Source organism: Amblyomma americanum, chromosome 4 (genome assembly GCF_052857255.1).
Source record: "Amblyomma americanum isolate KBUSLIRL-KWMA chromosome 4, ASM5285725v1, whole genome shotgun sequence".
Lineage (NCBI taxonomy): Eukaryota > Metazoa > Arthropoda > Arachnida > Ixodida > Ixodidae > Amblyomma > Amblyomma americanum.
Window position 1 is genome coordinate 64,003,717 of NC_135500.1, and position 121,896 is coordinate 64,125,612.

The following is a 121,896-nucleotide window of genomic DNA, read 5'->3' on the forward strand; positions in this document are numbered from 1 at the left end:
GCGCCGGCAGACGCGGCGCAAGCTGTGCGCTGCGGCCCCTTCTGCGGCGTCTTGTCTGTACGGGTTGATTCTTTTTATTCAAACAGGGGTCATTGGTGCAGTACGGCACAAGATAGGCCCCGAGGTGTTTCGGAACGCTTGTAGTCGCTTGACCGTCCCCTCCGTGTGCGCGTCAGGCGAGTTGCAACTGCCGCGCACTCCACAAGTTCGCGTGTATGTCTGGCCTCGCAGCTTACACGGAATCTACCATAACTTTTGTTCTTCGAATACTGATGAAATATCCGTCGTCATGCAAAGGTAATAAAAAAAAGTCCTTAACCAGACGATGTGTATTAGGCAGTGGAATCGCGAAAGCATGCTGTCAGCGCGAGAACGAAATAGATTTACGCGGAATGCATGGACGCGCACAAAAATAAAGCGCAGCAATGCGTTTGGGCGCGATTCCAAATGAAAGTCTGGAATCGCAGAGTCGAGAAATGTTACAAAGTCGAAGCGCTCAAGGGCCCCCGCGTACGCAAATCACAACAGCTGAGTGCAAGACTGGGATTCGAACACCACTCAGCGCTCAGTTTACTTCTCTCTGAACCTTTTCGTTGTGAGCAGGCAGGCTATCACTGACCAAAGTTCTGTTGTACAAGCAAAATATTTTCTTGGTGTTGCACAAGGATGAATACATTTTTGGTTATGGCAATAAAAGGCCGTGAAACATGCCAATAATTGGACAGGAATGATGTATATTATAAACCACTGATGGCAAGTGCAACTCAAATGCAAAATACGTCAACATTTGTGTCGCGAAAGCAACCAGCAGTACTGCTTGTCAGTGTCACAGACACCTGCGCACTTTTAGGTGCTTCATCATTTGATTTGTTTAGGCCCTTAATCAGGAAGTGGAGCCGTGTTACAATATAAAACTTCACAACCTTGCACTTTACTTCGCCTTCATGGACTGTGCATCCAATTGTTTTTGTTCTGGTCCTGAGCAGTCACAGCACATCCAGAATGCTGTCAGCATGTAATTGATTCATGCTGAAGCAGCCCGTAAAGGCACTCTCTAAGTAGTTAATGAACTCAAAAAGCTCTTTAGATGGATACAGCAGTCCACCTGTGTCAGCGAAGCTGGTAAAACCAGAGTGCAGGTCTGACCTCCCCTCTGCATTGCTCACAAGCAAGACAGTGCGACATGCATCACATCCAGTTTTTTTCACAAATTTCCTGGCGACATATCCTGCCATGTGGTAGATAAGGCGCGAGTCACTTCTTTTTTGAACTAGACTTTTGTGCTCACTGGGAACACCGTTGCCTTTCTGGTTGGCAGCATCCTCTAGGGAATCAAGGTCCCCCCTTGAAATATAGCTGTCAATTGTGTCTTCCAAGGTTGTGGAATTTGACAGGTCTGTGTTTCCTGTGTCAAGTAGCGCTGTGAGGACTAGTGGCTCAACACTGGCACCATCAACAGGTCTGGCCAGGCTGTAAAAGCTGAGGCAGTTAACAGTTATCAAGAACTGCTCAGGTGTAGGATGGTCATTACACCCTGATGACTGCCATACAACCCCGAACAAGTTTTCAACTGGATCCTGGCTTAACTTGGCCGTCATTAAGTACTTAAATCCAACTTCTTTGGTTAAATACTCCAAAAGTCGCAACACTCCAGACAATGTCACTCTAAAGCCGACAGCCGTTGTCTTGCTGATGAAGCCAACCCCGTTGACGGTGCACTCCTCCCACTTAGTGATGTATTCCAGGAAAGCCGACAACGCAGCAGCACCTCTTGAGTTTGGCCAGAGAGCTTCAGACTTGTAGCGCGATGTCATTGTTTTGATCAGTTCGTTGATCATTCTGAAAAAAATAAAGATCTGCTGTCACTACAGGTTAGAGCAATACTATTTTCACAACTGAAGACAACTTTTTGTCGCACATGCTGCCTTATCACATGCACAGATTGAGAGTACAAAACACGTTACCTGAAGAATTTTTCCGTAGCATCTATGGCTCCTTTTCCATAACTTGATTCAAGTCTGTCCTTATAATGATGCAAGCCACGCAACACGCGGTCACCGAAGAGCTGGAACGCGAGGGTGACCCGCATTTTTTCAAAATTGTTTGGGTCCAGATGGCTTAAAGTCAGCCCTGGCATCGCCTTCAGCGTCACATTATCTTTGTCATAGTTGAACGCTTCTTTAACAAAATATGTTGAAACCTGCATCATAAAAAAGAAGCACATTGTTAGTCACTTTGCAGGATAACTATGCTGGAACACTCAAAACAGATAAAATCTTACTCGTCCGTCTGGTGTATTAAAGCCACCTTTCAGCAGTGAGTTTCGAAGGCATTTCAGTAGATGCGGGAAGTCTGAAAGAAATACAGGTTCCTTTTTGCGTCAACAGGATGTTTCACTCCGCACGTAATCTTGCTGGCAGATGCCTTAATGCCCATTAGTGTCCACATTTTCCGATTCCATGAGGCACCGTCACAGGTCACGAAATCTACAAAGAGTCCCGCTTGCTCAGCCAAAATCACGGCTTCAATAAGTATTTTGCATAGCAGGTTTCCCTTGACATTTCCATTCGCTGCAAATGTTCCTATTATCTGCGAAAACAGCCCAGTGAACGGGACAAACATGACAACCATTCCATGGTCGCATGGAAGCCCTGCATCTTCGGGAGGTGTGAATGGGCCGAGATCAACAAATCCACGCAACTTTGCACACTTTTCCATTGATAGGTGCTCTGACAACTTCATTTCATCAATCAGAAGGCCCCCATGACGACTGAAGCGGTCCATTTTGCTTGTTTTTTGTTTGAGGATTTCCATCACCTTCTTGTTGAATCCAAAGCCACTTTTGTATGCTGCAGTGTACTTCTTCAAAGTGGTGTTACTTGGAAGTACAAGAATGTTGTGCTTCCTGATGTGCCTATAGAGTTTCGGGCTCCTCATTTTCATTAAAATGCACTCAAGCACCCATTCTTTAGTAAAGTTCATGCCCCTTGTACTCTTTCTTTTGCAGGCATCAAAGCAGTGCCGCACGCTTTCCTGTTGTTTATTGGACAACATAGCAATGCTTTCCGCCAAAGTCTCTTCTTTTATTGCAGAATTTCGTGCCTTCATGCTCTCGATTTGTCCCTTCAGGCTTATTAGTCTCTTGGACAGGCGCCTGTGCTTCTGCAACATAGACCTGAGCTTTTGGCCCACTGTCGTGATTTGCTTGTGACGACGGTTTCTGAGCCGAGACATCCGTGTCAGCAGGGTCTTGCGCAGATAACGGCATGAAAGGCATGGGACTCCTGAAAAGAAATGAGGTATTTTGTTAAGCCCTCATGTCACACACCAGTTAGTCACAATTATGTAAGGGGAGCAATATTGTTTGAAATAAGAATGAATGTCAAAAGTAGTGAAGCTACTACCAAAGCTCATTGCAAAATACTTGAGAAATTTGTCATCACTTATCATTCTACTTATGCAAGTGCACTATAGCGTGAAAGGGCTTTATGAACAATAAAAGGTTTTGTTCGCATGCTTGAGCAAACACACCTGGGTAATTTGATATATTTTAGTAATATTAACAAAACTCCTATTCCAATTCTTATCACAGCACTTTTGCATTGCATATGCCTCGGTCAGCGATACAAAGCAACACAAATTGCAAAATACGCTTGTTGCTTAATTTCTGGACTGTTGCTACCAAATGTAGCGCACATCTTAATCATCGAGATTAGGCTTTTAACCTAATCTTGCCCTCAGTAGCACAGGGCGTGACCTTCACAGTTTACTGCACATGAAAAAAATGTACTACTCTGCATCTGTCACTTCGCTTCACAAATTTACCTTTGGTTGTTGTCATCCCTGTGCATGTCTTGCTGTGGAAGGCCCCATGAATGACTGTTGTTTTTTCCAGAAGTTTTGCAGTGAGATCTTTCTCTAAAATAGCAGAGGTAGAGTGCGCACCAGGACATGCAAGAAAAGCGGAGGCTTCAGAAATGACTCGCTCTGCTTCGAGCACAGTCTTCGCAGCACCTTCAGCAACGAGTTTTTGCTTGAGGAATGTTCTGTACGTAATCTCGGTCGCACTCAGGCTGAACAGAACAGCCCTTTCAGAGGTCACCGTGCCAGAACTTGCTTCCAAGCTTGACAGTGCATAAACAGTGCCTTCGTAGTCGGAAAAATTATGCACTGACCAGTACGCTGAAGGGGTCTTCAGGTCCCTGAGATTGTTTGAGTCAAGAGCTGGCCATTGCGTGCACTCCACTGCCGACTCGTCGTCGCAGTTTCCACTGTCGTGCACGGCCGTAGGTACACTCGTGCAGGCTTTCTTCCTTTTGCAGCCCGGGCTTTCGAGCACGGTAGACGTGCCACGCTTGCGTGGTGCACGTTTCGGGGGTGCCTTTGAGCTCAAATACTTCGGCGTATTGGGCAAAAGCGTGGGCACTGCTTCCGGTGTGAGCGCGGGCACTCCGCGCGCGATTCTCATTTCTTTGCCGGCCACTACGTGCACGTAGTCACGAAGTATGTACCGTTCTTCAAAGTGCAGCTCACAAACTGCGCAGTTCTCATCCAGAGGCTTGTCAGCGCGATGGAGGCTCCGCTCCCATGCTTTCCTTCGAACCGCATCTTTCGGGACGTTGAACGACGACAGCTTCTTCTCGGCTGGGACGCCCGCGTAGCCGGTGCGACATCCCGGTGCGTAGCAGTGACGATGCCTTCGATTAGGCATGCCACACACTTTGATGGTAACTGCAGGATTAAACAGTGATCACAAAAGAACGAGCTACAAAAAGAAAACCGCCGCCGCTAGCTGCTCGAGAACATTCCTGACGCTTCGTCTGCTCCTATTCAGGCACTATTCAGTTCGAATGACGAATTGAAGAATATTCTAATAGCCATTCAAAAGTTTGTAATAATTGCATACGCGATATTTTATATTTCTATGATGAATACATTGATAACAACAAAAACTCGAGCGATATTTGTTCTGCCCCCCCCCCCCCCCCCCCCCCGCCCCGTGCAGGTGCACCATAAAAACTCAATCGGTATTTTTATCTGCCTCCCCGTGCAGGTGCATCGTATACCTCGATGAGACTTGGGTCAATGCTGGCCACACCAGGCAACATGTGTGGAAGGACAGCACTGTCAAGTCATCGCAAGATGCCTTTCTTAGGGGCCTGACTACAGGTCTGCCAGCGCCATCGGGGAAAGGAGGCCGCCTGATCCTCGTTCATGCAGGCAGTAGCCTCACAGGCTTTGTGAGTGGTGCTGCCGACTTCTTCAGAGCCAAGAAGGGCGCTTCAGCTGATTACCACTCCGAGATGGACGGCAAGTACTTCGAGGAGTGGTTTTCAAGCAAACTGCTGCCAAACATTCCTAACAGCAGCATTATTGTTATGGATAATGCCCCTTACCATAGTGTTGCGCTCGAAAAGCCACCAACGACATCAACTCGGAAGATTGAAATCCAGGCATGGCTCACAAGGAAGGGTATATCCTGGTCAACAGACATGGTACGAGCTGAGTTGCTCGATTTGTGCAAAAGAACGATGAGCGGACACACTGTGTATGCGATCGACACACTTGCCGCAAAACATGGCCACGAAGTGTTGCGTCTGCCTCCGTACCATTGCGAGTTTAATCCGATTGAGCAGGTGTGGAGCATGGTGAAAGGATTCGTAGCAAAAAGAAACAAAGCTTTCACATTGGCTGAAGTTGAGGAGCTTCTGCCTCAGGCTTTGGCACATGTGTCAAAGGAAGACTGGCAAAATTTTTGTGCACATGCTGAGCGCATTGAGGATGAAGCCTGAAAAAGGGATATAATTTTCGATGATGAAGTTGACCCAGTAGTTTTCGCCATTGGCAGTTCAAGCAGCTCGTCTGAAGAGTCCAGCTCTGAATTGAGTGGCATTGAGGAGCTGGAATAATACTGTTTTCTTTGCAGAGTTTTTGCATTTAATGTTTGTTGGTTGGTTTATGGGGTTTAACGTCCCAAAGCGACTCAGGCTATGAGAAACGGCGTAGTGGAGGCCTCCGGAAATTTCGACCACCTGGGGTTCTTTAACGTGCACTGACATCGCACAGCACACGGGCGCCTTGCTTTTCGCCTCGATCAAAATGCGGCCGCTGCGGCCGGGATACGATCTCGCATCCTTGGGTACAGCAGTCGAGCGCCATAACCAGTGCGCCACTGCAGCGCGTTTTCCATTTAATGTGAACAACATTACTCGCCTCCTTTGAGGATTTCTCTATCCGGGTGTTGCTACGGCATCTAGATAATGCTTGGATGCTGGTCACACTGTCATCGAAAGTCATTGTGAAATAGTTTCTGCCCGAATTTTGAGGTGTCAGCTGAAACACGAAGACAGGTTTCCTTGTCGAAACGGCTCGGCTTGCGAACTGAGGCTGCCGCTCAACCTTTGTTCAGTGCCCTCTCATACTGTGCAGCCATCTTCTTCCTATCTTTCTACCATGCATGTGTTCAATGTCACTGCTTTGCATTAAGCAAAAGTGCCCGTGTCAAAGAACTACGGAAATATTTAACATCCAGATGACTGTTTGTCCTTTCTTCCTCTCTACTTTATGAGGTTCTCACTGTGCAACATTGCTTTGTTGGTCATTTTTTATATAATATTACTCATGTCTGGTGTGTTTTATGCCGTGTTATGCGTTGTTTTCATTTGGGTGTCTCCTCTACTGTGTGAATACCGGGACTAGGTTTTACTGCAATAGCACGGCTCCAGACGTATGAAACGTGAGCAAGAAAATTGCGTGCCAGTTATCATCGTGTTTGAAATTTTTCTTACTTGTTACTCACTTGTTCCTGCTTTATTGTGCTGCAGTTGCTTTTTATTTTATTTGTGACATTGTGATAGTTTGATCGTATTATTGAGTTCGAATGTCATAAAGCAACAGAGACTATGGAGACACTAGCACCGTAGCCGCTGAGCCACTTGTGATAGTAAGATGCCATATATGTTGTATGTAGCATCAGCAACTGCCATCGTTCCTAGTCATGTGTTCAAAGTCTTCATAATTATGATCATTTTCTGCCTTGTGCATATCGTGCCTTGTGCGTTGTTTCATTGCTGTCTCAACTCGCATTCTGATTTATCTATTATGTATAAATATTCCGAGGTTTTTAAGTGCCTTGTGGCCTCCTCTCTCTAAGACCACATGACCCATATGACTTCATTCTCTGGAACTGGCGTCACAGAAAATTCTTCACAAAAGATTTATTTAGTGCTGCCTGTATGATTAGCCTTATCATATTGTGTAGCTCACTATAATTTGTGCTCCTATATATGCTGTTTGTCCCAAGTTGTTGGCGACATTGCTCTGCTGGTCTTCGACTGTGTATGCCAAAGTTTGGCAGTTTTCATGCTTGTTCCCTGCTGAAGTTATATAGTATTTATCCCATGCTCCAGCTCTGAAATTTTGGCCTACTACAAAACTGCGAGAGCAAATGGCACACAAGATACTGAGAGGGTGCCGTTTAATAAAAAAATGAACAATTGGTATTTGTGGACTTGTGGCATTTGGGGACATATGCTTCAATGGTTCACCTGACATCTAGCCTTTTTTTTTGGGGGGGGGGGGGTTTAAAAATTGATTTCCTCAAGCATGTAAATGATCAAAAAAGTCTTGGACAAGAGAATTTTGGCGCACTGTTCTCTTTACAATACAGGCTGTACAAACATGGTCGGCCATTCACACGGCATGCACAGCAAATATCGACATATAACATTCTATAATCTGCAACACCAGTTTTCAAACCCTGGTATGTTTGGGCAGCAGTCAAAAAACTACAGTAACTCACGATCGAGCACAAACGGTTATCTCCAGTAACAAACATGATTTCTATCATTGCGGATATGTACAAATATTAAAAACATGCGAGGTGATGTTAATTATACCAGCCACCACGTTCATTCACTCTGTACTTACACATCCTTTGTGTAGAAACCCGAATTTTCGCCGTTGATATTGTTACCGCGAGAAGGCGGCGAGCTACCGTGGTTTGTGAGGAGGACGAACAGCGAGCTTTGGGACGTTGGACCCCATGAATTATAAATCCAAAACAACATCGCCAATCTATATCGCGTAGCCTCCAGACGACGCTGCCTCGAATAATTGAAGCCACACTGAATTCTATCACCCCACAATTAATGATTCATTGTGTGCAGCATGCGAAAAAATCCGTGAACACCGAAAAACAGCGCCTCTAAGCACGTCCGTTGCCAACTCTCACTTCACTTTCGTTTCCCTGCGGAAAAAGTTAACAGCACGCTTCTTATTAAAGAAGTCATTTCATTTTGATAACAAAAAAGGCCACTTATATATGGCTCGCATTTAGACTTTCTATCTAGAGATTCGCCGAAAAAACATAAAAAAAAGAGCAAACCTACGCTGAGGATCGAACCTGGGCCCCCTCACAAAATGAACAAACATGCCCGCGCTTCGTACCACTCAGCCACGACGCGAGGCGGAGTGACACATTTTGTTAATTTTTTTTTGACGGAATACTTCCGTACCTTTGGCTGTGTAGACAGCTATGTATGAAACGGAGTATAGGAGGTGAGGCGCTCCGCGTTGAAAATGCTGCGGTGGCGCTGCGGTCGAAGTGGATTGGGTTGCGCCGGAGCAGATGAAGCGTCAGGAATGTTCTCGAGCAGTTACCATCAAAGTGTGTGGCATGCCTAATCGAAGGCATCGTCACTGCTACGCACCGGGATGTCGCACCGGCTACGCGGGCGTCCCAGCCGAGAAGAAGCTGTCGTTGTTCAACGTCCCGAAAGATGCGGTTCGAAGGAAAGCGTGGGAGCGGAACCTCCATCGCGCTGACAAGCCTCTGGATGAGAACTGCGCAGTTTGTGAGCTGCACTTTGAAGAACGGTACATACTTCGTGACTACGTGCACGTAGTGGCCGGCAAAGAAGTGAGAATCGCGCGCAGAGTGCCCGCGGTCACACCGGAAGCAGTGCCCACGCTTTTGTCCAATACGCCGAAGTATTTGAGCTCAAAGGCACCCCCGAAACGTGCACCACGCAAGCGTGGCACGTCTACCGTGCTCGAAAGCCCGGGCTGCAAAAGGAAGAAAGCCTGCACGAGTGTACCTACGGCCGTGCACGACAGTGGAAACTGCGACGACGAGTCGGCAGTGGAGTGCACGCAATGGCCAGCTCTTGACTCAAACAATCTCAGGGACCTGAAGACCCCTTCAGCGTACTGGTCAGTGCATAATTTTTCCGACTACGAAGGCACCGTTTATGCACTGTCAAGCTTGGAAGCAAGTTCTGGCACGGTGACCTCTGAAAGGGCTGTTCTGTTCAGCCTGAGTGCGACCGAGATTACGTACAGAACATTCCTCAAGCGAAAACTCGTTGCTGAAGGTGCTGCGAAGACTGTGCTCGAAGCAGAGCGAGTCATTTCTGAAGCCTCCGCTTTTCTTGCATGTCCTGGTGCGCACTCTACCTCTGCTATTTTAGAGAAAGATCTCACTGCAAAACTTCTGGAAAAAACAACAGTCATTCATGGGGCCTTCCACAGCAAGACATGCACAGGGATGACAACAACCAAAGGTAAATTTGTGAAGCGAAGTGACAGATGCAGAGTAGTACATTTTTTTCATGTGCAGTAAACTGTGAAGGTCACGCCCTGTGCTACTGAGGGCAAGATTAGGTTAAAAGCCTAATCATGATGATTAAGATGTGCGCTACATTTGGTAGCAACAGTCCAGAAATTAAGCAACAAGCGTATTTTGCAATTTGTGTTGCTTTGTATCGCTGACCGAGGCATATGCAATGCAAAAGTGCTGTGATAAGAATTGGAATAGGAGTTTTGTTAATATTACTAAAATATATCAAATTACCCAGGTGTGTTTGCTCAAGCATGCGAACAAAACCTTTTATTGTTCATAAAGCCCTTTCACGCTATAGTGCACTTGCATAAGTAGAATGATAAGTGATGACAAATTTCTCAAGTATTTTGCAATGAGCTTTGGTAGTAGCTTCACTACTTTTGACATTCATTCTTATTTCAAACAATATTGCTCTCCTTACATAATTGTGACTAACTGGTGTGTGACATGAGGGCTTAACAAAATACCTCATTTCTTTTCAGGAGTCCCATGCCTTTCATGCCGTTATCTGCGCAAGACCCTGCTGACACGGATGTCTCGGCTCAGAAACCGTCGTCACAAGCAAATCACGACAGTGGGCCAAAAGCTCAGGTCTATGTTGCAGAAGCACAGGCGCCTGTCCAAGAGACTAATAAGCCTGAAGGGACAAATCGAGAGCATGAAGGCACGAAATTCTGCAATAAAAGAAGAGACTTTGGCGGAAAGCATTGCTATGTTGCCCAATAAACAACAGGAAAGCGTGCGGCACTGCTTTGATGCCTGCAAAAGAAAGAGTACAAGGGGCATGAACTTTACTAAAGAATGGGTGCTTGAGTGCATTTTAATGAAAATGAGGAGCCCGAAACTCTATAGGCACATCAGGAAGCACAACATTCTTGTACTTCCAAGTAACACCACTTTGAAGAAGTACACTGCAGCATACAAAAGTGGCTTTGGATTCAACAAGAAGGTGATGGAAATCCTCAAACAAAAAACAAGCAAAATGGACAGCTTCAGTCGTCATGGGGGCCTTCTGATTGATGAAATGAAGTTGTCAGAGCACCTATCAATGGAAAAGTGTGCAAAGTTGCGTGGATTTGTTGATCTCGGCCCATTCACACCTCCCGAAGATGCAGGGCTTCCATGCGACCATGGAATGGTTGTCATGTTTGTCCCGTTCACTGGGCGGTTTTCGCAGATAATAGGAACATTTGCAGCGAATGGAAATGCCAAGGGAAACCTGCTATGCAAAATACTTATTGAAGCCGTGATTTTGGCTGAACAAGCGGGACTCTTTGTAGATTTCGTGACCTGTGACGGTGCCTCATGGAATCGGAAAATGTGGACACTAATGGGCATTAAGGCATCTGCCAGCAAGATTACGTGCGGAGTGAAACATCCTGTTGACGCAAAAAGGAACCTGTATTTCCTTTCAGACTTCCCGCATCTACTGAAATGCCTTCGAAACTCACTGCTGAAAGGTGGCTTTAATACACCAGACGGACGAGTAAGATTTTATCTGTTTTGAGTGTTCCAGCATAGTTATCCTGCAAAGTGACTAACAATGTGCTTTTTTTTTATGATGCAGGTTTCAACATATTTTGTTAAAGAAGCGTTCACCTATGACAAAGATAATGTGACGCTGAAAAATTTGTACAGTCATGTTTTCTTCTTTTTCAGTTGTTCCTTGTATAAGTTTTCATGAAATACTTCTTATATGGGTACATGCCAACCTCTTTAACGTCAGTTCCAGTGGGCATTCAGAAAAGGAGATTGCACGACACAAAATTTAATGCAATAATTTTTAAAGCTGTATGTCTTCACGCTTCTACACAGTTGTGCTATTAACCCTGCTTTATTTCTGCAACACGTTGAGTGTATAATAAAAATAAAATGTGTAGACATATAACATTACCTTAACATGCTAGGTGATATGAGTTTAACAATGTGCGAGCGTTTTTCTTTTGCAGTGACATCGAAAGGCATTGAGTACATATGCACTGAAGCTGTTGCGTGGCCCAGTAGTGGGCATGCCGAGTAATTTTGTGATTAGCCTCATGTCTTGCTTTCCTTCTTATGCCTTGATGCATGGCGGAGAACAGGGCAACAGGGATTCTAAGGTGGGCTGCATTACTAAACAGTTTATCTTATGCAGGAACTTCCGACTTTGCCAACCGCCCCAGCCTCTGTTAGGACGCCACGAAGAAGGAGGCCAGCAATGGTAAATGGACCTGTCAAATGTGCCTATTTCTGAAGCAGAATTCAACACCATGAATGTCAAATGCTTGTGCATATGCCAAGAGCGTATTTGATAGCGTGAGTGGCCCATCCACAGCAGGCATTATTAGCATAATCTTTAACACAGCATGTGCAGGCACCCAGACTGTGTGAATGGACTTAGCTTGATTTCGCCGTGGCAATTTTTACTAATATCTACTAACTGATCTGCATGTTATATTGTATGCAATGATGAATCAATAAACCAATAAATTTTTAAGTGTGTGAGTGGCCTGCATATCAAGCTGAGGAGCACATTATGGAATCTTCTTCTTGGACACCTCTCCATCTACCAGAGGAGAATCGGTGAGTCACAGCTTCATTTATTGATCTATTCAAGTACCCTAAGGGTCCACTAGGGGCATTACATAGGGGGAGATGGGGGGGACTCAAAGCGGAACAAAATTGTTTCAAAAACAAAAAAAAGCAGCGTACGTACGGCACTCAGGTGCAAGTCGAGAAACATCATTGCCAAGTAAATATTGTCACCGGCGAAAATACAGAGAACAAAGCTGTTCACTCGGGCGAGGTGTGCCTACACCGCCGCGCTCGTTCTGGACAAAGAAGACGTTCGGCCACGCGCTCGGGAACACCGTTCGACCTCCGGGTGGCGCCGGCAGAATGTCAGCAGCGTGGCATTGCCCCTCCCATCTAATAGGCATCGACTCGATGCCGCACGCGAGGGGAAGAAAAAAAAATAAGGCGAAAAGTTAATGGCGGGGTTGGGTCCGGGGCTAACGGGAATAAAACGGCTTCATTCGCGCCACGTGGACGACCTCGGACGTCGGGTTTCGAGAGGACCGGACAGTTCCTTGAGGGAGCACCTCGTAGGTCACCGCGCTGAGGCGGCGTAACACCTGGTACGGACCAAAGTAATGGCGAAGAAGCTTCTCGGAGCGCCCTCGCAAACGGATTGGGCTCCACACCCAGACTTGGTCACCGGGTGTGTAAATCACCTCCCTGCGGCGGAGGTTGTAACGCTCGGCGTCGCGTTGTTGTTGGCACCGGATTCGCTGTCGAGCAACTTGGCGAGCAACTTCGGCGTCACGGACAAATTGGTCGGCATCCACGACAGAAGAGGGAGTAGGATCCGGAAGAAGCATGGCGTCCAGCATGGTCAAGGCTTCGCGACCGTGCACCAAATGGAAAGGAGTGAAGCGCGTCGTTTCGTGAAGCGCAGTGTTGTACGCGAACGTTATATAAGGAAGTATCCGGTCCCAGTTCGCGTGGTCATCGTCGACATACATAGAAAGCATATCGGCAATTGTCTTGTTAAGCCGCTCAGTCAGTCCGTTGGTTTGCGGATGGTAAGCGGTTGTCTTTCGATGACTGGTGCCACTGAGTCGAAGTACCTCGTTCGTAAGTGCCGACGTAAACGGCACAATGTTATGAATGAAAAAACTTGCGACTTCGGCGGCGGTACCACGGGGAAGAGCCTTGGTCTCACAGTAGCGGCTGAGATAGTCAGTGGCAACAGCAATGTACCGGTTACCCATGGAAGACGCCGGAAACGGACCGAGTAAGTCCATGCCGACCTGTTGAAATGGGAGGCGTGGGGGATCGATAGGCTGCAGGAGCCCGGCTGGTTTAGTCGGTGGCGTCTTCCGGCGCTGACATTCTCGGCAGGTTCGGACGTAACGGCGGACAACCGCAGCAAGCTTGGGCCAGTAGTACTTGGTGCGTATGCGCGCCAACGTGCGGGAAAACCCGAGATGGCCCGAAGAAAGGTCGTCGTGGCACGCGCGCAGAACTTCGTCACGAAGCGCAGCTGGCACTGCAGGCAGATAGACAGTGTCCGTTGGGCCGTAGTTCTTTTTGTAGAGTACCCCATCGCGCAAGCAAAACGATGACAGTCCGCGCTTGAAGAGCCGAGGTGGAGATGGGGCGATTCCTTCAAGGTATTCTATGAGGGGCAGCAGGTCAGAATCGGCCCTTTGTTGTTGGGCAAGGGTGGACGTGGTGAGAGCACCAAGAAAAGCGGAATCGTCGTCGGACTCGTCAGTGGGACACAGGATTGGGGCGCGGGATAGACAGTCAGCATCGCTGTGTTTCTGGCCAGACTTGTGCACGATGGTGACATCAAATTCTTGTAACCGAAGACTCCATCGAGCAAGCCGCCCCGAGGGATCCTTCAGGTTCGCCAACCAACAGAGTGAATGGTGGTCGCTCACGACCCGAAACGGGCGGCCATACAAGTACGGACGAAATTTCGTAACGGCCCACAGCACAGCTAGACATTCCTTTTCCGTTGTGGAATAATTGACTTCTGAACGGGACAAAGTGCGACTGGCGTAAGCAATCACGCGTTCTAGACCATCCTGCCGCTGAACAAGGACCGCGCCGAGGCCAACGTTACTAGCATCAGTGTGCAGTTCAGTGTCGGCCTCTTCGTCGAAGTGGCCAAGCACAGGCGTACACTGCAGACGGGACTTGAGTTCTGTGAAGGCGCTGTCCTGGTCTTGGCCCCAGATGAAGGGTTCAGAATCCTTCGTCAGGCGGGTCAAAGGCTCTGCTAGCCGGGAGAAATTGGGAACAAACCGGCGATAGTACGTGCAGAGGCCCAAGAAACGACGCAGGCTCCGTTTGTCTGTTGGCTTAGGGAAGGCAGCTACGGCGGCCGTCTTTTCGGGATCTGGACTAACACCTCGTGCGCTGGCAATGTGACCAAGAAACTTCAGCTCTTGAAATGCAAAGTGACATTTCTCTGGCTTGAGAGAGAGACCAGCGGAACGTATGGCCTCGAAAACAGCACGCAAGCGTTTCAGGTGCTCATCAAACGTGTCAGAGAAGATCACGACATCGTCAAGATATACGAGGCATGTCTGCCACTTCAGACCGGACAGCACGGTGTCCATCATTCGTTGGAACGTGGCAGGGGCCGAGCACAAGCCAAAAGGGAGTACCTTAAACTCGTATAAACCGTCAGGCGTAATAAAGGCGGTCTTCTCTCGGTCGCGTTCGTCGACCTCTATTTGCCAATACCCACTGCGGAGGTCAAGGGATGAAAAGAAGGTGGCATGGCGCAGGCGGTCTAGGGAATCATCAATGCGGGGCAGAGGGTACACATCTTTTTTCGTGACGGTATTCAGGCGCCTGTAATCGACGCAGAACCTGAGGGTGCCATCTTTCTTCGTGACGAGAACAACAGGCGATGCCCAGGGGCTCGTGGAAGGTTGGATGACGTCGTCCTGGAGCATCTGTGTAACTTGGCGGCGGATGGCATCGCGTTCTTTGGAAGACACGCGATAAGGGCGCTGGCAAATTGGTCTTTGGTCGTCAGCAACGACAATTCGATGCTTGGTAAGCGGCGTCTGTCGGACCTTGGAAGTTTCCGCAAAACAGTCGCGGAAGGAATAGATTAGGCTTCGCACGCAGTTTTTCTGACTGGCCGAGAGGTGCGGGTTCACGTCAGTCGGAATGACTGTAGCCGTCGCGTCGGCGAGGACTGACGTGGTGGATAAAGAGCACTGCCTCGTACACTCTCCAAGCTCGTCAAAATAAGCGACGACTTCTGACTTCGTCAAATGTTGCGGTTCACGAGTAAAGTTCGTGACTAAGATTTCGGTACGACCATTGGCAAGGTCTACTAGGCCTCGGGCGACACAAACTTGCCGAGCGAGTAGCAGGGACATGTTCGCTTCAGCAATGCCAAGAGCGCCGGTGCTGTCAGTACACTCGACTGTGACGAACTTGCTGGCTCGCGGAGGGATTGTTATGTGGTCGTCACATATGCGCAACATTACTTTACAGGGCTCGGTGGTTGTGTTAACGGCTCGCTGGGCGGAAAAAGATACCATGAGTTCCTGAAGGTTTATGATCGCACCATACTCGTGAAGGAAATCCATGCCCAGTATGAGGTCCTTTGAACAGTCAGCTAACACGGCAAAGGAGCCGGTGAAAGTAAGACCACGGATTTGGATGCGGCAAGTGCAGACGCCGATTGGTGTCACGACATGGCCACCGGCAGTGCGGATCACGGGTCCACACCAAGGCGTCAGAACCTTACGGAGTGTCATGGCTAGCTCCCTGCTCATCACAGAAAAATCAGCGCCGGTATCGACGAGTGCGGTCAGTTCATAACTGTCGACGGTTACTAAAATTTCAGCGGAAACTAATCGTTCGCAGCACGTCGGTGAGGTCGTCGGATCGGGTCGTTGACGCTCGGGCCGTCGCGTCCAATCGTCGGGTGGAGGCTGTTGACTTCGTGCAGCGGCGGCGGCCCTACCCCCGGAGGACGCCGTCTTCAGTTTTCCCGCCGAGGGGACGTGCCTCCGAACTGACCGGAGGTTGAGGGCCGACTGGGCGTAGCAAAGCGCCTCGGGGATGGCGATCGCGACTGTCGCCGCTGTGAGGTCGGGGGCGGCACTTGAGAGTTCAGGTACTCCTCTATGTCCCGCGGTCTTTCACCATAGCGCGGTCGAGGTGCGTCCGGTGGGAATCCTCTCAGACCCATCCGCCGGTACGGGCAATTCCGCAGAACATGGCCGGGCTCCCCGCAGTGGTAGCAGAGCGGACGATCGTTGGACGTTCGCCACACGTACGCTTTGCGGAATGGAGGGCACGGGTCCTGCTGCTGCTCGATGGGACGCACGTAACGATGGGGTGGTGGTTGTTCGGCAACGGGGCGAAACGCTTGCGGCGCCGAGGCAGGTCGGCGCAGGGCATCGCTGTAGGACATTACGTGCGGCTCCGAAAGGGGTGCTGGGGGTGGCTGCACCGCTCGCCGGATTTCGTCACGGAGAACATCGCCTGTCGAAGGTACGCTTTCTGACGGAGCACTCAAGTGGAGGTGTCGCAGTTCTTCGCGGTCAATGCTCCGCACAAGCGCTCGCAGCGCCTCATCCCCGGGGCCTGGCAAGGACGTGCAGTACCGAGCGGCCGCTACATTTGCCTGACGGCCGTATTGGGCACTCCGTTCCTGCAAGGAACGTTCTATGGTCGTCGCTTCCTTGGCAAAGGCGGCGACAGTTCTCGGAGGGTCGCGCATGAGGCCAGCGAACAGCTGCTCCTTTACCCCACGCATAAGGTGCCTCACCTTTGTAGCTTCGGGCATGGCTGGGTCGGCCCGATTGAAGAGGCGGGTCATGTCCTCAATAAACATGGCCACGCTCTCGTTGGACTGCTGTGACCTGGAGCGAAGGGCAAGTTCGGCATTCTCCTTTCGCTCGCTCGAACTGAACGTGGCGAGCACCTCGCGGCGAAAAGCTGCCCAGTTAGAGAAGGACGCCTCGTGGTTCTCGAACCACGTTTTCGCCGAGTCTTGCAGTGCGAAGTACACGTTCAGCAGCTTTCGCTCGTCGTCCCATTGGTTGAACGCGGCCACACTGTCAAAACCGGCCAACCAATCTTCTACATCCTCGAACCGGTCGCCGTGGAAGGATGGTGGCGACCGAGGTGCAAGAAAGACGAACGGCGGGGCACTGCCGAAGGACTGACCTGTCTGGCTGCCAGTGGCGGAAGTCATGGCCCGAGCAGGAATCGTGAGTGGCTCAAATTCGGGTTGCAGGCCTCGCAGGCGACGGCTCGCTTTGTGGACAGGTGTGGCGTCTGCTCGTCGGGGAGAAGCGTCAGGGCTATCGTCCCGGTCAGCGTACATGGGATGATACCCAGCACGGCTCCACCAAAAATGTCACCGGCGAAAATACAGAGAACAAAGCTGTTCACTCGGGCGAGGTGTGCCTACACCGCCGCGCTCGTTCTGGACAAAGAAGACGTTCGGCCACGCGCTCGGGAACACCGTTCGACCTCCAGAATGGCGCCGGCAGAATGTCAGCAGCGTGGCAATATTCTTACGAAAATTCACAAAGAAAAAAAAACAGCAGGTGCGAATTAGCCATCTGAGAAATCAAATTTTGTTACTGAAAGTGTGAGGAACCCATATAAGAAAGTGATCCTGACTGAAATAACAAACCGTTGTAGGCATTACCGGCTTGATGCGAGGTGAGGTGCTGGTAAAATATGTGACTGGGCAAATAATCTGTTGCTATGGTACGATGTGCGAGAAAAAAATGATCAAGTGAATTTTCTGTGCGTTGTGAGTGATGGCATGCTGAGCATTTCCATCAGAGGTGAAACACTTTGATATTAAAGTAGGACGAGAAGATTAACTGAGCTCCTTCATTCTTCTTTTAATGGAACATTCAGAGTGCTTTGTGTTTTATATGTGCACACTGTTGTAACTGTGGTATGCAAGGCTTGGGTGTGCATTGTTCTAATGATGCATTGCATTTTCTATCTCTCTTCATAGGAGGACACACCCGAAAAAGCTTACTTGAGAGCAAGGGCTGCATGGTTTTCTGCAATGCATGCTCAGTCAAGAAAAAGCATAAAAAGGCTGCAGCATACAAGGCGGAGACTGCAAAAGAAAAATGCGGAACTAAAATCTGTTCTGTCAGCTTTAACTACGGAGAATATCCTCCTGACAGAGCAAGTGTCTGTTTTAGATGGCCTGGGTAAAGTAAATAAGCACCTACTTGAAAGACAAGTCGGAAAGCATGGTGGAATTGGCACTCCAAAGCAGTACTCCCCTGAACTGAGAACTTTTGCCTTAACTTTAAATTTCTATTCCCCACGAGCCTATCAGTATGTCAGGAAAGTTTTTGACACGTGCCTCCCACATCCCAGAACTCTGCGAAAATGGTATGAGACTGTTGATGGCCAGGCAGGACTTTCAACAGAAGCTTTCAATGCATAAAAATGAAGTGTGCTGAAACAGCAAGCAAGGGGCAGCGAACAGTTTGCAGCCTCATGGTTGATGAAATGGCTATTCGGCAAAACATCCAGTGGAACAAACGCAACTTTGAAGGGTTTGTTGACTTTGGCAGTGGCATTGACAGCGACTCTTTGCCACAAGCAAAGGCTGCATTCGTTATAATGGCTGTGGCTATTAATGGGCGATGGAAGTTGCCCCTTGGGTACTTCCTAGTTGATGGCCTAATTGGAACACAGAGGGCTAACCTTGTCACCCAGTGCCTTCATAAGGCACATGATGCTGGAGCTATGGTTGCTTCACTCACTTGTGACGAGGCGCCCGCAAATCTGGCTATGTTGCAAGAGCTTGGGTGTGATTTCCAACATGTGGGAGACCTAAAACAACCTTTCGACACCCAGCTACCCAGGAACCAGTGGCAGCTTTTTTGGATCCCTGCCATATGCTAAAACTTGTGAGGAATGCACTGGCACACAAGAGGTACTTTATTGACCACCAAGGAAGGACAGTGTCATGGGAGCATATTGAGCGGCTGCATACTGTGCAGCAGACAGAAGGCCTACATTTGGCTAACAAGTTGCGCAGAGCTCGTATTGAGTGGCAGCGGCAGCCCATGAAAGTTAGACTTGCTGCCCAAGTAATGAGCACTTCTGTTGCGACAGCACTAGCCGAGTGCAGGGAACTTGACCTGGAAGGTTTTTCTGGCACACAGGCAACAGAGAATTTTTTGTTGAAAATTAATGAGACATTTGATGCCCTAAATTTTAGAAGCCCATATCAGAAAGGTTGGAAGAAACCTATAAATGAAAAGAACATCGAAGCTTTCGAAGGCATGTTCAAAACCACAACCCATTACCTCTCTTCCTTGAAGGAGTCTGCAAATGGAAGACGAATGATTGAAACAAACCGAAAGACAGGTTTCTTATGTTTTATCATCTGCATGCAAAGCTTGATTAGTCTTTTTCATTTTCTTGTCACTGAAAAACGAGTGCTGAAGTACATTCCGGCCCACAAAATTTGCCAGGACCATTTGGAACTGTTTTTTGGCCTGATTCGAGCACATGACGGGCATAATGACAACCCTACTACACAGCAGTTTCGTGCTGCCTTCAAAAAAGTGATTGTTCAAAGTGGACTGGCTGATGTATCAACAGGCAACTGTCTGAGCCTGGACAGCATCTCCATATTGTCATGCAGCAGTGCAACAGTTATTTCTTCTCAGGTCTTGAATATATCTGCACCAAGGAGACAACTTCTAGACAGTGATGCTTTTCAGCAGTCTCAGGTAACAGCTGCAGACCATGACTACATCATAGCTCCAGGCTACATCAGTGAATGTGGAGGCCAAATTGTGGCTTACATGACAGGTTATGTAGCTCATAAATTGGCTGCAAAGCTGACTTGTGAGCACTGCACAAGTGCACTACTCACAACAGAACGAGGAAACATTTACTCACTAATTAAGAGGAAAAGCAGAGGAGGGCTGAAATACCCATCAGAAAGTGTACTGAAGATCTGTCAAAAATCGGAGGCGGTGATCAGGACGGCAGTGCGCCTGAACAAATTGGCATCAAGAACACTACTCACTGATCTCCACGAGGTTCTTTACGCATTCCACGGTAGAGAGCTCTTCAATGAACTTCATGAGCACATGTTCGACAACTCTCCACTCGACAATCATTACATACACCTTGTCAGAAGTGTTGCAGAAAATTACATCAACATGCACTTGTTTCATGTTGGCAAGCAGGCAACCGAGAGCCTGCACACTGCTCAGGTCCGGCAGATGTTTAAAAAAATAACTCAATTCAAGGGGCAGTGACTGATGCGACAGTGAGAATTCAAAAATCAGACTTGGTTTTCGTCAGCACATGTCTTAATTTACCGTAGAGTATGAATGCAACCAGCCCATAGGGGTCCCATGCTTCATGTTGACACTGCAGCTTGCTGCCGCAATATGAGCTGAATAAGAATCTTACATGTAACAGACTTTCATGTCTGACTTTGTCAGAATAAAATTCTATTCAAACGGCCGCTCACAGTTTAGAGTACATTACAACCTGTCATACTGAGTATTGAAAAGAATAGCTTTTTAATGTGAATGTGTCATGTACACCACCGACTTAGGCTCATGCTTGATGGCAGTCACTGTCAGTTTTTTCAGGAGTAATCAGGGTTTTGATTTAGCTTGATTGCTACTGAATCAACCAGAAATTACCTGCTTCCTGAAATCAGATTTTCGTCTTTTGTCGTAAATGAACAATACGCACATTTTAAAAAAGAAGTCAGTTAAGTAAAATCAGTACATGTCCAGAGCACAAATGCTAGTTCTTGTTCATGAATCTATATGCTGTAGATTCACAGATGGACATGTACTATTGGTCACTGATGTTCAAGAATAGGGGCTGCAGTTAGCAGTCTCCCAGAGCTTTCTTTACAGCGTGCCTGCACTACTGTCCTTTAGGGTACAGGGTGACTGAAGTATCTCGTATTTTGTAAAAAATATGGAGTGCATGTTTTTCATACTATAGAAGCCAGAATAATCAAGAGAGTAATTAGTGTACCATACTTACAATTTTAGTTCTAGATATTCAACACAACTGAAGGTGATTTTGGCCTTTCAAAGTAATAGTGTCAAAAGGGGGTGATCATCCCACTGCACGCAGCAACAGAGTAAGCACTAGCATATAAGTTTTGCAACAAATTCATGTTCTTAAATGATGAAAACACTTTTCCACATGCACTTGGTACATTCATGCATACAGAGGACAACCTTATCATTCTATCAGCCGCAATTTGTACATTATATTAAACATTCTTTAGCTGTCATCATGCCTTAGTTGTGCACAGCTCAAATGCCCGACTTATGTGCAGACTATGTTGGTTGGCTCGTGGTTTTGACAAATATAAAACAGCATGTGCACACAAGTACCACATAGTACACAACAAACAGAACAGAAAATTGGACAGAAAACTATGCTATTTCTATACTGTTTCAGGCTAGGCAGATAAGAATCAAATACAACAATGCAACAATAGAAACAGTGCCAGCAGGGTGCTCTCTTTCTTTACATATATTACAGAAAGGAATACATGAAGCAGAAGGGAGGAAAATGATTCACTTTTCCACTAGCTGCCACAACTGTTACCAATTTTTCAAGTCACTTCCATGCAGTGCTCCAATTACTTTGCATTTGCATCGCTTAAATTTTATCAACTTTGTGATGCAGAAACAACTACCGAGAAATGAAAGCTTTCACACAATTTGGCACGATCGGTCCACAAATATTTTTCTGTCTCAAAGCCCCCATTTACTGCCTTCCTATATATGTTTTACTCTCTCTGTTCGAATGGTTCATGGTTGCAAAGTGATCTAATTCAGTTGTGCATTTCTTCTTCTGGTCTTTTTTGTTGAATCCTTTTTATGTGTGTTCTCCTTCCATGTGTTATCACTTTTGTTAAAAGATTTTGCTTGCTTCAGGTAGCAAGCTATGTTTTGTAGTAAGTGTTATGCTGTATCAAACCTTTTTAAAGCTCATATTTTGATTGTCCAATAAAATACAAATTTTCGACTTCGTTAATCCGTTTAATCAGCTGAATGCAAGAAAGTGCAACTCGGCGAGGTGGTCGCGAGGGTCGACTCGGCATCTCGGTAAACGGTAAGTTGCGAGGTACACTCAATCTTACAGAGGCATGGCCTTACACTTCACCACCCTTAAGCGCAAATGTTTTAAACCTAACACTGCGCCTCCTAAACCCGGCTATGTGTCCTTACGCTCGCACAACAGCACTCGATCAAGACAGCAGCGCGGGTCGGTCGATCCACTGGGTCCATATCGGAGAAAACTTGCACGCAGTTGACATATCGCTCGCACAGCGTACAGTAAACATATGGTACGCTTCAGACTGCTTCGCGTATCGCTTTGCTGACGGATACCATCGCATGCGGCGCGGCTTCCTTGGCACTGCACGCTTCGGTGAGCACACCGCGGCCCACGCATATCGGTCGCCACCAGTTGTGACCGTCATGCATAGGGGAATGTAGACGCAACGGGTATGCTTACAAGGACACGGTCTGGACGAGTTTGTATTTATTTGTGGATAAAACAGCGCGGGAAAAATACACATAAATGAAGGAACACGCAGAACACGTATTCACACACAAAACAAGCGCCGACTCGCACTTTTTCTTCCCGCGCTGCTGGAACCATAAACCAGCGTGTCACCGTCGTCTATCGCTTTATGAGCCGTCGGCACTGTCAATTTCTCCTTGGAACAAGGCTAGCAGCGTTGAGGGACGCAACCGCACAAAGCCGAAAGAGAATAGCGCCAAGCCAATCCTTTTCAGAGAAAGCTGTCGCGGGCTTCCAAAACAACCGCTTTCGTCAAGACGGCATCCTGAATGAACTAAGCGCACAGCAATGAAGACCAGCACCGACTACAGGCCTCTGGAACTTTGTGCCTCCCGCGGACCACAACGATTGAATAAAAATGCGAATTTCCAACTCTACTCGACCGGTCTGCCGACATGGGTGATGCGTGAAGCAGACGACGCCGCTGCGCCCAACGCTGCTATTGGCTGCGCCATCGGCCAACAAATCCCAGTAGGCCTTGCAAAACCACGTGACTTCCTGCACGTTTTTTGTCATGCGGCTTGGATAGCGAGGGCCTCTCCTATGGTTTCCTTCCTCCGTGGCTGGATGGATGATAGTGGCTTAGCCCTTTGTAACGGGCGGTGGCTTGCGGCCCCTAGCCTAGGATCCCCCCCCCTTTTTTTCCCCTTAATTTTGTTCGTATTGTGAACTGTAATTTGTCCCTCTTTTATAGACTCACTCGTCCCTAGCCCTTTTCCACCAATCTTCCAACCTACTCTTTGTCACCATTACCCTTCTCTCATCCACCCGTCCATCCTCCCCTGCAAATCCCAGGGCACCCTCTATATCTATCGCCGCGTCTTCGGCAATGTCCGGGCGAAGTGTTCTGCACCGCAAAACGATGTGCTCCGTGGTCTCCGCTTCCACATGGTCTTCTTCCAGTCCATACTGGCCTTCGGTGGTCAAAAGGATGGTGCAATATTAATATGCACTGCAACACAGTGCAGGAATATTCGCGTATTACCCGCACCCCCACTTTTTAAACACATTTTTTCAATTTTTGGTGCGGGTTATATGCGAGTAAATATGGTATTCCCTAAGGCAAGTCTTAGTTTCGAAATTAACAGTAACCAACATTAGAGTAGCCAAAATTACATGAGAAAAAAATGATAGAAAAGACAAAATTTCATGAATGTTGCTTTTCACTACAAAGTTAGAGGGTCATGAAAAGACCTGAATGAAAATTGAGAACACCACAATGAGCCATCAAGAGAAAAACTACAGCTATATTGTTAAGAGACTGGAGTTTGTAAGGAACAGAAGTTGATGATACCTTAGATAAAATAAAGAAACGAACATGGGCAAGATGAGCAATTCAAACGGAAGCTAAATAATGGTCCCTCACAGAAGCAAGGCGGATTCCAAAATATGGCAAACATGGCAAAGGACGGCAAATGGTCCGGTGGGCATATGAGATTGAAAATTTCCTGCGGCAATGTGGCTGGCACAGCATAGGAATTAAATGAGATATCATAGAGACCCATCAACAGTAGTGGATATCATCAAGCTGATGGCGATATGAAAAAATGCTGTGCAACATTCACCAATCAATACATGCGTATCTCCTTGAGGCGCTACATTCACATTTGTACATGCATACTAAATGCTGTCAAAATTCTGTATAAAACATGCATGCAATTGGCCGACGTCTTGCAAGTGCTGAAGTCTGCAAAATCCTTTACATAATTTCAAGTAAAGCATGCGAAACAATCACAATACATTGTTTTAAAGATAAATGCTTCTGTATTTTATGGCTGGTGTTGCACGCCTCTGGTCAATGCAACATTTGTTTCACTCATTTTGAACAATTAGTATTTTAAGTACTTCAAATGCACTGCTTTCTCTACATATTAGGCCATGACAGGACAGAACCAAAAGCAGCTTAACTGAGACTGTCAAATCAGTGTCGAGTCACAATGTGGAGATTTTAGGCACCGACAAGAACTGCATTATAAGCCAACAGGGACCCAATTTTTTTTTCTGGGTAATCCTGGCAAGCTTCAAAGTGAAACCTCAATGCTTCACCATTTTCATTCCTTGAGAAAATAATCTGCGCCTGAGGGGGACCAACATGTGTCACTTCAACGTCACTAGCAAGCTACTGAAAAAAACTTTTCGCACTACTTTTGCAAAGTACACTTTGTCACCTAGATCCATAAGGATACAAGGAGCAACATCTGGAGTAATTTCAACAAGTACTCTGTGAAGGTGAAGCTGTGCTTCTACAATGTGAGTGGTCATGAGCGCTGGCGAGGTAGAATACTTTTTGGCAACTGCAAAAACCCTCATCTTATTTGCGGTGTCTATAAAAGACACTATGTTCTCGATTTTGATGGCCGATCCTGTTGACGCCATCAGAGCTGTTGAGTCTGCTTCGTTTGGCCTGCAGTGCTGTTTACTATGAAATATATGGCCAGACACTAAAGTTCTGCAATGTTCTAAAATTGGCCCATTCACAATGCTGCCCATGTTAGATTTGACAAACGTCAGTACTGGTTCACATACTTCTCGTGGCTTACCCTGGAGCAGCACTGCATTCCTGCTAGACAACTTTGGAGCTTTTGACAAAAAGCTCAAAGTCTGAGCAGAGGCCAATGCCATCAGGCTTTTACTGTTGCTGATCATCAGTAAGCGTTCCACAATTTGCAGTGGAACACCTTTGGCTGATGTCACCAGCTCTTTTAAACGGCCCATGTTTGCCTCAAAAGCAAAGCAAGAATGCGCCCATAATGGCCCCTGAAGCATCGCACTCTTTGGCAAGTGCATAATCTGATGCACGTTAAATGTCATCTGTCTCTTGCTATAAAGAAACTGCGTGTCCACAACAAATTTCACAAGGCAATGAGTGCTCTCAGTCACATTTGGCACAGTCACTGTGTCTTTCAGCAAGAGATAGATGCCTTGAACAAGAAGAGCAAAATGCTTTAAGTACCGTGAGGGCAAAATGCCTTCAAGACATGGCAATGCGAAGTACAACAGCCATTGCTGCCACTCTGTGGCCTTCCAAAATTTTCTCACTGACAACGTACGCTGAACTCGTCTGATACACTGTGGTGGCTTCAGTATTAAGAGGTCGGCATCTAAAAGCTGAAAAATTTGGGGTTAACCAATATAGTATGGTTCATGCACCTCAGTTAGCCAGAGCTCAGTAAGCTGCCGTGTCACTCCAAGCAATACACAATGCATGTAATCTGGGGTAAGTCCCCAAATTACATCACAGTGCTTTAAGTTCATAAGGGGGGATGGCCCCTTCACTCCAGCAATGACTGTTTTCAGTGCTGCAGCATCAGCCATTTGCACTCTGGTCGCAGAGTCAGTCCTTTCTTGCACAGTGGTGCCAACCGGGTACTTTATGGTTCCTGTGCGTACAAGAAGTGAAAGGTAGAGAGAGGATGTAGTATACACACCCATACTGCGACAATCATTTAGCATAAAGCTATATTGAAATGGAGGAAATTTAGTTGTCACAATTGTCTATTCCAGCATTTGTAACTTTTTCAACATTAAACTTGTAATCCTTCCTTAAAGAATGACAAATATGCATTGAAACTGAAGACCATAAGCAATCAATGAAGTTCAAGGAATCAGATTATGACAGGTGTATAACTACAACTCACAATTTACACGCAAAACAACCATTCATATAGCACAAAAATGAAATAAACATCAACGCAGATACACGAACAATTTGCCTACCGTCAATAGTTTGTCCTGGGTGAAGGCACCAACCACAGCCGTAGCGGCCATTGAACTGAACCATGTTTTGCAAGAGTGCCCGTGCCGGAGAATCGGCGCAACAGCTGAGGCAGTAAACCTGCAGTAATAAAACGAAGAACTCGAATTAGAAAAGTAGCACTAAATCTTTTCTCCATATCGTTTGCATGCCTAATGCACTTGCAGGCAAAGAACAACAACAAAATGTTAAACATTAATCGTCTAATAAATTACCTTGGAGTGCATGGTTTGCAGCCCAGCTTTCCAGGCAATTCCAGTTTGCTCAAGCTGATGCATCTGCTTGACGAATGCTTGCATGAAGAGGGTCATATCCGCATGTGACTGGCCGTACCACAAAGCTGGTATGAGAATATTTCTGGAGCGCAGGTGTGCAGGTAGTTCATTAATCATGACTTGAATTGGCCATATTGAATATTTGGATGACTTGAACATCGGTGCACCATCCACGCTGAGCGTGAGAGTGAGATCGTGTTGAGAAAGATTGGTCCGAACTTCTTAATACAAGCAACCATCAGTAAGGTCGCTCATTCCTTCGCTTCTTCCTTCATCAATGTTTTCAAGCCGGCCTAGACGTGCGTTTGACACAGCTTGGTCAGCGAGTAATGAGTTTAACTGCAATTCAAGAGGCAGTGTTAAAAAGAAGTGACCATCTTGCAATATTTTTTTGCCACTGTAGGAATTACCACATACTGGACAGCATCCATTGACACCGTTCCTTTCATTTAGTTTTCCAGACGTTTCCTGTACAGTAGTCATGCAGTTTGCACAATAAAAATGAAAATGTGCAGCCTCAACACTTGCACCAACGTATTTCTTGAACAGGTACTTTGTTTTTGGCACATCCTGTCTGTCAAGGATGTGCGCTATGAGATTTTGGAGTGCCTCGACACCTTTCCAAGGTAGCCCAAACTCAATCGCAAAGTTCAGCGTCAGGGCCAGTAAATCGTGCGGCGAAAGAGCTTTTGTGCAAGTATCAGTTTCTTCATCGGGAGGTGCTTGTGAATTGTCACCAGGCTGAACAGACCCTGTTTCAGAAGTGCCACTGTGCACTGTTACAGAGCCTTGCGTAGCAGGAGACCCAAAGAGCGGGGCAGCGGCACCTGGTGACTCTTGAAGCCGGCTGTCGACTGGGCTTACTGCCGTTTCCGGTGCTTTGTCAGTGTTCGACGTACTACGTCGATGCACGGTGGTGCCTGGCGACTCTTGGCTGTCATAGTCGATCGGGTTTCCTGCTGTTTCCGGTGCTGCGTTGTTCGGCGCACCAATTACCCGAGGCACAGAAGCACCTGTTGCCTCTTGAAGCTGAATGTCTAACGGGCTCTCTGCTGTTTGTGATGCTATGTTAGTGTTCTGCGTATCTCCCACCTGAGGCATGGAGGCACCAGATGGTTCTTGAAATTCACTGTACACTTCGCATGTTGTTTGCAGTGCTGAGTCAGTGTTTGGTGCACCTGTAGGTTGAGGTCCACATGGTGAGTCAGTGTTCGGCGCACCTATAACTTTAGGTCCACATCGCGGACCATTCATCATTCAATGTTTAGTGGTCTTTGGAATGTCTTCTATGTCACCGCCGCATTCCAAGTAACGCTTCCGCCGCTTCATCGTTCTCACAATGAGCTGAGAGCGCGCTAACAAAAAATCGAAATCGACTTCAGCTTCGAACGCGCTAGTATGGTAAACTACAACTAGATAGTAGTAAGCCGCACTATAAATTGTGCAAACCAAACAGCAGAGTCGCCATGTTGTTTATCCTGCAAAAGATTGGATTGGTTTGGACTGGAGATTGGATAGCACACTGGGTATGTCCAAGTGTACTAAAGTTGATATTGAGCTTAATACTCGCATCAAAGAATAATATCCTTACAAAGATAAGTTTTATACTCAATCTAGTAGTACCCATGCAATGTCATTAATTTTACCTTCCTCCATTAGTTTAGGGATTTGTTCAGTGACCCTACGGATTTCGAAAGCGCAGCGCCATGAACATCACCAATGTGGGTTTTCTTTAGTTTGGTGTTGCTGTTCGCACGTGAATCAAAATTCCTCCCTGTGTAAGTGTTTTTTCACCTTTCCTTCAAGCAATCTGCAGTTTACGGCAGTTGGCATTCTTTCTTTTTTTTCTGCACCGCAAGTGACAAAGGACGAGACAAGTGCACGGACTCGGCGCTGACACAGTGCACAGCGCCGAGTCTGTGCACTTGTCTCGTCCTTTGTTCCTTACGCTGCTGAAAAACAATGTCACACCAACTTGCCCAAGCTTATACACTTTTTGTTTTTTGTTTTTGAAGTTCTAGATGGCGACTAAGAGCATGTTTGCACTCGTGCGCTTTGTGCACGAAGAGGATAACCGCTTGCACGTGGTGCCAGTTGAAGATATTGATGGATTCAACCCCCAAAGCACCACAGATTTCGACAACAGACTGTTGTATTAAGTGACGTGGCGGGACTCCGTCAATGAAGAGAACACGGGCACTTACAGTGCTCAAGTTCTTATGCTGGACTAAGTGCATTCTTTTTGACGTGCTCTGTGTGTGTACCATCGGGGACAAAATTTTACGAGACACCGGAGCGCCGTTCCGAAGCTGCCTCTGGGACACTAGACGGCGCGGTGCATGCGTCGAGGCTGCGCTGTGCCATGACTAGGCGCATGCGCGTCCTATATGCGTCCGCTTGCCTTCCTTGGCAATTCGTTTTGCATGTAGTGCTGCTTATTCCGCGCTTGGGTGCCGGTAGTCGCTTTTCACCATGCTTTCCACTGCTTGCGCTGCTCGAGCCATGCGGCTGTCGTGCTCCGCGCGCAGCCAGTCGACAGCGATAACAGAGCGCGTTGGCGGGGCCCATCGCATCCAAATCGCGTTTTTTAGAAAAACAAGTGGAGCACGGTCAGCTTTTTTTTTGGCTAATCATTTCTAATTTCTTGCATGCGAACGAGGCCGTGTTTCTGCAAACTGCCCGTTGCGATTTATACATCTCTCGACGAAGAAACTCGGCCCGTGTGCTTCAACTGCGAGCTTTAGCGTGCATCGCAACCCATTCATACTATCGTGCCGACAGATTCAAATCGAGAAAGAGAGAAAGAGTCCTTAAGCAACGCATTTCTTGTCACGAAATATGAAACTGAGAGCAAGAAACTACCACGATCCAGGCATCACTGGCAATGGACAATTCCAAGCTCTAGGAGAAATCGCCATTAGCAGCGATAACGCCTGCCAAACGACGTGATATCTATTCGTACAGACAACGGAGCACACCTATGTCGGCGCGAAGCCCTTTGATGGTTTCCCCCAGTGTGTTTGCCCTGGCGTTCCCGAAGTGGGAGCTCAATAGATTAGCTTTTATTAGGCCCCACACATTTTCAATGAGGTTCCTGTCGGCTCGCTTTGGAGGCCATGGAAGCTGCCACACCCCTGCGAGCATCGGAGAAGGCGCTCACTCTTCGAGATGTGAGTACGAGACTCCTATTGTGTTGAATCAAGTAGAATCCGTCCGGGAATGGTCCAATAAGTACGTATGACAAGAACACGTTCTCGATGATGCCGACGTAAAACTTCTCGACGAAAGGCCCGTGGATTCTCACCAGAGGCCCGGGCCTGTTCCTAGATATGGCGCCTCCCACAGTGACGAAACAGCAAGTGCCAGCTGTCGAACACGTTTTGCGCGTGGAAGCTCCTGGTCCCGCCACTGATTTCCGTCATTACTCAAGCACTTCTACAAAAACGAAACAGCTGAAATATTACGCTAGCAAGTAAGACAGTGCTCTTTACGCCTTCGATCCCCGACGTACTGACGCGCACGCGCCTAGCTTGATCACAGATAAAGGACATAGCGGGAGCACTGTTTCCGCAGAACGCCTCTATTTTCTGCTTAGTCGTCGATGTTACTCGGTTTATGAATGGCTAGTGGTATCGAGGAAACGCTATATATCTTCATCCCAAATTCTTCCTGGTGCAAAATACCTCCGAGGGTGCCGATCAACGACAGGAGACTAATTGCGCGCCTGTTCGTGGAAGGGGTTCCCCAGAGGGAAATAGCTCGTCAGACTGGCCATTCAATATAGGCTGTGGCCTGCACCATTCGCGTTTTCCGCAATGAAGACAGCATGGCTGATTCCAAGCGCTCAGGTCGACCAAGAGCCACACGTGAAGGTGATGACCTCCTTATCATAGCTGCATCGGTGGCCGACCCCTTCATGACTGCTCGACAAATCCGCAAGGAACTCACGCTAAAGATATCTACAAAGACTGTCAAGCGACGGCTGAAAGAAATTGGCCTCCGATCCTGCATGGCTGCACAGAAGCCCCACCTAACTGCCAAACAGCGCCAAGAACGGCTCGAGTTCGCCAACTCTCTGAAAGAGTGGCCTGTGGACAAGAGGTCCGAGGTTATATTCTCGGACGAGTCCACATTTTCTCCCTGCTGGGACGAGAAGTGCCGAGTTTGGAGACCAGTGAATTGCAGGTATGGATATCTTTTTTTGGGGGTGTATATGTAAATCCTTATCATTCTGTATGAAGAATACGAAGAAGGCTGGGTTTTGTGGGAACGGGCGACCTCCGTGGTCTCAAATGACAAATGCTGCAAAAGAAACTCATCATTCTGATAGAACCACCCCTCCCCAAAGGGCCCCATAACCTCATCCTTCATCGAGCCGAAGCCGCAAGTCCTTGAAGATTATTGCTCTTTAGAGACGACTGTTGTATCTTAGTGGCGCAATTAGTAATATTATGAAATATTTCACACATGCGACTAAACCTTGGTACACTGAAAGGATAGTTTTCATTCGCGCTACAGCTGATCCATAGACCCAAATTATGATCTCTTACCGATTTCCTCTTCTTATACATGTATATCCCATCATACGTGCAGAGCCCGTTCTCGAGCGGCCGCTGCTCCGTAGCTGTCTGGGGCGCCATGTCAAGGAATGGATTAGGTCCTTTGGTGAGAGTCGACGGATCGTTCACTTCGAACTCTTACGTCGACATCATCGAGAATGTCTTCCTTCCATACGTCCTTGACGGAACCTTCCCGGATGGATTCTACTTCTTTCAACAAGATAGGAGTCCTGTACACACATTGATGAGTGAGCGCTCTTCTAGACGCTCGTGTCGTGCGGCAGCTGCCATGGCCTCCAAAGGGAGATGACATGAACCCCATTGAAAATGTATGGGGCCTAATGAAAGTCAATTTAATGAGGTCTCACATTGGAAATGCCAACGCAGACACGATGTGGGAAGCCATAAAAGCAGAATGAGAAAGGCTCCGCGCCGACACAGACGTGATCCGTGCATTGTACGAATCCATGCCGCGCTGTTTCGCAAGCGTTATCGCTCCTGATGGCAGTTTCTCCAAGTACTGTTAATTGCACCTGTGACAGTGATGCCTGGATTGTTGTTGTTCTCAGTTTTGAGTTTAGTGACAATAAATATGTTGCCTAAGGATTATTTCCCTGTTTTTCGCTTTGAGCCGGTTGGCACGATAAATATAATAGAGTTGCGATGCACGCAGGCTCTCGAGGTGGTAGCATACGTGCCTTCGTCGAGAAGTTTTCATCGCAACGGGTAGTTTGGAGAAAAGGGCCTCGGTTGCATGCCAGAAGATAGATGAGATTAGCGAAAAGAAACTGTGCTCCACTTTTCTAAAAAATGCGTTATAAATACGGCTGCTTCGCTATCAATGCGTGCTGTTATCGCTGTCGACTGGCTGCGCGCGGAGCACGACAGCCGCATGGCTCGAGCAGCGCGAGCAGTGGAAAGCACGGTGAAAAGCGATACCGGCGCCCAAGCGCGGAATAAGCAGCGCTCCACGCAAAGCGAATTGCCAAGGAAGGCAAGCGGACGCATATAGGACGCGCATGCGCCTAGTCATAGCACAGCGCAGCCTCGACGCACGCACCGCGTGTCTAGTGTCCCAGAGGCAGCTTCGGAACGACGCTCCGGCGTCTCGCAAAATTTTGTCCCCGATGGTACATGAAATGAACGGTCAGAAAGAAAGTTTTTCACAGTTAAGCATCCTACCAGGATACCTAGATCCGCTAGGTCACGAAGAATCTCAAACCTCCAGGTGGTATCATAAGATCCAACTGGGTAGAGACATGTGACGGCACCGCCGGAAACCTGTCCAGGTACCGCGCATGGCAACTCCTATGACAGCTCATCGACCCCAAAAACACCTAATCATCAGCACAACACCACGTGACACGGCTTACGCACACCAACACGTTGAAAAAGCCAAGGCCCTCATAAACACACTTCAGAACATCTACACCTCTCCAGGTGCCTTCACACCTCTACCCCCCTATGCAGCACCAGCCAATCCCACACTCGACACAGACATCACGGAGACGAAGGCCAGAGCGGCCCTGCTGGCTCTCCGAACCAAATCTGCACCTGGTGCAGACCAAATCACAGCCTCCATGCTCCGTAATCTGGACGAGCAATCGATCACCCAAATTGCGCAATACTTCAACCAGTGCTGGAGGAAGGGTATCCTCCCGCAGTCCTGGCACCACGCGAAGGTAATATTCACAACCAAACCCAACAAACCACTTACATTCCAAAACATCCGCACGATTAAGCTAACTTCATGCCTCGGGAAGCTCTTCGAGCATGTTGTGTTAGCGAGACTCACAGCGCACATGGCAGACAACAATTAACCTATATACGCATAGCATGGTGGGATTCCGCCACCACCTATCCGCACAGGACGCCATGCTGCAACTCACACACGACATTTTCGGCCCGCTTCTACCTGGTCACACAAAGGCAGTCTTAGCTTTATATCTCTTTAAAGCCTTTCATCGCATTGAACATCAGGAGATCATGACTGCCCTATCTCCATTGAATGTGGGTGCGCGCACGTACAACTACATTCAAGCATTCCTCACTGACCGCACGGCTGAGATATATTTTGGCCCTCCTCTGTTTCTCCTCGTACACACTTCATAGTATCAGAACACCTCAAGGGTTTGTCTCTAACTCTTCCTGTTTAACATCACCATCATCCCCCTCGCCTGAAAATTGTCAACTATTCCCCATCTTAAGCACACTCTTTATGCCGACGACATCACACTGTGTACCACCCACGGCTGTGACGGCGACATAGAGAACACCTTACAGGAAGCAGACACCCTCACCCAAAATTATGTTCAGAACATCGGACTGTCTTGTTCCCCAGAGAAGTTTGAACTGCTCCTCATCCGGCATAAGAACCACCGCTCGCCCCGCTCCCCCATTGCCGTCGAACTGAATGGGGACCCGGTACCGGAGGTTGACACCCTACGCGTATTGGGCCTGCATATCCAGAACGATGGCAAAAACACCACCATCCTCAAGAAACTCATGCAGGTTGCAGGCGCGATATCGCATCTCGCCCGCAGAGTTTGGGCCCATCATAGAGGCATGAAGGCACGCGACCTCTGTCGCCTCATTCATGCCTTCGTCCTCAGCCGTGTGCTCTACACTACCCGATACCTAGAACAATCCAAACACGACATAAATGCTTTGGATGCCTTGAACTGCAAGAGATTCAAAGTCGCACTTCATCTTCCCCTCAACACCCCCACAGACAGATTACTAGGCCTGGGCCCCACAAACACGATCGGGGAACTCGTGGAGGCCCATCGACAGTCCCAATTCATAAGGCTTATACAAACCACCACAGGCCGGTATATCCTGGACTCCATCGGAATCAGAATACCGGCCAACGACCCAACCCTCCTCCCCATTCCTCGACCCCTTCACCGAGAGCTGGTCATCAAGCTACTGTCGAGAAATATGCACCCCTCCCACCATGAGCAGCGCCGCAGAGCCCGCGCGAAGGCATTCCACCGAGTGTACGGCTCCGAGCCGGACGCCGTATGGGTCGACGCTGCCTGCACAGGTGATAAAGCAACCGCAGCCGTGGTGAACTCTTCATCCGCTCTCCTCACACTATCTCTCCCCCAGACACCGCCCTAGAGGCTGCAGAGGAAGCCGCCATCGCAATTGCTATCACGCGCACCGAAGCCCGGTACATTTTAATGGACTCTAAAGCTGCAATTCCAAATTTTGCACGAGGCCGAGTCCACGTCCCTGCTTTTGGCATACTGGGCTCGCCCGATGCACCCCCACCCCGCCATGTTAAGCTTAGATTGGTGCCTGCGCACTCTCGGAATCCCGGAAACGAGGCCCTAACCTGTTAGCCCGAGGCTCAGGTGGCCTCGGATCGGGGATTCGCAAAGGAGCATATGCACTCGTTCAGCGGTCTGACGCAGGCCTACAGAGCCTCGCGCCAGCCCTCCTTAAATAACAAGCACGCAACACTCTGGCGCTAACTAGAGACACACACTCTCCTCTCACCCCTGACCCCTAACCCTAGCCAACTATCATCCCTCCTTCCCCACTCCTGGCAGCACCCTGTGCCCAGAACCCTTCACCTCTTCCCTCCACACCCTCCCCCTCTGACCGGCGGACTCTCCCCCCAGCGGCCTAGAGGGCCTCTAGACCTAGGAGGACTGGGAGACCCTGCTGCGCTCGGAAGACCCGGCCGTGCAGACCGTCGCCACCGGCCGGGCTGCCAGTGTTATGGACCTTAGGGACATAAACACCTGAGTGAAGTGGGGTCGTCCGGGGACCCAGAGGCGTGCCCCGAATTCCTCTCTCCACAAAAAAAGTTTTTTTCTCTCTCTCTGCAGCGCACCTGGTTGAGGGTATTTCTTAGAAGGACTTGGTTGTAAGCCAGTAGGTAGGACATCGTGAGGAGCAATACCGCAAAACAGGACGGGACTGAGGCAGGCGACAACACCGGGCCTGCCTCAGTACCGTCCTGTTTTGAGGTTCTGCTCCTCACGAGGGTATTTCTCCCTCTGTATCCTGCGCGTTCCTCGTAAAATGGCGTCGCGTTCATTGTGTTCATGGGCGTTGGCATTGACAACGTTGTAGACCCCGATGATTTTGAGGAAAGCCAGGGCGCATAACTGTCTCCCTGGGTCAGTGGACGCCTTAGTCGCGCTTTGAGGTACGTGGCGGTGGTGAGAGAGAGATGTGGGCTGCATGCATTAGCGCTGGCAACGTTGTGGCAGACACGCGGAACTGCAGCAATAGGCTGCAGCGTTCACTGGGTGACCAACCTCTCACGATCGCCCATTAATTTAACTGCTACCTGCCAGGATGGGCTCGCTGCCTATCCAGTGCGCGGAACACACTCAACGTTACAGACGCTATGCTGCGTCTACTTGCCCGCTATACCACACCTTTTGCTCTCTAACCAGGTACTGCAGCAGTTAAACCACAGCTAATTTTTGAAGCGAAAAGCTTCACTAGGCTAGCCAAGGCAGTCTTCGGGTAGGCTGCACAACAACCTTGAACGACCTTCGGCCCAACCAAGGATAGCCGTGTATGACCACATGTGGTACAGTTACGGTGTCGAACCCTTGACCCATGACCTTTACTTGACCTTTGACATTAGGTAACCTTTCTGTTGACCTTTTGACCTTAAGACCATCAGAAGGGGCGATGTGAAGCCATGTGATGACATCCGATGGGGGTATCGTAAGACCATGTGACACCACGTCATAGGCGCGTGGTCGTGTGGGTATATATAGACATCCCGCATGTTTGCAAACAAACTAGGTGGCGCTGCAGTCGCTAGCGGGCTCACGGTAGGCAAAAAGCCAGGGAGTGGCGTCGCGGAGAGGTGTTGAGCGCGGGTTTTCAAGGCTTGTAGGCGCGTTTTCAGTTTCTGCGAATCACAGCAGTGGTTGATGCTTCCAACTTAGTAATTTCTCGAAGTACACGAGCTCGCGTTGGCCACGTGTGGCGTATTCAGAGAAATAGTTCTCCACTGTGTATTGTATATATGGTTAATAGTAAACAGAAAACGTTTCTGCCGTTCATTTCTACGCTAGGCATTGAATAAAAAAGGAATTTTTTGACGCGCTGCTTTAGCCACAATGATTTTACTTCGGGACAGTAGTGAGAGGAAGTGCTGGCGTTGTTTCGGCGGAGCAGACGTGCGCTCACCGTCTGCTGACATACGTAGGTGTCGCGCTGTGCAAAAAGTGGGGAAAGCGTCGTGTCCCAGATCTCCAGTGTCTCGCTTAAGCGCTGTCTTTAGCCCCATGATCACACACCAGCCAGGACACTACCCCCCTTGTTAAACTGGCGATTTGATGAAAACTTTTAATGTCTGGAATTATTTTCTTTCCTATGCCTGTAGTCTTCTGGTTCATGACGAAAAATTACAACAAAATATTCAGTAGAAATTTATAAACACGCTTTTTAGATGTGTGGTCGTCGAAAATTGCGAGGTAATTTCTTTGAGTTCAGTGCCGCATTTCTTTGACCAAAGCGCAAGTGAAGAGGCCACAAACGAGGGAATAAAGGTTAAGGTTCGTTTTCTCACCTTTCACATTTTCTGCGATCGGCATCACTCACACCTTCGTAGTTTCATAACGCTTGAAAATAGAATGATTCTGTTTGTCGCAAACGATTCCCGAGACATTGAGGAGCGTAATAAATCTCTCGATTTTTTTTTCCTACACGTGCAGCACTGCTACTTATTTTTGTAAGAAACGTTCTCATGTAACTATGCATGCATAAGTACTGATCATCTAAAAAAGAACTAATCGCGTCATCATACAGAACAGGGCTTTGTGAACATGCTGGCATAAGGAAATGTGCGCACTTTTTAGTCAATTATTTAAGACCTTTGGGTGACTTGGCGACGCTGTGCTATCGTAGCAATTTCATATTTGCACCAAATTTAGTTACATATGGCATGCATAAATGACGAAAATACTCTTCATTGACGCGTCTCCTCTCAATCTCGCCACAGAGCCGCCGGGGTGGCTCAGTGGTTATGGCGCTCGGCTGCTGACACGAAAGACGCGGGTTCGATCCCAGCCGCGGCGGTCGAATTTCGATGGAGGCAAAATTCTAGAGGCCCGTGTACTGTGCGATGTCAGTGCACGTTAAAGAACCCCTGGTGGTCGAAATTTCCGGAGCCCTTTACTACGGCGTCTCTCATAGCCTGAGTCGCTTTGGGACATAAAACCCCCCCAAACCAAACCAAACTAATCTCGCCATGTGTCTGTTAGTAGCACGCCTGCGGCTGCTTCTTTCCAAACAAGCTTCGCGATCATGGACTACATCATGAAACATGACACATTCACAATGCAATGAAAAAGCATGTGGTTTTTAGCACACTTAAGATACGCTCTACTAAGCACGCCAATATGACCGCTCAAGAACTTGCCAGACTTGTTTCCACACGAATAAAATAATTACGCCGGTCATATTAAAAAAAGCTTTCAAGTAAATATTAAATTTAAAAAAACGCGCCATTGAAACATGCTGTGCTATTCACAAAAGAACGTATTCCTTAGGGGCGAGTGAACCTGCCGGCGCCCCGTGCACACCGGCTCAAAGTCATAAATACGTGTGCAGCTACATATGTGCTTTTTTCCTTGCGCAGTTACAAGCGCACTATGCTGATGTTCAGGTGAATGGGCGCAGTAACTTGCATACTTAATTATTAAGTACATTGAGTGGCAGTGCCGGTCGACTCCCAGACTTCGCGCTTTACTACCGCAGCCCATTCCCTGTTAGCCAGTTTCCTAATGCGTTATTTATCTGCGAGATACCTATCGAGGCCAATTTAAATTTAATTTTATGCTACTACGGTGGTCCAGCAGTGACGCAGGTGGTCAATACATGCTGCTTCTGCAGTGCGCAGGCATGATGCAGCTGCCGGTAGCTGCGGCAGCTGCGGTAGGCACAGGCACGCGGAACCTGTGTTGCCTATCAAGCGAAAGTCGCTGCTGACATCAGCGCCACCGCATCTTCGTGACGTCGCGGGGTGAAGGTCTGTAGAACGGCTGTCGCGAGCGTGTAGCGGAGCTGCCATGGACGAGCCTCAGATGCTTAGCAAGCATACTTGCTTTTCGCTGAATTCCAAGGTTAGCCAAGTCAAGTCACTGCCGTTTTTGTTTATGTAAACACTGCGATGGGCCAAACCTCAGACAGCCTTTCGCCTGGCCGGCGTGCTTTCGTTCGTGCATGTGCTGTTGCGTCAACAATAGCCCATCAACGCGATTTTAATGTGAAAGCATTACTTGGCTATGTTGGCGGTTTCGTGTCTGCAAAAATGTCCGCAGCCCTTGCGTCGTTCAAGGAAGAGAGGAAGAAAATAATGATGGCATGTGATAGAGGATATTAAATATGTGCTTCGCGTCAAATTTGGCTGGTGTGGAGTAATTAGAGGCGAAAAAGACAACGAGACGTCGAAATAGTCACGGATGCCGATATAGTGGGTGGACATCAAAATAGCTGTGGACGTCGCAATTATGGCAAAATACGCAACCAAGCCAGATGAAGGTTTGAAATAGATTAAAAAGTGGTTAATGAACGTTAATTTAGCAAATAGGTTTGGATGATGCGGGGTAATTAGACGTGAGTAAAACTAGAGACAGCGATGTAGTGGGAAGACGTAAAAACAGCTTCGGACGTCGAAAGAGTATAAACTAAATAAAAAGACGTTTAAAAGGAGTAAAATAGGTAAAAGAGTTTAAGAAAGGTAATAAATGTAAATGTAAAAACTAAAATGATTATTAATGGAAAAATAGTGAAAAAAACGATACAAACGACGAAAAAGTTCTTGTACGTCACAATAGGTTAGGACGTCTATATAACTAGAAGTAAGAAAAATAGTAGAGAAAAACCATAAACGTCAGAAAAGTAATTAAAACACATTGAAAAGTGTCAACATAAAAAATTTATTAGATACCTTTTTATAATCAGTGTGCCGAAAAAAGTGACACAGTGACTGTAACGCGGTGGCGGCGAACCAACGCGGCTGAAATGAAAACACATGCTGTCGCATTCCTCCACGTAAGCAGACCTTAGTGCACTCAAAATTTTTTGTTTCGGCATCTTTATAACGCGCATTTGTAGGTAATAATCATTGTGATTTCGCACCCGGTAATTCTCTCCAGCAGCTTCGGATTCCACTACAACGCGTTTGTTTTAACTGCCTGCGACGCGATTTTTTGCTGTGATAAACAGCTGGTGAGTTGCCTGAGCACTTAATGATTAGAAAATGAGGAGACCTAGATCAGCGTTTTATAGCGACCCTTGGCATTAATTTAATTTGATCCGTCTGTTTAAAATAGCTATGCGGTTGAATAATTTATTTTGGTTTGGTTTATGGGGGTTTAACGTCCCAAAACGACTCAGGCTGTGAGGGACGCCGTAGTGAAGGGCTCCGAAAATTTCGACCACCTAGGGTACTTTAACGTACACTGACACCGCACAGTGCACGGGCCTCTAGAATTTAGAATTTCCCCTCCATCTAAATTCGACCGCCGCGGCTGGGTTTGAACCCGCGTCATTCGGGTGAGCAGCAGAGCTCCATAATCACTCAGCCACCGCGGTGGATAAGAATTTATATGATTTATTTTGTACATTACGCGATTCTAATGCACCAAGCAGTCTTAAACAACGCGACTTCAACTTGCCGGTGCCGTTTAATATGTTCTAAATGCGATAGCATATTGTCACTTTGTTGGTGAAAAGACAGGGACCCGGCAAGACATCGCTCGGCAGCACATCCTTCAGGAGGGGACACGGCGAACTTCAACGTCCTTCAAACCGCGCGCCACCAGCGTCAACGTCTTTTTGCCTCAGCACCCCCACCCTGGAATTCCTCCCTCTTAAAAAAACGCGCGCAGAAGAGCGCGAACACAAGCACACTCAAGCACACAAGAAAGGTTCGAAGAGTCTGGGGGGGTCACCGTGCAAAATACATGCGTAAAACATGGACGATCTCTGGACGGGATAGTCGACAGCTTCTCTGCTGTGAAACTTTTGTTTGTTTGTTTTATGGGGGTTTAACGTTCAAAAGCAACTCAGGCTATGAGGGACGCCGTAGTGAAGGGCTCCGGAAATTTCGACCACCTGGGGTTCTTTAACGTGCACTGACATCGCACAGCACACAGGCCTCTAGAATTTCGCCTCCATCGAAATTCGACCGCCGCCGCCGGGATCGAACCCGCGTCTTTCGGGTCAGCAGCCGAGCGCCATATCCACTGAGCCACCGCGGCGGCTACTGCTGTGAAAGTGCCGCGTCCGGTAGTACCTCGTAATTAACGTCGCTGACGAGCCGCAAGACTTTGTAAGGACCGAAATAGAGACAAATGAGTTTTTCGGACAAGCCTCGCCGTCAAACAGGTATCCATAACCAAACATGGTCGCCGGGATTGTAGAAGGCTTTTCTGTGCTGGAGTTTATATCGTCGGTAATCTTTATCTTGTTGCTGTGTGATGTGAACACGTGCTAGCTGACGAGCCTGCTCGGCTCCGTGGACAAACTCCTCAGCGTCAGCAGAAAGTTGCTCATCAGTTGCGCAAGGGAGCATTGCGTCGAGCATCGTCTGAACCTTCCTGCCGTAGAGGAGGCGGAACGGTGTGAAACGGGTCGTCTCTTGAACTGCTGTGTTATAGGCGAATGTCACGTACGACATAATCGTGTTCCAAGCCCTGTGTGGCACATCGACGCACATCGCCAGCATGTGCGCCATGGTCTTATTAAGCCGCTCTGTCAGCCCATTTGTCTGCGGGTGGTAAGCAGTAGTTTTACGGTGGGTCGTACCGCTGAGCTGAAAAATTTCGCCCATCATCTGGGAAATTAAGGAGGTCCCTCGGTCGGTAATGACGTAGGTTGGGACGCCGTGCCGAAGTACGATCTGATTCAAACTTCAAAGACTTTATTTCTTCCTTACGAAGAAAGAGGAAGCTGAGGCAAAAGGCCTGTAGCGCCTGACGAGGCCCGCTTGTACAGTTTGCAGTATAGTGCAGCGGTAAAAAAAACATTGAACATTCAACGTAGTACAGCGCAAAGGAGGAGGTTCCCACATTGCATGAAATGCGATCACTGCGGTGCAACAAAAATGACAAAACCATGCTTCACTTGCGCACAGAAAATAAATAGGTGAAATACACAAGACTTTTCAACGGTAATAATATTCTTCAGACATAAAAAGGGGCTGTATTTATTAGTAAGCTAAGATTGTGTCAGAACGTCAGTGCACAAAAGTTTAAGGATTTAAAAAATCATTTTACATTAAGTCGCGCTTGGTTATAGCATTAAAATGTTTGAGAGAAACCGTAAAATCAAGATCACCCGAAAAATTATTTAGGGCGGCAGGTGCTTGATAGATAATTTTCTGTTTCCCGTAGTTGGTACGCATCCTAAGGACAAGTTTCCTATGTGCTCGGAGGCTATACTGTGATGAGGAATTGTTTGGAATGGCATTATACAGCCGGTTTTTGCAGATGTGTTGGAACAAACGATAAAAATAAACCTGATCTGCTTTAAGCAAACTGCGCTTGAGAAAGAGAGGTGTTGTAGCCAAATATTGAGGACGACCGTGATACCTTTCGATTGCTCGTAATGCCTTCTTTTGCACAAATATCAATTTGCTGTAACTGCTTTTAGTCGTAGTGCCCCAGACAAAACAACAATAAGACAATTTGGAATAAAAAAGTACATAGTACACAAATAACTTCAACCATTTAGGTATGGGATGGGAGATTCTATAAAGGCAACCAACTGCTTTACATAGATCACATATAAGATTAGTAACGTGAATATTCCAAGAAAGAGTTTCGGAAAACCAGACACTGAGGAATTTGAGACTGCTGACTCTATTAATTATTGTGTTCCCGTAATGAATATTGACTGCATAGCGTTCAACAACGTTGATGAGCCTAAATATAATGTAGGTAGTTTTTCTTCAGGTTTAGGGTCAGACTATTTGCCTGCAACCACATATGTAATCTAGTTGGGTAAATATTGGTAATACTTTCCAGTGCAGGCAGTGAAGGGGCAATGAAAAAAAGGTTCGTGTCGTCTGCGTACATTACAAGGTCAGGTGAATTTAATATTTGGCATATATCATTAATGTAAACTAAGAATAGTAAAGGTCTTAACATGGAACCTTAAAGAACACCGTGGGTTAAGGCTAGCCTGTCGGAACAGTTCCCATTTAATCGAACATACTCTAAGCGACTTTCTAAAGGGCTAGTGAGGAGATCCCAGGTTATTCCGCGCACACCGTAGGCATGTAACTTATTGAGGAGAATGGTATGCTGTACGCAGTCAAATGCCTTGCGAAAATCAAGAAACAAGCCTAAGGTGTATCTTTGCTCCCCAATATTATCGATAACATTGTCTTTAAATTTGAGCAGTGCTTGTTCGGTGGACCCATTCTTTCCATAAAAAGGGTTGTAGCGCCGAAAAAGACAACATACAGCAAGCGAGACGGGAGGGGCGTTTTTCCCGGAACTCTGCGAACATTGCCGGCGTGAAATTTCAGTCTTTCAGGTGGCTCGCCGCCCGAAGTAGTGAATTCCTGTGGCAAAGGAAGTTGCCAGTGTTATCAAAAAGTGTTGAAACAAGAAACCAAGACAGAAGCATAGCGCTCAGGGTTCTGGGAGGTAATAGCATCCCGGATGATGTAGTCGCTGTCCTTAGGAAGGGCCCGAAGTTCAGCATCGAGCCAAGGATTCCGGGCCATGAGCTGCTTTCCTTGAATCGAAGGATTTCAAACAAAAAATGCGCCTGTACCGTCCCGCTTGCTGTGTGTTGTCTTTTTGGGCGCTACAACCCTTTTCCTTGAAACATGCACTAACTAGCCCCCCAACAAGTATTACTTAGTTACCTGTTATTTAAGAAGCTGCACTGTGTAGAAGCTATAATGTTATGCTTGTCGAAAAAGTTCTTCAAACTGCTGTTAATCACACCCTCAAATACTTTTGATAATACAGCTAATACTGAAATAGGCCTTTAGTTGCAGATTTCATGCCTGTCACCGCCTTTATAGATTGGACACGCGAGCAATCTTTAAGTCGTCTGGGAACACTCCCGTTTCAAACATAAGATATATAGCGCGAGCCAACACGCCAGATATACATGAAGAGACGAACTTTAACGGCACAGCTGATACGTGGTCATACGCAGGCGATACGTTATTCCTAATGTTATCGAATAATGTTTCCACTTCATTTGGAGTTGCTGGCGCAAACACTACAGAATTACGTAATGGTGTAATGGGAATCGGGCAGTCACCGCTAAGTTCGGGTTTATCAGTTGTTGGAGTGCCTACTGTCACGATGAACTTGTTCATTGCTTTTCATTCAACTCGTGAGCCAAGTTTTTATTGGATAGATTATGCATGTCATTTATTCATTATTCCAGACATTTCCTTCATCATTTTGTACTTTCGAAAACAGCTCGATGTAGCAGTTAGTCTTGGCGGCTTTAAGATCGGTATTAAGTGTGTTTCTAAACTTCCTAAACTCTTCTAGTAGGGCTATGTCACGGCTCTTAATGAAAGCATGGTACATGTTAATCCGCATAAAAATGCGTTGGCACAGTGATTTTGTCATCCAGGGCTTTTTGTGCTTCTTTCGATTAAACGTTCTTAGTCGAAGAGGGAAGGCATCATTATAACATACCAGAAGGAGCTTGAGAAATGCGGCATAGGCCTCATTTGCATAATAAATTCTGTTGATATCCCAAGATGTACTATCAATTAGAGTTTTAAATCTAAGAAGGTTGGAGTCATTGATGTCTCTGTAATTGTGTACAGCTTTGTTTAGAGTTCTCTTGTTTAGTTTAACGGGAATAATACAGAATACAGGCAGGTGGTCGCTAATATCCGCAGTTAACACACGCGATAGGGGATCTAGGGACATCTTATTGCTTATGCATACATCTAGCAGAGTGGCTGTCTCCGTAGCCACCCTTGTAGGCAAAGCTATGTAGCAAAGCAAAGGCAAAGCTATATATATATATATATATATATATATATATATATATATATATACAGATAAGTTAAAGGAAATTAGGGGCCCGTTTGACAAACTTATGAAGGGAGCCAACAGTCACCGAAACCAAGGTGCATAGGGGAATGTTTTTTTATGTGTTGTGCTTATCAGTGGGATATTATAGTACTTAGATTAGTAAATCGCTTAAAGAAAATTACTTATAAAGCAGCAGAAAAAACAACCATGCCGCCGGTGGGATCCGAACCCACGACCTCCGAATATCGCGTTCGGTGCTCTTACCAACTGAGCTACGGCGACGGCCATCCAATCTGCTGCTCTCGTGGGTATTTATATTCATTGGGTGTAAGCGAACCTTGAGAGTGTTCACCAGCGCCACCCTAGACCATAGCGGCGGACGTAGCACGTCCTGTAATACCGCGAGCGTGACGTGGAACGTCATCTAACGGCGAGGGCGGAAACTGTGCGAGAGCCCTCTTAAGCTACCTATGGCATCAAGACTGCCAGAACCGAGACCCTCGTTAAGCTATTAGCAGACAAGGAAAAGGAAATGAGGGGCCCGTTTGACAAACTTATGAAGGGAGCCAACAGTCACCGAAACCAAGGTGCATGGGGGAACGATATTTTTTTAATGTGTTGTGCTTATCAGTGGGATAATAATACTTAGATTAATAAATCGCTTAAAGAAAATTACTTATAAAGCAGCAGAAAAACAACCATGCCACCGGTGCGATCCGAACCCACGACCTCCGAATACCGCGTCCGGTGCTCTTACCAACTGAGCTACGGCGACGGCTGTCCAATCTGCTGCTCTCGTGGGTATTTATGTTTATTGGGTGTAAGCGAACCTTGAGAGTGTTCACCAGCACCACACTCGACCATAGCGGCGGACGTAGCACGTCCTGTAATACCGCTAGCGTGACGTGGAACGTCATCTAACGGCGAGGGTGGAAACTGTGCGAGAGCCCTCTTACGCTATCTGTGGCAACAAGACTGCCAGAACCGAGACCCCCGTTAAGCTATTAGCAGATAAGTTAAAGGAAATGAGGGGCCCGTTTGACAAACTTATGAAGGAAGCGAACAGTCACCGAAACCAAGGTGCATAGGCGAATCTTTTTTTTTATGTGTTGTGCTTATCAGGGGATATTATAGTACTTAGATTAATAAAAATTTCTTATAAAGCAGCAGAAAAAACAACCATGCCGCCGGTGCGATCCGAACCCACGACCTCCGAATACCGCGTCCGGTGCTCTTACCAATTGAGCTATGGCGACGGCTGTCCAATCTGCTGCTCTCGTGGGTATTTATGTTTATTGGGTGTAAGCGAACCTTGAGAGTGTTCACCAGCGCCACCCTCGACCATAGCGGCGGACGTAGCACGTCCTGTAATACCGCTAGCGTGACGTGGAACGTCATCTAACGGCGAGGGTGGAAACTGTGCGAGAGCCCTCTTAAGCTACCTATGGCATCAAGACTGCCAGAACCGAGACCCTCGTTAATCTATTAGCAGATAAGTTAAAGGAAATGAGGGGCCCGTTTGACAAACTTATGAAGGAAGCCAACAGTCACCGAAACCAAGGTGCATAGGCGAATCTTTTTTTTTATGTTTTGTGCTTATCACCGGGATATTATAGTACTTAGATTTATAAATCGCTTAAAGAAAATTACTTATAAAGCAGCAGAAAAAACAACCATGCCGCCGGTGCGATCCGAACCCACGACCTCCGAATACCGCGTCCGCTGATTTACAAAATGTATATCCGGCCAATCTTGGAATTCGGTTGCGTTTTGCTTTCTGGAGCAGCTGCATACAAACTGCGCCCACTTTTGCTCTTACAGCGAGAAGCTCTGCGCCTGTGTTTGGGTCTCCCTAAATACGTGGCAAACAATGTTTTGTATCTGGAAGCGCGGGTGCCGTCTCTTACTGCAAGGTTTCGCCTTTTGACAGTACATACGTTTTTAAAGTTTTGCGACTCGGAGCAGCATGCATCCGAGTTGATCTTCCTAGGGCAGCGAGCGGAGTTCCTGGGTGTCGGATGGTCTCGCCTTCAAGCTCCCCAAATCTGTTTCGTTGAATCTTTGCTGGCCCCACTCAACGTGCGAATACCTGAAATTGTTCCGGTGCGGTCCATCCCCGCAACTGTGTCTATCATCTACGATGACATTTATCCATGTAATGCAAAATTACTGCCTTTCTCATGGTTAAATGGTATGTTGCAGGGTTGTTTGTCGACCTTCAGCTCACATGTTGCAATTGCGACTGATGGCTCGGTGTGTGCAGAAAAGGCAGGTGTAGGTATTTACTCACAGTCCCTTGACTGGCCTTTTCTCTCCGTCTCCAAGATTTCACTCCTATCCATCTGGCTGAGTTTCTAGCAGTGGTTCTCGCTCTGCGCAAGGTACCAATTTCTTTATCAGCAGTAATAATAATTACGGACTCGTTATCTTTATGCACTTCCCTCTCGGCGTCCACTGAATCGCAGCTCTTTCGGATACTAAAATTCCTGATCCCTCCACACATCACATCAATTCGATTTCTTTGGGTTCCTGGGCACAGGGGTCTTCTATTAAATGAATTAGCTGATGCTTTAGCGAAGGCAGCCCTGAGTGGACCGATTGTTGACCCGCTTCCAACAACTGCTTACATCACGGCGGCACGCTTTCGACGGTACACTGTAATGAACGAATTGGGCGCATCAGCGCTTACTTCCTTGGACGACTTCCAGCACCTACTGTTCCCTTGGAGAAGCTCAGTCTGGCGATCGCGCAATCTTGAAGTTTCCTTTACGAGGCTTCGTTGCCGGGTGCCGCAACTAAATTTTTACCTCTACAGGCCTGGTCTGGCGATCTCCCCATTGTGTCTGTATTGTGCGGAGCCGGAAACAATAGAGCACTTTCTTCTTTTTTGCCGTCGCTACTCATCGATTAGGAGGCGACTATTAGAAGTTCCAATACAGAATCTCAGTTTGCGCCTGTCTTCTGCGGTTGTTCTGTCTCTTGGAGCTTCTATGCTTGGCCATACCAATGGGAATGTTTGCTCTGCCGTTCAAAATTATCTCCTAGAATCAAAACGTCTACCATCATGAGCTTTCGTCCTGCCCATCTCATTATCAGCTTCTGTATTTCGGTTTTTACAACCACTTATAGTAATCCCTACCACTTCTTTGCCTAAAGTTTAGTTTGTATGACCCCCCTAACCTCCTGCAACCACATCGGCTACGGAAACTGTGCGATCCAAATTTTGGTAGGTCATCCCATGCTTGCCACATGCAACTGGTCATTTAAATAGTCACCGCCTGGTTATGGCCAATCCCCCTTGTGGGTATGTGCCATTGTGTGAGGTCAACAACAACAACAACAACAACTCCGCCTTAGCTTGAATCGCTGCGCATAACGTTGATACTTTTTTGGGAGCCGAAAACATGATACGAATGCCATACCTGCCAGCAACTTTCTTAACCCCGTGTCAAAGTAGATGCACATACGGTACTACCACGGGTTTGCTGTGTTCTTTTTTGTCGTTTTTCCCCCGCACTTCACCCAGCGAATAACGTTTTCGCTGGCTCTGCCGATCACGCGATTTGGATATCCGCTGTTAATCAGTCTTTCCACTTGATAATCGACACTTTCCTTGATGCGATGGTGGCAAGACTTTGATGCAGCTGACTTTAAACACGAGACCGCGATTCCATCCTTGATGAGCTTCGAGTGTGCTGACGTAAAATTTAACAGGCCTTTCGGGCAACGCCGACGGTAACTCCAACAAAGATGGTCTGGTTTCTTAATCATTCGAAGGTCCAGAAACTGCAACTCACCTTCATTTGGAACCTCGTGCGTGAACTTGAGGCCCATACCACTATCCTTAAACAATTTCACTATGTCTATTACCCTGCGTACGAAGCTGTCAGAGTTGTCGACAATGATTAAGTAGTCATCAATGTAACGAAACGCGTTCCGAAACAGGCCAGCTGAATTCAGATCTGCGTTCTTGTCAACAAAGCCTAAGAACATGCTACTAAGAGCAACCCTAGACCCAATGCACACCCCTGCGCGCTGCACGAAGAAACGGTCACTATAAACAATCACTGTAAACTTCAAATAAAACGACAGGATTTCTAGGAAGGATTCAAGGGGTACACCGCACATTTCAATAAACATCCTTTCATCATTGTCACCAGTGATGCATGTATGGACGCACCTGATTAATATGTTGTGTGGCATCGAGTAGTACAGGTCCTCCACATACATGCTGAGGAAATGGCACTGCCCAAGGTTTTTGTCCATCAGGTACCTGACCACGGCTTCTGAATTCTTGATACTGTATGGGTCATCTGTCTTCAGGGATCCTAAATTGCTCCGTAAATACTTTGAGATGTTATCCTGCCACGAGTTCTCCGAAACGATGCAACGGAAGGGCATATCTTCCTTATGCGTCTTCACGCTGAAGAAGGCTTCCAGATGGGTCGCCGAGGCTGCCTTCACTGAAGACGCTAGACGTAGGAGGTGTTGGCTCTGAAGGCTGTGGCTCTGCCCTGTTGCAACTAATTTCTAGTAAATTGAGCCCTTTCCTGTTTTCTCATTTTGACCTATCTAACCCAGCAGTAATTGCCTCGCTAATCGCCGTATGCGTGTGCAAGGCTCGCACCTTCTCCTGGTACGCAAGGTACGGCCGGTGCCCTGTGGACGTTGCCGGGGTCTGTGGGTTCATGGAACCTTCAAGGGCCCACACCAGAAGGTTCACGAAAATGCTGCGTTCCGAGTGGTGGCGCCAGGCAAGAATCTTTAAAGATCACTTGACACTAGTGTGCGGCCTCCAGGAAGATGGTCGCATGTTCCGCTAGTGGTCCAAGACAACCGACATGATGACAGAGTACCTATGGTATTTGGCAAGACCCAGACTTCCTGAGAATGAATGAGAAAAGTCCAGGAAAGAAGGCAACATCATCGTTTCAGGGGACAAGCCTGTTTCAGCGGAACAACGGAAGGTTTTACAGCTGGGACCGAAGTTTGGTCTTTAGCCCGTTCTTAATTCCGCGGAAAAGCTCTCTCTAAGTCCGTGTATGGGCGCGTCTCTAGCGACTTTCGTCCTTGATGCGCGGACGAGTGTGCCTTTCGGTGCTGCAGAGGACGGACGAGAAGCCAAGGAAGCGCGGGAGCACAGACCAGCTGGTTGAATATATGCTGGAACATGACATGCGGCTGCTGGTTGCTGACAAGGATGGAGTGTTCGTCGTCATGCCAACCGGCACGGTCAAGGGAAAGGCAAGTGGGGCGGTTGGCAAGAAGTTTAAAGAAGCGCAATTCGAAGCGAACGCTGAAGAAGCAGGCAGTGACACTTCTTCAGAGCCACAACCTTCTACGTCTAGCGTCTTCAGGTGAAGGCAGCCTCGGAAACCCATCTGGAAGCCTTCTTCAGCGTGAAGACGCAAAAGGAAGATATGCCCTTCCGTTGCATCGTGTCGGAGAACTCGAGGAAGGATAACGTCTCAAAGTATTTACAGAGCGATTTAGGATCTCTGAAGACAGATGACCCATACAGTATCAAGAATTCAGAAGCCGTGGTCAGGTACCTGATGGACGAAACCCTTGGCAGTGCCCTTTCCTCAGCATAGATGTGGAGGACCTGTACTACTCGATGCCACACATGTTAATGAGGTGCGCCCATTCATACATCACTGGTGACAATAATGAAAAGATGTTTATTGAAAGGCGCGGTGTGTTCCTTGAATCCTTCCTAGAAATTCTGTCGTTTTATTTGAAGTCTACAGTGATTGGTTATGGTTACCGTTTTTTCGTGCAGTGCGTAGGGGTGTGCATTGCGTCTGGGGTAGCTCCTGCTTTTAGTAGCATGTCTTAGGCTTTGTTGACAAGAAGGTAGATCTGAATTCAGCTGGCCTGTTTCGGAAGGCGCTTCGTTACGTTGATGACTACTCAATCATCGTCGACAACTGCGACAGCTTCGTACGCAGGGTAATGGACATAGTGAAATTGTTTAAGGATAATGGTATGGGCCCCAAGTTCACGCACGAGGCTCCAAATAAAGGAGAGTTGCAGTTTCTGGACCTTCGAATGATTAAGAAACCAGACCATTTTGTTGGAGTTACCGTCCGCGTTGCACGAAAGGCCTGTTAAATTTTACGTCAGCACACTCGAAGCTCATCAAGGATGGAATCGCGGTCTCCTGTTTAAAGTCAGCGGCATCAAAGTCTTGCCATCATCGCATTAAGGAAAGTGTCGGTTATCAGGTGGAAAGACTGATTAACAGCGGATATCCAAATCACGTGATCGGCAGAGCCAGCGAAAAGGTTATTTGCTGGGTAAAGGGCGGGGGAAAAACGACAAAAAAGAACACAGCAAACCCGTGGTAGTACCGTATGTGCATCGACTTTCACATGGGATTAAGAAAGTTGCTGGCAGGTATAGCATTCGTGTCATGTTTTCGGCTCCCAAAAAGCTATCAACGTTATGCCCTGCGATCCAAGCTAAGGCGGAGCTGGGCGCGAAGAAAGGAAAAGGAGGATGTGGTGTCAGGCATGTGTCACCGTATGTCGCGTGCAAAGTGGGCACAGTGTACAAGATCCCCATGTCGTGCGGAAAAGTGTACATAGGTCAGAGTGGTCGTTTGAATGTGAGGCTAATAGAGCATGCCGGAGATTTGGAAAAAGGTAACACCTCAAATAATATGGTACTTCATTGTCGTGACTGCCGCAAGCGCAAGAAGATATGTTCTCCCCTTTTTCCAAAACATGTGTTCTTTTTCGTCAGCGAGATCGTGTAACGCGGGAGATAGTTGAAGCCTATCATATCGCGGAAACGGGGCATACATGTGTTAGTGACCCTTCAGTTGGCTTGTGTGGTGGAGAGGTAAGTTTTTTGAAAGAGCGACTGAAAACCGCGTGTTAATCTTTTCCTGCTCATCGGTCGGCATGTGGCGTGCTATTACTCTGGGTTTGCTTTGGTTTTTGTAGTATATATAGAAGCCTCTGAATTAAACTTTTTGCACTAGCGAGTAGGCGCTGTGTCCCCTCTGTGTCGTTGTTTGTGAGCGCCTGGATTTATCATCATGAACGTATACCAACTAGCTCAGGTTTCTGCCCTGTCGTTCTTTCCCACACCAACGACACAATGTCGAAACGCTGTCAGCTGGACGCGGACGTGGCTTCGATTCAAAGTGTTCTCAGCCGTCGTTGACGTGAGCAGCGTTAGTGGGGTGCCTGACTTGCTGTTTGCCTGATGCAACTTTGTTGAGGGTCAACGCTTCGGGCTGAAGATCCGCTTGCTTCTGACGAACGCTTTCGACTTGCCTGATACTCTCTAGCGCCTTCTGAAGAGTAAGATCAGCGTCTAGTTGCAGTCTCGCTGACAATTTCTGCTGTTGCATGCCGATGACCAGTCTGTCTCGAACCAGTTCCTCTCGTAGGGTGCCGTACCCAGAATGATTGGAAAGCGTGTGATGCGCAGTTACGAATTCTTCCACGGATTCGGCGTCGTTTTGGATCCCCGTGTTGAAGCGTGCCCGTTCAAAAATGACGTTGCGCCGCGGTATGAAGTAGCTGTCGAACTTCTTTAGTACGAAATCCAATTTCTGAGCGTTCTCACCGGAGAGTTTTAAGGTACCGAAGACGTCCTCGACCTGGTCGCCCATCAAGTAAAGGAGCGTGTCGACCAGGTGACCCTGATTTGTCGCAGAGACCAGAAGCCGTGTAGAAACGCCCGAAACACTTCCTCCATTTCGGCCGGTCGGCAGGAGTCGTGAAGCAGAAGGCGTCGGGCGGTTGAATGACGAAGGAGGCCATGTACTGGCCGCGTCGTCAAGGCCGTGGACGCTGCTGTGGTGTGTGCCACCGCAGATGCGTATCCGAGCGAGAGGAAGCAGCCCCGGCTGGGCTTACTGTGGGAATTGCGTTACTTCTGAGACCATGTTGGGTTTAGGAAAACGAGACCGTTGAGACGCCAACCGGACAGCTTTATTAATAATAATAATAAATGGTTTTTGGGAAAGGAAATGGCACAATATCTGTCTCATATATTGTTGGACACCTGAACCGCGCCGTAAGGGATGGGATAAAGGAGGGAGTGAAAGAAGAAAGCAAGAAAGGGGATCCGTAGTGGAGGGCTCCGGAATAATTTCAACCACCTGGTGATCTTTAACGTGCACTGACATCGCACAGCACACGGGCGCCTTACAGTTTTTCCTCCATAAAAACGCAGCCGCCGCGGTCTGGTTCGAATCTGGGATCTCCGGATCAGCAGTCGAGCGCCCTAACGACTGAGCCACCCCGGCGGGTACAGCTTTATTCCAGTCAGGCGAATGCCGGCACGAGCACAAGACGCGTGCCAGCCTCCGCGAGCCTCACGCGTGCGCACAGCCGTGCAGCCAAGCCAAGCCACGCAGACGGCCTAGCCACTGCATGTGGCTACTGCCTATAAATTAACATGTCCCAGCGGTTATACTTGCTCATTCGTTGGTAATAAGTCAGCCAGTCTACAAGGCCGTCCTCAGATTTACAGGTAAACGTGCGAGTGCGAGGATCACGCTGCGGAGGCCAAGCACTTGGTTGTCCAAGAGATTGGGTCGTCTGAACCTCCTGAGTGGGCATGAGGCCGACTTGCAGCGGGAGTGGTGGCAAAGCAGCTAAGCGTCTGCTGCGACGAAGGACCGGGGTACCCAGCCGACCCCCCACCTATTATTCTTACGGATGGAATGGGCTTGAATGCTGGGCGGATTAGGGGAAGCGGAGCAGGCATCCAAGCGAACGTCCTTCGCCCTGCTTCAGCCTCGTCCTCATCTACGCGGTTGCTGTGTGGCGCTTGGCAATATTCAAGATGAACCTGGCTAGCAACGGGTAACGCCATTTCACAGGGCTGAAAAGCGCAATACCGTAGGCTGTAGACGTGGACCGGCGGTGGTAGCGCTGTATTTGTGGGCACTTGCCGACGCCGATGTGGCGAGCACAACCACGCAAATGGCATGTAGACGAGCTTCCCTGGTGCTACTTCCGTGCCGAGAAGAAGCTATGCGATGGTTGCATGTGCTACCAGTTAGGTAGGATGGCGATTTGGCAGCTGGTGGGGGTTTCGGCACATTTAGGCGAACTACAGCTGCGGTGCAGGAATCATCTGAGCTTAGTGATATACGGCGAAAATAATTACCTAATGAAGTAATGAGACACGCACCTGCCTTTTATGAGTTGTTCTTTGCGGTGCCGTGGATGCGCTCGACGCTCTCCTTGCACTGGAGCTTCGAAATTATTATTTAGAAAGAACGTGACTGTTCGCTTTCACGTTCTTCTGATTCCGTCACGTTTTAAAGCAATAATGCTTCTTGTAACATTGTCTATATTCTTTTACATCACTTTGTAAGGAGAGGCGTGACATCTGTGTTTTAACGTTTAACATCGCGCTTCCTAGGAGTTTTTGAAGGACGATCGCCGTTACAACCAAGTGGGATGAAAACTCGTGCGAATCTGTAGAGTCTGCGGGGCAGGTTGGTCAATGGGTGGACGCGGGGATTACTCGTGTATTACTGCGCCGTCCACTTCAGAGAGCGCGCCAAGTTCAGCTAGCGCCGTGAAACGATGTCCGCAGCTACAGAGTAACTGTAGGCGGCCCGAAACGGCAGAGTGGTTCAGCTTGTCTAAGAAAGCTAAGACACTCAGTCGATGTCTAATTGCCCCATTTAGTGCCTTAATTAGCTGGATACTTAGGCTACGACTAGTATCCGATAGTAAAAAAAGATATTCCGCGAACTTGTCGGTGATTCCTGGGCATCTGTATTAAATCAGATTTTTTCCCAAAGCATAATATATGAATGGAAAAGCCTCCAAAACACAATAGGTGCATTAGATGACAGTGACTCTCTAGCCACTTTTAAAATAAATTTACGGGAACTAAGCGATCTATGTACCGTAAGCCTTTGACTGCTTCCGTTATTTTCTTTTTATGCACTATTACAGTTTTGCATATTACTGTTACCGGCGTATTCTTTACAGGGGTTGCACATCACTGCTAAAGTTGAAAGTGTTTGTAGCTGCGTTTCTCCTGGGTCTGTTCGTGTTTTCATTAGTTCACAGTGCACTAATGCCCAATTGGACGATTTGTACGTATTGAAATACATCGATAAAATTTGAACCATGTCTTTTATACAGGCATAGCGCAGGCAACGCCACTGCTAGCAGAAGCACAACACTGCGAATATGCGTTATGTAAAACTGTGGCTTTATTTGCGGTATTGCAGTCACGATCACATGGTGCCAGAACACGAGCAAGGCCCGGAGCTGCGGTTACAGGAGACGAAAGGAGAGGGTGCTGTCCTCTTTATTCTGTTACGAACAGCTCAGGCTGCTCGAAAATCGGCCACGAATGGGCCTAGGAACGTTTTCTAAGTACTGATCGCGATTGTTTCCTTTGGGATCGTACAAGGCTGAGACATAATACGAGCCGTCTTTTGCCTTGGCGATGCCAACACCGAGGCGGCGAGACTTCTTCCATACGACTTGCGTGAAATGGAGCACTTCTCTTGGAGGATTTTTCTGGTTGAAGTTATGCTGCCGGATCTCTGCATACCATACGTCTACGACCGTTTTGCCTGTAACGAACGAGCGAATCGAGCATGTAAGCCTTGTGGTAGTGTTGAACCTTCTCAGTGCATACACACACGCTTTCTCTGTTACCAAATGTTTATCAAAATGGCGGCTCTAAAGGGTCGCATGCCGATTGAATTCCCGTGCATTAGACACTCATTACATGACTGCTGAAGCATACTGGTTCAACTCCTGATTGTTTCCTGTCCCCAGTTGAGGGAGCATATACCTGACATGACCAAGATATATTAGTGTTTTAAACTGTAGTAAAATCAAAAGTTGAAGTCATATTTGTAGAAAACAGCGCGAAATACACAGACTAGCATGTAGACGGGACGAGTGCCGGCTATCAACTAAAGGCTTTATTTGAGAAGTACAACTGTTCCTGCAATCAGGTAAGCACGTTTGCAGGTAAGAAACCCCACTCTGAAATTCATTCAGGCACATCAAGATATGAAATTTCACGTTCATGAATGACACCAGACTGGATGCTTAAGCACGTGTCACAGTTCTTGTGGATATGGTACACGCTTCTTTCAATGATCTTGTTACTAGACCTCTGTGCTTGTACAACACCGAAGCCTCGTTAAAAAGGGGTGCAAGGGGGTTTTTATTACGCATTGCGAAGTTCGATGATCGGGCGCTACCAGAGAATTGTTATGTTATTGTTGGCGTATGTTGAATCATCTTCTTGTTTGTCCCATTTAGTTTTTCCCGCGCTTGAAAGGCACTCCCTACACACCTATACAAGAACGCAAAGGAGCATCATGCTTCACCAGGCATTCTGTATTGTCTGCAGGCAAGTTCCTTGTTTATTAGCTTTCTCTTGTCCTTGGCACAAATGCTGCCCAGCCTGTTCAGCGCAGAGAATAGAACTTCGTCCACACTGTATCGTATATGGCTTAGCACGAGTCACGTGTCGGTATTCCCGATGACGTAGTCGGTACTGTTGTCATGTAGAGTGAACAACGCCATCGGCCACGCGAATAAACCTGCTCGTCTTTGTTCCCGTCGCTCACGGCCTGCGATGTCCTGTTCACGGCTCCCAACGGTACACACGTCGTATATGTGTCCTACGCGTTTTAAACATTGCGACAGTTCATGGAGGTACGACACCGACACAATGGTTTAACGTCCCAAAGCGACTCAGGCTATAAGAGATGCCGTAGTGAGGGGCTACCGATAATTTCGACCACCTGGGGCCTTAATATACAATGACATTGCACAGTACACGGACCACTAGTATTTCGCCTCCAACGAAATGCGACCGCTGTGGCCGTGATCGAACTCGCGTCTTTCGGTTGAGCAGTCGAGTACCATAACAACTTTGCCACCGCGGCGGCTCATGGAGTACTATACAACCGCAATTTTTCCCTTGTGTTCTTGGAGTGCCCTTGGAGACTACGTCTGTTGGTACACTACAATTTTCTAGACCCTTATTACATGACTGCATGATGACAACGTCAGGACTTTTAACCTGTTCATGAAAGGTAAGACTGATGGCGTTCGCAAGACTTGAACATCGGCGAACCTATTCGCCGCGAGATCAATCTGCAGGTGGAGGCACAGTCGCGCGACTAGTGCGGATTGGTTAGTGGCGGCACTGGCGGAAACCTATGCGGCGGCGGCTTCCCATCGAAGGAAACGTTCCCTTTGGAAATGATGGGCGATAAGCTGCTGAAAATGTTTCGATTTTGCACAAAAAGTGCAGAATCGCCGAGCGCTGGGTGACGGAAGCGCAGATTGCAGGAAAACAGGAACTGACAGGCAACCACATAACCAATGTTTTATTTTTTGCTCACGTGGATTTTCATGGGGATGCCTTGTACCGCTCGCACGGGGCTGGCTTTTTTTTGCGTTAGACTTGCCTAACCGCAGTTTTGTTTTTCGCTCTCCCTTTCACCAGTGTATGCGCCACTGGCTGTATCCGCAGCACTGAATGGTGTTTACGGGTGTCAGAAAGGCAAATTTAGTGTCACATCCAGCTTGTGGCGACATATGGCGCTACACTGGGAAGAAAAGTTCTATTTGGAATGCATTTCTTCCAGCATCCTACTACGTATGTGTTCTCCCTCTGTTTTTGTAAGGCGAAGCTGCTGCGCCTGGCCTACACGACAGGCGTTTCCTTCGGCAAAGACACGGTAACCATGGGACGATATATTGTAGCGAAGAGAAAGTTGAAGCGTGATCGCCACGTGCCAACGACGACGCTGCTGCTGGCGGACGTGCCTGTTCCTGTGTTCTTGTACTCCTGCCATCACCACTTGTGGTCGCCGCCGGCCTCTACGTCAAGCAAGCCGTGACATTTGGTGCAGGTGCTGGGTAACGCATCTCATGCAACGCACCCCGCCTCGCAATTCGAGCCCGGTACTAAGTCCTGGCTGTCTGGTTTTCCTGTAGCCCTCGGGAGAAACCGAGGATCGCGCTGGTCGACGTCAGCAAGGCCAAGCACCGGAATTCGGACTCTTGCGCCAGGGATCGAGGACATCTAGGACCAACGCCACCATGCCGTCCCAGTCACAACAAGCCGAACCCACGATTGCGCCGAGGATCGTCTATGTGCCTGTCACCCCAAGGTCTGTCGCCCCGTTCTGTTGCGATTAACTTGATGATGTTGAAGACTGGGTACAGCACTATGAACGGGTAGCTCGACATAATGGGTGGACACCCGACCAATGGCTGCAGAACCTGTACTGCATGTTGAAGATCTGCTCCACGCTCCTATCCAGGCTCCCACCGAGAGCGTGAGAAGTTTCATCGAAGACGTCCTGGGTATGAGTGCCCGCGCTGACCTTCGGGCTACTGAAGAGAAGAAGGTGCGGGCATTGATGAGGGGTGTCCGGAATGACATCTTTGGAGGCCTCATCCGCAACCCTCCCTCATAGTGGCCGAATTCGTCGCTGAAGCTACCAACATCGAGCACGCATTGGCGACAAGAACCAGTCACTTCCAGCGACTGAGCGCCCTTCCTGTCGTCTCAAGTCTTGCTTCGTCTGGCCTGAGCAGTGTTGGCCTCGCCGATGTTCGCGAAATTATCCGCGACGTCATCCGAGAGGGGCTGACAAGGCTGTTCCCAGCCCCTGAACAGCCTGCATCTTTCTCCATCGCGGCGGCTGTTCGGGACGAACTGCGACACGCGCTGGCGTCCGAAGACGTACCCATTGTAGCTGCAGCCAACCAACCATCTCTGAGCTACGCCGCCGCCGCCCGTCGTCCACCTCCCGTACATCGTCAGTACCAGACCAATGCCGATTCCGGCTCTCGACGCCACGAGTTCGTGCCCTCGTCTGATGCACGCCTGGAACCGCTGGGCCGCACGAAAACTGACATCTGGAGGACTGCAGACCGGAGGCCGCTGTGTTTCCACTGCGGTGAGCCTGACCACATGTACCGCTACTGTCCGTACCGCGAACTCGGCCTTCGAGGTTTCAAGCGGGCTGATCCGCGCCCCCGCCACGGTGAACAGCCCCGCGAGATACAGGACTACCTTCGACGCTCTCCATCGCCAGTGTCAGCTCCATCTGGCACCTCCCGGTTGCCGCCGCCTCGCCGATCATCACCCCCTTCTCTCGGATCTCGCCATCAGAGCCTTTCGCCACTTCGGGAAAACTAAGTACGGCGACGCCTGGAGGTGGCGTTGCCGGTGTTGCACGCAGCAAAGAACCTCCGTCTACGATGGAATGTCCCCGCTCGACTGATGGCACCCTTGGGAGCGAAGACTGTTCGGTGGCCTCTAGCAATGTAGACGTTTTAATCGACGGTCTTGACGTAACGGCGCTTGTCGACACCGGTGCCGATTACTCGGTCTTCAGCGGCAACTTCTCTCGGCGTCTTCGCAAGATTACCACCCAGTGGGACGGCCCGCCCATACGTACCGCTGGAGGTCACCTCGTAAACCCTGTTGACAAGTGCACTGCCCGCGTTGAGATTCACGGTGAGAGGTGCCCAGCCCACATTCGTGATCTTGGAGAATTGCTCCAAAGATGTTACTTTTGGCATGGACTTTCTCCGTGAGTATGGCGCTGTAATCGACGTAGGGAGGAACAAGTTGACTCTCCGCGCACGTTCTTCATCGCCAATACCTCCTCGGGCCCCTCGCGCTGCGATGAAAGTTGATGCCGACCATGTTAGCTTGCCGCCGTTGTCGACAGTTTTTCTTCCGGTCCGAGCTGATAGAACCGCATGTGGCGAAGGCGTTCTCGAAGGAAGTGTCCAGATGCTACTTACGCGGGGCATTGGTGTTGCGCGGGGATTGCCAATTTTGAACGTGGGCGTGCCAAGATTTTAGTGACCAACATCAGGAACGAGCCGCAGCACCCGACGAAAGGGGTAGTTATAGCCAAACTGGAAGAACTTAGCGACGTTTGCGAAGCTGTTGCGCTGCCTGAGGAGGAGGCCTCGCCAGGGTCATGTGACCCTACAACGTTGCCCCTGGACATCGATCCCAAGCTTGAGCCTGCCCACACACGCGAACTGCTCTCTCTTTTGCATCGGTACCACAACTGTTTCACGGCGACATCCCAAGTTCGCCAGACGCCCGTCGCCAAGCATAGAATTATTGTAGATACCGCGACGCCCCCGATTCGCCAACCACCGTACCGCGTTTCCTTGAAGGCGAGGGAAGCCATACAACAGCAAGTGCGCGAAATGATTAACGACGACGTCATCCAGCCATCCAACAGTTCGTGGGCCGCCCCTATAGTACTGGTCAAGAAAAAAGACGGGACCATTCGATTTTGCGTCGACTAAAGGCGACTCAATAAGGTGACCAAGAAGGATGTGTATTCACTACCTCGCATCGACGACACTCTCGACCGTCTCCGTCATGCCCGCTATTTTTCGTCCATCGAATTGAAGAGTGGATACTGGCAGATTTAAGTGGTTGAGGGCGACCGCGAGAAGACCGCATTTATAACACCGGATGGACTCTACGAGTTCAAGGTCATGCCGTTTGGCCTGTGTACAGCGTCCGCGACATTTCAGCGAGTCATGGATACTGTGGCAGACGTGTCTCGTGTATCTGGATGACGTTGTCATCTTCTCCAGCACTTTCTGTGACCATCTTGTGTGTCTTGAAGCGGTTGATCAAGCTCTTCTGACCGCCGGACTCACGCTCAAGCCTTCGAAGTGCCGCTTCGCATACAGTGAGCTGAAGTTCCTAGGCCATGTCGTCAGCCAAATTGGTGTGAAGCTAGATCCAGAGAAATCGGCTGCCGTAGAGTCCTTCCCTCCACCATCCGACAAGAAGACTGTCCGCAGCTTTCTCGGCTTCTGCGCGTACTTCAGACGTTTCGTTCGCAACTTCGCCCAAATCGCAGCGCCACTTTACCGTCTTACGAAGGATAGCGTCGCCTTTGAGTGGACCGAGGAGCAGCAATCAGCATTCAGCCAATTAAAGCACGCCCTTGCAGCGCCTCCCGTACTAGGCCATTTCGATCAAGACGCCGACACTGAACTCCACACGGACGCCAGCAAAGAAGGACTAGGGGCAGTGCTTGTGCAATTCCAGGACGGCGCCGAGCCGGTTATTGCCTACGCCAGCCGAGCTCTTTCGAAGACGGAGGGCAATTACTCGACAGCTGAAAAAGAGTGTCTCTCTGTCATCTGGGTGACCACCAAATTCCGGCCCTATCTGTACGGTCGCTTTTTTCGCGTCGTTGCCGACCAGCATTCGCTGTGCTGGCTTGCCAATCTCAAGGATCCCGCAGGCCGCCTTGCTCGGTAGAGCCTGCGGCCACAGGAGTACGACGTCACCATCATCTACAAATCCGACCACAAACATAATGATGCTGACTGTTTGTCTCGAGCCCCCGTGAGTCCGGCGCCAGGGGGCGATAATGACGATGAGGACGGTTTCCTTAGGGCATTGGACACGGCAGATATGGCACTCGGCAGCGCAATGATCCTCAGGCTCGTCAGCTGATGGCACACCTGAAAGGCCGCGAAGACATGGTGCCGCGCGTTTTCCTGCGTATTCTGCCGACGTTACGGATTCTGCACGGCGTATTGTACAAGCAGAACTTCGACAGCAGCCCTGAATCATGACTCCTTGTTGTGCCAGAAGACTTGCGAGCCGAGGTGGCAGAAGCTTGTCACGATAATCCTACAGCTGGTCACCTTGGCTACAGCCGAACACTTGCACGTATTCGAGAAAAGTATTATTGGCCGCAACTTCCTAAGTACGTCCGTCACTATGTAAAAACTTGTCGAGAGTGCCAAAGGCGGAAGAGACCCTCTACACGACCAGCTGGACTTCTCCAGCCGCTCGACCCACCGCATACTCCGTTCCACACAATCGGAATGGATTTTCTCGGCCCATTTTCAACGTCGAAGTTGGGCAACAGGTACATTATCATAGCTAGCGACTAACTAACCAGATATGCCGAGTCCCGAGCACTTCCGTCAGCCACGGCTGCTGTGGTAGCTCAGTTTTTATTGAGTGTATTGTGCTCCGTCATGGTGCCCCTGCCGTTTTGATCACTGACCGGGGTGCCGCGTTTCTGGCACAGCTCACACAGGAGATCCTCTGTCTCAGCTGCACCAGCCACTACCGAACTGCGGCGTACCACCCGCAAACCAATGGGCTGACGGATAGGCTGAACAAGACGATGGCTGACATGATCGCCATGTATGTGGACGTCGCCCATCGCAATTGGGACGAGGTACTACCCTACGTTACCTTCGCGTATAATACCGCAGTCCAGGAGACGACAGGTATGTCCCCTTTCCAGCTGGTGCATGGCAGACAGGTCACCCCGATGCTTGACGCTATGTTGCGACACGAGCCGTCTGTCGGCGTAGTCGATCATGCCCGTCTAGTCTGCGAGCGCGCGGAGGAAGCTCGGCAACTCGCTCGACTCCGCCTCCAGCACCAACAGCATACAGACGCGCGTCGGTACAATCTCCGTCAACGTGATGTTCATTTTTACCCTGGGGACAAGGTCTGGGTGTGGACGCCAGCACGCCGTCGAGGTGTCTCCGAGAAACTCATGAAGCGCTACTTTGGCCCGCATAAGGTTCTTCGCCGCATCGGTGACCTGAACTACGAGGTGCTGCCCGAAGGAATGCGACCGTCATCTCGTCGTTCCCCCTACCCTGAAATTGTGCGCGTTGTCCGGCTTAAGCCGTACTACGTGCGATAATCGCCTGCATTTCCCACTGCCTTCTACATCGGCCAGCAAGATTTCTGGGCCCCTGTGGGGTTTTCCGCTAAGTGTTTTTTGCTCTCGGGTTAGCAGCGGGACGATGGTTCGTTATAGGGGGAGGCAGTGTAGCGAAGAGAAAGTTGAAGCGCGATTGCCGCGTGCCGACGACGGCGCTGCTGCTGGCGGACCTGCCTGTTCCTGTGTTCTTGTGCTCCTGCTATCACCACCTGTGGTCGCCGGCGGCCTCTACGTCAAGCAAGCCGTGACAATATTATGTGCTGTGCTATCATTTCTATGCCAACTCTCAGGCCCTCAGCGCTGACCTGCCTCAAGAAAGGAGACTCTATCTCGTTGGCTAGCTTCCTTGAGTCGAGGATTAAGCTGATATAATGCAGTGGTGATTCCGTACTGCCCGGAAGGTGTTTCACAGCCGATGAACACTAACCTGGCTTGAAGACGTAGGCGCTGCTCCGAACCATTCCTACAAAGTAAGATCGTGCCGACATTGTGCACGAAGTTTCGCCGCAAACGACAGCCGACTGTTCACCTGTACAGTGTTTCAACCGAGTGGAATTAGTTCGCCGGACTGACAATGAGGCAATTACTTTCTAGCCAAGGTGAGTGAAGTGAATCGTGTGGCGCTTAACGAATGACTAAACGCGAGTGTCAGTAGTTGAAAATGAGACTAAATTTGGCCGTGTGACAGGAGTATTACAGATAAAAATTCAAGAGCCTTTGCAATTAATTTTTATTATGTTTAAGTGTAAGCTACGCATTAGTTACTGCGAAGACACTGCAAAAGACTGTCAATTAGAGCAGTTAGCGTTGGGCAACAGTTTTGATTAATAAAAATTTTTTAGCACTATAATTATCGGGCAGCGCCATCAGACTTAAGCAAAACATAAACTGGAAAATTGGTTTTTCGGGAAAGGAAATGACGCAGTATTTGTCTCACATCTCAGCGGACACCTGAAACATGCCGCAAGGGAAGGGACAAATGAGGGACTGAGAGAAGAAAAGAATAGGTGCCGCAGTGGAGGGCTCGGGAATAACTTTTACCGCCTGGGGATCTTTAACGTGCTCTAACATCGCACAGCACACGCGGGCTCAGCGTTTCGCCTCCACAAAAACGCAGTCGCCGCGGTCGCGTTCGAACCCGGGAACTCCGGATCAGTAGCCGAGCGCCAGAACCACTGAGCCACCCCAGCTACACCCGCCTTGCTAAGGTGCCTCCATATCGTTCTTGTGAAAATCTCGCCTGCCGCGTAGATAAGCTCCATATACCATACGAACTGGATTCACGCCATCCGAGGAGGCTTCGGACGCCCAGTCCCCGTATGGCTGCGGGGCATACAGCAAATGTCACGCAGACGTTTCTGGTCCTGAACTGCGCACCGAGGCTAGGCCTAGCGCCTCCTGTGACGTGCTGGCGAGGTTAGCTCCGCCTGCTCCGCTTGCCTCACTGGCCTTCCCGGCAGTACAACTGCCCCCTGAGCATGTGTCAGACCTCCAAAATCGTGGCTTTGTTCCATCAGATCCGACGCCTACCCTGCCTTCTCCAGATGCACAACAGGTCGTGATTGATTTGCCCTCTGGACGGAACACGGGTATAGCTCCTCAGCCTATACTTCCGGATCGACCTTTACCAGTACTACATGAGACGCCCAGCACTGCAATGGAGCTGTCATCAGTCCCGCCATTTGCGCCACCGGCCCTTCGCTCATCTCAAAAGCGCCCTTCGGGAGACGTTGCAACGGGTTACTCTTCGGCCAGCGGCGGCTCACAAGGCAAATATTCCTGCCTAGCTACTGACCGCCCAGTTGTGTGTATACGCATGGCTCAGTACAAAGCCACTATCAAATCTCAGGCAACGAAAAGCCTTACAGGTACACTGAACAGGATTCTGCAGGCAAATCTGGATGCGTGTCTCGGAACGAAAGGTTTTCGCGGCTTTACGGCCAGAAAGAAGTCCAATATACCATTGCTGTGCAACTCCCGACATTGGCTGCCGTGGAACGTCTGCAAACTCTACAGTGCATTACAGTTACCAGTGAGGTCTCCGCACCAGTACAGGTGTACCTGCTTGATGGATCCGACTTCCAACGGTGTGTTGTCAACAATGCCGATGTTAATGAGGACCAGGCTTCCCTTCAGCGTGAGCTTTACTGTCCCACCCACCGAGTGACCCAAGCACGTTATATGGGAAAAGGGCGCTCATGCATCGTCACCCGGCAAGGCCCACCAACACCGCCAGCCTGCTTGTATAGGAGCATTTTACGGCCTCGGCCATACAAACCAACCGCCGTCTACTGCTACAGTTGCTTCAGACCAGGCCGTATGCGTAGATCCTGCCCTTTCACAACTCAAGTGGAACCTGCGCCGGGAGGCGCAGCGGCGTACAGATGTGGCCTCTGCAAAACTGACGACCAAGACATCACATCGCCCACTTGCCCCGCAAAAGCAAAAGGCAACAGAAAATATTCGTCGTGGGTACTCTAAGCAAATGACTGAGAATGTGATTACGTCCCCAGTGCAGACCTCCAACCGGTTTGCAGCTCTCCAGTAGGATGATGACAAGTGGCCCGAACTTCCCATGCCGCACACGCATGAAACTTCTACTCAGCAGACGTATAGAGATAAATTGCTTAAGTACCGCTGGCATCAGCAGGCTACAAAACATTGTAGCATCCCGGAACCTCCCAACGATGACATGGTAGCAGCTAATAACCAAATCGCACGCCTTTTGGCAGAGGTCTCAAGGCTCCAACAACAACGTGAACTGCTTGCGCGCCGTAGACATGCAGCGGGATCTGCATTAACACCTCTTTTTGGGCTAGTTGGTGCATACTTGAATTAGAGAAAAATTGGTGTACGCTATCCTCTTAATCTGTGGGAGGTTTTATGTCGGCCAGACTGGCCGCTGCATCAATCAGCGTTTGCGAGACCGTGCCCGAAATTTATCAGACTTGAAAGATAAGTACGCACATTTGGGTGCGCATGTAATGAGCTGCGACATTTGCGAGGCGCGATTGAATGAGAGGAGGATTCTTGGCAATGGCAACAACACAGATAAGACTGCAGGTGTTAGTGTTGAGTCTTTCTACATAAAGAAATTTGGCTGTAGGTCTGTCAGTACTCCTTCTTTATCTCTTTTTTCCCCCGAGTTTAAATTTTTAGATTCAGTTACCAAGTAACTTTTTGTTGTGTGATTTTTGGCTGCCTGCCTGTTTCTCCGATCTCAGATGTTGCATTTGTTCGCCTTCTCCTCCGTGTCACCCTTCTCTCCCTTGAAGCTTCACCTTATATAGGCTGCATCTTGGCTTCAATAATATTCAGCTGTGAGTTAGCGCTTGTGTCTCGTCTTCGTTCTTGTCTTGTGGTTTGCATGGTTTGGCTCTAGTTTTTGTCTATTTCAAGCAAGATGTGGCACCGCCGCTAGAAAGGACGAATCAGTACCAATCATGTCCCGGCCACCTGTTTCTTTCAACGATCCTCCCAGAGTATCTGCTACTTCTCCAGATAACTCTACAACATCCCTGCTCCGCTTCATGGTTAACGAGTTATGCAACCTGACATCTTTTTTTCTTGCAGCGCTTGGACTACTAACCTAAGATGGCGCGTTCCGGCTTTTTCGGTCTGTTCCAGTGGAACTGCAGGGGCCTCTGCACTGAAGTGGGGGAGCCCAAAACCCGTTTTCGCTTGCACAAGCTCCAGTTGTCGGCCATGTTACTGCAGGAGACCAATGCCTTGCCCGCAATTCCGGGCTTCAGTGGATACGCGTCGCCTTCGATGAACGACCGTCGTGTGCACAATGCTTCCCATCCACGAAAGGCAGCGGTGTACGTTGATGCGCGTTCCTCTAATGTATGCCTCTCTCTGGAAACCTGGTGGACCTCATACCGAGAGGTAGTTGCAGTTGTAAAATTACCGAAGGTAACTGTTGTGTCAGTATCTTACTACGTTAGGCCAGCGGGTAGCGCTCCCTCTCGTATTAATCTGGGCTGGTTATTGACTGTGCGTAGGAAATACCCCGGCTGTTCGATTTTAGTCGGAGGTCACTTCAACGCCCCAAGCCCAGATTAGGGGTACCCTGCTTCGAGCCCCCGTGGTAGGTGTGTGCGGGATGCCTTTGCGGATGCGTTGTTTATTATTCTAAATCCCGGTTCAGCAACGCAGGCTGTGCGTTACAGTCACAGTACCACATATGCTCCTGATCTGACGTGGTGGTCTGGCCCCGGCATTCTCTCGTTGCACCTTCAGCCTGACTGTTGTGGCAGTGACCGCCACCCTATCATCATCAGTGTCCATCCATCACGTGCTCACCGCCTACGCTGCAAGTGTATTGCGGTGAACTGGGATTGTTTCCGCACTATTCTCCAGGATCTCCCTGCGTAGGCGTCACCATCGCTTGTGGACCGCATGCAATGCGTGTTAAACAGGGCTACTACCTCCATCTGGGAAGACATCGAGCAACCGGTTCCAGATATCGGTCTGCTGAACTTGAAGGCTGCTCGCCGACAGGCGGAGCTGGCAGCCTCTCGCGATCTCACATCAGCACAAGCGCGTATAAGACTGAACTGTATTAAGGCAGAAGCATTTAATGGCTCATACTTGCGGCATTCGTCCGTCCGTGACACACTTCAACTCGATAAGAGAAAAATTCTTTGTGCACGATGGTATTCGAACCACCATCCTTCCGTACCGCAGCTGAGCGTGCTAACGACTACGCTACTTCCTGCCAACGCATATGCAGTCCTCCTTGTCTAGGACGCTGGAGAGTGTTGGCAGAAAGGCGTCAAATTAGATGGATGCCTCCCAAATGCCCTCCAGTGTCTCCAGCATTTGAGATTCACAAACAACTGTGTACTTAATTAACGTCATAACCACACATCAGTCACACAAGCATGAACACCGCGCTAATGGCTTTCGCCTCACCGCACTTTAAGTCAACAAGGTGCCTCCTGAATTTTTTACGGCTAAGGCTCGCAGATACGAACGCAATCTATCACGAAGGCAGGGGAATGTGCGGTGCAAGCAGTTTTCTGCTTAGCCGTCGAATACATCTCGCTGGCGAACTTTCCGTGCAATGCAACAAGGTTACAGTCGCCCCGACGCAGCTAGCACCGCATGTTTCGCAGCTAACTCGTCCCCGGATGATTTCGCTAGAGAAGCGGCATGGAAGTCCTTTCCACTTCTGAATTCGCAGGGATTCCATCACACATAGATAAACAACCATCAGCACCAGATGCCGGGGGTATTTCGTCTCCTTTTATCATGCTTGAGTCACTTGCGGCAATAGATCAGGCTAAACGAAAGATATCGCCCGGGCCAGATGCCACTCCATATGAGGTGTACAAGAACATGAGTTGTGCTGCCCTTCGTCTACTTATCGACACCGTTAACAAAGTATGGCTAATCGGCTCTGTTCCTGAGACCTGGAAATTTGCCACTGTGATCCCAATTCCAAAAGCTGGGAAGCCGCCGACGGACCTCAGCAACTTCTGGCCTATTTCCCTTACATCAACCCTGTGCAAGCTGACACAGAAAATGTTAGACACACGACTGTCGTGACGGCTGGAGATTCACGGTTTCTACCACGGTTAGCGCTTGTGTTTGTCGCCTGTTTTGTTGCTGCGCTATGGATCATAACGCATACCCACTAGCCCGAACCATCACCTTGTTAAGTTTCTACCACCCCGCCCAAACTGACTTCCGCCCATTCATCAGCACTGAAGATGTTTTGGCTGTCTTGGTGTCGCAAGTTCTCTAATCAACTCGCAGCCAGTGTACGTGATGTTCTCGCCATGGATATCGAAAAGGCTTACGATAACATAAGTCATGCTGCCATTTTAGATTCCATTGACATGCTGCATTTCCCTCTTCGAGTATGCTATTTTATCAAATCCTTCTTTTAAGGCAGAAGATATGCCATACACCTCAGTGGTGATTTCATAGGAGCATTTGTCTCTGTTCGCGGTGTACCCCAAGGCTCGGTACTGTCACCAACCCTTTTCAATATTGCCTTCATTCCCCTTGCATGGCGCACACATGATGTCCCTGACGTTACGTTCTTACTGTATGCCGATAATATCAAGGTATAGGGCAGTCACCATGACTAACTCAAGCAGCGGCCCTACAGTCAGCCAGCTTTCCGTGAGCAAAACTACGTTCACGTCAGTGGCCGACCGCTGGGGACGCCGTAAACTCGCTACCGCATCAATCCGTCTCCAGCTATTAGGAACCCCACTTCAAAAATCTTTGACATTGAAAATTGTGGGTTCGTCGACACATCAGTCCGGAACGGGCACTGCCTGGCCTTCTCAGGCTCAAAAGCTGGCGTTGAAACTTTGAGCCTAATCAATGAATTGCTCCCAAACCCGGCGGCGCTCGCCTCCATATCGCACGACATCTGGTGAAAGCGGTTTTGCAACCGCGCCTTATTTACCACGCACAGTTCCAACACTTAACCAGAGCTCAGTGGGATCGTCTGGAAGCCGTCAGTCAAGAGGCTATGAGAACTATCGCTTGCTTTCAGCGCATCACACCGATCGTGGCACTTCAGGAAAATAGTCAGCTAAACACCCTTGATGAGCTCGTGCAGCAGCGCCGTGATGCACGTAGCCTTGAGGCCACCCTTTTGCACTCACCGGACCTTTGCTTCATCACACACCGTACTGTTGCCGCCACCTTCAGTTCTTCCTCCATGGGACTTTGTGCAGCTGAGCGACAACAAACCTACCGATCTACGACGACCAACCTCATCTTATGCGGCAACGTTCTTCGCGAGCGAATCGCGGAACAAGATAGTGACCTATCCCACGGCTCAATTATTATATATGAAGATGCGAGTATCCAGGGCTGTGAAACGACTGCAGTTTACGATCCCTGCAAGCCTCCACTTGACAAGACGGCCAGGTTTCGATCCGCGGAACCCCATTCTTCCATTTGTGCGGAGCTAGTTGCTATACAAGACGCGCTTCGTTCTGTAGCCGCAGTTACCTTTCTCCCTACAGCCCACAATATTATCCGCACTGACGCCCTTCAAGCAACACGTCTACTTCGATGCGTCAGCCGAAGCGCTGAAATCTGCCTGAATATACATCGTCTGGCGGCTCGCATCCCTCAAGCCATTGTAAATGAGTAATTCCCACGTGACCAGCTGAATTCACTAAGATCTGCTGCTTTTGCAAACCGCTTGGTCACCCTACCCACATCAATGCCCCAATTCCTCAGCATGGATGATGCTACCCTCCATCTCACAAGAAAGGAACACCTCCGGCGTCGCGCACATGCTCTCTCCCTCCGTGTGCGATAACACACCCCCGTGGTCTTACCCGTGCAGAGGAGGATGTGCTCCGGAGGATCCGAGTCAGGGTTGGCCGCACTCTTACCGTGACCCTGACACGGCCTCAATTACGCCACTCATATACCTGTCTGCAACTAGCAAGATACTGAGGCTGGCATTCACCACCTGTTGTGGGTTTTCCCGACGCTGAAGCCAACCAGAATTCGCCACCTGGCAGCAGCGGGTCTCCAGCCGGAGAACCCGCCCTCATATATTTCTTGAACGCAGGGGCCACATCACCGCTCCCGCCTCACCTTCATTAGATCGGCCCACCTTCTTTCCTTCATTTAACACCCACCTACTCTTTTTTCTCCCAACTTCCCTTATGCCGACAGGCAATACATAAGGCTTTTAAAAGTAGTAGTTAGTGATAGTGGTAGTTTTGTAACGATTGATGAGGGTGACTAATGACAATGGCAATAATGAAATTCTTTGCCTTGAAGGCCTTTAAGATGAAGGCCTTCAAAAAGGTAAATGCCTTCAGGGTAAAGGTCTTTAGGTCAAAAATCTGTGGTAAAGGTCTTTAGGCCACAGGGTGCTTTCGCATTCACAGCCAGTTAGGACCTTGAGTGCCACCGTCACTTTCCCGGTGCATTAACCGCCATATTCGGACTGCTAGGTGTAGTTACAGGCATCCGCTATGTTGTGACTATAGTGAAATAGAATTCTAGTTCACTGTAGCTGTGAAATTCCGACATTTGCATATGGAACATTCCAGTGCGAAAACACTAACTAGCAATCCTCAAAAGGGCGAGGTGTGTCTGAAGGCTCTTATATACGTGCAGAAAAAATTGGCTATGGTTTTGCTCTGGTTAACCCTAGTTGAAGTGCGAAAGCTTGGTTTCCTCGGCACGTCGTCTACGCAGCGTCTCATTCCGGCGCACTCGGGAACTCAAACCGGTCTCTTCCGCAGTTGAAGAGTAACTCCGGGACGTGGAACAACGCTTCTCGAGTCGTGCGGCACGTTCTTCTGCCGTCTCTTGAGCGCGTTGTCTCTTCCTGGCTTCGTTCTTTCGTTGTTGCCTCTCTTTCGCGCTCTCCATAACTAGTAGAATCCACTATATATATTGTGAGCGCTTTGCGCGAACTTTCACCTCTTTCATCTGTATATCCCCATCATCATCATCATCGTCGCTTGCCTGGGCTCCGGGGAGCGCGCGCTGTGTGCCCGGCTGTTCCCGAATAAAAAGACGCCTGTGCAAGCGGTGGCTCACAAGTGGCGGAGGTGCTATTCGTACCCCCTGCCTCTCGCTTCGGACCCGTCTTTCGCTCTCCCTGGAGCTCCGATCAGGCCGTCTTTTGCGTCTGCAGCCCTCAGGTATGGAGGAACGCAACGGAACGCGCTCACCCCCGTCGCCTTCCCCGGCTGCTGCGGCTGCCCCAGCCTGGACCATCACCAGCCGTCAACGCGACCCTCAGGACTTCGCCGGACTTCGTGGCGACGACGTCGACGACTGGCTCGACAACTACACCAGGGTCAGTACGTTCAACCGGTGGGATGACTCCCACAAGCTGTTCAATGTCGTATTTTACTTGACTGACGTCGCAAAGACGTGGTTTCTTAATCACGAAGATGACATCGCCGACTGGCCTACATTCACACAGCAGCTGCGGCAAATTTTCGGCACGCCGACAGGCCGTTCTGAGCTAGCCAAGAAGAAGCTTGCCGCGCGGCTTCAGCAGCCTGGGGAGTCCTACACCTCTTACATCGAGGACGTTCTTGCTCTTTGCCGCCGCGTTAGTGCTGACATGCCTGAGTCGGAGCGCGTTCGCCACATTCTTAAGGGCATTGGGACCGTTGCTTTCAACGCGTTGATAGCCCAGAACCCCTCCAGCGTATCTGCCATTACCTCCACATGCCAGCGCCTGGATGAGCTGCAGACATGCCGCCTTGAGCCAGACCCCAGTGATGAAAGCGTCCTCGTCGATGGGAACCTCCGTTCATCATCCGTGCCCTGATACGCGAGGAACTCTACAGGCAGCCCACCACTCTCGGCCCTCCCACCTTTAATATCCCGCCTGCTACATCTGACTTGCGGAGCGTCATCAAAGATGAGCTGGCCGCTTTCACCTGCCTCGTAGCCCCTGCCACCCCTCAGACACCTTCTCGCCCGCCCACCTATGCCGACATTGCCTCGAGGCCACCCGCCCCGGTCCCTACGTCTACTCCAACGCCTGTCTGCTGTTACGTGGCTGCCATGGCTCCGTGTCCTCCAGCAACGCCCTATGCTCCAGCCTGGCGTACTCCCCGTCCTACTTGCTACTAATGCGGGATCCGCGGTCATGTCTCACGCGTCTGTCGCCGGCGACAGCAAGATGAACGACGCGGTTACGCTGCTTTCGAACGTGCACCTGTGCGCCAGCCTGATCCTTCCACCTCGCCTTTCTCCCAAATTTACCGTCGCTCCCCCTCGCCTCTAAACTCCCAGGATATCACTTGGTCCTCCCGTTCTACTCGCCGCCGCTCCCCTTCACCTTTTCACCGCTCATCACCTCTTCGTCCCGCGTCGCAGCCCTTCGCTCCTAGCCCGGAAAACTAAACGAAGCAATTTTTGGAGGGAAAGCTGCTTGCCGTGCGAACTCTAAAATTCCTCCTGACCGCCCGTCGAATATGTTGACAGTGTGTGTTGAAGGGATGTGGACTCAAGCTCTCATAGACACGGGTGCCGCTTTCTCCGTCATTCAGCTTGCCCTGTGTTCCCGCCTGCGCAAAATCACAACTCCATACACCGGTTCGCCTCTCCGTGGAGCCAATGGCACGCTCATCCACCCCACTGGCCAATGCACTGTGCGTGTTTTCATCGCTAACCAGCGCTATCATATTGAATTCGTTATCCTTCCATCCTGCGTTCATCCGATAATCCTGGGGTGAGACTTTTTGTCGTCTTTTTCTGCCCTCATCTCTTGCAACGACCGCCTCATCCACATAGCAGATCCAGACTTGGCACCCTGGTCTGACTGTTCGCCACCACGTGTGGTCGCTGCTGTCGACTTCGCCCTGCCCTCTGGCCGTGAACAGCTCAGCCTTGCAACTTTAGACTTCGCTTTTGACGGCGATGCCTTAGTCATGCCTTCGCCACGCTGGACCTCCCAAGGAATCGCTCTTGCCTCTTGCTTCACATCTTTCGTCCGTGGTTGCGCGGTCATCACGGCGCTGAACACTACCAGCCAGTCCATGTTACTACCCATGCTACTATTGGTTTCCTGTTTGAGGGTAAACCTGTCCCTCTCGACACCGACCCGATTTCATGTGCTGTGCTACCAGCTGATACTCCCGCTCCGTGTTCTTCCTCTGCGCTCGCAGCCGCCATCAGCGCTGACCTTACGTCTGAGCAGTCGACAGCCTTACTAGAAGCTCTTATGACCCACGAGAACTTCTTTGATGTGTGCACGTCCGCTTTAGGCCAGACTTCTGTAACGTCCTATCGCATAGAGACGGACGGCCCAGCTATTGTACGGCGCCGTCCGTACCGTGTTTCCGCATCTGAGCGCAAGATCATTGAGGACCAGGTTGCAGACATGCTTTCGCGCCAAACATCATTCGACCGTCTACAAGCTCCTGGTCATCTCCTGTCGTTCTCGTCCGTAAAAAAGATGGCTCAATTCGTTTCTGCGTGGATTACCGTGCCCTTAACAAGATAACCCATAAAGATGCCTACCCGCTCCCTCGCATCGACGACGCGTTGGACTGCCTCCAAGGCGCTGAGTACTTTTCAAGCCTCGACCTCCGCTCGGACTATGGGCAAATCCCCATGCACGAATCAGACAAGGAGAAGACCGCATTTGTTACCCCGGACGGTCTTTACGAATTCAATGTGATGCCTTTCGGACTGTGCAATGCCCTGGCCACATTTGAGCACATGATTGACACCGTGCTACGGGGCATGAAATGGAAGACCTGCCTTTGCTATCTGGACGACATTATCATCTTTTCGTCCGACTTCTCTCAGCACTTGCACCGTCCCAACGCAGTTCTCACGTGCCTTGCGAAAGTCGGTCTTCAATTAAATACCAAAAAGTGCCACATTGCCAGCAAAACCATCAAAGTACTCGGGCACATCGTTAGTAAGGCCGGAATCCGACCTGATCCTGAAAAAATTGCCGCTGTCCTCAGTTTTCCTCGCCCCCAGCGCCTAGAAGAACTTCGCAGCTTCCTGGGCTTAGCGTCCTACTTCCGCCGTTTCATACGTAATTTTGCATCCATAGCGTCCCCCCTCCATAAACTATTGACTTCTGAAACGCTTTATCTGTGGTCCACTGAATGCGAAGAGGCTTTCCAAGCCCTCAAGCAGGCGCTCACTTCAACGCCTGTGCTTCGCTATTTCGATGAGGCAGCCCCCACCATTCTCCATACCGACGCCAGTGGACAAGGCCTTAGCGCTGTTCTCTTACAACGCAACGATGCCAACCAAGAGCAGGTTGTAGCGTACGCCAGCCGTTCTCTTACTACAGCTGAGCGTAACTACACCATAACAGAGCAAGAGTGTCTCGCCGTTGTTTGGGCAATCCAGAAATTTCGCCCCTACTTGTACGGCCGTCACTTCACCATTGTCACCGATCATCACGCGCTCTGTTGGCTGTCGACACTGAAGAACTTGTCCGGCCGTTTGGGTCGCTGGGTGCTACGTCTTCAGGAGTACACCTTGAAATGAAATGAAATCCGGGAGAAAACACCTCGACGCTGACGCCCTGTCTCGATGCCCGTTGCCTGACTCCCGGACTCACGCTGCGGCCCCCTCAACAACGTGCCCTTCACCTTAGGCGTCCGACCTCCCTCTGGATTGTGTACCAACTGTTGTTGCACCAGTCGACGTCCACGCCGATTTGCCCTCCCATCAGCTGGCTGATCCATACTGCCGCACTGTCATCGATCGTCTCCGCGGCCAATCAGCGGCACCCAACAGTCGCTCCCGCCGCCAGCTTCGCCAGTTCAGATTTCAGCACGGCACGCTCTACCGCTACACCTACCACCCTACGGGTCACCGGTGGGTTCCCGTTGTGCCTCACTCCCTTCGTCTTCAAGTTTTGCAGGCTTACCATGACGACGCCTCTGCCGGTCATTTGGGTCACCTGAAGACGTATGACCGTATCGAGAGCCGATACTTCTGGCCTGGGCTCTCTACTAGCGTCGCCAAATACATATCCTCCTGTGTGTCTTACCAGCGTCGCAAGCGGTGAACATCCGTTCCTGCCGGCCTCCTACAGCCTCTTCCTTGCCCATCCGTGCCTTTAGACACCGTCGCCATCGACTTGTTTGGTCCCTTTCCCCTTACGCCAGCTGGCCACCGTTGGGTTGTCACCGCCATTGACCACCTGACGCGGTATGCTGAAACAGCCCCGCTTCACTCCGGTGCCGCTTCTGAAGTCGCCGACTTTTTTTTCATGCGATAGTGTTGCGCCATGGTGCTCCTCGTGTCCTGATCAGCGACCGTGGGAACACATTTTTGTCCCATGTGCTTCAAGAGGTCCTTCGCGCCACCAACACTGTCCACAAGACATGTTCTAGCTACCATCCTCAAACCAACGGTCTCATCGAGCGCTTTCACCGTACCCTGTCTGATATGATATCTATGTACATTCGGCCTGACCATAAGAACTGGGACAACATTTTACCCTTTGTCACCTTTGCCTACAATTCCGCAGTTCAACGCACCACTGGCTACAGCCCTTTCTTCTTGGTTTATGGCCATGTTCCATCCTCATTGTTCGATACCGCCTTCTTTTCTGCTCCCGCATCTCCGTCTGCGTCTCTGAGCGAAGAGTTCGCTTCTCGGATGGCATATTGTCGCCACCTCGCCCGCGTCAACACGGAAGCCACTCAGCAAGACCGCAAACACCGCTATGACCTGCACCACCGTACGGTGTCCTTCCGACCCGGCGATGAGGTCCTCCTCTGGACACCCGTCCGCACGCCTGGACTGTGCGCAAAGTTTCTCCAGCGCTTTATCGGACCTTATCTTGTCGTCCAGCAAACATCTCCGGTCAACTACGCCGTTGTTCCCTCGCACCCCGCGTCGCTGCTCTCAAGAAGTGGTTCATGTATCGCGGATGAAACTCTACACCCGTCGCTCCTCTTCTATTTAATCCGCGGTCAGGATGGCCGCTTTCCTCCCGGGGAACTATTTGTGTGAGCGCTTTGCGCGAACTTTCACCTCTTTCATCTGTGTATCCCCATCATCATCATCGTCGCTTGCCTGGGCTCCGGGGAGCGCGCGCTGTGTGGCCGGCTGTTCACGAATAAAAAGACGCCTGTGCAAGCGGTGGCTCACAAGATATATATATTGTAGAGCGGTTTATTGGCACGATGGAAGCGCCGGCTACGAAGACCTTGGCACAGGCAATCTACGAGGCAGAGAGCCGAGAGACCAGACACAAGCGGCAGTGTTCCATCCAGCACGAGCATCCAACCGGCGGCGCGAGCGCTTCGTCGTCGTTGGCTTCGGGGCTGGTCCATCTTCATCATTCCAAGTGTCCCGGCGGAAAGAGGGAGCCATACTGGCGACTCAAGGAGAGGAGACTACGAGGGGGCTATAATACGGCTTCAAGCGGCTGACGTGAACGACGTCGCGGCCACGGCGGCGATGGTCCGAAGAAGGTGTCACCGGTTCGATAATGTAGTTGACCGGTGACGTACGCTCCAAGATGCGGTAAGGGCCGATGTGCTTGGCCGAAAATTTGGACGTATTCGGAACAGAGAGCCAGACCAGTGAGCCAGTGGAGAAGTGAACCGCGGGCGTGTCTTGATCGGAAGCATGGGTACGGAGACCTTGATGTTCGGCGGTGAAGGAGCGAGCCAACTGGCGGCACTGCTCAGCATGGCGGGTGATGTCAGAGAGGGAAGCATATTTCGAGCTTTCGGGGTTGTAGGGAAGGATTGTATCCAACATACAAGAAGGTTCGCGTCCGAATAAAAGAAAGAATGGGGAAAAGCCCGTGGTTGCTTGAGAGGCGTTGTTATATGCATAGGTGACGAACGGAAGAACCTGATCCCAATTGGAGCTGTCGGAGTGAATGTACATGGCGATCATGCCCCCAGAGTACGGTTGAAGCGTTCGGTGAGGGCGTTGGTTTGAGGGTGGTAAGCAGTAGTGGTGCGGTGGACTGTGTGGCACGCAGCGAGAAGCTCGTGAAGAACTTCAGACAAGAAAACACGGCCGCGGTCACTGAGAAGTTCGCGAGGAGCGCCGTGACGCAGGACAAAGTGATGAAGAAGGAAGAAGGCTACATCGCGAGCAGTAGCCGCAGGTAGGGCAGCGGTCTCAGCATACCGAGTGAGGTGGTCCACGGCGACTATGATCCAGCGATTCCCAGCGGTCGTGAAGGGAAGTGGCCCATATAGGTCGATGCCCATACGATCAAAAGGGCGAGCCGGACACGGTATTGGCTGTAACGGGGCATTCGAAGGGCGAGGTGTCGACTTCCGCTGCTGACAGGCCGTGCAGGAGCGAACGTAGCGACGAACGAAGTTGTACATGCCTCGCCAATAGTACCTCTGGCGTAGTCGCTCGTACGTTTTCAGCGAGCCAGCGTGGGCGCTCTGAAAATCTGCATGGTGGTGTTCACAAATCTCAGTGCGGAGATGTCGGGGAATCACGAGAAGCCACTTGCGGCCATCTGGATGATAGTTGCGCCGGTACAGAAGACCGTCGCGAAGGGCAAAATGGGAAGCCTGGCGACGAAGTGCTCGAGGGAAGGTGGCCGTAGAGGGTGCACGAAGTACGTCGAGCAACGATGAAATCCATGGATCTTGGCGTTGTTGATGGGGCATGTCCATGGTAGTGAGCGCTGCGAGTAGGGATGCAGATATTGGCGAAGAGGGCGCAGGAGAGGGCAGTGGGGAGCGGGACAAGGCGTCGGCGTCGGAGTGCTCGCGGCCCGATCGGTAAACTACGGTGATATCGAATTCCTGAAGACGGAGGGCCCAGCGGCCTAGGCGCCCTGAGGGATCTTTGAGTGAAGCCAACCAGCACAAAGCGTGATGATCGGTGACGACGGTGAACGGGCGGCCATATAAGTATGGGCGGAATTTTGTTAGAGCCCACACTACGGCGAGACACTCCTTTTCCGTCACGGTGTAGTTCGACTCAGCCTTGGTGAGGGCACGGCTGGCGTACGCAACGACGTATTCAGGAAATTCGGGCTTACGTTGGGCAAGGACAGCCCCGAGGCCGATTCCGCTTGCGTCGGTGTGCACTTCAGTAGGGGCACTGGGGTCGTAGTGTCGAAGGATAGGTGGTGAGGTGAGAAAACGACGGAGCGCAGCAAAAGCGTCGTCGCAGGCCCAGTCCCACGTAGACAGGTCGGCGGGACCATTAAGAAGTTTGGTCAGGGGCGCGACGATGGAGGCGAAATTGGGAACAAATCGCCGAAAATAGGAGCAGAGACCCACAAATCGGCGCACTTGTTTTGTAGAAGTCGGTTTAGGGAAGTCAGCGACAGCACGGAGTTTGTCAGGATCGGGCAGGACGCCGTCTTTGGAGACGAGGTGGCCGAGTATTGTCAGCTGCCGGGCACCAAAGTGACATTTTTTGAGATTAAGTTGAAGGCCAGCATTGGTGAGGCAGCTCAGTATCTGGCGCAAGCGCTTGAGATGCGTCGGAAAATCGGGCGAAAACACGACAACATCATCTAAGTAGCAGAGACAAACAGTCCACTTCAGGCCGCGCAAGATGTTGTCCATCATTCGTTCGTTCAAACGTTGCGGGAGCGTTACAGAGGCCGAATGGCATCACGTTGAACTCAGAGTCCGTCAGGGGTGACGAACGCCGTTTTAGGACGGTCGGACTCAGCCATCGGGACTTGCCAATAGCCGGAACGGAGATCCAGGGAGAACTCGGCGCCTCGCAAGCAGTCAAGGGCGTCGTCAATACGTGGTAGTGGGTAGACGTCTTTGCACGTAATTTTGTTGAGCCGGCGATAGTCCACACAAAATCGTATCGAGCCATCCATCTTTTTAACCAGGACGACTGGGGACGACCAAGGACTGGCGGAAGGTTGAATAATGCCGCGTTGTAGCATGTCGTCAACTTGCTCAGTTATGACGCGGCGCTCGGGAGGCGACACACGGTAGGGGCGCTGACGGAGAGGAGCATGGGTTCCGGTGTCAATGTGGTGCTCGACAGTGGTCGCACGGCCCAAGGAAGTCGACTGGTGGTCAAACGATGAGCGAAACTGGTTGAGCAGGGCAAGGAGCTGCGCGCGGTGAGCAGTGTCGAGAGCGCGGTCAATGCAGCGGTCGAAAATGTCCGATGACAAAGCTGGAGTAGCACCACGTGGGGTGAGGGCAGCGACTTCGGCACTGGAGGAGGTTACATCAGTGTCGAAGGAAGAGATCAAAGCAGCGGTTTCAAAATGGCCGAGGCACTCGCCACGGAGCAGGGAGAGCGCGGAGAATGAGGTGTTAGAGACGAGGATGGCGGCAGCACCGTGGTGAATGTCGATGACGGCGAAGGGAAGACATAGGTGTCGGCGAGAGGCAAGTACAGGGGAAGGCATGAAGAGAACGGTGGCGTCAAAAACTGAGGCGGCGCAAACAGGGACAAGCACGGCACTGTCAGGGGGAATGTCAGTGTCCTCGGCGACAACAAGCTTAGCAGCACAACGAGTCGGAGGCTCGTCGAGGAGCGCATCGCAGAGTGGAGAGAAGACGACGTGCGCACGGGCACAGTCAATGACGGCACTGTGCAGGGAGAGAAAATCCTATCCAAGGATGACGTCATGGGAGCTGGCACGGAGGACTAAAAATTCGACAACATACAAAACATCGGCGATGACGACGCGTACTGTGCAAGCGGCAGAGGGATGAACGGTATCGGCGCTGGCGGTACGGAGTGAGAGTCCAGAAGATGGGGTTGTAACTTTGCGAAGCGAGCGGCAGAAGTTTTCGTGAATAACAGAAACGGTGGCCCCAGTGTCCACAAGCGCAAGTGTCTTGACTCCGTCGACAAAAACGTCAAGAAGGTTCGGCGGCGAAAGGCGAGGACTTAAGCAGGGCGATGAGTGCGCAGTTCGTGCCCCCGGAACTGCGGCTGCTAGTTTTTCGAATCGGCGCGGACGTTGCGACGCCTCATGGGCGACAATGAGCGGCGGCGAGGCGAAGGCGAGCGTTGGGAAACGTAGAACTGGCGACCGTGCTCGCGGTCAGTAGAGGTCTCCTGAGGTTGTGGTCCGAAACGTGGGCGAAAGGTACGGTCTGCATCAGGGTAGTCTGGCAGAGGGTGGACAGGCGCATTCAGAGTACGTCGACAGAGGCGCGCGACGTGGCCCGGAAGACCGCAGGCGTAGCATATCGGTCGATTGTGAGCCGTGCGCCAAGGGTTGTAGGCAGGGGGCGTGAAGCGGGTCCGTGGAGCAGCAGACGCAGGCACCACTTGAGGAACGTACGTATAAGCCTGCGGTCGCGGTGGTCGCGCGACAGCCTCGGCATACGTGAGAGGCACGGGAGTGGGGGCAGGCGGCACTTCAACTGGAGGACAGTAGCTGAACGGAGCAGCAACAGGTGGTGGCGGGGTCGGGGGAAGGCCGACCTGGGGATCCAAGGGGGCTGGTTGTGGAAGAGGAGGGAGGGCGTCAGCGACCGCCTGCGTGATGGCGTGCCGGATCTCAGCGCTGAGGGGGATCGGTGTCTGATGTTGGCGAGATAGGAGCGAGAGCTGCCGGCCGACCTCGTCCCGCACAAAGTCTTTGATGGTAGCAAGTAGATCTGGATTGATGGCCAGGCCGGAGATGGAGTAGGCAGGCGGAGGAGGCCGACGAGCGCAAAACGTTGCTTGCGTAACTCGTCGAAACTCTGGCAAAGGGTATACACCGAGGTAACGGTGGTGGGACTCTTCGCTAACAACAGCTGAAAAGCATCGTCATCGATACCCTTCATGATGTGTTTGATCTTGCCAGCCTCGGACATAGCCGGATCAACACGCTTGCAGAGGTCTACTACGTCTTCAATGTAGCTGGTGAAAGTCTCATCCGTGTGCTGAGCTCGGACGCGCAGGCTTTGCTCAGCGCGCAGTTTCCGCATGCAGGATGGCCGAAAACCTCCGCAAGGGTGCTCTTTAGAACGGCCCAAGTGGGAATGTCGGCCTCGTGGTTGCGGAACCAGAGGTTCGCGACATCGCTGACGTAGAAGATGACGTTGGTAAGCTTGACGCGGTCGTCCCAGTTGTTGTGGCGGCTCACCCGTTCGTAGGATTCCAGCCAATCTTTCACGTCCTGGTCGCTATGGCCGCTGAAGACAGCGGGGTCGCGCTGCCGGACGGCACCGGAGCAGATGACTGGCTGCGACGTGGCGGCGGGCTGTTGACTGGCCTTGGTAGTGGACATCGGGATGGTGCGGCTGCGAAGGTCCACGGTGATGGTGAAAAGGGGAACACAGCAGCCTCCACCAAATGTAGAGCGGTTTATTGGCACGATGGAAGCGCCGGCTACGAAGACCTTGGCACAGGCAATCTACGAGGCAGAGAGCCGAGAGACCAGACACAAGCGGCAGTGTTCCATCCAGCACGAGCATCCAACCGGCGGCGCGAGCGCTTCGTCGTCGTTGGCTTCGGGGCTGGTTCATCTTCTTCATTCCAATATATATATATATATATATATATATATATATATAATCTCCACCGTGAGGCGGCACCCACTCTCCCTCTACCCCAGCGGAGCCCATCTGGTGGAGCGAGCGGCGACGCCATCTATTGAAGCGCGGCTGCGGCGTTGCTAGGCAACGGCGGCTCAAGGTCGTTCGTGGGCCACGGCATACGGCTGAAGTGCGAACACGCGACGAGCCGAGCTGGCTAGCTGGCTGGCGTAGTATTGCTTTCGCAACAATAAAATATTGGTTGCGAACCCACGCCGACGCGAACAAATAAGCTTCGCTGGCCACCGCGCGAGGTCACTGTGCTATCGCCACACCACAGCTAATCACGCCTCATATTAAACTGCCGCACTTCCGTTGTTGCGAGTGCAGGATGAATAAAAAAATCGCCGGCTAAACCTAGTGTGTACGCGATAGCTGACCAGAAGAGTAGTAGTTAAGTGGTGTTTATGAAACTAAGAATAAAAAGGAAGGAAAAGATTTTTGCTTGCCCCGGAATCTGCCATCGATACTGAAGCACCTGAGCTGGGGCAGCGGAAATAAAGCATAGCAGGCAGAATGGAGAAATGAAATGAAAGAGGTGAGGAGGCAGGAAGAAAGGATAAGGGGAGAGATAATATACGCAAACTATTTACACAATAAGGAATGTTTCCAGGTTGTGCGCGCGATTAGTTAATGATGGAGCAATAAAAACACAGGCGCACAACACTATGTTGACTAGAACTGGAGTGGGCGTCCAGTTGTTAATCGTCCAAGCATATCGCGACGAGCATCGGCGTACGCGGTACAGTGAAGTAGCAGGTGCTCTAGCGTTTCCACTGCACCGCATCCGTCACACATATCACTCGTCGCGATTCCGTGATGCTCCCGTCCCTCCCCGGGCCACACGCAGCCAATGCGTGCGCAGAGGATCATTGCACGTTGCGACCGCGTAAGTGCGCGACAGCCGTTGATGCTGTCGATGCGCTCACCTCCTGCGATGCGTGGGTCGGGGTGCTCCTTTCGGAGAAGGTCGTGGATGGCCGCACGCACGTCCTCCAGCGCAAGGGGCAGATCGCTGGTAGGTAGTTGGTGTGCGGCGGTCGCGAGGTCATCAGCTTCTTCGTTGCCAGCGATGCCGCAGTGACAGGGTACCCACTGTGGACGCACGGCGCATCCTCTCTGCGCGATGCTCTCGATGCGCGAGCGAATTTCCCGCACTAGTGGGGCACCGCGGCCGTTGGATTGCAGGCGGCGGAGGGCCGAGAGTGAGCAGCAGGTCCAACCCGAGCCGGATCCTCATCAACTGTGCCGTGGTGGAGGAGCACAGGAGGGTTGCGTGTTGCTGGCTGTGCAGTGGCAGGGCGGGGATGGTAGTCGCCGCTGCAAGGGAGCAGCTGTCGCGGGCCAGTGAGCCGTCGGAGTACACGAGGAGATGGTCCTGGAGCTCCTCGTGTATGACTGCTCTGGCCAGCTGCTGCACAACACACAGGGGTGTGCTCCGCTTTCCCGCAATGCCGACGATCTCTCGATGTACCTGCAAGGCACCAGGCCAGGGCGCGCAGGAGACGTAGGGGGGTGGGCCTTGTGTCAATTGCTCATACTCGAGCAGCGCCGCGCCCATTCGTGAGCGCGGGTGCGAGCGCATACGCTGCAGCAGCGAGCCGCCGTCCGGTGTGTGGTGAAGCCGGTCGATGTGATTCAGTGCCCTGCGCGCTGCTTGGAGCTCAAGTGGCCACAATTCTGTCTCGGCCAACGTTGCGGAGCACAGTTGGCCGTGGCTTCGCTCGCAGCTTGTCGCTGTCGTTTCTCCGCTTCTTGATGGCGTTGTTTGGCGAGCCGTTCCTCCCGTTGTTCCGGCGTCTCGGCCGCGCGCTTGGCATTCCTGGCTTCTTGGGCTTGTTGTCGACACGCCTTATACCATGCCGCAGCTTTGGAATTTGTCGACGTGGCTTCCCGCAGTCGATGTCGGTCGCAGTATATATGCGGCCTTTTCACTTCTTCACCAATCGTTCATATGAAGAACGTTGTTGTTGTTGATGCGACTGCAGGAAGAATGAAAAGGAAAATGCACGGGTCTGCCCACTGGCTCAAGCTGAGCTACAATCGCTGTCACGTGCGGATAATAGAATTGAAAGAGATGTGAAAGCAAACATTGAAGGAAAGGACGCGCGTCGCAACAACCGCTTCATCCGAAGCGATGACGACGGTTTAGCACCAGATACCCCCGGTGACAAGGAGCGCTCACCAGATGTTTGAGGGCCCCTAGTTCCCAGCCCCGTAAGGCCAGGAAGCCACCTCCCCCACAATCCCCTGAAGAACGAGTGGTTCGCACACTGTTTATGAAGTGGCCGACCAATAGACAGCTTTAGTTGAACAAAGCCACGGTACCGCTGGGCTCACGGTAGCATGGCAAGCGGTAGCGGAGCGCTGAGTCCGAAATCTTTGTTACTTGCGCGTGAAACGAATTTCCCTTAGCGGAGGATGGCTCTCGTAGCGTCATCTGTGCACCTAAACTAGAACCACTGCATCTGATGAACTATATAGGGTCAATATTTCGGGCCATACTGTGAAACATAATCTTTATTGTACCATTTTATATGCAGTTGAAAATAATTCAGGCAGCAGAAATGTTTTTAACATATATTGATGTACTTCGACAGGTCAGGTCTTCTCGATATCCAAAGCAAGCCAACAGCAGCTCTAGGTAAGGTTGTAATAGTTTTTCCCGGTGTTGATCTTGATTTCACGGGCCACTGTACGTATGTAAGTACATATTTTACATGTGCTACATCTACAAAGACGATGCCAAAGCCGAATTAGCACCTCTGGCGGAAAAAGTCGACAACGAACTCTGCGTGCTTGCCTCGCTGGGGGCAGCCGTCTTGCTTCGCTGCCGGGGACCGTCTAGCTAGGCTCGCTCCGCTAGGGTCGTCAGTGAGCGGAACGGGAGGTGCGCTCCAGTAGCCCGCTCAGGGCCAAGAGGGCTGCGCATGCGCAGTTGTGTTCCCGCTGGGCTGCCTGAGCGGAGCGGGATCCCACCCCGGTCAACTAAAACTGTCTAATAACGCGCATCTGTTGTCAACTGCGCATGCGCGACGCGCGCAGCGAGGCTGCGCAGTCGGCAGCGGCGACAGCGCAACTCTGACGTCACGCGCGGCGCACCTTTGTCTCGGTGCAAGCGCATTAACGGCTCCGGCTCGGCCTGGTGACCCCGGGTTTACATGGCGTAAAGAAGCTATCGCTTGAAAGCGAAAGTGCATGTGCCTGCCCACTGGCTCAAGCTGAGCCACAGTCGCTGTCACGTGCGAGAGGAAACATGCGAGAGGAAAGATCGAAAGGCAGGACGGCGCGTCCCAACAACCGCGTCATCTGGAGCGACGACGACGGTTTAGCAGCAGATCCCCCCCCCCCCCCCCCCCTCGGTGAGAAGGAGCCCTCGCGACTAAGCCCTGAAGGCCAGGAAGCCACCGTATCACCCATCTCCGTACTTTCGCGCTGTGCATTGACCTTCGCCGTGTTCTTGTTTTGTTTATTGGTTTAATAGAGTCTAACGTCCAAAACCGACTCAGACTATGAGGTACGCCGTAGTGAAGGGCTCCGAAAATTTCGACCACATGGGGTTCTTTAACGTGCACTCACATCGCCCAGTACACCGGCCCATAGAATTTCGCCTCGATCGAAATTCGACCGCCACGGCTGGTATCGAACCCGCGTCTTTTGGGCCAGCAGCCGAGCGCCATAACCACTGAGTCCCCGCGGCGTTCTTCAAGTTTCTTGACGCTGTTGTCTCCATAGATATCTTTTACAGTGACATAACTCCTGGCATCACCATCACCGTAGTAGTCCAGGTACTTCAAGCCTCTTGTTGCTTGTGACCTTTCAAATATCCTGTACAAGCCAACTGTCTCCATATTAGCTTGGAATAAAACTGTATTATGGCTTAACTTGCTCTTAGTTTTGCAAGCCTTGCATGTGCTGGAAAGTGCATCAGCACCGATAACTTTTCCTTAGTCAACAGAAATCACAGACACACAACCGTTCAAAGAAGAATGCCCACGCTTCTGCCATCTTACATCACGTGAAACATCGCACTCATTGCTCCCCACCACACGACAATCTTCTACGGCAACATTACCCATCAACTCCGACGCTACTGTTCCAGCCACTGCTGAGAGCCGAGAAGATATTCTATCGTAGGCGGAATGACGCGAAGAGGGAGGCATGCTCATCACCTTACGGAAAGTTGACGCACCTGCATGCCATTTTCTCAACTGCCGCATCGTGTACACCAGAGAACATTGTTCTCATTTGCACGCACCACCTTTTTCGATGTGTCAAATGAACGCTCGAAGCCACACTCCGCACACACCACCGCACAGGTATCCCTTGGTCAGAGCGTTCTTCTAGCGTAGGTGCTGTATGCTTGCATTCAGTTCATGCCAGTAAGGAAGACACATAAGAAAGGATATCAGTCAACAGTCCTGTTCCTTTGGAGTGTAGAATTTAAACGTTTAAACGTTTTTGTTATGTTCCCAAGTTCCTTGGCACTCGCTGAAACATCCGCTTCTGTAGCTGATAAGACGGACGCCGCGTCGTCTCTCGATTCCCAGCAAACATGCGTTTCCACCTTTTCTGAGCTCTTAACTTATACATACCTGAAGATATAGTCTGAATGCTCCGAATGCTGTACTTCAGCACGTGATGAAGTCGCAACGCGCTACTTTGCTACTTCAACAGCGTCTAAACAAACGACAGACGAAGGTAAACACCAAACATTCTTCGAGCGTCAAGCGTCCCCCTTGTGGCTGCATTAAAAGATTGTAAAAGAATATTGAATGAATGAATGAGCTGTTTATTTAGAAAGAGAGGCTCAAGGCCGTTTGTTGGGGATTGGGTTGTTAAGGAAGGGATAAGCAGGGGTATACTGATACATGAAGGGACGGCATGGGTGCTCTATCCACGCTTTACATTGCTTTGTAGAGGCCACTTAGCATATTTGCCAATAACTTCCCAGATGCCGTTCGCTCCGGCTCTGGTCAATGTTCGAAATTCATCGCCATCGGTGGGAAAACCAAGCTTGGCGACAAGGTCGTCGCGACCCTTACGAAACTGTGAACAATGCCAAACTTGGTGGTACAGGTCAGCAAGACACATACAACCACAGTACGGGCACTTCACAACGACAGTATTACCCCCTTGATGGCAGCGAGGGCCGGTAAGCGATTTACGGATGATGTTTTGCGTGTAGTCAGCGTCGGCGATGATCTTATTAATGAAGATCTGCTCATGCCGTGTGCGAGCAGCTGAGGTATCAAGGTAACCCGGAGGTGTAACGGCCGTAACCCGTGCACGGCTTGTTTGGCACGCTGTACTCTGCACGTTTGGACAACCAAGTTGATGGGCATATCAGCAGGGACGTTGGTAACAGCGGGGAATTCCAGCGGAGGAAGGAACGAGACACTCTCCCGAGCCGCGTTGTGAGCAGACTGGTTCCCGTCGTCACCGCCCGTGTGTCCAGGGATGCACGCGAGGCGGATGCGCACGTTGCGTGTTGAGATGGTTCTGATTATAGAAGTAATCTGCTGTGCGATTGGGTGGGTGAGCACCTAGCCTGCCATGAGAAGATGCAACTGTAGGGACGGGTTAGTACGAGTCCTGCTATCAATTCTGAGTCTTGTCAGGTAACAGTTCAAGGCTCACCTCTGTCAGTGAGGTCTCCAGGCTAGGCACCGCTGCCTGCAGCTCGGCTTGCATGTGATCGACGGACTCAAAATCATTGGCCTCGACTCACACTGTTACATCGTCCGCGTAGATTGCGAATCTTGCTGCGCAGTATTGTTCTAGCGTCTTGCTGCCTTCGCCATCGCAGAGTTAAGTCGTAAAGGGCCGAGGATTGAGCCCTGAGGAACTCCCCTGTCGAGGTAGTGTGTGCCAGGGCTCCATTCTTGGGTACCACAGTTGAGACGCACGGGGTCTGCTCAGGAGAAAGTTCCATATACAGTTAAGCGCCCTTTGACTGGGGTAGGCCTGGGCACGCTCCGCAAGGATGATGTTTTGATCGATGTTGTCAAAAGCTTTTCTCGAGACGACCGCGAGAACGTAATCAGGTACGAGGTATCGGGAAGTTCGATTAATGACTCGCCGAAGCAGCCATAAGCAATCCTGTGTACTAAAATTGGGGCGAAAGCCGGTTTGCGCAGGGTGGTATCAAGTTGTGGCGTATTCCAGGTAATATTGAATCCTATTGTTGATTAGTCGCTCAATCAGTTTGCAGACGGTGGAAGTGAGAGCAATTGCTCTGAGGTTGGAAATGGTAGAAGGATCTTTTCTAGGCTTTGGTTTGGGGTTAACCAGTGTTAGCTTGAGCTGCTCCGGCAGATCGCCTGTCTCCCATGAGCTATTTACTGTTTCTAGGAGCTGCGATTGGGCGGCATAAATAAGATATCTAAGCATCTGCCAGCTAACGCCGTCGTGTCCTGGGGCCGAGTGGCTCTTTCTTTGAGCAAGCGCCGCCGACAGTTCCCCTATTGTGAACGGCTTGCCAAGTTCGGGATCTAGCGTAGACACAGTAACTGGATGAAGGTTATCAGGAGGTTGGTCTGCAGCGTATGGAAGGAAGGTTTGGATGAGTTGCTCTTCTACCGAAGACATCGGTTGTTGTACGGAGAGCCCTGCGAAAATGGAAGTCCGTCTTTTGCCTTTTCCAGCCATGTTTCAGCAAAGGGCCCATAGTTTACGGATCCCTTTTCTTGCCCCATCTCAGCGCAGAAGTGGTGCCAGTTTTCTCTGTCTAGGTGAACTGTGTAGTCGCGTATGGTATTGTAGCGGCGACGAAGTTTTAGAGGTACCTTGTGACGCTTGCCGAGTGTACGGTAGCGGTTCGTGAGGACAGAGGAACGTCTCCACAGGTTGAATAAGTGGTTGTCGAGATGAGTGGTTGTGTCGCTACATTCTGTTTCTTCGGTCGCAATCGGTTTATCTGTGGTAACCTCATGAACAAATTGTTGGAAGCTATGACATGTAAAATGTTGCGACACGAAAGCGCAGCCAGTCAAGTGAGGGCAACGTCTTCTTGGTTCGAAGCCGTTTGTTGTTGACACGGATGGCAATGAGGAAGTGATCACAGTTCCATGTAGTATCTAAAATTTCCCAATGTTTTAGCGCGCCAGGGGTTGCAAGAGGGAGGTCCGGTGTAGTGTTGGTTTGTCTAGCGTGAAGGCCGACACGCGTGGGAACATGTGGCTCCTTGCAAAGGCGTAAGTTAGAAAACTCCATGACTTCTTCGAGACGACGCCCCCTGCAGTCGTTCGTGGAGTAACCCCAAATAACGTTTTTGGCATTGAAGTCACCGCCAACAATAACTGGACTGCAGTGATTGCTTGCAATCAGTCGTTGAATCCATTCATATTTGTCTACCCTGAGCTGTGTGGTAAGAGGCCTTTACTAAACAGGCATCAAAATTATTTGTTTACGGCCCGGAGACCTCATTTTTACAATGACGACCTCTCGATATTCATTACTGGCTCTTGAAAGGCGTCGCCTCGCAATATGTGCGTATGAGGACTGCAGCCTGACTAGTTACTATTACTTCACTCGTGTCCTTTGCCTTATGCTCTATAGCAGGATCTGTAAACAACCTGTACCCTAAAAGGCACATGGTCCACGCATTTCCTGAAGCAGGATGGCTAACGCTCTGCACATTTCAATCCGAGATTTAAGGATAGGGCCTTTTTGGCGAAAGCTCCGGCAATTCCACCGTAGAACGGTAGTCTCCCCGAGCCCCATCATGAAGAGGGTTGTTGAGCTTGGGCCGCTCGTTGAGACTGGGCCTTCTTTTTGCGTGGAGTTTCACATTGCTCATTACTGAGGAGAATTTTAACGTGTGATGCCAGAAACATCATTGTTTGCTCGAGTGTGGAAAACGGAGGCATGAAGTCTTGTTGGACCTTGATTTCTCTTTGAATCTCACGTGTTGCTTCGAGTTTGATTTGCGCTGCTGTTTGTGAGAGCTGAGTCGCAGTATCCAATAGCGCTTTAATTGCAGCGTTTTTTTTGGTTGACGTTTCTACGCAAGCTTCTAAATCGGCTCGGTCTTGTGACGGAGCTGTGTAACGATGAGAGCGATCGAGCACTTTTCCTGGTTGAGTGGGATTTTAGAGACTGAATTTCTGCGCGCAGCTGCGCTATCTCCTGCCGAAGAGCGTTGACGAGGTTACTCTCTTGTACAACATAATCTTGCCTATTACGAGCCAATTTTGAGTGTTTCCAAGCTGCTACATCAGCCCTCCGAACGCCTGCTTTTTGCGATGCTGCTCCGGACGCAGGCGTCTCTGGAGCAGTTGCCGGCGTCTCAGAAAAAGTTCGCGGCGTCTCGGAAGGAGTTGGCGGCTCTCTGCTGGGGCAAGCGCGGCTGCCAGCAATGTGCCCTGATGTTTTTTTGACGAGACTCAAAATGGCTCACCATCGCACTCCTCGTCGTGTGTGTGGCGGCGACCGCAGTCTTTGCACACGCTTTCTGTTTTTGTTTTGTTTTGTTTAGGGGGTTTAATGTCCCAAAGCGACTTAGGCTATGAGACGCCGTAGTGAAGGGCTCAAGAAATTTCGACCACCTGGGGTTCTTTAACGTTCACTGACATCGCACAGTACACGGGCCTCTAGAATTTCGCCTCCATCGAAATTCGACTGCCGCGGCCGGGATCGAACCCGCGTCTTTCGGGCCGGCAACCGAGCGCCGTAACCACTCAGCCACCGCGGCGGCTTTGCACACACTTTCCTCGGGGCAGTAATTTGCCATTTGACCAATGTTAAGCAGTTATAGCAAACCATACCTTTCGGCCGATATTCCTCTGCCGTTGTAATTCTCCATGTTGTACTTGACTACTTTTGGCAGTGCAGCTGCATTAAATATGATGATCGCTTTATCAGTTTTCCGCATCTTCTGTAGGTTGATGATTTTTGCTTATTCGCAGCGAAGCCACTGAAATATCGTTTCATTGTCGTCTTGCGGGTCCATGCCGATGACACCGCGCACGACGTTCTTCTTAGAGGTTATGCGTTCTACCTCAATTGGAACGACGATGATATTGTCACCGATAAACGTTCGAAGCACTCAAAACCAGGTTTAACAAGACGTGCTAGCCGTGCAAGACAGCAGGGAGCTCGTGTGATTGTGGAGACGAAAACCTCTAGCCCCGCGAGTGCGCAAGGCATGGCAAGTCCCATCGAAAACAGTTTGGCCGCGGTATGGCCTCACTGGATTGATTGGGACTGTGGCAATATCGTTTCCATCTTTGTAAGCGAGACGAGACAACGATGATGACGTCTTCACAGCGCGCCGTTTCCAGCTCAGCTAATTCATCCTTCGGTGCCATCATTCCTATATCTTGGGCTATTGGATTCCGAGGAATATATTTTGCCATAAACTTTTGTGTGGGCCTAATTATCAGTGCAAAGCGGGGCCGACTCACCCTGTCTTCACGTGTCATCTTGTGGCGCTTGCTGGGGCGTCGACGCTTGCAAGTTGTAAATATGCCGTCTTCGTCACCCATGGTCTCCTCGTATTCAGCTGGTTGATCCAACCCGTTCCCCGGGACGCTGGATTGAAGGATAACTTGCGCCTGTAACATGGCGTTCGCCAGTCTCAAGTAGCCTATCCGGACTAGGATCTGGCGGAAGCGTCCGACTGTGCCATTCTCAACGCCGAGCACTGGCGTTCCAGGCACTGGCACGTAGACTGTAGTCCAGAGTTAGGCCTAGGTCACCGCCATAACGAATTCCGGTAAAAGTGCACTAAAAACGGAGCGGAAGCTCCAAAAAACTGCTCAGCGCACACCAGAACCACTAAGGATAGTATCCAGTCATCCTCAGTATCTAGGCGCACAATTTAACCGTTGATAAAAGGAACAGTTCGCGGAGCGTACGCAAAGCGTGTACCTTCCACCGCGTCCGGAACTCTTCCTCTCAAAGGAATAAAAAGTACATAAACAAACTTAAGAATAGAAGTGTATGTTGCATATGAAGAAATAAAAACACAGTGAATAATTATCATACATAAACATTCCCAGTTTGTGAAACCAGTACCATTAAATGTCGGTTTTGCAATACCCGGATAAGGGTTCAATAACTGGCTGTAACTTCCGAACCAATCTAGATACGAACATACTGTTCTCTGAAACCTGCGCCTGAATGTTTGAAAATTCACAAACGTAAAAATAATGAATATTTGCAAAAAAAACTGGTTTTTGAGTGTGTCCTCCCAGCTTAACAACACTACGCATATAATAAATAAATGGCGATGTCACTCGTGATAGAGCGGACGATCAGCGTCAACTTGTTAAAAGCGTGTCTTTGGAATTGCTCATTTGCTCCTGATGATGCTGCTACAAATGAGCATGTGGCGATTGGGTTTCTATCGTTTGGAGGGGTACCAGTAGTTTTTTATGGTGTAAGAGATGTGCGGGCACAAAGTGGACCATCTTACCGTGCAACGCGTTTGCGAAGCGTCCCGAAAGCCTGTTTTAGCTCTGACCTCCACTTGCGTACAGAGCACCACTCTGACTGCGTCCATGGCCTTCGCGCAACAAGACTGATATGAGCCACGTTGCCGTGTCATAACTGGTGCGGATGCTACTGCGCAGGCGCTCAGGATTCTGCGCCATCCAGCCAGTTCAAAATGTTTACGTCAGTGGTGTTTCAAGGCGATCGGCGGCGTCTCGTAGGGATCTCGCGCCCCACAGTTAGCGCGAGACACGAACTGCGCGCAACGGGTGACGACGTGGTCGCCAGTGCTGTGGCTTCGTCTCCACCGCTTCCGCTCGCAAATGAGGCAGGGGGACAGCTAGCGCCTCAATACTCCGAGTACGGCCTCGACGGAGCTGAGAAAACCAGACAAGACTCGACAGGACGAGATAGGTGTAGAACTATTTAGAGAAAATCGCAAGCATTTGCCGCTCATCCTGATTTCCGCTTGCACATTACATACCTAAGTGGTTTCATTCACACGCCAGAACCTGAATTTTATCTTGAGTGGGACTTTGGTCGAAGCACGGCTCTCGCTTTCGGTCCAGGCACCCGCGTTCAGCCATTTATAATGGAACTGCCATTAAACCAGTGTGGCTGGTGCCACAGAGACGTTACTGTCATCTCTGATAAAACTGCTGCTGGCAATGCAATGGAAAGCACCAGCTAATTAAAGCTTACCTGTGAAGCGGGCTCCCTCCGAGATCCAATATAAGTTTTCCCCAAACGGATACTTTTTGATGTGCCACAACCGGTGGCCGTTCTCATTTGTTACCCTCTTTGCCAGTTCATTGGCCCTTGCTTGAGCGAAGCGATTCAGCTGCATAAAAGAAATCACAAAGAAAGAGAAACCATACACTGTCAGCGACCAGTTTCAAGCATCTAGTTTACCCCACAGGGCATCTGAAACATGCAGAGGATCATGAGTTAGGAAATCACTGTTTCCCGAGCATCCGCAGGTACTTCCCCACAGGGGGAGGTTGATGAGCAGTGCGTCAAAACAGTTTAGTGCGTTTCGCAAGCTCAGTAAGGCTGTCTTGGAGTACCTTATTACGATTTTGGTGGATTTAGTTTGTGATTCAGCCGCCGTTGACCAGCGTTTGTGTGTGATCGACCAGCTCCATAGAGAACGCCTTTCTCTTGGAGTATTCTGCCGCCTCCAGGCTTACTACGTTGGGCTTAGTGGAAAACTGTCTTCGGATCGCTTTTGGATTTGTTTATGTGATTTGTATTGTTTCGATAGAGCTGATGTGTGTTCTGATAGCCTATGTTTGCTCTGATAGCCTATGTTTGCTTATCCTAACATAAATTTACCTGTCGCTGTGGCGGAATGTTTTTCGTACTAAGAGGTCAAATTAGCTGCTATTAGCTCTTGAATCATGTTGTGGATTCCTAGCTGCAGAAGTGTTGCTGTGCTAGTGCAGTGGGGACGGTTTAATGCCACCTTATATGCTTTAGGGATTATCGTGTTTATGTCCTCTACTTCCTTGATTTTGAGCGTTAAGTAAGGGGCCGAGTAGATGACTGTGCTAAACACGAAGGCATGCATGAGTCTTCTAGTGCTATACTTTTTCGTTCCCGTTTATCAATTCGATATCCTGATTAGTAGTGACACTTGATTTACAGTAGATTTGAGATTGTCTTTGGAGATGTGGTATCTCCCATCCGCTTGATCATCCCCAAGATGGTGACATGTTTAACTTCTGCAACCGTGTGGGCGTCAGTGTTTATTCTGATTTGCATTCCTTTTTTCTTCATTCTGGCGTGTTGAAGCGTGAGCGGTTGCGACTTTTGTGCAGGACATCTAAGACCAGTTTTTAGCCTTCTTCTACCACGATGCCTGTGGTTTCGTGAAGTTTCGTTCTATTGTGCATTCATTACCCGTTGTGGTCCAGAGTGTAATATCAATCGCCGTAGAACGAGTGTTCTACATCTGGTAGTTGCTTTAGTTTCCTGGTTAACATAATGATTGTAATCTTTAAAAGGAGTGGTGCTAACGCTCCTCGTTTTGGACTTCCCCTGTTGCCGAGGTTTATGGTGTCTGATTTGAGGGATCCACCGTGCGTTGTTTTATTTATATAGCTGACGGTCCTATGGCCCACATTGAGGTCCTACAGAGAGTTAAGTAAGGCTTTGTGTTTAACGTTGTCGAAAGCTTTAGTCAAGTCTAGAGCAAGTATTGCTCTGGTCCTTTTCTGAAGATGACGTCTAAAACTTCTCTATGTAGTCTGAGCATCGTGTTTTGTGTAGACTGGTAGGGTCTGAAGCCGTGCGTAGTATTTGGGTATTGGTTGTACTCATTTATGTATTTTTGTATCATGTTTAGAACTACGTGTTCCATGAGCTTGCCAATTCAAGAGGTGAGAGAGATGAGTATGAGTTTTTCGAGTGCCAATTTCTTGCCTGGTTTAGGTATGAATGTGATTTTACCAAAGCATCAATGCTGGTGAGTTTTCTATTTGCTGCCGTGAGTTGAACTATGGTCCCATGGCATGTGAGTGTAGCGCAAAATGGGACAAATGATAAAGAAAGACGCACACGACACGCTACACTCACATGCCATGGATCACTATTACCGACCCGCCCAAGTTTCTAGTCTGGTGACCTATGGGCATCTTTTTTTTTCTTGTCGCAATCGCACACATGTTCCAGCCATCTGACCTTGATCTATCGAATCTATCGAGGCTAAGTGTCGCTTTGTCTCGCTTGCGGTCAGCATTTCTTGCTTCTCTAGGGCCACAACAGCGTCCCTTGTTATGGCGCATGCCGCGGCGTCCGCACGCTGTGTAAATGGTGTGTGGGGTTTAAGCCAATGAAGACGCCAAATTTTAGCTGAATGATGCGCAGATCATTATAAAAGATGTACAGCGTTGCGGATTAAGCCAAATAGTAGTAAACAGTTTATAATTATTTTTTTCTGACATGATATTTCGGTTTCAACAGCCAAATGACGGCTGTGATGTGACAGGAGTTTTGAAGTCACGTGAGGCATATAAAAACTTCTGTATGGAAGGTGCTTTATTCCTTTTAATTCGCAACAACTGTTACGCAAGCCTGCCCACAAAAAATGAAAAAGCAGCGAATATATCACAATTTATGCTTGACTCACGTAACCTCAAATCCTCTGTCACAGCACAACCGTCGTTAAGTTGTTGAAGCCGAAACAAAAAGGCGAGGAAAAAATTAAAGTATAAATAAGTCGGCTGGTTTACGTGTATTGCACGTCGTGACTCATATACACCATTGGCTTGCGTACCATCCCACACAAAAAAAATATCATCCTAAAATTTGGTGTCTCCAATCCTTTAACGTCCCGAAGGGACACATGGCGCTATGATCGCTTTAGCGGAACGCTTCGGATTATTTTCCATTGCCTGGGGTTTTAAACTTGCCTTTACACTGAGGAGCGCACGGGCGTTTTCGCACTTCCCCTCAGCCGAAGAGCGCCCTCCGCAGGCAAGATCCAATCCCGCGACCTTGGGATCAGCAGTCAAACCCTAAAACCACTGAGCCACAGTGATGGGTGTTTCGACACTTTAGTTCCCAGATAATACCGATCTCTGCCTTTCGGCTTCAGCACTGGGCGATAACGGAACGAAGACTATATTTCCTTGTAATTTTTCAGAAAGTCTGTTTTTTTTTTCGAAGTAGTCTTCGTAGTCAGCATGTTCTCAATGTTCAGAGACCACTCTGCGCTAGCTCGCGAAGTATCGGATATCACTTTTGTGTTGTCTCGTTCTTTCTTCGAAGAAAGAAACGACTTTCAATTGAATGAAAGATACGACAGAAGAATCAATAAGAATGAACAGCCCCAGCGTCTCATGTTCCCTTTTTGTGTCGTCCGCTAGGTTTGCGCTGTTTTTCTTCGTGAAGGAACTATCGTCCAGGACACTACAGTCAACCACTGGAAGAGACTCCTACTTCAGCCGCTGCAGATGCAGAACACACCAAAACAGCAAAAGCCGCTCCAAGGCCACCTCCCCCCAGTGTACGCTAAAGGCCTTCGGCCTGCACCTCGGATAAGAGAAAAGAAAAACCTTTGACGACGTTTAATGTCCTCGTACCACTGGTGGCGCAGTGGTGCAACAGTTAAGCGAAGCGCCATTGGCCCGGCAGGTGGCTGTTTCAAACACAGCCATCAAGCATCATGTTTCAGCTTCAGTTTATTTCCCACAGCAAGTACTGGACATGTACAAGGTGTGGTGAGGGAGGCGGGAAAAAAGCGCGTCAAAGCAGCTTGACTGACCCCGTCCCCTCGTTCAATATGGAGCAAAAGCACGAGAGTTAACAAACATGGTACATACATACAAAGGATACAATATTTGAGAGCAAAAATTTCACATAAAAATATTATACGCTTTGAGACAAATGGAAAACAATAAACAATACATTCGTAGAATTACAGTCATACCATACAGTATCCATTAGTAATTTCCAATATTTTTTTATTCGCAAGAACGCGCAGCTGTCTCGGTTAGATGGTGTTTGTTTAGTGTACCTGAGAGGCTATTTTTAACGTCTGAAAACCAGTTTGGGCGCGCTCATGAAACGTGCCAATATTCACGATAGCGTCTAGAACGATATGACATATTGATCTGCAAGTTGGCAGCACCTCGCAATGTTGCTCTATTTTTCCGGATTTCTGATTTAAGGTATGCCAGCAGCTGATGCTCATAGAGGGTGTAAAATTTTGCAACCTTCAATTTGAAGAATAGATCAGAAGTGTGGGGCATTGTACGCGGAGTTTGCAACTGCTCGTATCGCATCTTTTTTTTTTGTGGTGTAACCAACCTGCTGACTGAATTTTTGGTACCATTACCCCAAACCAAATGACAGTAATGCAAATCAGATGCCAAAAGTGTGTTGTAGTGTACGAGATTTTGTGGGAAAGTCAAAGAGTTCTGTAGTTTTCTCAGTACAGCTAGTGCTTTGCATAGTTTAGTTTGCATGCCACCGTGTGAAAATCCCATGGCATGTGTTCATGAAAAACGAGACCCACAGTTTTAGCTGTAGAAAAAAATCTATTATGCTATTATTGCATTTCAGGGGATTAGGGTGAACATTTTTCTGCTTGGTTTGAAAGAGAACCGCTTTTGATTTCCAGAAGTTTATTTGCAGACCCTTTACGCTTGACTATTTCGAAGTTCTGAAAGGCGCAAAAGACACACACATAGGAAAAAGGCGGGATGACACAAGAGCGCCTCTTTTTTAAGATCTTGCAGATCCGTCTCGTATGACCCCATGATGGTTGCACTCCACCAAAAACGGCTTGTACTTCTCGTAGGATGATGCGATGCTTGAGGCAGTAGGTAAAGATCCTGGCATGACATGTGGAAACTGCGATGAGGTTCGTGCAGGATATGACAGGCGTATGTGCGAGTGGTGAACACAGAAAAGAGCCGAGAGTAGAAGAAATGCGTTGCAGAAGAACTTGATTTGGGGCTAGTTGGTTCATGATCGAAGTTCTGAAAGGCGCTCTGAAAGGCGCAAAAGACACACACACAGGAAAAAATGGGGATGACACAAAGAGCGCCTAACAAGAGAGGCGCTCCAAATCAAGTTCTTCTGCAACGCTTGACTATTTCCCCAAATTTTCCAAGAATATATTGGCGGTTTCGACAAGGCCATTTGAACTGCTTCTGTGAACAATGTGCTTGTGTCGTCGACATAAATAATATAATTTAAAATGCTGTCTAGACATACAAGGTCATTGAAGTGGACACTGAAAAAGAGGGGGCCCATAATACTACCTTGAGGCATTCCGTGTTTAATTTTTTTGCAGCGAGGACATTTCATTGTTATTACATGTTATTTGATGTCGACTTGTCACATAGCTTTTAAACATACTAAAAGCAACTCCACGAATACCATATCAAGACAATCGTTTTAGTAAAATATCATGAGTGAGTCTGTCCAATGCCTTGGAATTCTCATCAAAGACGCCTAACGTCAGTTTTCTCGGCTTCATATTATCAAAAATCAACTCTTCTTAATGAAGTAGAGGTGTTTCAGTACATCGACCTGTCCGGAATCCATATTGCAATGATGCAATAACAGAATTTGCGTGAAAGGAAGAAGTGAGTCTTTGGAATATTATTTTTTCTACAGGTTTTGAAAGTATTGGTAATATTGAGATAGGCCTATATTTCCTAGGTTATCTTTCTCTCCACTTTGTACACAATTGTCACTTTGGCATTGTATAATTGCTCAGGAAATACACCGACAGACAGTACTAGGTTGCGAATGTCTATTAAGTATGGCATGATAAGATCAATAACGAAGCTAATTGGCTGCATTTTTATTCCGTCTATAACCTCGTACTTGCTTCTCTTCAACGCAGAACATAGATAGAGGAATTCGCACTTGTATGTAGAATGCAAAAGTACTGATTGTTCTAATGGGGCAGGTATAGATACTGCAAAGCTTCCGCGTTGTAAGCACCGTTGACTAATGATAAAAAAATAATCATTGAATTTTCCGGTCAGTTCTTTTTCCTTGTACTGCTGACCATCTATTTTTATTTCTAGAGTTCTTGCCTCAACCTTCGAGGGCAGAATTTAAGTTCCTTCGAAGTTTGTTTAGAATCCGTAGTTCTGTGGAATATATCCGGATAATATTCGCGCTTTGCGTGTTTCAAGCACTTATTTAACTTTTTTATATTTTGTAACGGCGTTTAGAACTTCAAGGTCCAGACTGTAAAGGAAACTTAAAGGAGCTGTAAAGAAGCGGAAGTGTTTCTTTTTGTGTAATATCGTGGATAATAAGAATTTGTGCGCAAGTTTTTGCAGGCATAATTTCTTATTCGGCAACGAGATATATAGGTAAATAATCACTAATTGCTGCTCTTACAGTTCCACTGACAATCAGCAGAGAAATTGGTAATAAATAAGTCAATCGCAGTTGAGCCATTAGCAGCAATGCGTGCTGGGATTTGCAAAACGTTGCAAAGGGAATCTGACTGAAGGATTATTACCAAGTCGTTTTGTTTCACCGTGTGCGACAGAATGTGTATGTTCAGACCACCGCCAAGAACTCTAGTATATTTGCATTAATTTACAAAGGAAAACAGCTTTTCCAAGTAAGCAAAAACTCGTTTAGGTCACTATCAGGCGGCCTGTACATGACCGAGGACACGAAACTTCCACTCTATGCACAAATAGTTTCATAATGTTCTGTAGACAATGACGGGTCGCTCAAAATTTCGCAACTATTTTCGCACTTCAGGTATAAACAAACGCTACCCCCTCGTTTATACTCATGGGTTAGCAAAACTGGGTTGCACCCAATAAGATGCATAACATCAATGGCGTCACTGTACCACGTTTCGGTCATCATGATGACCGTGAAATCAGATTGAAATTCTTCCAAAAGTGCACAAAAATCATCATTACAATTTCAAGCTGACTGTATATTCGGATGCAAAAATGTAAGGGCTGATGTGAATCATTCTTTGATGAGTGAACGCGTCACTGGGCTTTAAACATTGATGAAGCATAACGAAGAAAGGGTCCTATAAGCACATTTGTGGAAAAAGAAAAAAAAAGCGTTAGTCTCGATCTGCGAGATCGCTTAGCGTCCGTACGACATGTGCAGAAAGACCTGCTTTGCGAAGGAGAAACCTGCGGTTATGATGCCAGACAAACTCATAGTTGTATTTGGTCCATTGTTTCGCGTTAAACAGCAGTTCTCTGTTCGCCTTTGCCAGATTTTCTGTAATAAACAAAATTTTTTCTCTCTTCAGTGACTCACTCCGAGGAAGCTAGTAGTCACGATCTTTCTGATGGAGGAAACGAAAAATTGTTGCAGGTGTTTTACTTGTTTAGGGACATGCGATGAATTGCGTCGACTAATTCTGTGGTTAGCGCAGGTACCTTTTTCTGCCGAGCAATTTCCTTGACTCTGTCTAGCAGGTTTTCGTTTTCTTTCTCGGCAATCCCACGAATCTCGAGTTTTTGGCGACGGATTCCCCACTCCAGCTCATTTAAGTCCTCGCGGAGCTTTGGTGCCTCTTCGCTGTGGTCTCTTTGTTCAAGAAGGTCCACCCGCTTATTCAGTTTCTTCGTGTCTTCACCTTGGCGTATGAGCATCTCCAGGATTTCGTCATAGTTTTATGACATCAAGGTTACAGAGTATTAAATTCTCAACTTTTTCCGACAATGGACCCAAAGCCTCGAGCTTTGCACTGATATTCGCGAGAGCTATCAGGACATCAGTGTCTTTGTTTAGTTTTTTGCCGCTAGCTCCTATCAGCCTTGCGGCTTAGGATGTTGGACACTTCCAAGTACCCGTAAACATTTTCCTACATGATAGTCACTTTCGCATTCGGTACAATTCAAGAAACCTGACGCCGGCATAGTGTCATGGCAAGCCAAACATTTTTTGTCATTCGTATTCGACATGTTTCCATGCAGCGTTTGGTTTGGTTTATGGGGGTTTAACATCCCAAAGCGACTCAGGCTATGAGAGACGCCGTAGTGAAGGGCTCCGCAAATTTCGACCACCTTGGTTTCTTAAACGTGCACTGACATCGCACAGTACACGGGTCTCTAGAATTTTGCCTCCATCGAAATTCGACCGCCGCGGCCGGAATCGAACCCACGTCTTTCGGGCCAGCAGCGAGCGCCATAACCACTGAGGCACCGCGGCGGCCCCATGCAGCGTTCAAGAAATTGCAAATCAACAATAACAGCAGCAAAGCGGCGGCAGTTGCGCGACCCAGGTAGAAAAATAAAAATTGATTTTGAAGAAAATAATGACGCTTTAAAGGTGTCATATATGCCGGTGGACACTCGAACCGCGCCGTAAGGGAAGGGATAAAGGAGGAAACGAAAGAAGAAAGGAAGAAAGATGCCGTAATGGAGGTATCCGGTATAATTTCGACCACCTGGGGATCTTTAATGTGCACTAACACCGCACAGCACACGAGCGCCTTTTGCGTTTTGTCTCCATTGAAACGCGGCCGCCGCGGTCGGGTTTGAACCCGGGTACTCCGGCTCAGTACACGAGCGCCTTAACCACAGAGCTACCGCTGCGGGTCCAGATAAAAGTGCACAAAGAAAACTGTGACCGACCAGCAAAGTTGAAAAAATTCGGCTGTTTAGTCCACGTCCTTTCGTCGCTACCGCGGCACCAAAATGATCCAAGACGCTCTACATGCAACCAGGGAAAAGTTCCCTCAAAAAGTGCAAGTGGGCGGTAATCCAAAGTCTCTTAAATTTGGAAGCACCGGCTGCACCAGTTCAAGCGGTCCAGCACCATCATCCTCGTTTTTCCGGTGTCGTGTGTACCCTCTGCAGTCTTTTTATCATTTTGTTAAGGTGCAAGCCAAGTTCTGCACTGGTTTTCGGCCGCCATGCACCAGCTCGTGGAAAGGTGGCAAAAAAAGTGCAGGCATGGGTGCTACCGCCCAATTGCGAGCACACGACTCCAAAGCTCGTTCTCCAGGGTCCCGTAAAGAAATTTCGCTTGCTTCGCAACCAGGATGGTTAAAGTATAGAGACCTCGGATGGTTATGTATACCAGGCTTCAGGTAATTTAATTTAGCTGCATGCTGGAGATAAACCCGTAGTTAGTTGTCAGAAAAGTTTCATTGTCAGTCACATGTAGCAGCAGACCACGATTGTTGCTGGTTTTAGGTACTCTTTTTCATTATGAGGCATCATGGTGTGCTGCTTAGACATTTCGAATGTTGGTGTTTGCCTCTGAAGACGGGCAGTGTGTCACACTGCAGTTCGCGGCAAGCGATGAGGACTTGCCCCCTCAAGCGTAGCCTCCGACGCAGCCTCATACGCCCGTTTCCACCACCGACAGTGACGGTGGGTGCCCGCTAGCCCCTCTTTGTAAAGCAGCATCCGCTCGAGACGCAGAAATATGGAGCATTGGAAAAACCAAGTCCTTCATCTCCAAATACTCGGAGATGAATGACATAGAAGAACTAGAGCCCTCAAGTATGATATGTTTTATGTTCAAACAGTTTGTGTAGGAGAGAAATGTACAGTGGAACTGGGCATAGCTTCTTGAATTTCTTGTCTCAATGTTGCTGCAATGTTCTCTAGTTACTCCGCGGTGTGGGCCTTGCAGCTTGGTATACGGCTTTCATCCCACACTGAGCGCTTAGAGTGTGTGGGAGCCGAAAGGGAAGTATTCTGATTACAGAATACCTGATAGCAGCAAACTTCTAGTATGAAAATACCAAAGAAGGCACTCTGCAGCCCTTGCATGCAAGACATAGAAAGTGCTAATCCGGAAAAATTTGACCACGTGTTTTCCTCTTAACCAAGCTTTCTTTTTTGTTTAGACCGCGAAAACTTTTGTGGCTGAAACTTGCGCACCTTCTGAACAAGGAGCTCCGTTGCAGCCTTACTGCAACTCAAGTCCAAAATAAGTAAAAATAGTGGGACCGAGCGTATAAAAGTTAACAAAGACAAGTTTATATGGACACCACCATGTCCCCTGTGACGAGTAGTAAGTTCCAATTGTTTCTTCACCTGTTCAGTGGTTTAATCATTTGTGCATCACACAGATAGCTGGCAGACATACTCGAGAAACAGCACAGTGTGAAACCCACATTGCTGTTGGAGCCTGGGCCAACAATTCTCCCAAGTGGAATCTCGGGGTGAGGGAGAACTACTTAAAGTTTGTGAAAAAGCCTGGAAGGGATGTGGCACGTGTTTGTGTACATTTTAAACAGCGGAAGCAGGACGCAAGAACTTCCCGAGCACCTGCCAGTGCCAACCGAGGGTGACAGACCAGCAATGAGGAAGCGCAAAGCTGCTCTCAGCTTGCTACCCTCTCAAGAGATTTGGGAAAAATTGGAGAGGCAAAAAACAAGAACAGGAGGTGACAGCTGAGCAATTTGAAGCTTGAAAGAGACGGGAAGAGGCCAAGGCCAAACGGCACGAAGAACGCATGGCTCGGTTTGACCGTATAGCAGATTTATTTGCTAAGCAGCAAGGTACATATGGTCGACAATAAAGATGTTACAACTGCACTGCACGCTCAACTTTCATTTCAAAAGATTGCTCATATATGGGGCAATATGTTCTGAAAAGCACACTTTTGATGACCCGTCACTAGCTTACGATATCATTTTCTTTTAATGGAAAACAGCGCAGCAGAAAATGCGCAAGGATCGGTGGGGACTGTAAACGACGCTGAAGTTCCTTGAAAGCTTCTGCTTGCGGCGCATCCCATTTAAACGGCACGTCTGCCTTCGTCAGTTGGGTCAGCGGCTCGGCGATGCGCGAAATGTTTTTTCACAAATCGTCGGTAATATGCGCACAGTCCGAGAAATCTGTGCACGGCTTTCTTATCGGCCGGCGGTGGAAACTGTTCAATAGCAGCTGTTTTTTCGAATCTGGGAGTACTCCCTCCTTGCTAACGATGTGGCCTAGAAACAGCAGCTCTTCGTAGGCAAAGTGGCATTTCTCTGCTTTCAAGGTTAGGCCAGACGACTTGATTGCGTCCAGTACTGTTCGAAGTCTTTTGAGGTGCTCTTCAAAGTTCGAGGCGAAGGAAACGACGTCATCTAAATATACCAGACAAATTTGCCACTTCAGGCCTGCCAGCACTGTATCCATTACTCGCTGGTCGCTGGTGCGGAACAGAGACCAAATCGCATCACCTTGAACTCAAACAGCCCAGCCGGTGTGATGAATGCTGTCTTCTCGCGATCTCTTTCGTCGACCTCAATTTGCCAGTAGCCGCTCTTGAGGTCCATGGACGAGAAATATTTCGCGTTGCAGAGGCGGTCCAGTGTGTCGTCGATGCGGGGGAGGGGGTAGACGTCCTTCTTTGTTATGTTTTTCAAGCGGCGGTAATCCATGCAGAATCGAAGTGCGCCGTCTTTCTTTCTCACTAGAACAACCGGTGCCGCCCATGGGCTGTTTGAATGCTGGATGACGTCGTCGCGAAGCATTTCTTCGACTTGGTTCCGGATGGTTTGTCGTTCTCGCGGTGACACACGGTAGGGGGCTTTACGGAGAGGTCGGAAGTGTTGGTCCGTTATAATGCGATGCTTGGCAATCGGCGTCTGTCGCACCTTCGGCGATGTCGGAAAACACTCACTGTAGCTTTGAAGCAGATTGCGGATCTGGTCTTGTCTGTTCCGGTGGAGGGCTGGGTTGATGTCGAAAGTGGGCAAGTTATCTTGGTCAGGCGAATCTTCTGCGGAAGGATTGGAGAGGGCGAAGGAGTCTCGTAGCTCGGATATTTCGTCGAAGAAATCAATCGTCGTTCCTCTGTTAATGTGCCGGTATTCTTCGCTGAAGTTAGTCAGCAGTACTTCGGCCTGGCCATTGCGCAAATGTGCGGTGCCTCTTGCGATGCTGATTCCTCGGTCTAGGAGCAACAGCATGTTGCCCTCGATGATGGCTTCAGCGTTAATGGCTTTCGTGGCGCCTACGGTCAGGATAACGCTTGATCGGGGTGGGACGATCACTACTTCCTCCAGGATACTCAGGGCAACGTGATTTTACCCAGTTTTCAGCGAAGCGATGGCTTCGTTCGTCGAAAGCGTGATCAGCTTGAAAGCAGGTCGATGATCGCCTGATGCTCATTAAGAAAATTATTACCCAAGATCACTTCGCGGGAGCATTGCGGTAGAACAACAAAGGTCGCAGGATAGGTATGTCCTTTGACAGTCACTCGCGCTGTGCATCGTTCTGACGGCGTAATGAGGTTGCCCTCTGAGGTGCGAATTTGTGGGCCGTCCCAAGCCGTTGTGACTTTTCTCAGATGCGCAGCGAATGTTCCATTCGTCACCGAGTAATCGGCTCCTGTGTCGACTAAGCGGTAACTTTCCGGCCGTCGATAGTCACTTTTAAGTCGGCGGTCCTGGCTCTTGCATTGCATGTCGCTCTTGGTGTCGGGTCACGGCTTCGTCGCGTATGCGAGTCGCGGGTGTGGCGTGTGGTCGAAGCTTCTCTGTGTGGCGTCGTCGTTTTGAAGGCAGCTTGCGTCGTGATCAGGGTTCTCATTTTGTGCGGCGTTGGTGCAGCGAGTGTCGGTTCTTCATGCGGCGTCGCGGGTGCAGCGTCTTCATGGGGCGTGGTCGGTGGAGGATCTTCGGCGTTTCGCTCGTGAGCAACCTCACCTCAAGAGGTTGCTGCCTTTAGTTTCCCCTACGGTGGCTGGGAGACCTTTCTCGTACCGCGGCTGCGTAGCTGCGGCGTGGCGACGCAAAGCGCGAGGTTGACGGCGATGGTGAGCGCGAAAAGCTGTTCGGCGTGTACTCTTCTCGACGCAGGTACTCGTCGATTTCCTGCGGACGTTGTCCGAAGCGTGGTCGTGGGGCGTTAACGGCAAATCCTCGAAGACCGACACGTCGGTACGGGCAGTGACGAAGAATATGGCCGGCGTCACCGCAATGGAAGCACTACGGCCGGTTGTCGGAAGTCCTCCAGGCGTCGCATTTCCTGGGGCTTGAGCGTCGGTCATAGGCTGGGCGGGCGGGGGCTGGGAGGTGGCGTTGTGGAACAAGTGGCTCATCTCGGGGTGGACGTAGGGGTTGTCATTGGGGCTGAGCAGTCCTTAACTGCAGCGGCGTAGGTCATGGCCTGGGGTTCTGTGGCCGTCGGGGTGCCAAGTGCCTGTTGCACTTCTTCTCGTACCACGTCCATCAGAGTCGCTGCTTGTGGCTGTGGGGAGAATGGCAGTAATCGGCGTAGCTCCTCTCGGACGATTTCGCGGATAACTTCCCGCAAGGTGTCGCTGGTGTTGGCCGGCGTGTCCGAACGGATTGCAGAGGAAGGACGGTTGTACTGCCGAGCTCGGACGTCGAGGGTCTTCTCAATCGTGCAGGCTTCTTGCATGAATCGCTCGACTGTTTTTGGCGGCTGGCGGACGAGGCTGCCAAAGAGTTGTTCTTTTACGCCGCGCATTAAAAATTGAACTTTCTTTTCCTAGGTCATCCCGGGGTCGGCGCGGCGAAATAGGCGCTTCATCTCCTCGACGTAACCGCGGACGGGCTCATTCGGAAGCTGGATCCTGGACTCGAGGAGTCGTTCAGCTCTTTCTTTCCTCTCGACACTCGTGAATACCTTCAATAGTTCTCTCTTGAATAGCTCCCATGTCGTAAGGGACGACTCGTAGTTTTCGTACCACGTGCGTGCGGAGCCATCCAATGAGAAGAACACGTGTCCTATTTTTGCCGCATCATCTCACTTGCTGAATGACGCCACGCGCTCAAATTGATCCAACCATTCTTCAGGGTCTTCGCCTAGGAATCCATTGAAAGTTGGCGGTACCCGCGGCTGCTGTAGTATGATCGGTGTCGACATCTTCGGCGAGATTGCGGTGCTCGTAGCAGCGTCTTTTCGCTGTCTGGTGCGGTCCGGCAGTTTCCTGAACTCAGGCCCCTCTCCCTGGAGGCGTGGACTGGCTCGCTGAGCTGCTGGCTTGTCCTCGGGTGCGAAGCGCTGAGGGCTGGCTTCACGACTTGAAGGGGGCGTCCGGAACATGGAAGGCTACCCTGCACCTTCACCAGATGTCACGTACTGGTGACGGCAGTCGAAGCAGCGATGAAGACGGACGAAAGGGTCTTCTAAAAGAAAACTGTTTATTGGGCTGACTTGCACCCAAAGTGGACTGAATCACTCGGCGGCGGCGAAGCGACAAGCGTGCTCGGCTGTCGTCGAACAGAATGCCCGCCGCTGTCGGCCGTGCTGAATTTAAAGCTGATAGCGAACGTTCGAGATAAATCCTGCAAAGTTACTAGAACATTCCGGAACAACGTATAATCAGCTCTGCCTGGCTGCGATCAATCGAGATAAATCTAGTCGCGTCTTGCGTCGCAAAGAAAGCGATAAGGTGGTGTGGCGGCAGATTTTGAAAAACGGAATCGCGACGAGTGATGTGTGTGACGGATGCGGTGCAGTGGAAACACTAGAACATCTGCTCCTTCGCTGCTCCGCGTTCGCCGATGCTCGTCGCGATATGCTCGCGGCCTATAGGGCGCAGGGCATACTACCAGACTCCATCAAGACGCTATTGTGGCCGCAGGGCAGTGCGCGCACTCGTGAGCGAACTTTGGTGAGCCTCTGTGCATTCCTGGAACACACGGGCTTGACGTCCCGTCTGTTCTCCGTCAGGTAGTTACACGCAGTGACCGAACGCTCCGCGAGTTCTACCTTGAACGATTAATAACTGGACGCCCCACTCCAGTTGTAACCTACACAGTGCTGTGCGCGTGTGTGATTTAATTCCTCTTAAATGAACTAATCACGCGCACAACCTGGACACATTACTTATTGTGTAAATAGTTTGTACATATTACTTCTCTCCCTGTCCTCTATTCCTGTCCCCTCACCTCTTTCATTTCATTTCTCCATTCTGCCTGCTGTCCTTTATTTCCGCTGCCCCAGCTCAGGTGCTTCAGTACCGATGGCAGATGCCGGGGCTAGCAAAAATCTTTTCCTTCCTTTTTACTATTATTTTTAATAAAACCACTACCACCACCACCACCTGCGTAAAAGCGTTTCAAAGTGCTTGTCTCAGTGCTTCATGGAGGAACGCTGAAGCCATTACGGAGGTGTGTTCGTTTGGAGCGGGCCACGAGGCGCGTGGCTCGCACATAGCAGCGCGTACCAGCTCCCGTGGTAAACGGCGTGGAGTCCGCAAACGGCCCCCATAGGCGCCCATGTTTGTGCAAGATGTCGGTTCGACTGCCATGGCTGCCTCAAGTTGTGACTAGCAGTTGTGTGGTAGATGTTACGCTGATTCGAGAATGATCAGCCACGTAGCTGTGCCCCAATTAAAGGGCCCACAATCTATGAGAAAGGAATCGCCCCGCTTGGTGAAGACAGTGCGTCGTTTTTCATAAATGGAGGGGTTTACAAAGGTACCTTCGGCTATCTTACTCATCGGTACACAATGCGAAGTTTATTACTCATTCGCCGTCTACGGTCTCTCTCGTCCCGCATTTCCTGCCACCCGGGTGTCTCTATCCCGGGTCGTGAAATACACAGTTTATCTTCCTTAACCTGAAATATCAGAGAGTATACTATACGGCGGTGCGCACAGGGTCAAGGTTATCCGCTCTCCCCCCATTTGTTTGTCTTAGCATTAGAGCCTTTCCTCCTGTCAGTCAATCACCACTTTTTTTATTAGAGGTCTGGCGTTGCCAGGCAGTATGCGTCACCGCTTATGCAGATGACATCACTCTCTACTTTGCTGATGAACGCGGCCTGCTCGAAGCTTGAAACCTTTTTCGTGAGTACGCCTCCTTGTCGGGTGCTGCTCTTATTTATTTGAAGAGGACTTTTTTGTGGGGCCTCCTCAGAGACGTATTACAAGTGCTATACATTTGTAGTGGTGTGCGCAGATGCGCATTTTTTGCGTAACCTACGACTGTGCTGGGATATGGGATGGTATGTGGTCTTCGGTCGTAGAGGACATTACAGCTCGTGTGCGGAGGGCGCAGACATTTGAGCTGCCTCTGCTTGAGAGGCGCTACCTGGTTCAGTCGGTCATGCTGGGTGCCTTCTGGTAACCTTTGCCACATTGTTAAACCGCCCCTGCGCGTCATAAGGCGGGTGCAGACTACAGTTTTTTTCTTCTTTTTTTTGGTCACGCGGAACCGAGCTTGTGACTCCTGCGGTTATTGGACAAGCACGGGAGAGAGGCGGTTCTGCCTTTCCAAATTTGTCCATCATGTCCTCATTGTTAGCTTTGAAGTGCAGGCGGCTGCGTTTTTATGGAGGAAAAACGCTAAGGCGCCCGTGTGCTGTGCGATGTCAGTGCACGTTAAAGATCCCCAGGTGGTCGAAATTATTCCGGAGCCCTCCACTACGGCACCTATTTGTTCCTCTCTTCTTTCACTCCCTCCTTTATCCCTTCCCTTACGGCGCGGTTCAGGTGTCCAACGATATATGAGACAGATACTGCGCCATTTCCTTTCCCCCAAAACCAATTATTATTATTATAAGTGCATTTTGCGTATCCTGCTGTGGGACGCGTCTCCGGCACGAACCCTAGCGCGTTAATTTTTGGCCCTTCTTTGGGCTTTTTGAATCCTTCGGCCCCTGTTAATCATGGACCTCAATCAGAGCAGCCTGCCGCTTTCTATGCTACGTCAGTGGCCTTTGTCAGACATGTAAGCGGAGTAGCACCTGATGTCAATATCGTTGCAGACCGTGTGGTAGACATTACGGGCTCGCTGTTGTTGCGTGTTGTGCCGGCGGCTCGCTGCTCACCGATGCGCCGCGTTCAATGGGCGCGCATAGCGTCGACACCTCTCCCAGACCATCTACGCGACTTTGTTTGAAACTTGGTTGGGCAGTGCTGCCTACTTGTGATCGGCTAGACCGTTGGGATGTTTCACGGCTCAGTACCTGTCCGAATTGCCCGCTTCCGGAATGTATTCGCCACGCTACAGTCGCATGCGTGGAAGCGCGTGTCTTTTGGCGCGCGGTTCATGCGTGATTCCGTGGGCAGGGCATTTCGAGCTTTGTCTCCCGCGGCCGCTTCCCCAGCGACCGTTTTTCTCGCCTGTTAATTGCTGCGGGTCTTTTCAGTTTATGGCGCAGTCGATGCACTGCTGTCGCTCGTGGCTTTCGACGCCGCGCTGTGTGGCCATTACTTGGCCGTCTTCGAAGAGAGCTGATCAGTTTCTTGTCGGAGGAACTCTTTTTCTTGGGAGAGGAAGAGTATCTCCGACAGTGGTCGTTTCCACTCATTTCGGTTAACAACGATCGTCTTGTCCTGATCTTTAGACCAAACTGGCGCCAACGTCTTTTTTCTTTCCGTGTCAGATTATTAGTTTCACTCTTCGGTGAATAGGTATGCTATCCCGTCTTAAATCGCTCACAAGCAATCCCTGTTAGTTGCTCAAAGGTGCTTATGGTACCTCTTTAATCTGCTCGCCTTACGTGCTTACCGTCATGTCTACTTGTGAATGTCAATGTAAACGGTAACCTTGGCATGTCTACATATGCAAATAAAATTTCTTTCTACTCATATTTCGCCACATAGCTGGTGTGATGCGTACTCTGCCTTTCGTCTCGTTACCGCTCGTTGCAATGTCAGTGTCAATGTCAAACCTTTTGTAACCAGCTCATAGCGCAAACTATAGAACTTGATAGCAATTTTAGTAGACGAAAAGAAGCAAAGTGCGATGCACAGAGCGGGAATGTGTTGCAGTTTAACATGAGACGTGTTCGGCTGAGGCAATAGCCTAGTGTCCTCCCCCAAGGAACGGGTGCGAGAGCAGAATGCCGCTGAATTAGCTCCCTGCATCACAGCCGCCCACCAGAAGGCCATGCAGCACCCACCCGACCACCAAACAACCTTAAAAAAATTACAGGATTACACTTGTCTCCTTAAGAGCGGACAAGCGAAAGCCTTTCCCTGTCCTCATTCTCCCTCCATTCTTCGTTTTACGCGACAGCGTGTACAACTCGTTCGGGCGAAAAGCCATTGGCGTCGCCGTAGTTGTCGGCACCGCGCGTCGGATATATTGAAACGGTAGCATCACTACTAGAGGCAACGGGCTGAGATCGCCATGTACTTCCCATAACCTTCCTTCAGCGTATAGTTTTGAGAAGCAGTGGATGGTCAGACCAGTTGTCATGTCATTGCCAAGGTCCGAGATCAAGGTCATTTCAAGGTCAAAACGGGCGTCAAGGTCAACCAAAATCGGGTCACGTGATCGACTCTTTGCACGCCGAGGAGCCGAAACGCGGCGTTTACGTGATAGGGTGTGACGTCGTGCCCTTCTTAACCGAGTACGCAACAGGAGGAGCGCCGGCACACCTAGGAACGAAGTTGGCATGCGGTGTTCACGTTCTAGGCTGTGACGTCACGCCTTCAGGCGAGCATAACAGGAGTGGCGGAGACGCCCAGCAGTCAGAGCCATGGAGTCGGGCGCTGAAGAAGAGTCGCGCCGCACGAGGTACAGCCGGCGCTTAGCGGCGTCTGACGATCCGGTTGACGTTGCGATTCGCCAGTAAAGTCTGCGGAGAAAAATAACGGTGGTTGATCTTTGGTTCAACAGAGGGAGAAGGGGTAGCTTCACGATGGCTTAGCCTGGTAAAGTCCAAAGAAGCGACCAAAGCTTACCATAACATGACTTTGTCAGGCTAAACCATCGTGAAGTTGCCGCTTCTCCCCCGGTTTCACCAAAGCTAAGCCACCGTTATTTTGTAGCGAGAGCTACACTGGGACTAGAAGACGAGCATTTTGCTGTGGACTAGGGGAGACAGTTGTGCGCATGCGCCTTTACCATGCCAACCGGAGAGGAGCGAGGTGTGACGTGCGCTTCGCCGTCGCCGCGGCCGCGCGCCCGCTCCGCCGTCGGAGCCGTGCATGACGTCACGCGCTTGAGCAGTTGTGCGCATGCGCCGGTACCATTGTAACCATAGTGACCCCATAGGTGCGCCGCGCGCTTCGTCGCCGCCTCGCCGCTCTATCACCCGAACTGGGCGTCGCATGCGCAGCATTACGTATAAATGGCGGAGATGTAATGGGCGGCGGTAGCACAACGTTTGACATGGATGCAGAGAAGGAGAGTCCAGCCGCTGCTAAACGGTGGTATAGACAAGAGAAGACTAACTATTGCGATCCTGAGGTTATCGCCTGGCACTTGCTACTCAACAAAAAGAGAATGAGCGTAAGAAGGTGAAGAGAGCAGCGGAGACGCCCGAACAGAGAAAGGAACGGCTTGCCAAACGGAGATTCCAGGCTGCCGAGCATAATAGATGGCGCATAGATGCCGAGATGGAGCCCAATGTCTCTCATTGCTAAACATACAGTTACCACAACAAGCTCAGCGAGGGAAACGTACCTCTCGCTACGTATATCCTGGCATAGCCGAGCTAAGCCACTGACAATTTTCTGAAAGTTAATTTGATTCCCACCTGCCATGGCGGATACGTGGCAGGTGGGCCAGCTGCTTCAGCGTAACACGGACGAACGGAAGCAGGTTTTTCTCGTGAATGGAGCACTTAATGCTGCCGCATTAAAACAGTCGCAGGCACCGTTTAGGTATGAGCGGCGAAGGAACCATCAGCTTAGGCGTGCATACCCGCGTGAATGCCAGAATCAGTAATCTTTGTTTCGCACAGGGAATGGCAAAAACAAGGGCAGATGCCGCGTTGAAAAGGAGAAAAAAAGCCGGAACTTTATATTTTTAGAGTTAAGTTTTTGTTATTTATGAAAAGACTGGTCATGCAGAAACATGTCGATAACTGTAGTTCTTCAATTCCTCTGAAAGGAGCAGTAAACATTTATTCCGCAACAGCGTAAGGCTTCCGTTCTGCACAAAATCCAGCGTCATCGGCATTGTGACCGAAAACTTGGGATTGACTGAAAAGGCGGCGGCGGCACATGTGGAACGCCAGATTTGAAAAGCAATTACAACACTTTGAAACTGATGATTAGAACGTCGCATCATTACTAAAACGTCATTAGGACATGTAAAGGTATAAAGTAAATTAGTTAATTCCGCTTTAAAAAATAATGGGGTAATTATTCGGGCCATTATTGGGACTGCGTGGCCTGGCGGGGAAGCTACCGCCAGGCAACGCAGTCCCGTTCCCGGCTGATTGGAGAAACCTCCACTGGATCCGTAGTTGCGCTATCCTCTATGAACGTAACTGAAGGTGGAATTGGCGCTAGTGTCTGTAATAAAAACAAAAATCTAACAGCAAGAAGGTTCTTAAAGCAAAATGAATATCTCTCTCCCCCTTTACCTTTTGGATTTCTGAACCGCGCGGCCGCCGTAACCGCCGTGCACCCTTTGGGTGTTTCGCGAACTCTGTCAGTCGCGCTTTCTCGGGTGCTGTCGCCTGCTTTGCGCCGGCCACAGACACATTGGTGCCGTGTTCGTTCCTGTGTTAGTAATTTAGGTGCTGCGTGAGTTACGATTGTGTTTGGTTTTCTGCGAGAGCTGCATTACGCCAGCCGCTTCGCGAGGTCAGCGTGGCTGCGCGCTGAGGCGTGGCACCGCAGCTCCGCCAGCTGTGCGCATGCGCGGAGCGACCTCATAGCCCGCAGCTGGTGTGCGCGCCGCGCGCCTCGCCGCGGCGCCGACGGCGGAGCAGACGCTGGAGTGACGTCAGAGCACGCAGCTGGTGTGCGCGCCGCACGTCTACATTACACTATAGACCAGATTATTTTACCATCGCCCGCAGGTTGCCGGAGCGCTCCTACTCTCGACACCAGTCGCCATCTGTCGGCGCGCGCGGCACGTTGGACTGCGGTCGGGTCGCGCCGGCGGCGCGTAGAATGCGTGTTTACGTGTTCTTCGCTTCCGTCGCTGAAGCGCTCAGTCACCTAACGTATGTGGGTGTGTGCTGTGCATCACTACTCAGATTTCCCCAGGCCGTTCTACGGTTATCTGGCACACATTGTTACACACTGTTACACATATATCCGAGGGTAGTCAACCAGGTAGGATGCGGATTCGAAACAGGTACTTACAAGCACATTTTGCGCTGGCGTGTCGTTTGTTGCCGTCCTTTACGTACGCTACCAGCTATGATAATTTTATGCCTCAGGATGTATATTTATTGATTTGACTTGATGATGCAGTGATGTGCAAGCTCTAACGGGATCGGCCAGCTGCAGACCGAAGGTTGTCCAGGCGAAGCGCGTGTTTTCGATCAGCAGTACGTCTTCGACATCCGTGCGCTGAGCTTGCTCTTGTTCCCGTTAAACACATTTCCTGCACGGGGATGTAAGCACGACCGCTACCAATTTAAGTTGTTATTTCCACATCTATATCAGAGGGATCGGCGGGTAAAGGGCTGACCGTAGTATCTCTGCTGTTGTTACCTGCTTGAATCACTGTTATATATGCACGATTTTATTACATTCTGTGACATTTGGCCAAGCGGCTACGCGACGCTGTCACACGCGCCGAGAGCTTCCGAATAAAATAAACGCAACTTCAGGCCGCAGAATTAGAGAAAGCTGGCCTCCCTGCCGATATTGACTCAGTCTCAATATTGATTTGATTGATTCAATATTGATTAAAAATACGTTTTTGTGCGCCAGATAGCATAAATTATGACTAAAACTGTTTTCTGTTAGCCCTCCCACACAGTTGAGCTCACAACAATAAATTGCTGATGTAACTGGCGCACCACGTAGCTGGCGACAAGAAAGCCCTATTTGTGGTGGGTGCTTTATGGCCGGCAGGAAGGATTAAGAGAACATTAGAGCTGAAATTGCATTCTAGCTGTGCACATAATGCTTGATACCGACCAAAAAAGTTTTCTCAGCCACATACCCTAGGAAAACAGGGCAAGCCAACCCCAATGTGGTAGCGGTGGTGATAAACTCGAACACACGAGAAATTGTTAGCGCATCGCTACGAGACTCCACGATAACCGAGGCTGATCGAGCGGCCGTCGCTCTAACGGCAGCGGAGGGCTACCGGACTAAGCGGTCCCTAACCATTCTCACCGACTCTCAAGAGGCATGCCGAGACTACACGTTAGGCAGAATAGGACACAGAGCGCTCCGCATACTGCACTCTGGATGCCACCACACAAGAAGAAAACCCAGTTAAAGGCACGATAGTGTGCACGCCACGACACGCGGACGTGGAAGGCAATCGAGAGGTCGACAAGGTAGCTCGAGGATACACTACATACCGAGCCCCCTACGATATCGGTCTCGAGGACGCCGAGCCAGTCCCCAGAGAGTACTCGGCTATACTCAACCACTACAGGGCAGCAGGAAATGGTATCCCCCACCGCACAAATCTCTCACCAGAGAAGACTCCGTAGCTTAGAGGCTGCTAAAAACGGGCGCATAACCGAACTTGAACACATTCAGTAACATACAACCCACACAATGTACAGACAAATGGCCATGGTGCCAAGAAACACCCACGCTATACCACATAACGTGAGCGTGCCGGGAGATCGGTGCGGTACCAATAATACCAAACCCGAGTGCGGAGCAGTGGGAAGGAATGGTCTCCAGCGACCGTCAGGACGTCAAACTTGGGCTGATCTGACGGGTTCAGCTGGCAGCAGCATCCAGCGGAGCCCTGGACTAGGGGCAGACGGCCACTGCTAAGAAGATCGAAGACACTATCCGATTCCGCGAAATCTCACCAATCTTAGAGCTCAATAAAGTTTTTTCCTCATCCTCCTCCTTCTCTTCCTCTCTGCGATGGAGCACGAGGACGGTAGCGATATAAGCCGGAGCGCGTGCTAAGCACCGGCACAATTATCATTAATGCCGAACTAAATGTCATCAATTTTTATCCTTTTGATAACCCAAAGACTTCTTGCAATACAACCACCTTGTCGAAGTATCCTTGCCAAGGTTTTTATAGCGCCCGCAGGGCAGTAATTCACGGCTATATGCAGGCGCGGCCCGCGGAGCTGCCGCAGACCCGCAGTCAGCAGTGAAACGCCCGCACCGCGGCGCGCCAGTCGGCGGAAAATGGCCGCGCCCGAGAGCGGCTCTGGATACTGGTCTATAGCATTACGCTATAGCATTTCGAGCCTTCAGCGTGGCGGCACCATAGCTGGTCACGTGGTTGGTCACGTGGTGCGGGGCAGCTGCCGGCTGCGCGGCGCGCCAGCGAAACCTAGAGGCTGGTTCACACGCATGCGACTGAGCTATTGAGCGGCGCGTACAGTGAAAATTTCCAACTTGGAACCTCGCCGCTCATCCCAGCGACGACTCGAAATAGGTTTTTCTGCAGCGGCGGCAGGATTCGCTACCATTCACACTTGCATGTGAAACACGCTTAAGGGGCTTTAGCGAAAGCGAGTGGGGGAGGAGTGGAGAGGGGGAGAGAGTGAATCCACGTCCAGGTACGAAGATGAAGAAGGAACGCCCAGCGAAAGGTGCGGCGAAGTAAGAGGAAGTATGCGGCCGTAGTATAAGGACAACAACAACGACTAACTTTGCAATTCGACTGAGCGAGTTCCACTCGGCCAGCTGTAGCTATCGCGTCACTCCAGGTTGAACCAGGGCTAAACAACAGCCATTTTTTTTGCTCGTGACCTTCGAAACTGCTAAATGTGCAGCGGGCCCGCACGGATACGACGGGAACCATTACCTGAGCTCGCTTTCTCGGGAGCTACCGCTCATTTCGCCGCCGTGGATCAAGAACTGTGATTAGGTCACTGCTGTTTACGAAGCAGTCATCGTGTTTGGTCCGCAAAAGAGCCTGCACATCGGAGAACCGATTATGCAAATGTGTGTTAACTGAAATCTAATGGCGTCGCATATATTAGCATGGGCAGTGAAGGCCATTGAGTGATAGTGGTTTTTAGAAAGCACTAAACAATTTTTTGCAATTATCTCCGATTAAAAATGTACATCGTTCATGCATTAAATTACGTGCACTCACTGTGCACACAATGATCCTTCTGTATTGCGTGAAAATAAGCGAAGGAGTGATAGCATATGTATTGGGTGAATTGTGCACCAAATGACGTGCTGAAAATGTCAGGTGCGCCGTTTGAGATAAACTTAGCACCTCCAGTGCGTCGACACAGATCGCCTGTATTGTGCAGAATGCTGTAGACATATAGTGTATTTTGAGAAGTAGCACTTGTAGACTAAAGGTAACGGGAAGGATATACGTGTCAGTAAACACATGGAAAATATATTCTCTGTTCTGCGTGCATACATTAACCTAGCGCTGCGGTTACCATTGTTGAGTAGCAGCGCAACCAATTTTAACATGCCACAACAGCAAACAAATTGTGTACGAAAACCCAAGTAAATAGTAGCCACGCGCAGAGCAGGCGGACAACGACACATCCGCCCACCTCCCCTAGCGGGCCCGATTTTGGACTAGTCCGGGCGTGAAGCAGATGTCATGCGAGACCCCCCCGTTGGCATGGAGATTAACACGCCGTAACTGCGCCGCCAATCGTTATTAACGTAACTGGAGGTGAAATCGGCGATAGCGTCTGAAATTCGTAGGCGCTGGGAGGTATAGGAAGTTTCACCGCCCTGGTGTAAGCGTCCCTGGAATACAAAGCTACTGAGGTGACAGCGTTCAACAGAGAAGGCCCAACTGCTGCAAGCAATACTTGCCCAAGGCGCGCATGCATTTTCCAATTTCATATATGCTATTTTAGCGAGCCCCTATTTGGGGTCTGTTGTGTAAATAGTTTGTGTATATTACCTCTCCCCCTGTCCTCTCTTCCTGTTCCCTCACATCTTTCATTTCATTTCTTCATTCTGCCTGCTATTCTTTATTTCCCAGCTCAGGTGCTTCAGTATCGATGGCAGATGTCGGGGCTAGCAAAAATCTTATCCTTATTTTTTATTATTATCTTAATAAACCACTAATACTACTACTACTGTTTGGGGTCAGTGATGCTTAGCACTTCAGCTAAAATAATTCTGTTGCCACATTGTGCAGGGCAGAAATCGTTGTCACAGCTGCAGGCATCAAAGCTGCAGCTGGCGTTTATTAGAAAGCTTGAATAGCTCATAACATTTTAAAAGCACGCTTGGTTGAACTACTGCAAAGTTGTTCAAAAACTCAGAGAGCACCCATACACATTACGCAACCTTGCAGCTGAGGGAGCTGCAACAACCTTGCACCCATGCACCTTTGAGGGGCGCATGGGTGCATCAACAGGGCTAACGTGCACAGCGCGCAATTAAAAAAAATTAGCTGCGGTTATAGAGTGAAAGATGTGGTGTATCGGGCAAGTAGACGCGGATTGAAGTCTGTAACGTTGAATTCGTTCCGCACACTGGAGAGGAAGCGCGCCCACCCTGCCACACTGGCAGGTGGCAGTTAATGGTTGGTCTCGAGAGGTTGGTTCATCAGTGAACGCTGCGGCCTATTGCTGCAGTGCCGCGCGTCTGCCACAAGGTTGTCAGAGCTGCTGCATGCAACCCACATGTCTCTCTCACCACCGCCACGTACCTCAAAGCACGATTGAGGAGTCCACTGACCCAGGGAGCTGCTGTTTGCGCCCTTCCTTTCCTGAAAAGCATCGGAGTCTAGAGCGTTGTCAAAGACAACGCCAATGAACACAATGAATGCCGACGGCCTATAGCAAAAGAGGCGAGCGCTCGGTTTCGGCGGCAATGGCTGAGTGACTTCATAGCTGTCCCGTGGTTTCTTATCGGTTAAAGGTCAAACTTGGGCACACGGCGAAGAAGCTACGGAGGGGAGAGTAAAGCTTTCGGTTTAAAAAATAAGGGTGAGGAAAGGTTGCCGTCATCAGTGTTACGCCTTTTAGGGTGCAAATTTTTTAACTATGTATGGTGCTGGGCTGCTCATCCGAAAGACAGGGGTTCGATCCGGGTCGCGTGGGTGGAATTTGGATGGAGGCGAAATGCTAGAGACCCGTGCATACGGTGCGATGTGTGTGCACGTTAAAGAACCCCAGGTGGTTTAAATCATCTGGTGCCATCCACTACGGCGCCCCTGATAGCCTAAATCGCTTTGGGAAGCCCCATAGACCAAACTAAACCTAGTGGTAACGCTATCGTGTCATAACTTTAAGGCGGAAGTTAAGTGTTCGCCGAAGTTGTTTTGGTCCATACTTAGTACTCTGTGCGCAGGAGCAAGGTGGAAAAGGGGACATTTGTAACCACAAAGAATGTTCCTCGCTGAGAGGCGCTAGATCGCTTTCACACCTTTTATGGCCTCCCTGCAACGGGTGACCAGTTATTCGGCACAAACTTACCTTTTCATTGAGTTTCAGCTTCGGAACGCCGTGCTTTGGTCTCAGTACGTTGTGCTGCTGCAGAACCTGTCGCTGGAATTTCTTCATGAACGGCGTAAACCTTCCCTTGTATTCTTTGGCTTTGATTTTCTGGTAGTGCATGAAAAAGGAGAGTGCAAATATTTGACTTTTCAATCCAGCAAGCGATCGGCATGCAGAACTCCGTGAAGAAAAGCTTAAAGGTAGGCCTCGTTATTAAAAATCAGGCAAGTAAAAAAACCGGCGTGCTGCATGATACTAGTACTTTCTGAAGGGTTGTTTGGTACGTTATCTTTGAATAAACAGCGTGCGCTAAAATAGCGAACCCTTGAAGAAACAAGAGGGACGACTGGACCGATGTTAGAAAGTTAGAAGTTGCGCTACTGTCCTGTCGTCTCTCTTGTTCCTTTCTGTGCTCGCTACTTCAGCGCTCGCTGTTTATCTAAAGTTGCATGAAAGCGCCAACAGCATTCCAGACGGCCTTTCGTCGTTTCCCCTTTCGCAGCCATGTCTCAGAAGGGCCATTGTAGTTTGCCAATTTTGCGGGATTCAGCACTTTGAAACCTGTAGGATAAGGTGGATTGTTCACGCAATGCCTTGTGGCACAAAAATGGGAAATGAAGTATATTTGGGTACCTTAAAGCAGTGCTGAATCATTATGTTGAAGTGAGAGTCAGACAAAAATAGGATATGTATTCATCAGAGAAGGTGCCACATTTTTCTTTGTTATCTAGGCGTTCTGCTTGCAAGAGTATGAAAAAATTCAAAAATTTCCTCTCACTTGGACAATTATTGGTCACTGAAGTAGTTGGGAGCTTGCAGCTCACTTAAAGCAGAAGCCTACTTTTTGAATACTACGATTCAGCGCAGGGGTTGGGTTAGTTATATCTTCACCGGATGTTTAAATTTAGAAAAACATCACTCGGAACAACAGCGAGACAGAGCAGTCAAATGTCGCCCTCTTGAATGCGCTGGCAAAAAGCTAAGCAGCGCAGGGGCACTCGACAGTTCTCTCAGATCTGCCGCCTTCTTCAGAGAAGCAGGTGTCACAAAGACAAGTGAAGGTCATAATTTCGCATTAGCTTTAGGTATCCAGAGAATCATGGCTTTCGAGAACAAACACAGCGCCGAAAGATATTGCCGTACTGGTGAAAACTGAAAATAAGCTTTTGAATACTTTGGGGACAGAAAGCTTGAGAATGCCGAAGGTTTGGCGCTGGCTTCATTATAGTGCTAGTCGCATCCTCACACCTATGCCATGATGTTAAAAGCGCCCTCATCGAGGTATACCAAAGTTCGCACAGCCCTTTTCGTGCTTAAGGTTTTGTGCACTGGAATATGTGCCCAGAACTTGCAAGTAACTTCATTTACCTTTAAACTCCATTCAAGGCACCTAGCATGTCTTCGCCACACCAGAACAAAACTAACACTTGTTGGCCTTAATTCAAAGAGCCCAAAGAGAAACAAAAATTCAATAAAAAATCCATCAGATCCTTGTCACTTTTTTCATGCTCGCTGCTACTTGCTTCTGTATATAGTTATACTACGCATATTCCACATATATTTAGTTAAATACAAGCATAAAAGAAAGCGTATTGAAATCAATATTGGTAAAGCACGGCAAACTTTGACGTTATTTCACTGATGGAGGCAGAAATCTGATTTAGACAAAGCAACCAAACTGTAATTCAGCCTAGAGCGTCCGTATTGTTCCACGTTTGTTGAGAGGCTGACTGTGTGGGATCACAGTGAGTACTAGCTGACTTCCAATAGCACTTAACTGACGTGTTTATTTGGAATTTTGTAACACACAAATGTGTACTATAATGCACTCAAATTCTGATGAGGATATGCGCCATTACCTGTGCCTGTCACTTACGCAGTTTTTAATAAAACAGTATAAGCACTCCTACAATGCGACAGGACTGAGCGACACACTAATCACTGCAATTTACGGTAGTTTTACCGCGGATGTTTACCAAATTTAAAGTGACGACATCGGAAATAATCGGTATGTGCCGCATGCGAGGAGGATTGGTCATTACCTAGTAAGAATTTTTAGTGAAATGTAATGAAGCGCATTAATTTCCCTGTTTGTGCTAGCGCAGGATAGGGCTAGGTCTCGGTGATACTCTGTTGGCTACCCAATGCAAGCGCCGTTCATTTTCATGTATCAAGCTGCACAATAATTGGCGAGGCGTGTTTGGATGACGGCGGCAACCAGTGGTTGCGCCGATGTTTCAGTAAACACGCCCCGAGCAATGTTGCGCCCGTAAAGCATTTTCGGGACCATGGACAGATTCCGTAGTGCTGAAAGCTGCACTTTGCTGACCCAACGCACCAGCAGTTGTCACAGTGGTGGGCGATGCTTCATTTACAGCTGATGGAAACGCAGAGCATAAAAAAATAGCAGTCTGCAATACATACACGGCGAGCCTCCACGGCGATTAGGAGGGTCAGCACAAGCACTGCTATGGAGATGAAACTCCGGAATCTCATTGTTGTGGTCAGTCTGCGAAGAAAGAAGGGCCGCAATAAATACTGATTCACATAACTTCTACTATCTTCTGAGGGCAGTAAAGCCACTGGCTTCTTATATTATCCGGATTTATTATTTAAGAATGTTATTCAAACTTAATCCATCCACAGCAGTTATAGTGTGTTGGTACAGCCTTATGTCTTGCGGAACCTTACCCTCATCCTTTGCGTGAATGCTTAAGTGTTCGCTCAGCTGAGGATTCTATTTCTAGATTTAAACGGAGCTGATTCTCAAGCCAAATTTGCTGCTGCAGTGCTCGTGGGAATGCATCGTTCACCGCATTAGTATGTTCGCTAGGTGCCCATTGGCAGCTGTTTTCATCATTGAACAATATCCGGAAAGTACCCCAGGACGAGCGGTTAGTCAACACGGCACGTGGGAGAGATGTCTGCTGTGGCCGGCCGACATTTAGGCCGACTTAAGAAAACCCGCGCGCCGAGCTTATGACATTACACTACACAGAAAAGTCTGGAGCCATTGGTCGATAGCGATTCTTTGGGCCACGGTACTTTTCGGCTAAGGCACTGGCAGTTCCCACGTTTTGCAACAAACTCCGCTGTCCAGCATCGAATGCCTAATTCTTAGCGACCCGCCACAGACCGGTCGTCGAAACTTACACCGAGGACTGCTTTGAAGCGGTGGTCGTGTGTGGGTGGTTCCCTTCTTTTTATCAAAGTCAGCGCGTGCATATATATAGGCGCTTCATCAACAGGCGTTAAAACGCGTTTATGATGCTTCACAATTGCTTGCACAGATAAAAGTAGTCGTCTCAGTTACACTGACGATCTGCAACGCGGGAAAGTCGCTTCGCAGTAAAACAAACTCTACAAACAATTGGCTGCGGCATATATTTAACTCGTGCAGCTTTTACTAGATGCCTTAAGAGAAGTTTGTATTCCATACATACACTCTTAATTGTTTCTTGGAAGAAGATGCCCAAGTGTATGTTTATTATTCATACGTGTCGTTTTCCTCAAGATAAATCTTTCGCTGCGGTTTTTAAGTGTATCTTAGACAGCGGTTCTCAGAAGGCAGCGACATTCTTTAAGGTACAATGGAGGGTAATCACCTTCAAACGGCCTCAGCAACAGTTCTATCATCCAATGAATCAACGAAGCGCCCGCAGTTTGTAGCGGTGTTCATTGTCTTCGCACGCTATTTCGTTGATGTGTCGACATCGCCTTTTCATCGAGACAACGGTGCATCTCTTCGGAATGACTACTTTCTCTGCTGCGGAGAATATTCTTTTTTTTGTTCG

The 121,896-nt window shown here is 49.5% G+C and overlaps 2 protein-coding genes and 1 pseudogene across 2 annotated transcripts; 1 reads left to right on the forward strand and 2 right to left on the reverse strand.

The window, feature by feature from the left end:
- Positions 1–8,677: 8,677 nt before the first annotated feature.
- On the forward strand, positions 8,678–25,325 carry LOC144129531 (uncharacterized). Its single transcript, XM_077663683.1, has 4 exons — positions 8,678–9,563; positions 10,105–11,108; positions 11,190–11,254; positions 25,271–25,325. The coding sequence occupies exons 1-4, from the start codon at positions 8,678–8,680 to the stop codon at positions 25,323–25,325; spliced, it is 2,010 nt and encodes a 669-aa protein (XP_077519809.1).
- Positions 25,326–25,843: 518 nt separating this feature from the next.
- On the reverse strand, positions 25,844–28,166 carry LOC144129532 (uncharacterized; annotated as a pseudogene).
- Positions 28,167–54,494: 26,328 nt separating this feature from the next.
- LOC144127998 (Golgi-associated plant pathogenesis-related protein 1-like) lies at positions 54,495–121,291 on the reverse strand. The gene is made up of 6 exons (XM_077661045.1): positions 121,256–121,291; positions 120,527–120,611; positions 118,082–118,210; positions 92,136–92,274; positions 62,471–62,572; positions 54,495–54,885 (listed from the first exon to the last, which is right to left on the reverse strand). Exons 2-6 carry the CDS (start codon positions 120,596–120,598, stop codon positions 54,623–54,625), a joined length of 705 nt encoding a protein of 234 aa, XP_077517171.1. The 5' UTR covers positions 120,599–120,611; positions 121,256–121,291; the 3' UTR covers positions 54,495–54,622.
- Positions 121,292–121,896: the final 605 nt, after the last annotated feature.

Coding starts and splice junctions, on each gene's coding strand:
- LOC144129531 (XM_077663683.1), top strand. CDS start 8,678: ATGCCTAATCGAAGGCATCGTCACTGCTACGCACCGGGATGTCGCACC. Junction 9,564..10,104: donor AGGGATGACAACAACCAAAG/GTAAATTTGTGA, acceptor ATTTCTTTTCAG/GAGTCCCATGCCTTTCATGC. Junction 11,255..25,270: donor AATGTGACGCTGAAAAATTT/GTACAGTCATGT, acceptor ACCCTGGAGCAG/CACTGCATTCCTGCTAGACA.
- LOC144127998 (XM_077661045.1), bottom strand. CDS start 120,598: ATGAGATTCCGGAGTTTCATCTCCATAGCAGTGCTTGTGCTGACCCTC. Junction 118,211..120,526: donor TCGCCGTGGAGGCTCGCCGT/GTATGTATTGCA, acceptor ATGCACTACCAG/AAAATCAAAGCCAAAGAATA. Junction 92,275..118,081: donor AGCTGAAACTCAATGAAAAG/GTAAGTTTGTGC, acceptor TCTTTTATGCAG/CTGAATCGCTTCGCTCAAGC.